General features: G+C 37.7%; 7 protein-coding genes across 10 annotated transcripts; 3 read left to right on the top strand and 4 right to left on the bottom strand.

The window, feature by feature from the left end:
• Positions 1-2,360: 2,360 nt before the first annotated feature.
• LOC133523980 (nucleolar protein 58-like) lies at positions 2,361-6,939 on the bottom strand. The gene is made up of 5 exons (XM_061859731.1): positions 6,449-6,939; positions 5,023-5,296; positions 4,043-4,292; positions 3,548-3,694; positions 2,361-2,528 (listed from the first exon to the last, which is right to left on the bottom strand). The coding sequence occupies exons 1-5, from the start codon at positions 6,712-6,714 to the stop codon at positions 2,467-2,469; spliced, it is 999 nt and encodes a 332-aa protein (XP_061715715.1). The 5' UTR covers positions 6,715-6,939; the 3' UTR covers positions 2,361-2,466.
• Positions 6,940-9,791: 2,852 nt separating this feature from the next.
• On the bottom strand, positions 9,792-24,415 carry LOC133523968 (proteasome activator complex subunit 3). 3 transcript variants are annotated; one of them, XM_061859703.1, is made up of 5 exons: positions 24,312-24,415; positions 23,634-23,771; positions 22,827-23,045; positions 18,568-18,783; positions 9,792-15,856 (listed from the first exon to the last, which is right to left on the bottom strand). In XM_061859703.1, exons 1-5 carry the CDS (start codon positions 24,354-24,356, stop codon positions 15,713-15,715), a joined length of 762 nt encoding a protein of 253 aa, XP_061715687.1. In that variant the 5' UTR covers positions 24,357-24,415; the 3' UTR covers positions 9,792-15,712. The 3 variants fall into 3 exon arrangements, with proteins under 3 accessions (XP_061715687.1, XP_061715690.1, XP_061715688.1); XM_061859706.1 differs by lacking the exon at positions 24,312-24,415 and adding an exon at positions 24,081-24,260 and having other exon boundaries at positions 23,634-23,765; XM_061859704.1 differs by lacking the exon at positions 24,312-24,415 and adding an exon at positions 24,081-24,259.
• A 127-nt stretch (positions 24,416-24,542) lies between these two features.
• Positions 24,543-26,564, top strand: LOC133523966 (histidine protein methyltransferase 1 homolog). The gene is made up of 3 exons (XM_061859701.1): positions 24,543-25,054; positions 25,374-25,537; positions 25,744-26,564. Exons 1-3 carry the CDS (start codon positions 24,757-24,759, stop codon positions 26,140-26,142), a joined length of 861 nt encoding a protein of 286 aa, XP_061715685.1. The 5' UTR covers positions 24,543-24,756; the 3' UTR covers positions 26,143-26,564.
• Positions 26,134-30,417, bottom strand: LOC133523967 (pyridoxine/pyridoxamine 5'-phosphate oxidase-like). The gene is made up of 5 exons (XM_061859702.1): positions 30,111-30,417; positions 29,562-29,718; positions 27,639-27,738; positions 27,199-27,458; positions 26,134-26,840 (listed from the first exon to the last, which is right to left on the bottom strand). The coding sequence occupies exons 1-5, from the start codon at positions 30,190-30,192 to the stop codon at positions 26,675-26,677; spliced, it is 765 nt and encodes a 254-aa protein (XP_061715686.1). The 5' UTR covers positions 30,193-30,417; the 3' UTR covers positions 26,134-26,674.
• A 10,645-nt stretch (positions 30,418-41,062) lies between these two features.
• LOC133523964 (protein hairy) lies at positions 41,063-96,578 on the top strand. 2 transcript variants are annotated; one of them, XM_061859698.1, is made up of 4 exons: positions 41,063-41,193; positions 88,470-88,565; positions 91,164-91,440; positions 91,854-96,578. In XM_061859698.1, exons 1-4 carry the CDS (start codon positions 41,137-41,139, stop codon positions 92,120-92,122), a joined length of 699 nt encoding a protein of 232 aa, XP_061715682.1. In that variant the 5' UTR covers positions 41,063-41,136; the 3' UTR covers positions 92,123-96,578. The 2 variants fall into 2 exon arrangements, with proteins under 2 accessions (XP_061715682.1, XP_061715681.1); XM_061859697.1 differs by having other exon boundaries at positions 91,851-96,578.
• LOC133523965 (uncharacterized) lies at positions 44,511-46,677 on the top strand. Its single transcript, XM_061859699.1, has 2 exons — positions 44,511-46,092; positions 46,192-46,677. Exons 1-2 carry the CDS (start codon positions 46,087-46,089, stop codon positions 46,657-46,659), a joined length of 474 nt encoding a protein of 157 aa, XP_061715683.1. The 5' UTR covers positions 44,511-46,086; the 3' UTR covers positions 46,660-46,677.
• A 19,026-nt stretch (positions 96,579-115,604) lies between the features above and the next one.
• LOC133523935 (uncharacterized protein K02A2.6-like) lies at positions 115,605-119,874 on the bottom strand. Its single transcript, XM_061859654.1, has 3 exons — positions 118,131-119,874; positions 117,280-117,494; positions 115,605-116,814 (listed from the first exon to the last, which is right to left on the bottom strand). The coding sequence occupies exons 1-3, from the start codon at positions 119,727-119,729 to the stop codon at positions 115,605-115,607; spliced, it is 3,024 nt and encodes a 1,007-aa protein (XP_061715638.1). The 5' UTR covers positions 119,730-119,874.
• Positions 119,875-131,307: the final 11,433 nt, after the last annotated feature.

Genomic DNA, 131,307 nt, shown 5'->3' with positions numbered 1-131,307 from the left:
AATGTTTCGATGAAACTAGTCGTGTGCCGAATTTCTTAGAAAGCGTAATTGAACGCACGAAACGGATTTTATATAAAAATTATAAAATATATAAAAATAAATAGGTATTTTTCTAATTCATGTCATTCGTAACTTGAGGGGACCCTGTAGATATTTTAAAATTGTTAGAACTATGAAATAATAAACGTTTTAAAATAAAGGCTTTATTATTTTAAATCCTGACGATAAATAAAATCAAGAGCAATGAAATGGGAACTGCAACAGCAGAAGCAGCTAATCGGTGAAGTGTTGAAAATGAACTGAACAATAATGTTAAGAGATTATGATTTAGAACACCTGACTCGCGTAGATACTTCTGCTTAATGTTCAAAATGATTCCTTGAACATAGTATAGAAATATAACAAAACTTTAAAACTCATTTTACTATTAAGCATATAAGCATCTCATCAGAAAGCCAATCAGGACCGGATTTAGGGGAGGGCAACCGGGGCTACAGCCCCGGGGCCTCCACAAAAGAGGGGCCCCCACAATAGACTTCGGAAAATATACCATTTTATTTGGAAACTAATTTGGGACCAGGGGGCCTCCACTCCTTTATTGCCGGAGGCCTCCACACCTCTAAATCCGGCATTGAGGTCGATTCAAACGTACACCTTGACATCAAAAACAGTAATAAAATTGCATTTAAAAATACGCAAGTAAGTATGACGGGTGGGCACTGATCGACTAGCACGTTATCTTTTCGCGGATGAGCAAAGTAATATTTTTTGCTTTGAATCGAAATTATATCATTCATTGATTCTTTTAAAATTATGGCTTCAGTCCAGTGGGACTATTTCGCCAGTATTAAGGTATTAAGAGCTTTAAATACGACTAAAAATGTACGGTTACTACAAGACAGTGTACGGTGATTTTATTAGCTCTTGTTAAGCAATTGCTGGACTTTACAAGTAGCACGTGGACTACCAGCCGTTGACTCCATATTGGTGGTTAAACGCGTTTCAAGATTAATTCTCTATTCACTGCACACTACCACATTAGTTTACTGTATAATAAGCTATCGATATTACACTTTAAACAATATTAATGAGCAAAAATCAAAGGAATTAATCACGAGGCTAATAACTATTAAGATAGCGCACGAACTGGAACTATATCTAAACGGTGTCATAAATGTGCCGGAAATGTATTGATTTCTACCTACCGTAAACAAGAGATTCCTCTCAATCATTTGCAACCGTGGGATTATTTCGCATGTGAGTTTTCATAGGAGTTTTTGGCATTGAGCCTTCGAGAACACTTTCTTCGATAATATCAGTATCTGAATCAATTTCTACTTCCACTTGCGACTGGTCTTCAAAAAATGAATTCTCCATTTTTGTGACCCAAATTAGATAATGTTCATTTCGCGCGTCCAATTCGCTCCGTACTACATCTATAGGGAATATTACGCGAAACTCTGCGTAGAAGGCGCCACTACCACAATCCATCACAATCTAACCTCTCTATCACTCTTGCATATTCGAGCGATAAAGACGCAGATATTAACTAAATTTCGACTTTCGCGTTTCCCGATAGGCCCTTTGTAAACAAACCGCCTTGATGCATGCAACGCAATGTCATATTTTATTACCTGTGAAAATTTGTCAAAAAACTGTTTAAGCCACAGTATGTATAAGTTGGAAGAGCTGGAAGTAACCGCTCAGGATCGCGCCAAATGGAAAATTCTTCTGCGAGCCCTGTGTGTGTGTATGAGGGATAACAGTAGTACATCATCATCTTCTTGTATAAGTTACTCTATGGTTTACGATAGGTGCTAGTGCTACACTCTGGCGGCACGGCAGAACATCGCAGTAATACTTCCTATTGGCGCGATTATACGCACGCGGGAACGAGAATAAAATGATATGGAGTGTGGAATTAAAAGGAGTGAAATCTTTTATGGTAGATCTGTTGTAAGTGTCCAGCTGTCATCTATAAATAATAGTTCCAAATCTCTCTAAAGTAGCGCTAGAGTAGCTAAGAACCTAGGCGTTATTGACGGAGTGAAGTGCGCTGTCTATGATTTGATCTTTTTGTTCAAGTATTCTAGGTATTGTAGCGCCACCTATTTAAGGTTTTTTAATGACACTTTTTGATACATGGAGATTTCATTCCTTACCTCCACCTTCCATAATAAAATGACATCGTTTTGGTGTCAAATGTATCGATGAATGAATGATCGAATGTGGTGATGTGTGTGTGTTGATGTCTAAGTTGGAGGCCTCCAGATCGACGTTAAACGCAGATATCAGCACCCAGTAAGTCACCCCGTATAAAACGTAACCAATTCATTGCTCCTGAACATAGCACAACAATGTTAATCTAAAAATCGAAAATTTAATCTAAAATAAAATACAGTTGGTAACAATAAAAGCTAGAGATGTGGTTAGAAAGATTTCTGTAGCACAAGGGCATGGGATCCGTCAAGTGGGTGACTGCCACGGGATGGGGTTGATATACATCTTCGAAACTGACCCTCGCATACCTGTGGTGGGTTGAAAATAGCTTGATCACTTCGCTTTAATCAAATAATTATTCATACCTAGTAGAGGTATAAATTTTAAGACAAAATCATGCCTCGAATTTGGCAGCTAAAGTAAATCTAGACAGATAGACAGATCTGGTGGCCATAAGATGACGCTAGATAATCCAGTGACCACAAGAAATAGCGCCGTACAACGCCATTTATTTAAACTGTCTAACTTTAGGAGACACGTTTTTTTTGGTTAGACTTCACCTACAGGTCTTTTACCTTCAACTTATTGCTTGTAACGATAGTAGGGTAAATACGCTACGCAATGATTGGCTTTGAAAGGTGATGACTTCGGAAGACATTTACACGGAGGCTATTCGAAGATGGGCTACTCCTCATTTCCCTTTCCCGATTGTATGCTAGGAAACCGAGGTGTGCTATTTAAAATTGGCGCAAGAATACAAGTCATGAAAGCTATCGTACCATATTCTGGTTAGTCTGCTTTCTTCACGATGTATTGCTTTGCTGAATTGTGACTAGTATCGATTAAACACATAAGCTCTTATCTTATCTAAGGATTATCTGAGCTACCGGTTCGGACAAATGTACCTATATATGTATGGTGATGTAATATGATGGTAATGACACACCAGTGTATTCACCATCATTTGTTGTCATCACCTATAGGGCTAAGATGGTCGGCTCCTTATCATTTGTCACCATGCCTGTCACGTTCTAACAAGTATGTAAGCGCGAAAGTGACAGGCATAGTGACAAGTGATAAAAATCGAACCATGCTGCCACCGCAAATGCATAGGACAAACATCGAAAATCGTAATTTCTTGATTGCCTCTGCCGCTCTTGCATGCTTTTTTTTTAATACCACGACGGTGGCTAACAAGCATACGGCCCGCCTGATGGTAGGCAGTCACCGTAGCCTATGGACGCCTGCAACACCAGAGGTTTGCAGATAGAGGCAAAAAGACGAAAGAAAGAAGTAGTTTGCGATATATGCCCTCTGTATTACTCACTGAGCTCTCCTTGGTTGAGGGGCACGGGTAAAGGCTTGTTCCTACTAGTGCGCAGCCAGTCGCGATACGCGCGCTCGCCTTCTGCTCGCTTGCGTTTCTCCTCGATGGCGAGACGTGCTGCTCGGCGCTCTTCGCGGGTCTTCATTACTGAGAAAGTAAAAATAGTACATAAACACCCAAATGTTCATGTGAAAAGTCGTGTTCTGCGTTCCCGTGAATTTTAAGGTACCTGGCCAAGATGACAATCGTTCAATCGAACCTACACCAATGAAAACTTAAATAATTTATTTTAAATACAGTCGAATAACCTATTGCCATATCTTACCAGTCAACCATAGGGTAAATCTGAAATGTGTCTAGGTGGGTGCGGTGACAAAAAAAAACATTACCTCCTTTTTAATTTCATTGTAGGAAATCCAAAATCAACAAGAATCTTTCTTTCACCGGTCTCCCTCATTGAAGTCAGCTCTTTTTTCTTAAAAATTATTTACTTACATTTCATGTCCTCCTCCTTCTTTCTGATCCATTCAGCGAGTTTCTCCTCCTTCGCTCTCTCCCGCATGTTCCTCTCCTCCGCTTGTCGCTCAGCATTTTTGAACTTGTGCACGATCTCCTCAGCTTTCCGACGCTCGTTCTGCGTACGTTTGCGTTCGAGCCAGCGGCGGTAGGATTCCTCTCGTTGTTCGGGCGTTGTCGTCGGTGGTTGCTGACGCTTGAGTTTCTCTAGGCGGGCTTTTTCGCGTTTCTGTACGATAAAGAAGAACCCATTTAAAAAGTTCACTACGAAATACCTGCGGGCGTTTTGTATCATCCCCAAGAACTAGCACAAAGAAATTTAAAGAGACATCAACTTCACGATACCATGGAATTTACATACAAGCAAAAACAAGTACATCAACAATTATAAAATACAATTCATTGAAAATATTAATGCAAACTAAAGTATTATTGTTTAAATAAAAAGGAAGTAAAATATTATTATTACTTAGAGATGTATAAAGTCTCTAATAGTAGAATAAAATAAAAAAAATACAAAACAAAAATTCTAAAATTATTTAGAGGTGTAAATATCTCTAAATGTCAGAAGTAAATGATATTTATCAAATTATCCAGAGATGTATAGTCTCTAAGAGTCTAAATTCCGTCATCAGCCTAAACTGAGTGGTGGTTGTGCCAACCTTAAATCCAATAGCAAAGAAATGTCTTTTATTTGTTCAAAAATATATCGTCTTAGGTATAGTAGATTTAAATGTGCAGATATAGATACCTACCTGAAGACGAAACGATAAAGTCGCGAAGTACTTACCTAGTTGAGCAGTAGTCTTAGTATTGAGGAAGTTAATCTGCATTTATTCATTTTGTCCATTATGTCACATCCAGGTATCAGGGGTGTCAATTTTCTATGGAACCATCGCTGATTCAATACCGTAAGTACTTAAACCGAGTGTAACTTCTCAGTTTCTGGGTATCCTTACCTCTTTTTCTTTCCGCGCCAACCACTGCTCAAACACCTGTCTCTTCTTCGCTTCATTCCTTTCTCTCTCCTCCTTAGCAGTAGTGGTGGTAGAAACCGACGCAACAGACAATCTGAACGTGTCCTGTCCCTCTCTGTACGTGCGGTCGTCGCGAGGAGTCTCGCCGTCATCTCGAGTTGTGTGATCGAGCTCTAGGCGGCAGGATTTGCGTTTGATGCTGGAGGAGGATGATGCTCGTCCGGAGAGGAAGGGTGTTGAATTGCTTCTGTAAGAGCTGTAACGCGAAAAATAACTGTTTGAAGAAGTCTGTGTGAGCTGGAAGGCTGCAATTATAACAGTCCGAGACATATTACATTCATATCATAAGTCCATAGAATATGCCAAAATTGAAGAATAGACTTTAAAGAACGATTAGATCTTGTGTTTCAAACCTCAGCTCGTAACCGTAACGAAACCGAATTCAAAATTTACCTTTGGTCCGGGTCTGCCTAAAACGTAGCCTGACTAATTCGCGTTATGCCTAGACCAACCGAGAAATAGTCGCACTGAGACTTAAGCCTAATGAGTTTTGTCCAAATGCGAATCTGCCACAAGAAGACTTAGGCCTCTTGCATTATTGTCGAAAAGCGAATCTACTGTTACTTCTCCTATAATAGATTTTTTCTAATAATTTCTTTTCCAAAAACATTTCCTCTTAAACGTAACTAGACGGAGCCCCGCAAATTCTGGGTAGTTTGCCCTCCAGGCCTCTGAAGCTACCTACAACGAACCTAACCTACCTAACTATTAACCTGACTAATTGTGACTTCCCTGAAAACATTACACTTTGGGGGGCGACTAGGAATTTCGCTACGCAGATTAAACACGTTTAGGGCGTAGATCGAGCTACTCACTGGTAATTAGACGTATCGCGATATGGACAAACAGCTACTTAGGCTTACTGCGTTTGGGACATATTGCGAAATAGGTAATATAAGTAATAGGTCAATAGCGATTTAGACGAATAGCGAATTTCAAATGAAGTTCTGTCATAACGCGAATTAGTCAGACTACGTTTTAGGCAGACCCGGACAAAAGGAAAATTTACCGGTTGCTCTTCGATCAAGAAATATAATTATACTTCGTATCCAAATCCAAGACAACAAATATAATTTACTAGCAGTAGTACACGTTATCGTGCAGTCAAGTTCGTTTGATTATTAAGTGTTGTGTACAAGAATATTCTCAAGGAAATTCGAAGGTGTTTGAGATGAAAGGTGTAGGTATGATGTCTTTATACCCAAATCGTCTTGTAAGAAGCCTGATAAAGCAGATTGGCGTATAAGTTGTATAGCAGGTATACGGCGTGTGATGACGAAATAGGTAAGTATTAAGTATTCCTAATAACGTTTAACACGGTAATATTCGTATAAACATATCAACTTACCTGTGGGGGTGTGGAGTAACATCCGCACAAGACGGCCCCGAAAGCAGCGACGTCACCGACTGAGACGCCTCCACCGGCTCAATGTATATCGCTGAGTTTATATATCTCGTCTTGCTCTTCCTCGAAGCAACGGAATCCGAATCGCTGTAGTAATGTATATTCTCGCCAGCCCCATCGAAAACGTGGTTAGATGCTTTCCGGGCGGTCACGCAATTGCTGTTCCCAGCGCTGTCCCCAAAATTACGTTTATCTATGTCGCTTGCCATCTTTAACCTTTGCTTTAAAAGATTTCGATTAAAAATAAATTATACAAATTAAACATAAAATAGTAGTGACAAATAGGTAAATTGTGATTGTCAAAAAGATTTGTCCAATGTTGACGTGATGTCAGCGGGGATTCTAAAATCGAATGTGGAATGGTTGCTGTGAAGTGGTGAAAAGTTTTCATACCGGACTCAATTTGATATGAAACCTGTTATCATAAAATAGTTATTTACGATACAAGTGCGAAAAGTAAAAACATTAAAGCGACACGAGAGTTGCGAATTTTCGATTCGCACGTGTACCTTTCGTTTTTAAAGTACATATCGTTGTTGAGAAAGCCAAATCCGGTATGTGCGCGATTTTAATCAAATTAATTAATACCTTTATATACTTTGTTGCTAGTTAGGTATTTGTTAATCAAAAATCGAGCACATAACGGATTTGGCATTCTCAACGACGATATGGCCTTTTCAACTCTCGACACAGGCACGGAAAGTGTTCATTGTGTTCACCATACGCACTGTAATAGCAAAGAGAATTTGAAATAGAGGTGTATTGTCAAAGAAAACTTTGTAGCCACATTTTACTGCCATCTTTCGAGATATGATTAAAACTTTTATAACGCCATTAGACTTCGATCCTTATTATTTCACTTAAATTTGTTAAATATCAAAAAGTGGCGCCATCTTACTGGGCACAACCTAAAGGTTATGGCGCCATCGCTCGAAACGATGCTCCATATTTTTGGCCTTTAATCTGATGGCGCCACTTTTTTATTAAACAAATGTAACACATATCAGTAAAAGAATAAGGACCAAAGTCAAATGCCGTTCTAAAAGTTTTAATCATGTATCGAAAGATGGCAGTAAATTTATGTAGCTACAAAATTTTCTTTGACAATACACCTCAATATATCAAATTCTCTTTGGTAATAGTTATGTACGATACATGTGCGGAAAGTAGGAAGTAGTTATGTAAAATTTTATTATCGATCCGCACCGACCAATTATGTATTTAATTGAGGGTTCCTATTAGTAATCAAAGTTGTAGTTTTCTTATTTAATGCATGTTAATTATAAGATGTAATGTTTTGAAAGGATGTGTTCCGCCGAGTTTCTTGCCGGTCCATATTGGGATACCCTCCTCCAATAGGGTTGTTTCCATCTACAAATTTTAGGGCAAAATTGTATCCCAATAAATTCTTTTGGATTATAAGAACATGTTAAACTACTTTTAGGGGACCTGTAATGACCATATTTTTGTAAATATTTAATTTAAAATACCTTTTGGCACACGTCACGTGATCAAACTCGAAACGTCATTAAAGATTCTGATGACGTCACAACTCTCGGATTGACACCGTTGACAGTTAGGCGATAAACAATAAATGACAAATGTCAGTTGACAGTTCGTATCTTCTACGTGCGTATGTAGTTATGTGTCAAACCGTAAACTGTGACGTCACACAATTTTCAAACAGCGTTTTGGGCGCGAAAGCATCTGTCAAATTATATCTTATACCTTTAAACGAGCAATTCTTGTATATATAATTATATATGTATATATATTTCTGTGATCTCGGAAACGGCTCTAACGATTTCGCTGAAATTTGGTATATGGGGGTTTTTGGGGGTATACAATCTATCTAGATTAGTCTTATGTTTGGGAAAACGCGTGTTTTCGAGTTTTCATGCGTTTTTCTTTCGACGCAGAATATGGTCGCTAATTTCGTGTTGCCGGCCACTGTCCGTCTGGTCCAGCGGGTTAAGACGCGGGCTGCTAAACGAGTGATACGGGTTCGAATCTCGCCCGGTGACTAACTTTTGTTTTTTTTTATGTTCAAGTTTATATATAATTTTTAAATTTTTATTGCTTTAGACAAGTTTAATTTAGTAAAAAAATGTAGTTAAGATTATCACCTATACACCACCATATTAAAATAAATAGTTATAACCGAGCAAAGCTCGGTCGCCCAGGTACTTTTGTTAATTTAACATATTTAAAGCCGTTTTTGGTATAAAAGTCGAATTTTAGGGCAACTTTTAGTTCATATAGAAAAAATTGGAAACAACCCTATTGAGGGGGGATTTGAATCTTCTCAGGTCAGAGGTGTAGGATTAGAGCCGGTGTAGCTTTATTTGACATTCATAAGCGCATTGTAATATGCCTACTTGAATAATAAAACTATCTTTATATTACTTTACGCTTTGGTTGGCAGTTTGGTCCTTTTTTTGAGTGCCTCTACCTTTCTTCTACTGACTCATTTTATTTTAAGAACCGGGCCCCTGAAAAATCTAACTGGTGACCTCTGGTCTACTGATCTAGTCTAAAAAGTGACCAAGTGCGAGTCGGACTCGCCCATGAAGGGTTCCGTACCATTTATGACGTATTAAAAAAAACTACTTGCTAGATCTCGTTCAAGTTCAAACCAATTTTCGGTGGAAGTTTGCATGGTAATGTACATCATATAGGTATTTTTTTTAGTTTTATCATTCTCTTATTTTAGAAGTTACAGGGGGACACACATTTTACCACTTTGGAAGTGTCTCACGCACAAACTATTCAGTTTAGAAAATGATACCTATTAGAAACCTCAATATCATTTTTGAAGACCTATCCATAGATAGACAGATATCCACACGTATGGGTTTGATGAAAAAAAAAAAAAAATTAGTTTCAGTTCTAAGTATGAGGAACCCCCAAAATTTATTGTTTTTTTTTTCTATTTTTGTGTGAAAATCTTAACGCGGTTCGTTCACAGAATACATCTACTTACCTACCAAGTTTCAACAGTATGGTTCTTATAGTTTCGGAAAAAAGTGGCTGTGACATACGGACGGACAGACAGACATGACGAATCCATAAGGGTTCCGTTTTTTGCCATTTGGCTACGGAACCCTAAAAATGACTATATTGCCACATAACACAAATCAAATCACAAGTTACTGAGATAAATTAGCCAACACTCTAGCAAAACTAGTGTTGCCAATTTAGGTGTAGCTTGTAGAATAAAAGGGAACTTAGTATATTTATAGAAAAATAATCAATAATGATGAGGTCCATAAATAAAAAACACAAGTACATATTTAGAAATGTATTATAATTATTGGTATTGGGTACATATTTAAATTAATGAGACTATTGGCTCGACATATCACGTCAGTGCTCGGATGTCTACAATCCCTTATAACACAGGCACTTCAAATGAAAATCGAAAATTTGACTTCAAAAATATGTATACAATTTTGAGCTTTAACTAGTTGAAATAAGGTGAAAAATGTATACATATATTTGATGTCGTCGGTACGTTTCAACTTATAGAATAGGTGATGGTTCGAATGTATGGTATGGAGGTTTGTGAAGATGCAATTTAGTGTCTTAAAAGTGTAGCAAAATTGGAAAATTAAAATAACTACGTACGAAGTTCGTAGCCAGTTTAACGTACAATGATTTAATTATGTCGGACGAAGTGAAACCGAGTCCGACAATGAGACGAATCCACGAATTGATATATCCGTCGAGGCATACGTGGGACCATAGCATTTTCTACATTTGCCACGTGGCTAAACCGCCAATGTATACTTATTAATGAAAGTCCTAAAGATGCCCTACAACTTGATGTTTATATTAAAAAACAAACCTCAGTGAAAAATGCCTAATGGAAAACAGAAAATCGGTATTTCAGTGTAGACGATGGCATTTAGTCTAATTCAAATCTAACGCACAGTTTTTACCTTTAGACATTTTTCTCAGCAGATCAAAATAAATAGCTAAGTATCTCTAGGAGTTCCAGCGTATTTTCCCAAAATAGATCTAAAAATAACATACGTAGTTATTTAGATTTTACAATAAATGCTACTTAACTTTAGGTACCGTAAAACCCCCCAACTATAGTCCAAAGCTCCCAACTATGGTCCACAAATAAACTCAATTTTTCTCATTCAGGTGTGTATTTTACTATATTTTTGTAGTTCTAAGGCAAAGTATGTTTATAAATGGAAGGTAAAACTAGGAGTAAACCACAAGGAACATTGGTATAGATACTTAATTTCCTTTCGAACTTGTGGACCATAGTTGCAGTATTGGACTATAGTTGTGTAGTTTTATGGTACTCAATTTTTAGAGAGGTACAAGTATTTAATAGGCCTATAGCAGTCATACCGATGGGTACGAGGCATGAAAAATACTAATCTTAATACAGAAGATTCGTCCCATTTTACTACTGTACCACAAGCATCTATTTTTTACTCACTCTGGTACAATTAAAATATATACATAGTAAATTACATTAATTGCAATACTTAGAATCCGTCTAAGCTAATCCTGCATCGATTTTATAACGGCAAAGTTTGGAATTACAACAATGAACATCTTTCATACAAATTTGACGTTTAATTCTAAGTAAAGCCAAATTTGAATCAATTGTATAAGAAAATATAATTGAATTTGTTTCGTTTTAAAAACTTTTGAACGTTTTACGCCTTAAACAAAAACGACAGTTACACGCCAAGGTCCCGGGCGTAAGCTAAATCCTTACTTGAAAGTGTGAAGGTTACTTTGACAGCGTCCGCCATAACACAAAGTTGTTCTTTGCGCTGTGGGCGCGATTATACTCTGTATCTTTAGGTCTTCTTCATCCTCGCGTTGTCCCGGCATTTTGCCACGGCTCATGGGAGCCTGGGGTCCGCTTGACAACTAATCCCAAGATTTGGCGTAGGCACTAGTTTTTACGAAAGCGACTGCCATCTGCCCTTCCAACCCAGAGGGTAAACTAGGCCTTGTTGGGATTAGTCCGGTTTTCTCACGATGTTTTCCTTCACCGAAAAGCGACTGGTAAATATCAAAATTATACTTTGTTCATAAGTTCCGAAAAACTCATTGGTACGAGCCGGGGTTTGAACCCGCGACCTCCGGATTGCAAGTCGCACGCTCTTACCACTAGGCCACCAGCGCTTGTATATTTAGGTATTTAAATAAAAGTAAACAAAATCTACCCTCAAATTGTTCCTTAAGCCAGTTGAGGGTAGATGAAAACATTACATGATCAAATAATGTAGGTTAAAGTCATGTCGTTCAGTGACAGATCCAGGCGGTTTTGTATTTGGTTGGTTAACCAATAAATGTTATAACTACCCGAAAATGTACAAATTGTTTACTTTTGTTTAAACCTGATACAGAGTGATGACTTTAGGTGTTCTTGGCATTCAAAAGGTATGATTCAAATTTCATCGGAGGTAATTTGTACTAGTATTAGGATGGTGGGACGCCAGAGGTTAAAGTGGCTCACACACTGTCGCTTGGCAAACAGGTGCAGAATTAGCTTAGATTGACCATTGGCGTACTTCAAGAATTAAGATAAGTCAGTAATTTCTTTAATCTATTTATATTCAATAAATGTGTTTTGTAAATACAATTTAAAATTATATTAAATGTAATAAAACGGATCGCCCACGTATTTTGAAGTCGAAGATTGCTCAACAAATTTCGCTCCTTAACGAGGAGCTTCTTCAACGGGTGCAAGCGTCTGCGTCAGAAATCGAGTCACATACGTCAGTGAACCGTTTTAATATATTTAATATATCTGTGTCTGATGGAGGGTTCGTTATTAAAGCAATTTATAATTGTTCTGTTGCAAAAAAAAAACAGCCAATTGATGGTTGCTCTCATACAACACAGAAAACCGTCGAAAAGTTCAAGTATAGAGCCCTCTTTTCTTATTTTAAAATTTAACTGTCTATAGTTCAAGAGATACACCCAGCAGAACTACAAAGAGATAGTAAAATTCTGCACACTTTGGGTGAGCAACCCATACAAAATTAATACAAAGGTAATCCTTTGCAATCATAATTGCAAAGGGAACTTTTTGCAATAATAATTGCAAAAGGAACTCTTTGCAATAATAATTGCAAAGGGAATTAGTTGAAATAATAATTGCAAAAGGAACTCTTTGCAATAATAATTGCAAAGGCAATTCGCTGCAATAATAATGGCAAAAGGAAGTCTTTCCAATCATAATTGCACGTTGCACCTGTGCACGTTGGCCGACCGGTGGGACTCACCGTGGCTGAAGCACTGGGTGCAGCTACATGCCCCTTTATGTAGGAATTTGTAGTAATATCTTGTCATACTAACCCTAGATTTAAGTATTTGTATGTTACTAACACAATATGGACATTGTTCGAAATAAATTCTTATTGATTGATTGATTGATTGATAATTGCAAAAGGAACTCTTTGCAAAAATAATTGCAAAGGGAATTCTTTGCAATAATTTTGTATGGACTTCTCACCAAAACTGTGCAGAATTTTACTATATGATTACAGTAAAGTTAAGTATTGTTTTGAGCAGTAAAAATAATGTCAATTTGTACTGAAAGGCAAATCAGTGAATAAAAAATAAGACTGCTTGATATTGGATTGACAATCTCGCATCGTTACATTAAGTGACTAAATGGTTTTATATAACCTTTTTTTAAAGCATGTAATGTTTTCTTCAGTACGATTTTTGCAAATCTCATTTCTGACGAACTTTTTATACTACGTCGGTGGCAAACAAGCATACAGCCCGCCTGATGGTAAGCAGTCTCTGTAGCCTATGTAAGCCTGCAACTCCAGAGGAGTTACATGCGCGTTGCCGACCCTAACTCTCCGCACCCTCGTTGAGCTCTTTGCATTTTTAGCCTTAATATTCATGTTGCGTCTCTCACTATAGGAAAGTGATTAAAAAAATAAGTGAAGTGTTTTAGTGTTATGTTTAAATTCGATTTGACAGTTATTTTTTGAATTCTTACATATCATATTCATAATATTGCAATAAAATACCGACTGACCGGTCTGGCCAAGTGGATAGTGACCCAGCCTGTGAAGCCGATGGTCCTGGGTTCGAATTCCGGTACGGGTATTTATTTGCTTGATGAGCACATTTGTTCCTGAGTCTTGAGTGTTTTCTATGTAGGTATTTATGTATTTATATTACCTATATATCGTTGTCTAAGTACCCACAACACAAGCCTTCTTGAGCTTACTGTGGAACTTAGTCACGGCCCGATTCGAAGAATGATTAAGACACGTTTAAGACTTGAAAAGGTCTTTAAAAGATCGATAACTAAACGACATGTCAAAATTGACGTTTATTTCGATTCCGCTGTGATCCCAAAAAGATCTATCTACGATATTTCTAACGTCAAAGTGGTTGCCCGAATCGAGCTGCTTCTGTCAATTTATAATGTCAATAAATGAGAACTTATCGTTATCGTAACTCATTCTTCGAGTCGGACCGTCAATATGTGAATTAATGTCCTATAATATTTATTGAGTTTTTTATCTGGTCTGGCATTTAGTCCGGCATAGACAAATTAAATAAGCAATAAATACTATAGGACATTATTACACAAATTGACAAGTCCCACAGTAAGCTCAATAAGGCTTGTGTTGAGGGTACTTAGACAACGATATATATAATATATAAATATTTATAAATACTTAAATACATAGAAAACACCCATGACTCAGGAACAAATATCCATGCTCATCACACGAATAAATGCCCTTACCAGGATTTGAACCCGGGACCATCAGCTTCGTAGGCAGGGTCACTACCCACTAGGCCAAACCGGTCGTCATAGTGGTTATAGTCATACCTATTGTGTACATCTATTATGTATGTATGTTATTGTAAATATTGGGTTCATGAAACATTTCCATTTTTTTTGTCTATAACACGTCTTATTTTGTAACTATATTTGGAGTTGTCAAAAATCGTAGTAAGGTCAAAATGGGTAAGTGGCATACGGCAAAGTGTGGATGGCCGTTAGTTTAGTGGCAAATTTAACTCGCAATCATCATTAATCAATGTGTATAGGTCTTTGAGAAGGCCTGTCTCCCCTGTACCAGGGGAGGAAACGATACTCTGTATCTTTAGGTATTTATATAAAAGTAAACAAAATCTACCCTCAAATGGCTCCTTATGCCAGTTGAGGGTAGATGAAAACATTACATGATCAAATAAATAAATGTTCTAAATAAATTAAAAATTAAAATTAAATTAAATCATGTAGGTTAAAGTCAGGTTCAGTGACAGATCCAGGCGGTTTTGTATTTGGTTGGTTAACTAATAAATGTTATAACTACCCGAAAATGTACAAATTCTCTGTTTACTTTTATTTCAATACCTAAAGATATACCCCCTTATTCATAAACGTCTACTAAAGTTAACAAGCCACTAATAATCGTTTGTCCCTTTCCATTATACCAATACGTCGGAAAGGGACAAACGATTATTAGCGGCTAGTAGACGGTTATGAATAAGGGGGATAGAGTATAGAGCGTTCGGACATTGTCGGCTCCGTTCGGCTCAGCATTGCTCCGAGCAATTATTAGGGTTGGCACAATTTGACGTTACTTTGCGAGCAAGACTACAGATAATTATATGAATTTTGACAATCCTAAAAAGTCGAAAGGAATAGTTCCATATATTAGAAAGATACAACATGATTCGGCCCTGAATCGCTGTCAAACTTCGGTTTTGTAGGAAGTTTCGTTTCTGTACGGTAGTTCTATTATTTATTCTGTGCCCGTACGCCAGATTTACCCACAATATCCCTATAGAAAACATTACAATGTTCAATAATCAAAAACTTCATATAAAACAAAGAGCCTACCGCGACCTTTCGTTAGTTCTATTATTTGCCTCTCTATCGTTTGGATGTCTCTGTTTCATTCGTCGATAACTAAATCGAACAGCAGTGGCAGCATTCCATTTTTAACGCACTATTCCCGTCACTTTCTCACTTACCTACTTGTTAGAACGTGACAGGCATAGTGACAAATGATAAGGAGCCGACATCTTACTACAGCATACGGTATAAAGACTATGAAACTCACAATAGCATGTTTTGGAAATCTTGTCCTTATCTACCAATGAAACTGAGCCTTCAGAGTGATAGAGACAGACAGATAAATTTGGAGTAGTTCGATATTCGCGGCAGGCCTTCAAGTGCACCTAGTACAGGCTCTCAGCGTTGGAGGAGCGAGGTTTCTTGATCTTCTCCAAGTTCTTGATGACGATGTCGTGCAGCGAGCAGTAGCGGTTGCGGATCTCGCACATCACTAGCCACAGTGAAAGGTATTCCTTCTCGTCGAGTTCCTGGAACAATAGCATTTTCTCCATGGCAATCAGATTTATATCAATATTCCGGATGTATTTATAACAATATTCCGGATGTATTTATAACAATATTCCGGATGTATTTATAACAATATTCCGGATGTATTTAAGAACCTTGACAGAACTAGATTTAAAAAGGCACTTAATGAATGGCTATTAAGCAAAATGTTTTATTCTCAACTTGACTTTATAAATAACAATGGCAAATTATAAAATATTAATGTAATAATAATAATGATTAACTTGACATATACAGATGTAGCGTAATGGCATAAAGTTGGGGACCTTATTGTATAAAATACTGCGTTATATGTTGTATGTAAATAATGTAAATAACTTGACTGCATGTTGTGCATGACATTCAATATTGTACACCATAAATGTGGTAGACTGCGGACAAGGACATATTACCAATAACATCTTTTATATTTTTTACCTGTGGTCTGACAATAAATAATTTCAATTTCAATTTCAGGGTATTTACAAAACTTTATGAATAAGACAATTGACTTGACAGTTTTTAGGGTTCCGTACCAAAACGGGGCCCTATTACTAAGACTTCGCTGTCCGTCCGTCCGTCTGTCACCAGGCTGTATCTCATGAACCGTGATAGCTAGACAGTTGAAATTTTCACAAATGGTGTATTTCTGTTGCCGCTATAACAACTTGTTCCTCGCGTTGTCCCGGCATTTTGCCACGGCTCATGGGAGCCTGGGGTCCGCTTGACAACTAATACCAAGATTTGGCGTAGGCACTAATTTTTACGAAAGCGACTGCCATCTGCCCTTCCAACCCAGAGGGTAAACTAGGCCTTGTTGGGATTAGTCCGGTTTCCTCACGATGTTTCCTTCACCGAAAAGCGGCTGGTAAATATCAAATGATATTTCGTACATAAGTTCCGAAAAACTCATTGGTACGAGCCGTGGTTTGAACCCGCGACCTCCGGATTGCAAGTCGCACGCTCTTACCGCTAGGCCACCAGCGCTCCACTATAACAACAAATACTAAAAAGTACGGAACCCTCCGTGTGCGAGTCCGACTCGCACTTGTCCGTTATTTTTTGTAAATAATGTCAATCGATCTTGATTTTCCTGAAGATCAATGTCTATATAGGATTCATAGCATTTAAGCAACACAAAGGTCAGAAATGAGTGTTAAAGTCTGACGCTCGCACTCGACGATTGAAATGCCTCTAACAAAATGATGTAATGTGACGTCACATTACAATAGTCTGTCCTAAATGTATGGAAGATCAAGGATTTCCATTTTGACCCTGACATATTGCGTTTATGTGTATAGTTGTCATACAATTTATTTTTCAATAAATTATCAGGAAATTAATGGTACGATTTTCTTTTCTGTTTTTAAAAGACAAAAAAAAAAATTTTTTTTGAGACTTTGGAGCCTTTTATTTTTTTATAATCTCAATATAATGTATAAATTCCACTTTTTTATAATGGATGGCTTATTTTCTATCCATTTAACTAAATTTTGTTATAATATTCAACATGTGTCACATACCCAATTATATGCATTGTTTATAGGTATGGGCATTATGAATGTCATCTCGCTTTGTGTGGTGGGGCACAGCACAGATATCATTCTAGATCTAGAGCAGAGCCTCGGGGGAAGTACCTTACAGAAAACCGCAGCCAAATAACACTAGACCCTACTCATAGCGTTGTTCCTGCCGGTGAGTAAGGTTGCCAGAGCTCAACGAGGGTGCGGAGTGTCGTCAAGGTGCATGTAACTTCTCTGGAGTTGCAGGCGTACATAAGCTACGGTGACTGCTTACCACCAGGCGGGCCGTATGCTTGTTTGTCACCGACGTAGTATAAAAAAAGCTCTAAACCTCAGTTTTATTACTAAGGTCAACGATTCTTGATAATATAAGGCCGCGGACTATAACTCTGTATCTTTTTTTTTTGACAAATCTCGCAAGTGTGTATAAAGCGATACGGAAACAGGCCCTGACTCTAGCTTGTCTCTGAATTTAAAAAAAAACTACGAATGTGTGACATGCGTGAAAAAAGTTTTCATTTACCGCCATTTGACGTACAGTTTATCTTTCAATTAGTTTTAAGTATAAAATGAGTTTGTTTTGTTGGTTTACTTTAATATTAATTTCTCTCTTTATAACGAAAACTGTCCATAGCGACAAAAACCGTCCGAAAAAACAGACCAGAGGGCCTACCGCGATATACAAATGATTTCGAACGACCTTCGTCGGGCCGGATAATACCCTTTCGCGGGCCGGAGCTGGCCCCGCTGGCCGTACTTTGCTGGTCTATAAGGTATTTCAACAAACTTTGTTGTTTGGAACCAATATTAAAAGATGATATGATATTATTTGAACCTAAACCCATCTAATAGCTACGAGTATGTTCCTATGCTCAGTGCGTGGATAAATTATTTTTAATGAAAATGGGTCCACTATCGATGTTTTTTTTTATAGAAAATGATACAATTTCATTCATTACACTCAACTGCTAAAAACAATCTACTCTAAAAGCTCTTCTAGAGTTATCAATATGTGGATACTTCGCCACTTTGGACACAATATTCGCCCTGGAGACGAAGTACTACGAGATCTGGTCGAAAAACGCCTCCGCCTCGGACTCGACCGACTGGATCACAGCTCGTGTACTCTTGTATGAAATACAATAACATGTACAAAACAATCTACTCACTCTAACAGCTCTTCTGTAGTCATCGATATGTGGATACTTCGCCACTTTGGACACTATCTTCGCCCTGGAGATGAAGTACCGCGATATCTGGTCGAAGAATGCCGCAGCCTCGGATTCTACCGACTGGATCTCCGCTAACGTGTCCTCTTGTATTGACACGCCAAAATTGTTGCCATCTTCGATCTTCGGGATCATGAAGGAGATCCACATTTTCAGCTGGAATAAGGAATATTAAAATCAATGATGATTAGGGACCTGCGTTGGAGGGTCTGCCATCTTGTGGCCTGAATCGGATGTGGACCCGGGTATGTCCTTAAACTACGTCCAAAAGAGAGGTATGGGCAATGTGAATGTCATCTCGCCTTGTGTGGTAGGGCACAGCACAGCAGATGTCATTCCAGATCTAGAGCAGAGCCCAACTGGGGAAGTACTTCCACCTTACAGAAAACCGCAGCCAAATAACACTTGACCCTACTCATAGTGTTGTGTTCCTGCCGATGAGTAAGGTTGCCAGAGCTCATCGAGGGGGGTGGGGTTAGGGTCGGCAACGCGCATGTAACTCCTCTGGAGTTGCAGGTGTACATAGGCTACGGAGACTGCTTACCATCAGGCAGGCCGTATGCTTGTTTGCCACCGACGTAGTATAAAAAAAAAAACATAAACATGTACATTGTCACTTCACGCCAAAACAAGTGCTGCCATCTACCGTTATCGTACGTTTTCTTGTGCTACAGAGGTTCTGCCATCTTGTGGGATACATTGGTAGCATAAACTTCACATATCGAATAACTCACGATCATGTACAGATCTTGTGTTTACGAACTCTAAAGATCATACTGTTGAAGTGACGAACCACGACATATCGGACCATAATAGCACCTGTATACGGTCCAGAATCAAACCTCACGAAAATAACAAAATCAAAACACAGGCTTCGCAACAAAACGAATAGTTAAAAAAAATGAAAAACATGACGTCCTTCAGGCAGGCATTAGCCAGTATTAATTAGAATAAGATACTTTCTGATAAAAACGACTCAAACATTATTTAAAGTGTGTGCAAGTGTTATTGATTGTTATGTTGATGTTTTTTTTTCTAAATATGTTAATAAATTATTGATTGTGTATTTTTAATTAATAAATGACATGAATACATTGTCATTTTCTGGCACTGAGGGTCAACTCATGGACTTCTTGAGGGTTTTATCATGTCACATTTCATCAACATTACCCTATTCCTTTGGCTCAATAGGCTAAGATGATTATGAGTCACCAATGATTCACATATAGACGTGTCATATCTACACGTGTTAGCACCATGTGTTCTACATGTTCATGTTGGGACATGTTAAAGTTTTTATTTATCTTATTAGGTATGTCACTATACTAGTGAAATTATTACTGTTATGTAGGTATATGAGTAGTTTCTGTAATGATTATTGCAAGTATTCAGAAATATGTATACATTTCTCCACCTTAATCCATTGCAGTAAGGTGTAAAAATGTGTACATATATAAGAAGTCAACTATAGAACATTTTACAAGCTTACAGCCAGAACATAATAGTTGAAATAGAATTATTTATTTCAGGTATTATACCCATACATGTATTTAAGATTAGTTACAAATTTTGTTTCTATCAACAGTATCATATTTACATTAAATTTAAAAAAATCCCTTCAATATGATATGATTGTAGTACTTATTTTAGATTCTGTTTTATATTTAATGTTTTTTTTTGTTGTTTATTGTTATTTTATATTATTTTTTGTGATATTTTGCATGCCAGTTGCTAGTAAAATGTATGATTCCTATGTTTAATGGATATAACTTATGTACCACATTTTATGCTGAATAAATGATTTGATTGGTTGTATATGGGAAAACAGGAAAGTAATTGTAATTTTCCTTATTCTGCAATTATTAATAATTAAATAACCTTTTATTCTTTCGTTATGAAATACCCAGAGTAAAATGTAAATATCAACTTGGTTATTAATATTTTCCTCAAGTCAAATGCAATCAGTGAATTGCATAGAAATGTGCATATCATCGGGGATAGTGCAATACTGTGTAACTAACAAATGTAGTAAACTCCAATTTCCTTGTTACACTGTTTGAATTTAGAACTCTCTCGACTTTGTCAGTTGCACTACAGAATAAGTAGGAATACTACCACACAGAAAGGAAACTTCCTACAAAACTGAAGTTTGACAGCAATTCAGAAACAAATCATGTTGTTCTATTTTATTTTATTTTTTGACAACCGGTCTGGCGTAGTGGGTAGTTAAATTAAATTAAATTAAAATTCGTTTATTTCGAGTAACATAATGACTCATACATATTTATTTGTAGTGACCCTGCCTATGAAGCTGATGGTCCCGGGTTCAAATCCTGGTAAGAGCATATATTTGTGTGATGAACACGGATATTTGTTTCTGAGTCATGGGTGTTTTCTATGTATTTAAGTATTTATAATTATATATTATATATATCGTTGTCTAGGTACCTACAACACAAGCCTTATTGAGCTTACTGTGGGACTTAGTCAATTTGTGTAATAATGTCCTATAATATTTATTTATTTATTTTCTAATGTATGTGTACTTTCCCAATCGGCTATTTAGGGTCGTCAAAATTCAGGTTATTTGCTTATCTGTGGCTGTGCACGCAAAGGGATGGCAACTTTTGCCAACCCTAATAATCGCTTGTAGTAATGCTGAGCCAAATGGAGCCGAGCACTCCAGAACGGTATCGCACTATCTTCGACAATATATTACAGACATACTATGGAAATAATGGAAACAGTTAATAAAGAAATGGAAAACAATCAAAAGAGTAATAGGAGAGAAAAAGTGCTCGACTAAATAGATAAACAATTAAAAGATAATCAATCAATTTTTCGTGTTATGGCTCCATCAAGGTGTTGATGATTCTGCCAATGTCGAGGTTGATAAGACATGGCTAGTATATGAATCTTATCATATTACGATCTTAGACAGTGTTTGGTGGAGTAAGGATAGAGAAGGGATTATGACTTTTGCAGTGTTTGTACAAACAGCTAAATTCTTAACTGTCCATTGGTGGACCTTATGCCTTTTGTAATAAGGTCCACCAATGAACAGTGTGGGTGATGGTATGAGTGGAGTTTGCATTTTGTTTCATCCTCAACTACAGAGCAGTTTTTGATGATTGAGTCATTTTTATACCCTGGGTGAGACAAGCTACATTTTAAACATACTTCCAAAAAGGAGGAGGCATTGATGGTGTAATGTTTCCAAGATTGTACTTGCTTCTACCTATGACTTCAAGCCTTATGAGGAACCTATAGGTACAGTAGTTTTTAACCCTTGGAATGCTTCATGTCATAAAAACACACACCACTGAATCGTCAAGCTTCCGGGCGCAAGGGAGCTAAGGTAAACCTTACTCAAAAGTGCAAAGATTACTTTGACAGCATCTGTCATAATACCTATAGTTGTCCTTGGCGCTGTGGGCTTCACTAATAACCAGTGATCGGTTATTTGGATTCTCCCTCGCGGGATATCAAGTAGAAAAGTTAATATAGATACGACAGTTTCCCGCGATACCGAACAAACCGTACAAAAATATAACAATTTAAATTATCTCTAAGGAATTTTTTACTCTTACATGGCAACCAGTTGAGACAAAAAATTCTATTCTTTTCCTAATCTCAACATTTTATTTAAAGCAAAATATATTAAAACCTCCACAAAGTATTAGCTTATATATCTGTCATAATGGAAAAAATACTTCAAAATCTTGACATTGACATTTCATTATTTTCTCTGGATTTCAGTTCTAATTATTTTTGGTGAGCAATAAAACCATTTGACATTGTGGACATTGTTTTTCTCAAACTACCTCTCAGTTGAAAGAAGTGTAATTCACCTTTTGATAATGAATTCATTTATTCAAACAATTAAGCCGTAGTAACCATATATTAGAACGGTACAAAATGTGCTGCTTTGGAGGCAGCAAATGAGCTGTCAGTGTAAACACTTGAGCTCATTTGTTCGATTTAGACAAAAGAAATCAGCTACTTAGATGTTTTAAAGTGTAATAAAATAAACACATTGTATTTTTTTACCTTTTCTAACAACATAAAGCCTGGATTCCTGGGGCATATCCATACTAACATAATGATTGAGGTCGTTCACCCCATGTCGAATCCAAAAAACCGATCACTGCTAATAACAATGCTTTTAAGTGTTCTTGGTGTTCAAAAGGTTAACTTACCAAATTGGAGTCCTCAACAAGCTCCCGAATGTGTGGTTTAACAAGGTGTATGAGGTCGCTGAGAGGCTTGTTACATGGTACGGAACCGTTGGGCAGCGCATACACTTTAGTCCCGTCAAAGCTTGAGTGACTTGAGGTCTCTGAGGAGTCCATTCTGGGTCTCTTGGCTTGTGGTTCATTTTGAGAGGCGGCTGGCGGGGGTACTGGAATGTTTAGGTCCTGGAAAGATGAGTTAGTGTTTTTATTGAACAATATGTTTTGAGTTCAAAGCTAAAATATCAATAATCTTCAATAATAAGTATAAATTATTATTGGCTTTGACTCCATGCACACCTCCCAAATCTCTGGAACACCAATTAAAAAAAAAATTAAAAGAATATTATGCGGTTTAAGACTACAATGTTTTAAAATGATGTACAGCAATCTTGTGGATGATAATCTTGGAAATGCTTGTTTAAGTGTTCAAACTTCTATGAAATTATGACGTTTAAATAACACTAGAGCAGAGTCCAACTGGGGAAGTACCTCCACCTTACAGAAAATCGCAGCCAAATAACACTAGATCCTACTCAGTGTTGTGTTCCTGCCGGTGAGTAAGGTTGCCAGAGCTCAATGAAGGGCGGGAGGGGGTTAGGGTCGGCAACGCGCAGAGTTGCAGGCGTACATAGGCTACGGATACTGCTTACCATCAGGCGGGCCGTATGCTTGTTTGCCACCGACGTAATAAAAAAAAAAAAACTTGCATTAGTCGCTGCCTACTTAGCTTAATCTAACTCTACTTCTAGAAATACAATTTTATGCACATACCTGATGAACATCAGCGAAATCTCGATTTTGGAAATTTGACGTTTCGAGAAGTTCATTCAACTTCACTATCTTTTCAGGGAAGCCTTTTATTATTAAATGCTCGGCCTTCTGCTTGAGAGAATCTTTGTACTCCTGCACCTGAAACATTGCAAGTAGAGGTAAAACGATTAAGTGCACAGTGTCGACCTACTCGGCACGCGCATCATCAAACAACTCTGATGGCCGACAAAAGAGGTTATGTTGACTTTCATACACACCATACTACTGTCCTAACATACAAGAAATAGCTTTACGAATACTCTAAACTTTGTAATTCAGCCACAGGTGTCACGAAATCACACTACGGTTATATTTAGACGTACTTTACTCGGAAAGAGTAAGGTCACGCACACTTCATTGTCCCTAACTCGTGTCAAACAAATAACGCTGCTAAGTGGAACAGTTTACCTTTTTCGCAACGTCCGTCATTATTCTATCGATATTTATAACTAGAATACAAATTATGCGATTCACTTATTGTATCTAAAGGCGTAGAAATCCACTAAATATAATAGCTAATTCAACAATTCGTCACTACAAACCATGAATTGAATTTGGTTTGGTTTTAGCTGCGTTCAATGATAAAACAGCTCCTAATCAATTAACTGTTGTAGATATAACATTATATATGCATCCTACCGAATCTAAAAGCTTTTCCAGTTCCACATCATTATGTAAAGACATTATAAGGTAATTAATGGATAGTGAAATGGGCAGACGCTAATACAAATTATTCTTATATTTTTTTTATTTTTTGTGCCATTCATGACTTTTGTGACATTTCCGTTAAAACTCTTCGTATAAATTAACAAAAATATACTTTTCTATGAACGCAACCAATGCAACTATACACTAGCTAATTTGAACGTTTTTGAAGTTAACTTGAACATCTAAGCAAGTGCTGCCATTATCAAAATTAACATGTCTCAAACGTCAAATCGATTAAAAATAAATTAGATCTGTCACTGTCAAATACACGTGGGGTGTGTATTGTCTGTCTGTCGCTCGTCCCAATAATTCCCTAATATATTCTAATTATAATAAAATGTTTCTAGTTAACATTTAACAAAATACAGCCACAGCAATGTCCACTTTTAAATTCAACTTTTTCAATGATGGAGATGCTACGAAAGAAAAAATAGAGGAATCAAAAGAAGACATTGTTTGGTTAGAATCCGAAGAAATCAGACCAAACAAACAAATAGAGGATATCGAGGAACTCGTAGCTCATGCCAGAATGTTTGCCTGCGGAGATGTGGAGATAGGGCATGTGGTGACTTCGGAGGCACTCAACAAAATGTACACTGCGAATAATGAGTTTAAAAATGCTGTTGAACTAGCAGAGAAAGAACACAAAGACCTGATTGCTGGTAAATATGAAGGTGGGCTTAACACATAAATTTAATATCTATTAAATCATTCATCTTGAGTATTAATTACTAAACGGATACGAGAATTTCAAAGTAGAATTTAATTGGAACTCAAGAAAAAACAGTAGGATTTGATCCCTTATTATATTAATGGGCTTTAAAGAGTCTTTAAGACCAAGTTCGGCCTTGCCAGCCACATTAGGGCCCATAATCGGCGTAATCCGTAATTGCTGAGGTCGCCCTCATCGAAATCGATGAGGAGGACTATATATATATATATAATAGTAATGGGTTATCGAGATTTCAAGACTTTGTTTACTTTTTTTTACAGGTGGTCTTAAAATATGGGAATGCACATATGATCTAATAGAATATCTTGACAATCAGACTGGAATCCAATTTGAAAATAAAAAAGTACTGGACCTTGGTTGTGGTGCTGGCATTTTAGGCATTTATGCTTTATTTCAAGATGCTTTTGTAACATTTCAGGATTACGTAAGTAATGTGTTAACTTTTTAATTCTCTTAATCAATTTTAACACATTGAGTGCCGGGAACCCACTTGGCGGGCGCTCTGTTCGTAGTCGCTTTCCTCTACAAAGCAGGAAAACGCTAGAATCGGCTACGCATGTAGCGCTACGAAAACGTTGGCAGTGAATGTGTTAAACAACACAACAATTAAAATAATGTTTTCTTTTTCAGAATAAGGAAATACTAGAATGTGTTACAATACCCAATATTATACTTAACATTGAAGAAAATGAAAAAGCACTGGACATAAGCAAATGCAAATTCTACTCCGGCGACTGGGCGTCATTTAATAGTAAACTGGCTGATACTGAAGTTTTTGACATCATATTGACATCTGAGACTATTTATAACACCAATAATTATGATAAGCTAATTGATCTCTTTGTAAAAAGATTAAGTAAAGATGGAGAAGTGTATGTGGCTGCTAAAACTTGTTATTTTGGAGTAGGTGGTGGCACAAGGCAGTTTGAAGCAAGTGTGGAGAAAAATGGGCTTTTGGAAAGCAAAGTCTGTTGGAAAAGCTCAGGAGGCATTCTTAGGGAAATATTAAAATTGACTAAAAAGACATGACATTCATTTATTTAAATTAAGTGTAACAAAGGTGTTGTAAAACATCAACATTGTAAATAAAATATATTATAACTACTGTTGGAAGACTTTCTTACCCATATTAAAATTAATGCTTGAAACAAAGATCATTAATATCTTTACAAAAGTTATTAAATCTGCTTGAAACTTAAACTTATTCAAGCAATTAAGCAGGGTTTTAATTATTTACGATTGTAATAATTGAACCATGATTTACTTTCTGTACATAGTGTTTGTTTGTCTATTGTGATTTATTATTTTTTTTACTCTTAATTGCTCAAAGGTTGACTGGAAGAGATGGCTAATGGGGATAGGTTCGCCTTTATATATTGTATATATTTTGCTTTATTATGTTTGTAATCTATCTTATATACAATAAAGTGTTTATATACATACTTACATTATTACAACTTTTCATCATTAAGCTGATAGAATTTGTTCACTGAATTACTATGTAAAAATAAAAAAAAACATCAGGTGATATAGCCATCAGGGCTGCATGGTCAGTAGAAACTTATGGTGAGAGTCTTTCATAAACCCATCCATCCTCTCCCTCGTGCAGCAGCTTTCCATCTGGCTGTTCGCCTACATTTGCCTTCCTGAACTTGATCCTGTCGTGGAGACGGTCCCGCTGGCCTTGCCAGAACTCTACAGCTCGCGGACGAATGATGTAGCCGCCCCTGTAACAAGTAATATTGGTACACTGCGAATCAAATACCGTAGCGGGTCCACACAGAGCGATCATACGCGCGAGGCAATTTCCTCACGCACAAACCGGCCAATGTAGACTTGCCTACGCGACGCGCGCGTTCCTCGCCTGAGCGCGCCGCCTCGGACGTCTACATTGACGTAACTGTGCAGGTCTTATAGTAAGTTGGGGTTTTTTATAACTCTGCCAGCAACTGTATTCTCAAGTAAGTGAATTTTGTAATTTTTTTGGGAAATAAGTTCTTAAACCATTCTGGGGTTGAGTTTGAAGTTTGGCTCTATAACTTATGTAGGCTGAGTTGTTTTTCCATAATGGAAAATAGAACTCACCAATAGTTTGGCTTAGGAACTTCCTTCTCAGGTATCAGATACTGAGCCTCTAGTACACTCTCTCGCTCGCACAACACATCCCTCGACTCTATTGGAGTGCTCTGATGACTAGCACAGGCTGCAATCTGGCTTGGGACCGGCCGGGAATGGAAGTATGTTGTCGATTCCTCTTCTGATAGCTTTTCTACTTGACCTTCGATCCTTATGGATCTGTTTAGGACTTCCCAGTAAAAGGTTGCCGCTACATTTGGATTGAGATCCTGAAAAATGTTAAATTATTTTCAACTCTCATATCACATCACTTCAATATTGTTCTTTTTATCTTATCTGTGTAAATTGACATAGCCTAAGAATATATGATGCAATGCTATTATGAAATAAATAAATCAAAATCTAAGACAGGGAAAACATTTGCATTAAAGGAAAAGGTAGCATCTTACCATTTCTCTAGCTTTTCTGCTTTCATAGTTGGTGAAGAACTTGAAGCCCTCCTTTCCATAGCCTTTCAGTAAAACAAATCTCGCTGAAGGAAAACCTTGCCTGTAACAAAATACAAATTATATTAAGATAAAAGCTCCTTTCGACTTCTGGCCTGGTTAGTGACCCCGCCTCAGCCGATCAATGGAATCATCCAAATAAGGGTGTATATTAATGTGATGAACACAGATATATGTATGTTTTTCCACTTTTAAATTTATTCTAAGCTTAATAGCATCGTTCGCAGACGTTTCTGCTTGTTAAAAATTAATTTACAGATATGTGTTCCTGAGTCATGGATGTTTTCTATAAAGTATGTGTATATTGTCGCCTATTTAGTACACCTATAGTACAAGCTAGGCTTTGTATGGGGCTAGGTCATCAGCGTATGATGTTCCCAAATATTCATTCCACTAAGTTATTTCAAGATCGTAAAGCTCAAACAATTAGTTGCTGCAGATTCAACTTCATGCTTGACTAACTAACTAAGAAAAAAAAAATAAATAAATAAAATATTTTTATTTCAGAACTATAAAAATTTCCATAAAACATTGTTAGTACCATCGTTATAGCTAGGGGTTAGTAAGTACATTAAAATCATCAAATTCAAATATAATAAGAATAATAAATAATTAATAATATTGACACAATAACAATGAAATCATGATTCATAGTAAAATAAAAATTAGTTAAAATAATGAAAACAAAAATAATTAATAAATTAGCATGTCAAATTCAAAATAAAATAGACTAGAATAATAATTACGACTACATATTCCCATAAATAATGATTTCATGTCAAAAGAGCAATAGGTACAAGTATAAAAATGTCATTATATTTTAATTAATAATTTTGACCCATGTACACAGGATGGAACTCTCTGGTCTGTCGGCAATTACCTTCAGTATCCTGTTGTCATTAAGTAAGAAAGGTTAATTAAAGGTTGCTAGAAACTGATCTGAAATGATTAGATGCCAACTAATAAGAACAGGTTCAAATAACTGCTAAATAACATCAAATGTTACCTACGCCAGACAAAGAATGAAGGAATTTGGAGCTGGCTATCTGGAACCAAAGGAATTCAATATGCTACCCATGAGCTCCTTGCGGCATATGGATATGGCTGATAAAGCTCTTGAATAGTAGATGGATTTTACCGAAGGGGGTAATTACAATTACACAAAAGATCCCTATAGGTCGAAGTATGGATATGGAAAAGGGCCCCCCAAAATCATAAGATAAGATAGGATCTTATCTTTATCTTAATCCTAAAGCATAGGTATGCTTTGGTACTTACCCATGTAATAGATGTAGCTTAGTTAAAAACTACTGTTGATTCCTCAGAAAAACTCACTCTACAATTCTACAGGACTATGTTCAAGGATTAAAATCATTCTAGAATTTTATAGTTCTATTAATAATTTTTGAAATGAATTTATTTTTAACTTTTTTTTAAATTTATTAATCGAGGGTTTATTAAACAAATGCCACCCTCATAGTGGCTCTCTAATAAAACTACAACACAACTTTCACTATTTCTTAGTTCTATGATGTCCTTGACCATATATCTACTGACATGACAAATTGTAATATCTGTGTAATGTTCTAGCAAAATAAATGATTTTGATTCTGATAATAAAGAAGCCCAGCCCCTTTAACTTCAATATCTATCAAAGTAGGTAGGTACAAAATTCTCTATTTTCAAAAACAGATTTAGCAGGTCTACACTCCTAGCCAAAAATATGTGACAGCGCTGTGTGACCAAATCTTTAATAATGAGCACAAGCCTCCATTATCCCCATTCAATGAATTTGCCACTTCCTTAGATGGTATAGTTATGCCACTGCTTACTAATAAATGGTAATAAAATCAAATCCACACTTACGGTGACACGGTGGCTAAGCACATAGCATTTGGCTCAAGGATTTCCTTTTTAGTGCAAGCCTCTTCAAACCAAGCCTTAAATTGACCAAAAGGTTCCTTAGACACTAGGTGCTTTTCCAGAAAGGTGTCATCCTTGTCCTTGTATTTGATTCTCATTCCTGTGAAAAGAAACTGGCTTTATTCAGTTATCGCTTTAAAAGTAATAAAATTATGGACATTGTTAAATTGACAATTGGACTGGGTTTATCTTATACTTCGGGGATACTATATTTCGTGGATCTTGGAAACGGCGATGAATTTTGCTATATAGGAGTTTTTGGGTGCGAAAAATCGATCTATCTAAGACTTATCTCTGGCAAAACGCGCATTTTTGAGTTTATGTTTATGTTTTAAGAGAAAAGCTCGGTCTCCCAGATAATATTACTAATTAAAATCTTCATACGAAATGAGACAGTTTCAATCTCACGTTCGTAAGTATGTTATCAAAAGCAGAAAATTATAAAAGTAAGTTCCAGCAATTTGAAGGTGTTATTTTAAATTTATTACTTACCTCCAATGTCGATGCTCATCTTGCGAAAGCTTGGTGTACCAGTCAAGAATAATACAAAAGGTCTAGCTAAAAATCTTCCCATCCGGTCATTAAATGCTACAGTTAATGTTTCTTTTACGGTTAACTCTTGAGTACCCTCGCGAGAATAAATATAATTAAAGTTCCTCTTTCTAGTAAAATAGAAGTTTAGATTGAAATGACGCTCATTAAGTAAAACAATGTAATTAAAACATTGATAATGCGATAAGATAACGAAAACAATTGACCGTAAATAAAATCTTCCCGACCTTGTCAAAATTAATTGAGCTTGTTTCAGTTTACTTTAAAAACGCCGAAGAAAGAGTTAACACAAGTCAACTTGACGGCAACACTGAATAAAAAAAGTTCATGGGGATCCGCGCGAAATTCAATTATTTGAAGTGTATTGTTTAGGAAGTTTATAAATCGTGTCATTCTCGACGACGCGTGCCTTGACTCATATTGACATATTATTAAAGATTAGATTTGACAAATCTGCGTTTTTACATATAGCGTTAAAGGGATTGCAAGTGCAACCGAATTAACTTTTTATTTTAATTTAGAGTCTGTTTGGAACGAGAAGAGTTGTGGAATGTATTGGGCCCACAGAAAACTTCCGCACAGACTCTATCCCTTCATATATTTAGGTAAATGTAAAATCGGTAACATTTTATTCTGGACACATATTAGACATAAAGGATAGATAATAATTGCTAAATCTATATGTACTTTCCACATAATATCTTCTTCTTATAGCCTCTGACGGGGTTCGGCTGTTGCTTTGCTTGATAGCCAGGTGAATGTGTAGTTGGAGACATATTATTTACACCGATGAAATTATTATCGCGAATGGCTCTTACAATTGGGTAAAACAACGCAAATTTATTGTTTGGGGTTGTTAGAAAATTGCCTCGATGAGTGTTAGTTGCCTGTGGAAAGAAAAGTAAGTACCTACAGTCAGCGATAAAAGCTTGTAGGTACCAAAAATGGAATATTTGCCAGTCTTATTTTTGATTTACTATTGGGAGCGTGCACGACTGTCACGCAACCTAGTGTCCGCAAGTCTAGGGGAAAACGTCAATTCACTACATCTTATAAAACGACTCCAAAACTAAAAACTACTGAACGGATTTTCATACGACTTTCATCTATCAATAGAGTATTTCTTGAGGAAGGCTTAAGTATATAACTTGTTAAGGTTTTGTGTAAATTGTTTGAAATATAACGATGTTGTCGGAAAAAATCACGCTGGCTAGGAGCTTTAATCGAAAACGCTGCCTAATCGGTTTGAGCTATAACAACACAATGTATGATGGGGTTGTTACTTACCCCCACCACGCACTTCGCACGGTCCCAATTAGGTTTATAATTAGGTAATTTAAATAAAATCAACAACGATACCAATTTAATATCAACGCCTGCCATCATTTTAAGCAATGGTTCGAAAATGAGACGTCGCGGCGAGTGAGGTTTTTGGTTTTCATATTTGATCTTCTTGATTTAAGGCTCCGTGGGCTCAGGTTCCTCTCTCACTCCGAATGAACGTCAGCGTGAGCGAGACGGCTGTGCGTGACCGGGATAGCGGATATAGTTATTTACGATAGGTACAAGTGCAGAAAATAGGAAATTCGGTCGCCCTTTGGTCGTGTTTTAATTTATCGCCACTCGTTGCGAATTACCTATTCGCACGTGTATCGTACAAAGTCTTACAGTACATAATATGTCTCTTTAAAGTTTCGACATAGTTACATAATGTGCTAATTTACGCACTAGTGCGGAAAAGTAGCACCATATTTATTTATTTTATTTATACCTTTAAACGTACTTACCCATACTCCGGAGTTAACGAAATTAAATAAAAACACGGTCTAACTACATACATATAACAGTAGGGATTGCTGGAAGATACTCCACCGACAAAAGAATAACTCTTAAGTCGTAAGATTGCGTGGAGCCGACTGTGAGTCTGGCGCGGTAAGAATCGATATTTTAAAATTTCCAAACACACTGCCACATCGATATTTTCCATCCCAGAGTTAGAATTAGAAATGAGGTAAGACAATACAAACGGGTGGTCCGCGGTTCAAACCTATGCATATGCAAAAGAGCCCGCAGCGCACAGAATACAGACGAAAAACGTAAAGCCTCTCATGCAATTTTTTGTGTACGGTAGGTAAGGTAAATAGCCGGGTTCAAGCCACGCGTAACGGGCTTGAGCCACTGTATCCGACTATTTTCCACCGAGCTACTGTTCTCTCCTTGACCCGACTTGAGGATGACTCACGCTAGACCGGGCCAGAGCGTCCGACACGTCATTTTCTATGACGGTTGATCAGTGATCACGTGGTGCTATCCATAGAAATCGAAGCGTTGGAAGCTCCGGCCCGGCCCCGGCCCGGTCTAGAAGGTTTGGCAGGAGTTACGTAAAACAAGTCATGTTATGAAGTTATACAAATCAACTATCCAATAAGTATGTCAAATAAGTATTTATATGTTTCTTCTGGTCAGCTGCAATCTGATTTGGATCGGTTAACGGAGTGGACTTCGCAGTGGATATTAAAATTAAATGTTAACAAATGCGCAGTTCTGCACCTTGGTAAAAAAAACCCTATGGTCCAATACACGATAGGAAGCTCGCCAATTGCAGCGGTGACGTCTCAAAAGGATCTCGGTGTGACAGTTACAAATAACCTGAAGTGGGGTGAGCACATAAATAATATAGTCAAAAAGGCAAATTCGTTCTTGTATGTTATAAAACGCTCCTTCCAATGCATATCTGTTGAAGTTTTTATCAAAATTTATAAAACATATGTCCGCCCTTTGCTCGAATATGCTTTCCAAGTATGGAATCCCTATTTTGTCAAAGACATTGACCTTTTAGAGAGTGCGCAGCGAAGAGCCACCAAGATTCCATTTAAGCTCAAACGCCTACCTTATGAAGAAAGGCTAAAGGTACTGAAGCTGCCCACACTCAAAGCCAGGAGAGCGAGAGGAGACCTTATCGAGTGTTTTAAGATTGTTACCCACTGTTACAACCTCCCCGACATTCACGATATAATCAACAAGAGAACTATCAGCCGCGAGACCCGAGGTCACAGCCTAAGAATAGTTCGCACTCCCACTACTACTAAAGCTGCATATCATTCTTTGTCCAACCGTGTCGTGGCGGCTTGGAACCGTTTACCGGATAGTGTTGTAACTGCTCCCTCGGTCAATGTTTTTAAAAACAGATTGGACAAGTGGCTTTTAAACAATAAGTTAGACTGATGTTACTTAGTGATGTGATACGACTTTACAAACTTTGAACTGTATAATACAGGACACTGTGTGACATAGGCTCATCAGCTAAATAGCTGCTCGCCTATAATTATATAATAATAATAATAATATAAAGCAATCATCAATGGCCACTGCATCCAAGGGCGTAGCCAGCCAGTGAATTAGGGGGGAAGATGTTATGGCAGGCACCGGAGAGTCATACATTGCCCCCCCTGCCTGTACCTGCCTACGCCCATGACTGCATCCCTGACGGATGATACTCCTCTACTCTCCCATCTGTTATCTAAAACTTCTATCTCTCTTTCTTCTTACTCTCTTCCTACTTGGCAGTGTCGAGGCCTACTGACCCCACTTACCTACACCACGAGCTGTTACTGGCGCGGCCAAACAGTACAGCCATGTTAAGAGGCTGTCAACACCCAATGTCCTTGAAATTGATGTTACTTAAACAGTTTATTAAGGAAGACTATTTGTATTAGTCAAGTAAGAAAAATATATGTTCATATTAATTATATTTCAAAGACCGTGGTTGTACTCGATACCTGATTGATGGAAATCGGCTCGATAGAAAATAATTGCAAAGATTGGTCTTAAAATCACAATTAAACGGTTCTATGTCTTTATTGTTTTGACTTATGGGTCTGCAATTAAAATCACAATTTCAAAACATTTATATCTAAACCGCTATTGAGTAAAATATTACACTAATAATCCACTTTTTTTATTTAAATATTTTTCTTATTATTCCCTTGCCCAGGCCCAGTAACATGCGACAGTGCTATCTCATTTACTCCGATACAAATAGACAGTGTGCGCGCTTTAGGTATTGACAGCCTCTTTAAAAAAAAGCAACGCTGTGCCCAGAGCGGTTGAGATGACCAGTGCATTATGCGCAAAATACGCGTAGACAAGGCACGGAACCGGTTTTAAAAATAGTGGCAAATACCGGTTTTACTCCGAACTTTCATAAAAACGCGAAGGTTATAAAAATCGACCCCGACATAGGAAGAAACCGGTTTCTATTGTTCTAAACCGGTTAATCTGACAAGAACGTTATGGAAATGTTCACCTAAAAACCGGTTTAAAAATAATGGTTTTACGAACGAAACCGAAATAAAAAGGTTTTTCCGGAAATTTAACCGGTTTCCCAGCCTTGTGCGTAGGTACTTATAAAAACTTTAAATTGTATAGGTAGTATTGTTATACTTATGACTTACAAAAATTTCATTCTTAAACCATAAATAATCTTCAATTTCCCGTCTTCCGTTTTTCATTTCCGGGATCCGTTCGGCAAAAAAAATGATGTACCTAGTAGTCTCATACTTCAAAATCATGGAGCTGTTAAAACCCCTTTTTTGCAAACAACACGCCAGGGTATCATTACCTAACCCAGCAATGTTAAACTACTGTCACACCGCTGTTGGAGGCGGTGGCTTTGAAGTGCCGGCGGCAGACGCGAACAAATTTATGCGCAGTGTCAACACATTAGACGACGAGAGATGCGACGGTTGTGTTACTATAGAGAGCACGAGAGTTGAGTTCCCCGGCCAACCAGTGCAAAGCCGTCATATTGGATGTGGCTGCGCACGTCGCTCGATGTTTGAACGTAGATAATTTATAATTTATCCGCGGTGTCTTACATTAGGAGATGGTGACGGCGTGTTACTAACTTACTATAGAGAGCGAGAGAATTCAGTTCTCCGGCCAACCAGTGCAAGGCCGTCATATTGGATGGTGATGCGCACGTCGCTTCGGTGTTTGAACGTAGAGAATTTATGCGCAGTGTTTAGGCGACGAGAGAGGCGACGGCGTGTTACTAACTTACTATAGAGAGCGAGAGAGTTCAGTTCTCCGGCCAACCAGTGCAAGGCCGTCATATTGGATGTGGATGCGCACATCGCTTCGGTGTTTGAACGTAGAGAATTTATGCGCAGTGTTTAGGCGACGAGAGAGGCGACGGCGTGTTACTAACTTACTATAGAGAGCGAGAGAGTTCAGTTCTCCGGCCAACCAGTGCAAGGCCGTCATATTGGATGTGGATGCGCACATCGCTTCGGTGTTTGAATGTAGAGAATTTATGCGCAGTGTTTAGGCGACGAGAGAGGCGACGGCGTGTTACTAACTTACTATAGAGAGCGCGAGAGTTGAGTTCTCCGGCCAACCAGTGCAAGGCCGTCACATTGGATGTGGATGCGCACGTCGCTTCGGTGTTTGAACGTAGAGAATTTATGCGCAGTGTTTAGGCGACGAGAGAGGCGACGGCGTGTTACTAACTTACTATAGAGAGCGCGAGAGTTGAGTTCTCCGGCCAACCAGTGCAAGGTCGTCACATTGGATGTGGATGCGCACGTTGCTTCGGTGTTTGAACGTAGATAATTTATAATTTATGCGCGGTGTCTTACATTAGGCGACGCTGACGGCGTGTTACTAACTTACTATAGAGAGCGAGAGAGTTGAGTTCTCCGGCCATCCAGCGGAAGGCCGTCACATTGGAATTTGGATGTGGAATGTTGATGCGCATCAGGTCGCTTCGGTGTTTGAACGTAGATAATTTATGCGCAATGTCTTACATTAGGCGACGGTGGCGGCGTGTTACTAATTTACTATAGAGAGCGAGAGAGTTGGCTTTTTTCTCCGGCCAACCAGCGTAAGGCCGTCACATTGGATGTGGAACCTCACACCGCTCCAGTGTGAGGGCTCAGATTTTACGCATAGTGTTCTAACGTACTATTTGGCGACTAGCGTTCTCTGCTATAAGTATCTAAAATTAAACTTAACTAAATGAATTTAACAAAGCCAATTATCGTGTACGAGAACTCGTGTATCATCTTGTATTCTGGACCATTCAAGGTCCATCCAACATACATATAGTACTTAGAATAAGTCATAATTATAAATATGTACTTAAATAAATAGTTCAAAAGATAAGATCGGGTACACAAAAACTGTAAGGGAGTGCAACATTCGCCGATAAACGTTATGTTTGGCGAAATTTAATGTAAATGTATATTGTACCAACCTTTTTTTATATTAAAAAAAAGTATTTGACTCACGCGCACGTCTCGTCTACCGATCGGAACGTCGCGAGCTCGCGGGTGATGTCAGCATTTAAATAGTAAGCGCGTGCGCTGAAGCTATTAAGATAAAGTCACGTTGCGAGTACCACACCTGTGGTTCTATAGGATTGGCTACACCATAGACTAAACAAATACTGCGGAGCTCCGTCACTGCAATTTATTTGTAAAGCGTTACGCCGTGAGTAGCACTAACTGAATAGGGTTGTTTCCAATTTTTTGAAACGCTTGTATTACGTTCTATATTAACTAAAAGTTGCCCTAAAATTCAACTTTTATACTAAAAACGGCTTTAAATATGTTAAATTAACAAAATATATTTTGACATATGCCTTCACGCCCAAAACGCTCTTTGAAAATTGTGTGACGTCACAGTTTACGGTTTGACACATAACTGCATACACACGTAGAAGATACGAACTGTCAACTGACATTTGTCATTTGTTGTTTATCGCCTAACTGTTAACAGTGTCAATCCGAGAGTTGTGACGTCATCAGAATCTTCAAAGACGTTTCGAGTTTGGTCACGTGACGTGTGCCAAAAGATATTTTAAATTATTTTAAATTCAATATTTACAAAAATATGGTCATTACAGGTCCCCTAAAAGTAGTTTAACATGTTCTTATGATTTATGATCCAAAATAATTTATTGGGAAACATTACAATTCTGCCCTAAGATTTGTAGATGGAAACAACCCTATTGCAACCATTATATGTATAAGACTGTGTGACCCTTAGACGTATTTTTGTAGGTATTCGTAATTCCTGATGAAAAGCTTAGTCTTCCCAATGTTCTTGTATGGCGCAGAAACAAACGATGCCTCAATGACCGAAGCAAAATTGACGTACTTGAAATGTGGTTCTAGTGGCGGCTGCTGCAATGCGAATTCCTTGTACTTAGTTTCAGACCAATATTTCGATCTTGGAAGAACTCAAAGTTAAGAAGAGATTATCGTCGCGTCGACTGTTCAAATATGAATCCTCAAATACTTCGGGCACGTTATACGAAGGAAATGTGGAAGGCAGCGGTCATGAAGTCGGTCACCTATGCGTTGGACGGACCTGGCCAAAGTTCCAATGTCGGGAACATTTGAATAAGGCTGAAGACCATAGCAAATTGCGAGGGCTGCATTATCCACAATAGATAAGTCGCATCATAAAACCACGACCACTCTGTTAGAGTTAACGACTGACGAGAATTCGTAATATCCATAAGTACCTACAGCCCATGAACGTGGGCCAACTAAAATAAAGGTCAAGTTCGCGTACCTACTAAATACGGGAGCCTATGTTATTGTGTGGTGACCGTGAATTGACGTACATGCGTGTAGTTGAGGTGATCTGTGGGCTACATGATCCAGCTTAGAGTGTTTTCACACTGTCCGATCCGATATCGGATGTAGGATCCTACATACACATGTCGGGGCATGAGATATACTTGTCATGGCGCGCCGTGCCTTGCCTCAGTGGTCACGTATACTACAGTACAGTCAGACCAAGATAAGTTGGCAGCGATTTTGATACGCCAGACAGCGCAAGTGTTATTTTAAACGTCAAACATCTATGAAATTATGACGTTTACTTAACACTTGCACAGACTGGGCTATCAAACCGCTGCCAACTTAGCTTGAAGGTTGTCTGGAAGAGATCGCGTCTTAGCGATAAGGCCGCCTGTTGTTACCTAACTTTTAAGTGTTTTTCATTTCCTGACTATTTTTTACTGTATGGTGCACAATAAAGAATATTTACTTACATACTTACTTGATTGGACTATAAACATTATGTCTATTACATACTTATACGCACACAAACAAAAATTATCGGTCCGACACCTAACTGCGGGTCCCATACGTCTGAAATTATCGGGAATGGACCCTTATGGGAAAGACAAATGTTAGAGAGTGTCCTGCGACTCCTGTGAGGCCTGTGGCATGAAGTCCGCCTTTTTTGGGTTAACGTTTTTTTTTGTCATGCAGTTTTCATAAATGATAAAATACCAAAAGAAACATATGCTGATATATTTCACTTCTTTCCGATATCGGATCGGACCATGTGAGAACGCTCTTACTTCCACAAGCAAGCACGAACATTAAGATGGCATAACGGATAAAGTACAAAAGTTTACGCATACATTATGTTATCATGTGGCCACTGTACATCTTTTGCCTCGCTAAAAATTATACGCATGTAAATGTCAGTCGGCCCGATTCGAAGAATGAGATACGATAACGATAAGTTCTCATTTAGATATCGTTTGTATGTCGTATAATTGACAGAAGCAGCTCGATTTGGGCCACCAATGTCACTTTGATGTTAAAAATATCGCAGATAGATCTTATTGGGATCTTTTAAAAAACATTCCATGACCTTAAACGTGCCGATTGTCAGTTCAGAAAATTAGACATGATTTTTATAAGCTTTTATTTAACTTGCCCTGTTAGTATATATGTATGTAGTTTGCGCGGAAAGAGTCGTCGAATGTATGTGACCCAATACCTTCCACGACTCTATCCGAACAGATTCTATATATGATCTTGGAAGCTATACTCTGTATCTTTCGGTATTTAAAATAAAAGTAAACAAAATCTACCCTGAAATGGCTTCTTAAGCCAGTTGAGGGTAGATAAAAACATTACATGATCAAATAATGTAGGTTAAAGTCAGATCGTTCAGAGACAGATCCGGGCTGTTTTGTATTTGGTTGGTTAACCAATAAATCTTATAATTAGATAATTACCCAAAAATGAACAAATTGTTTGTTTACTTTTATTTAAATACCTAAAGATACAGAGTATAAATTTGACCCACTTCTCGATTTCCGATTTAGCTGAAATTTGCATACATATATTAATCGGAGATGCAATATTATGATGACTTGGAGGAGGTGGCCGTGGAAACTCTGTGATAAAACAACGCAAACTAATTGTTTTTGGAGGTGTTGAAATTGTCTCTATAAGTATAAGGGCTCATTTACACGGTGCGTGAACTCGCATGCGAGTTTCATTACATTGCGGTATTTGATCGGTCGCCGAATTAGTTGTAACCTCAATAGTCCGCAATGTAACTAAAATCGCATGCGAGTTTTATTACATTGCGGTATTTGATCGGTCGCCGAATTAGTTGTAACCTCAATAGTCCGCAATGTAACTAAAATCGCATGCGAGTTCGCGTGCCGTCTAAATCGGACCTTAGGCAGATGCATGTGGAAAGAAAAGTACAGTCAGCGATATAAGCTTGTACCAAAAATGAAATTTTTGCCAAAAACTTATTTTCTATCGAGTCAACTTTAACCTTTTAAGGTTTTAGCTAGAGTCAGATATCTTCCCCTTGCAAATATATTAGTTTAATTTCCTTTGTTGTTTCATAGCTCTTGGGTAAAAAAAATTCAACATTAGTCGACTATAGGACTCCCGAAGTAATCTCCCATACATCAGGAGAAACGTAGACTAATGCCTTGAATTTACCAAATTTTGTACGGGTAGAAGTCGATTCCAATTAGGTTACAACCTAGGAGTTTGCTCGACATAATGAGAGCCTACTATCACCTCTGACAGTGGTAGCGAGCACTCGGATTATTTTTACTTATAGCAAAAAAATTGCAGTACATCGAATATCTAACTCGTCACACCTATGTAAATTAATTAGCCATTAGACGAAACGCCGTGCCGGTGGCGTGTCACCACACGTACGCAATCCCACAATTCAGATCATTATTAAAACGTAGCAAAAACATGAACATGCAGCTAAAAATGGACACATCTAAAATATGTAAATGAGCCATTAACTATTAGCGCATTAAGATAAAACCTAACTCGACATAATGACACCCTGCTATCACCTCCGACAGTGGTGACGAATAGTTGGATTCTAGTTATACCAAAAAAATTGCACTACATCGAACACCTAACTCGTCACATCTATGTAAATTAGCCATGAGACGAAACCCCGTGCCGGTCGCGTGTCACCACACGTACTCAATCCCATAATTCAGATCATTATTAAAACGTAGCAAAAACATAAACATGCAGCTAATAATCCTCACACCTAAAATATGTAAACTATTAGCGCATTAAGATAAAACCTAGGAGTTTGCTCGACATAATGACACCCTGCTATCACCTCCGACAGTGGTGGCGAACAATCGGATTCTTCTTATACCAAAAAAAATGCACTACATCGAATATCTAACTCGTCACACCTATGTAAATTAGCCATTAGACGAAACCCCGTGCCGGTCGCGTGTCACCACACGTACGCAATCCCATAATTCAGATCATTATTAACACGTAGCAAAAACATAAACATGCAGCTAAAAATCGTCACACCTAAAATATGTAAATGAGCCCTTAACTATTAGCGCATTAAGATAAAACCTAGGAGTTTGCTCGACATAATGACACCCTACACTATTACCTCTGATAGTGGTGGCGAGCACTAGGATTCTTGCAAAAAAATTGGACTACATCGAACACCTAACTCGTCACACCTATGTAAATTAGCCATTAGACGAAACCCTGTGCCGGTCGCGTGTCGCCACGCGCGTCGCGTGCCTCGCCGCCGACCGCCACCGCCTGACCGCCAGTCGCCACGCCAGTCGCGCGCCGACCGCGCAGCGCATCGCACGTCCGTGATGACACAGTGAGTGAAAGTGACAATGGTGACTGGTGTTGGGCAGCCGGCCGTGCCGGAGAAAAAGGCCGAGAATCGTAGGGTAAGTCAAGAATTTTTCGAGTTTTTATTTTGTGATTTTTTTTGTCGGAAAAATTGTGGTCGTGTTTTTCACGTGATCGGTTTTCAGTCGTGATTATATTTTTACAGCATTGTTTTTCAACCTTTTCCATGACGACCCCTTGGCATTAGAAAATGTTTCGTAAACTCGTTCTCGGCTGATAGTGAACTCATTTTATTTTTCAATTACGCTTTGCCTCCGCGCAACCCTTATAGGGTTTTACCCACAGTTTGAAAAACACTAATATACAGTATCCTTCCTCGTAACTATAATTAGTGTACTACTATTAATACTAATCAAAAATCCTTACGTTAGTGAACAATATGAAAGTTAACTAAGTACCCTCTTTTGCGTCGCGCTGTCGAGTAAAACCTACAGCCCCGATTTTCATTTATTTTTCAGTGTCGCTTGGTTAGTATCAAGCTGTTTTAATGTTTCACAATAAGTATTTATACTGTAACCTCTCCACTTTTATTGCGTTGAACTAGCGATAAGTAAGGAACGGGTTAGGATTGTTAAATGTATAAAAAAAAAAAAACTTTATGCAAAAACTAATTCTAATCTATGGAAAGACATCAACGCGTAAAAAACACTTAAGAGGAAAGTGGCGGACCCGCGCAAAATAACCTTTTCATACAGACGTTGTCCTCATTTTCCTCTCTGGACATTAACATTATAGTTAATATTTTGACACAAATTGTTGTAAGTATATCATTTGTTGTTTGTATACGTGTGGGTAGTTTGTTGTAAAGAGAGGTATGAGCAATGTGAATGTCATCTCGCCTTGTGTGGTAGGGCACAGCACAGCGGATGTCATTCCAGATCTAGAGCAGAGCCCAACTGGGGATGGGGAAGTACCTCCACCTTACAGAAAACCGCAGCCAAATAACACTTGACCCTACTCATAGTGTTGTGTTCCTGCCGGTGAGTAAGGTTGCCAGAGAGCTCAACGAGGAGGGTGGGGTTAGGGTCGGCAACGCGCATGTAACTCCTCTGGAGTTGCAGGCGTCATTAGGCTGCGGTGACTGCTTACCATCAGGCGGGCCGTATGCTTGTTTGCAACCGTCGTGGTATAAAAAAAAATTAGGGTAATCTTATGTTATCTTTTAAACATTTGACGCTACCTGTCATAGAAAAACAACTGAAGGTGCAACGTAGAAGTTAAACAAGCGCGTTAGACTGTAGATAAGATTGGAAACCACCTGCTTATCAGCAGTGAGCAGCGGTGGCAGCGTGATTGCATTTTTATCACTTATCACTATGCCTGTCACTGTAGATTTTGTTTACTTTTATTTAAATACCTAAAGAATGGCCCTAAGCTTTAAGGGCGTTCGGATTCAGACTACACAACTACTGCTGCAGTAATGCTTCGCGACATTACTGCCAACTGCATTGCTGTCGCAAATGTCAAAATCGATGTTTCTATCCGGATTTTTAGGGTTCCGTAGCCAAATGGCAAAAACGGAACCCTTATAAATTCGTCATGCATGTCCGTCTGCCTGTCCGTTTATGTCACAGCCACTTTTTTCCGAAACTATAAGAGCTATACTGTTCAAACTTGGTAAGTAGATGTATTCTATGAACCGCATTAAGATTTTCACACAAAAATAGAAAAAAAAAAACTATAAATTTTGGGGGTTTCCCATACTTAGAACTGAAACTCAAAAAATCTTTTTTCATCAAATGTGAGGGGCTGTACCCCATACGTGTGGGGTATCTATGGATATAGGTCTTAAAAATTGGTTTGAATGAGATCTAGTAAGTAGTTTTTTTTAATACGTCATAAATGGTACGGAACCCTTCATGGGCGGGTCCGACTCGCACTTGGCCGCTTTCATTGAACTTTAAATTACAATATGTATTTTTTATCACACTTGCTCGAAAAAGATCTTATTCCATGCAGGTGTACTGAAGGACAAAGGCCTATTTTGTTCCCGTGGGAGTTATGGATTGTGAAAAAAAAGTTATAGCTTTTTTCTTAAATTATGTCGCTTATTCATACAAACCAAGTAGCATAAATGAGTTTTACTTTTAAAATACTGACGTTTGTAACTTAATATTTTTGTTTATGTTTAAAATTATTTAATTTGATTAATTTAACAGCCGTTTAAAATATTTTTATTTAATTTTCAATCGTGGCTGAATGCCAAATAGGTCTGTGGTCTGTGCCTTCGATGCCTAACCTGTCGAGAAATTACAAAATGGCGGACTAAAGTTTGATATGTCACCGTATTTAAGAATTATTTCGCTTAAAATTTAGTTTTTTCTTCGCAAGTGTGATGAAAAACATTGTGTGAAACTCCGGGCGTAAGAATATTGCAAACTCGGGTCTTTAATTCCCTCGTATCCAAAATTTCACTTACCCCCCCTCGTTGCACAATGTACTATTATTTATCTCCTCTTCATCGCGTTGTCCCGGCATTTTGCCACGGCTGTCTGCCGACAGTAATATCGCGCTAACTATATTCTGTTGCACTTTGTTCTGTCAAAATACCTACCTAACCTACTGTAGGTACCGAAACACATTGATTATTTCTTCCCTCACTTAAATAGGTATTGTCCACGCTAATTTTCCGCGCACGCGCGCAAACCAGCGCGTCACGCTGATCGTGCAAGCGTGTAAAAACACGCTGGTCGTGCGTGTGGAAAAAGGTTTCTCGTTAGCATGGCGTTAGTGATGTGATTATTAACGATGCGTCATCTTTTGACATGACCTTCTAAAATGTTTTGTCAAACTTTTACGTTTTATTACTTAGGGCATTTGACCAACCGGAGCCGTCTTATCTATTATCTTCTGTACAAAACAGTCTACCGATTTTTGCGGAGGAGGCGCACGTCAAATGTATGTCTTTTTGTACGTAACGTACAAATAGCCATGTCAGATAAACGTCAATCCATACAATAAGTATAACAATTAGCCGAAGTTTTCGACAGAGTGGTAAGCTCTTAGAGGCGACTCCGGTTGGCTCAATTCTCTAAGTACGAGTACCTAATGTAGGTGCAATTTAGTCACCCGGTTATATGCAGTGGGCATTTTGTTTCCTCATTTAATGGTTGAACGATGTATGCATTGACTTGCACGTTTAATCATTGAATTCGATGACGGCGACGGCGCGACGATGTCAATTGGTTAAGTGAGAAATACCTACTTTACCAATTGACAACGCGTTAAAATAATACTACTTAGTAGTATAGAAGCGCCGGTTCTGCCCCATGGTTTCACGCCCCCCCTTTAGCTCCGCCCCTCGCCCACCAGGTGTCCCACCCCTGATCCCAGTCTTCCCGACCTAAAAAAAAAAAAAAAAAAAAAAAAAAAAAAAAAAAAAAAAAAAAAAAAAAAAAAAAAAAAAAAATAGGGCCCCATTTGGATCGATTGCGATAGGTCCCGACAGTGCCCGGAGTCGCCTTCTATCACTTCTGCACTCCGCTACATAAACAATACACGCTCGTCGACTCTACCATAAAACCCTCGCCGGCCCTTTCTATTGTCTCTATTGTTACCACGACTCGGCGACATGCTATTGTTACTGCCTGTGGTCTCACTCCGATCTTATTTATTCTGTACGTGTTTGCAACAATTAATTAATTTAATAATTATTACATATTTACTTACTCCATATCTACTTAGGAATAAGTATTTTACCTGACCTATTTATATTACATAGGTTTTTTTTTATATGAACACCTATTACGTTACGATTTTGCATGTCGCCTCCTTCAAACTGTACAGCTCTTTGAGAAAACAATATTGGTTGCAACGCCTATTTATATATAATTACATATTTACTTCCTCCTTATGTACTTAACATTAGGTATTTTTTTTATATGGGCCCTTAACGTGCCACGATTTGCATGCTGTCTCTTTCAAACCTGTATTGTTTGCAACGCCCATTTATTTATATACAATTACATACTTACTTACTCTGTATGTACTTACGACTAGGTATCATACCTATACTATTTTTATTCAATTGGGTTTTTTTATATAGCCACCTCTGTTACGTTGCGAGAACAATATTGGTTGCAACGCCTGTTTATATATAATTACATATTTACTTCCTTTTCTTATGTACTTAAGATTGGGTATTTCTTTTATATAGGCCCTTAACGTGCCACGATTTTCATGCTGTCTCTTTCAAACCTGTATTGTTTGCAACGCCCATTTATTTATATACAATTACATACTTACTTACTCTGTATGTACTTACGACTAGGTATCATACCTATACTATTTTTATTCAATAGGGTTTTTTATATAGCCACCTCTGTTACGTTAGGATTTGCACTCGCACGTTGCTGTCTCTTTCAAACCTTTTAAGAAATCAATAATGTGTATTTACGATAGGAATTATACCTAAACTATTGTATATATACATAATGGGTGATGATTTCATACCAAATATTTTACATATTTACCTATATGTTAGCAGTTTTTGTCTTAAATTTTATTGATTCCAGATTATTATTGATCGAGACATTTGTGTTGTCTTGATTTTTTATCCACTCGTAAATAAGTTTGGTATATGTGAGAAATTGACTGCTAATTATTGATAGACAGTTAACATGGCCGTCTTTAGGTCAGGTTTCAACTTGTAGGTATATGTAAACAAAGTTTCCGTTATTTAGTGCTATAATTTATTGCATTCCTGTTTATACCAGTTAGATAGATGGGGTAGTGACTTTCAAAATCCTGTTAAAACGTGTCTCTTCCTAGGTGGTCCTCTGTTCCCACTAGCGTGCCTGAGGTTTTTTTTAAACACAAATTCATATAAAAAGGCCGCTGCTGAGGGTGAATTATATAGTATCTTTAGACCACCAGTTCAGTTAAGAGCTCTTGGTTTCTACACATTGAAGTTTTGATTATCACTTGTGATCATGGATGTAAGTAATTAAATTGTGTTACTCTATAATTGTTTAATTATCATGTTTAACTCTTGTGTGTATGTTTGTGTGTAATTTTAATTGATATTATTATTTCAGTTTACCGAGAATACCTTCAAGAACTACTACTTCAATGAACACGAAGACGAAGCGAGCGATGAGGAAGGGACGCTTGCTTTCAAAGTCAAGCAGGCCATAGCAAAGAAGCGACCATCCAATAACATCGACGTGTTTTTCGAAAAGTCCAAGAAGAAGCCGAAAGTCTACAAGAAATCTTCCACGGTCGCCAAAATGACGGAAGACGGTGTCGCATACCTTACATCTGGACAAGACGATGGGGCATATGCCTCACATCTGATCAAAATAGAGGTATACGACATGGAAAAAATTAAAAATGTTTCGCCATTGGAGCATTGGAAACACTGCGATCTTCGTGTTAGATACTACACCGTCGGAGAAGGGGACACGCATGAACAAAGTGCTCGTGATGTCATTTACAACATCACAAAAGAGTTATCGGCAAAGCCTAAGTGTGTTAAATATTGTTTAGGAACTGAAAATAAATAGTGTTAAAGTGCTTTGTTTAATTTCATAATCTTAGGTCTAAAATAAGTTTTTCAAATATTGTATTGTTTAAAATAGTTTTAGTTAACGTTTAGCTTCAAACTTATTTTAAGTGTCTTAATTGTAATACTGTGTATATCGAACTTTTTGTGTAACATATATATTTTTTATAAATAAAACACATAATTTCATTGTACATATTCTTTTATTTCACAAAGATTTGTTTAAACATATTTCTTAATACTAGATCATTACTCAAAGTATTATCAGAAAACAAATTTAGAAATTGAGACATTTTTTTCCCTTGATACTTAAAATAAAGATAAACTAAACAATATTCCCCACAAACTGAGGTAAAACAATTTTGAAGTGATTTATGGTTATGAAACCACCTTTTAGCATTTCTTTTTAGAAATAACTTATGATAACCAGTAGGCTTTCGGCCAAAAGAGTCAAAGTATTCACCATATCCGTTCACATCAATGTAAATTGCGATCCAATGAGACCCAGGTTTAGAATCGGGGTCCAAATTGCTAATAATAAAAGCAGGTAAATTGATCCAAACAGGAATGCGATTTGCAGGAAAAACATTTGACTTAAACCTTTGGTTTATTTTATTCATACCCAGTTGTATTTCATTCGAATCCATATCAAACAAAATGTATATGTTGACTACTGATGATTTTACAACCAACGTTGAAGGGGTAATGATAAAAATTGTGTGAATACATTGTATTTATTTAATTACTAACTGTTATAATCTACAGTGACATCGCGATTTTTATTTATTTCAATTATGTTATCAAATTCAGCATACACAACACAGTTTATAGTGCTATTTAAAGCTGAATCAAAACGAACTTCGATTCTAACACTTCCATGTCTAACAAGATTCCAGTGTGAAGTTGAACTAGCAGATAAATCAGGAGTCAAATCAAAACATAATAAAGAATAACCACCCATATAGTTGGATCTGCTTATAGCATTACCTTCATTATGGAAATGAATACCAGTACCAGAAAACAAAGTATGATAAGCAGTGGCTATTAAACCTGAAGAGTTAAATGAGGGTTGTAATGTTTTAGAAGGAATTTCGTGACCATCTACATACAAACTAAATGAATTCATATGATAATGTTGGAAATTGAATGGATTTATAGCTAAATTACCGTTAAACCCAGAGTTTGAAACAAATCCAATAATACATCTTTTAGGAACTTGCCCGAGAAATATATTATCCAACGTTTTACCCTGTATACCTGCGGGTAATGTTATAACTTTAACTTCCGCTCTTGTTATCGGGTATTTGGCAGTTGTTGTTGCTAATACTTTTTGATGGGCTAACAAAACACTCGGATTTATTCTCGCTCTTCTGATAATGAGACTGGCATCTGTTATTTGTACTTTAAATTTACCATCCTTATGACAAATTAAATTAAATGCTTCTTTCGAACGGACTAATTTTATTCGCATTTCCATACCATTAATAAGAAATTTCTCTTGGTTAAATATGTCACCATGCAAGTGTCCGATCATTTCAACTTCATTGCTTTCTTTGACAAACTCCATTCTTTCGTGAAATCCTTTGTTATTCGAGTCAACACTGTCCATGTAGTTGGGGGTATCTTCATACCACAATCCACAAGTCAAATGAGATTTTTTGGCTCCTGAACCATAATTAAGCAGATTTTCCATATAGGCTCGGTAAGCATATGTATTGTTTGGAGGTGATATGAGCTTCTGATTTAAATAGATGTCTAGCTGGCTAAAAAGGGAATGTAACCAATTATTAACTGGGGCAACGTCTGCGTCAGCTTTTATTTTCGTTCCATCCTGATTCAATATTTTGGCCTTTATAAGCAACAAAGTATGTGATAGATCAATGTAATCATCGCCCGACCCGGGAACTTGAAACTCGATAGGGCCATCATCACTTAGTGATGAAATTGGTTTATAATGAATCCACTGACCACTTTCAATGCTGGTTTGAGTTGATGGTAGAGCAAATAAGTCTAACTCAGATTTGGCGCACTCACATGAATGACTATGTAAGAATGACATTTTTTAGTTTGAAAATATATCTTCAATATTATTTTTCTTTTGTTTTTTAGCTCCTCTTCGTCGCGATGCTTTTAAGTTAATGAACGGTTCACGTCTTTTTGTAGACATTTTATACCCAGACCCCGACATCAATGAATCAATTTTTTCATCTGCTTTTCTTTTTAAGTTGGCACTTGCTTCTTTAAACCTAGATCTAATCGAACTATCCATTGGTCGTGAGTTTACCATATCGGATAAAAGGCCGATCCCTGCATCTAAAGTTTCTTTTCCCACTGTTTTAAAACCACTAGATAATAATGGTAGCACAGACCTAAAAAGACCACCCAAAAAACTTCCAATTCCATGTCCTCGTTGAAATGGAACCCCTTTATATACAATTCCGATACCAGTGCCAGCTTGATGTGAATAGTAATGTTCATATGGACAGGAGATAGATGATCTTTTATAATTCATTTTATTCGTTGGAAGTGTAGTTTCACGCAAGAAGACCCAAACTGGAATGGTATTCTAGCTCCGGTAGTTGATCTTATATCTATTTCTATAGTATCAAATTCTCTTCGTAATACGGGTACATAGTGAGCAGGTGAGAAAATATGTGTTTTGTAAGCACCATAGATAAACTTAGTTGGATCTAATGGTATTATTCTTAGTAATGCTGTTATAACATCTCCCACCACTTGTGGATGAATGATATCAGTATAAACGAACATTTGTGAGGGTAAACCTAAGTATAAATTGGCTGGATGTTTTCCCATTGAGATGTCTTTTAAATTTGATCTCGGTGCAAAGCCTAACTGCAGACTTAATATGGGAGTTGTTGTAATTGACATAATTTCTTTATCCATTGCTACCGCTGACACCATTTTCGAGATTTGATCATATTTGAATCTAGCTTTATTCTTTAACAGTGGATTTTCATTGAATGCATTAAGAAAATGATCAATATTGTCATATGAAGTCGCTGGTATATGAGTTTTCATATCAACAATTTTATCTGTCTTGCCCGCATGTCCTTTTACTTTTTTTTTAATATAAATTATATTTTCAAGATCTTGAACATTATACATGGAACAAGGGTATTGAAATTCTACTAAGCCAACGACCCATTCTCCTTCTAATTTAATAGTTTTAGGTAATTTTGTTAAAAAATGGGCAGTGGTATTATCATTGTAATAATCAGATGAGCTATTACTCAACAAAGTTAAGTAAAAACTGTTTTCACTCATAATGTTTCTAAGCTAGATGACGGTATCCAGGAATTGAATTTATTGGGATAACCTCGCCACTTCACGAACACCTCCTTTCTGCCGCCAATACGCCGCGAGCGTATTATTTTATCGATTTTATACTTGATGGAGGGGTGATGAGTTACTTTTTGTAATTCTTTAGAATAAAATGTACCAATTATAGGTTCCCCTTCTAAATCTTTTAAAGTATAAACAACCCACGGATACCTATTAATAACGGATGCAATCACAAATATTTCATCACTCCAATTAGTTTCATAACCCTTTTGAAATATATGTTTATATTTTGTTATCCTTACATGATCACCTACATTTAGCCTTGCCTTTCCTAATAAAGGTCGTGTATAATTTTTTCGTTCGTATAAGTTACACCAAACAGTTCTTATATTACCAAAGTTAACATCAACTGGACGCATTTTTATGCTGGAATGATAGCTATGGTTATATGAATAAAGAAGATCTTGTAATATATTAGTGTAATTGTAAGTGTTATTATGAGTGAAATAACGCCACATTTTTGTTTTAAGAGTTCTTTGAAATCTTTCAACTATGCTAGCCTTAATATCTGGATTATTGGTAGTATAATAATTTATATTCTTGCTTTTAAAATAAGCTCTTACTGTCTTTGAAACAAATTCTGTACCCTTATCAGATTGAATGTGTCTAGGAGTTGCATTTGCTTCCGTAAATATGCTTTCAAAACATGTTTTAACCGTTTCAGAATCCTTCTTTTTCATTACTCTTGCAAAAGCATATTTACTAAATACATCAATAACACAAAGAATATATTTATACCCATCGTTGTATTCACTATAGGTACGCATATCACTTAGGTCAGCTTGCCATAGTTCATTGTAGTTAGACAGGATGTATTTGTTACGCGAAAAACGTTTATGAACAGGTTTATGTAGAGTGTACGCTTCTTGGGACTGCAACCATTTTTTCACTTCCTCTCTATTCATATAACCTTTCATTTCCTTTATCAGATTATTTAAACTACTATACCCAGCTGGATTTGATACATCGTAGTATATTCTATTTATGTCTAATAAGGAGTCCATTTTTCCCACTCTAATTTCTTATGAGATCTCGTTTTTGGCTTAGTAGATAGAGGAGTAGATGCGTTTTTTTTCTGTTATTGATAAGTTTTGAGCGCTAATAGAAGCCTGCGAAGTGCGAGGTTCTGCTGAATGGAGTTTATTAATAAATTCCAAATTTGTTGGGTTACCAATACATGACGTTGGCACTTTTATCTCATTTAACATACTAGCGAAATCTTCCCAACCGACTGGTTTTGGGCGTTTAAGCGGTCTAACCACATCACCTACCAAATCGAGAATATTACTGTTTCGTATAGTCTGACTGTTTATAACTACTTCACCGTTCTCCTTCCACCAAATTTTAGGTTTATTCAAAATAATATTTTGTAGTAGCGTCTGTGTTTTTGTCTTGTAAGATTTAGGTATAACATCTATAATATAAGATGGAGAATATTGTTTAGGTAAATTAAACTTTGATCCACCAGGAGGTGTAGCAAAAACATTCGTTTCAGGCTCAGGTAAATTCAAATTTCCGCTCAAGTTTTCAGTAAATGATTTCTCAATACGAACATTTTCATCCTTTTGGACGTCATTCTCCTTTTTATTGGATTCCGAAGCAAAGTTGTAGATCTTATCGCTAAGGTGGTTAACTTCATCCATCTCTATTGGTATTTTAAATGGTCTTCGGTCTGTTTCAGCAAAATGTAAATATCGTTGTAGTGCTTGAGAATATAAAGCCCACTTTTCTCGATCATTTATTTTCCTTCTAAGAATTTTATGCATTTCGCCATCTAGACGAGATGTTGAATTTTCCACCTGGTTGTCACTTCTTTTAAGTCTTTCAATTAATTCTGGTTCTACTAACAACATTTTCTTTGTATTCTCCATTGTGTTTAAGATAAGGAATTTACCAAAGCACTTAAAACTGCACCTAAAATAATTGGTAAAAATGCACCCCCTTTCTGAATAATAATAGTTTTTCTAAGCTTGTTCTTGCCTTTTGAAACTAATTTTCGTAATATATCCTTATATTTTTTGAGTTTGGATTTTACTTTGTTATCTAAAGGAATTTTCCCATTTAGAACATTATAGATACATTCACAAATGATATTGATCTCCTCTTCATCACACGATTTAAGTAAAGCTGTGCGATATTTCGGTTTAAGTAACTGAAGTGCTTTTAGTAAATGTTTATAGGTGCTTACCCTTGAATGCATCATTTAGAACTGACTAAAACTTGATGATCCTTGTTGTATTTAAAACCTTTCTTTGGGATATACACCGTGCAATGACCATCAAACGGGAATATTTTAGTTTTAAAACGGCACATGTCATCTGTATTTTGTTTTAGATCAATCATGAGATAGCCGTGGGCGTGTTTAGTAGCATCCTTGTAAGCTTCGTCCACGAACTTTGAATTTTCTGGGTAAACTTGACGAGCCAAATAACGTATTTGTGTTTTATCTCTAGGGTTTTTAAAGAACACTAAATAACTTGTATTCAAAGACATATCACGTTGACCTTTACCTTGATGAAATATATTTTGTGTGATATAAAACACGCTCAAGTTTCTGTGGTGACTGCCTTTCGTAAAAATATCGACAATTCGTCCATCTGATTCCCTCATTAAATCATCTATTATAAGCAGTTTAGGTTTTTGACCATCAAACATAGATATGTCGGGTATTCCTTGATTATAATTAACATTTTCTAAATTGTATACAGGTTGCATTTCATCATAGCACCAAATAATTTCGTCAAACTCAACATTACATATTTCGTTTGAATTTTCCAAAAAACTTGTGACAAATTTAGTTTTACCACATCCACTAGGACCAGCTACAATAGTGGTAAAAGGATGGTAAAAATGAATCATTTCTGACCAGTTTAAAGTGTGCATGTGCTGATGTCACGAGAAATAAAATTGAAGTGACATATTTCATTTAATTCAGGTATTTTAAACTAAACCACGAAGGTTACTTGCCGATGAGGGATCACAAGAAAATAATATAAATCAATTATTACTTATAAAAGTTTTTATTTTTGAGATTATATAATAATATTGTCATTATAATCTAATTTTACTATCACTTCGGAAAAATAAAGAACCAAGAAGAATACACATACACGTTTTTTTTTTTTCACTATAAACAAAAAAACTTTTTTTTTTTTTATTGCTTACAAGGAATATCAAACAAAATATTCTTACAAACAAATATCATAAGTGAGACGACAATAACGACTGTAAAATAATAAAAATAAAATCACAAAATAAAAAATTACGATACAACTTTCTCTTCGTCGTTGTAGGGCACTATTATAAAGGAGCTAGGAATTTCAATTATATCCTAAAAAAAAAAAGGAAAAAAAAAATACATTAAAGTTATAAATACAGTATTTTAAGTTACGATTACAAAATATACATTTATTAACGATTATAAAATAAAAATAAAAGCAACTATGTACAACAATAATGATAAAATTATTTATTGTTCTGTGTATCGTTAGAAAACTACTTGTGCTTAGTGATTAGGAATGCGATGATGACCCCATGCCAGGGTGTCTGTTGAGTTTTCAATTAAATACCTTTTCGTATCATTAGCAGACAGTGATATTTTATGAATTCTTTGTGTGTATATTATGTGTTTTATAGTTTTAAATCTCAACATTGTATTCAGTTGAGTGGATTTTGAATATAAACATTTCTTATACTCTTCAAGTTTCATTTTACTGGTAACGGATTTGTTGACTCCTTTGGCTTTAACTATAAGTTTGTTTTCATTCTGAATATCCATGGCATACATTTTTGATCGAAGACCTATAAATTCTTTGAAAATTTTCCCTTTTAGTTCATCTTTGAAATAACCCAATTTCATGTTGTTTACTAAAGGTAAGCCATACTGATTGTTAATGGGGTAATCAGATGTGTCAAAATATGTGTCAAGATCTGATCTAATATCTTCGTAAACATTTTCAGTAAATATTTGGTAAACTAAACTATCGGTATCGGTGTAAAGTAGTTTTAATTTTTCCCCCTGATATTTCTGTTTCATATATTCATAATGAAAACTATACATCAGGGTTTTAGATAAATCTAAAACACAAAAACCAAGATATATTGGTTTGTTATAAAATACTTCCGTTTGTTTTAACTGAACAGCTGCAAGATTTTCAGAAAATATTGATATACTATGAAATTCAGGTTTGGCTATTAAAGACTGAACTCCTAGAGAATTTCCATTATTTTCCCAGTGATTTGTTAATCTGACATCAACACGTTTCAAAACGTTCTCCATTGTTTTTCCATACACCGCATTGTTCATTAATTTATAAAAATCTTTCTCAAATACAGAAGTTGCATGCATTCGCATGTGAGTATTTAGGTCTATATAGCACTTCATCCAAGCAGATTGTTCAAATCGCAATATTTTGTGAATTTTTACTAGCTTTAATCCATTTTTTAAACATTGCTTTAAGTTTCTATAATGAATTACATAGTTACATTTTTTGTTTAAATGAGCTATTAGCTTTTTTTCTTTTGAGTCACCTAATATCACATTTTCTGGACAGAAAGGTAAATCAGAATGAGCGTCATGAAACTCAAATGGATATTCTAAGTCAACCTCCAGGATAAAACCATGATCAGCATCATCTGGAATATCAAAATGGGTATCCACATCCACCCATTCAAATTTACCCGTAAGAAGATGTTGTGACATAGCCCAGCCATAAAGGTTATTGGCATCGAAAAACATTAGAAAGGAACTCGGTATATTTTGATCATATTCGGTTTCCGTCATAAACTTGTTATTCGCTTTTGCATATCTGTTGCTGCATTGCGAAATACCGCCGCGAATATTTTTTGAAATAAATGTGATTTTATCAACCTCTGTCAAAAGTTCTAATTCTATTTTTGTTACACGTAACATTGCATCCCAACTTAAACCGGGAGCAGTATAATAGTGAGCCGGATCTAACCCATATGTTTTCATACAAACGTTCCTAAAATTTTCGAAAACATCAGTTAAAAGTAAAACATCTGTTTTCAAGTATAAGTCAGAATATTCACCCATATTTTTGCAGTTAAAATGGTTCCATACATCCAATGCATGTTCGTAATCACATTGTTCGATGTCACTTCCGGTCAAAGAATTATAAAACTCTTTAAATTGAGGAAGAGATGTTAATTTCAGACAATCGAACGATTTCATATATTCGTATGGATATATACCCTTACGTATCAGCCGTTTAAAATCTGCCCCACTAGGAAAATTCAATTTCAGATCGTAAAACTGTTCGGGTTTTAAATCTTTAGTCAACTTATCAAGACTACTAGCCATGAATTTCAAAGAATCAACAAACCTTAATTTCATTATACGATTATTAACTTTTATGGATTTTGTAAATGATATGTATTTTTCTTTGTTTTGGGGGATAATTTCTATTTTACCTTCCTCAAAACCTAACCCGTGGATAATAAAATGGCTATCATAATTACTCAAATTATGAACAAATATGGGTACAAAGTCAGGAGACCTATATTTTTCGTTACAATGTGAATGAACGACTCCTTCATAAAGTCCCGTTTGCCAGTGGTAATAAATTACCTGTTCCCCGTTTAATTTTTTTTCACAAATATAACAATGACTACTTTGTGCAATATTTACTTTGTTATCTTCAGTCAAGGGTTGAGGGGTTTTTACAAACGTGTTTTTGCAACAAATTCGTTGTAAATCCTTTTTTAACGAATCCATGAAGGTACGAGCACAGTTTTCACCCTTATAGGTCCTATACACAGATAATTTATCGTTGTAGGAGCACTTAACATAATATCCATAACTATAGACTTCATGTTTTTGAATATTAGTGGTTGAAGATGTAGTTTTATCGAAATTATTAGAATGTGGAATCGGATTTAAAAATGCTTCGAAATCAGCATATACAACGTAGGGGATTCGTAACTTACGTTCATAATTCTTGAAGGTAAGCATGTTAGAGGGAACTAGTTCATTAAACCAATTTCTTTGTTTGTGTTGTTGTGATGGCAATTTAGTACACACATGAAAATAACCATTTTTTTGGTGGCTTTCTAAATTTTCGTTTGATGTAAAGTTTAGTAAACACCCATCGCAAATAAAAACACTATGATCTCTACTTTTTAATTGATTAGACACTAATCGAGATAAGTTACGAATCCAACAATAATGTCCTCTGCTACCTTCGGTTATGTACAATAAGTTCAAATGATTTGTTTGTTTACACTTTGAAAGGTGCAAAGGACCCACAACATCATGTTTTTTGCTTTGTGGTTTGTATTCCAATCCAAAAACATTAATACTCAAGCTATTCAGAGTCTCAAACTTAGGAATATCAGTAAGTTTCATTGGGAAAGAAAGTTGTCCAAAGTTCAATTTATCCTTATGTTTCATGTATGTGCCCACAATATTTGCATGGTTATTCCTTTGAGGTGGATATAAACCTGACAGTACAGCCCATCGAAAACATTCGTAATCATTATTTTGAACATTAATTATAGCCTTTTTATTGTGTATATCACGCGGTAATTTTATGTATGATGAACCATGCAACGGATTATATTTGTTTATATTCACATCTAGATAATTAATTTTTTGTAAACTCCAGCCACTATCCTTTTTTTCAAAATTTGATAATCTCATTAACATTTCATTCAAGAGAGATAAAAAGATTTCATCGCTATCACTGCTTCTGGTAATGATATTGTTAGTTAATTGAAAATCAAAAGTATTTGTAAGTTGTTTTGTTTCTTGAAAGAAATCTGCATAAAGAATGAAGTTAACTTTTAAGCTACAATGACTTGTAAGTGAACGGTTCCACAATGTCTGTATTTTTTCTCTATTATCCTGTAAAAATATTTCAGGGGTTTCAAGATTACCAAGAGTACTATTATTAGAGACGACCCTATACGTTGCAACCCTATTTTTAAAAGCACTTTCAATCAACTGAACATTAATTAGTTCATAATCTGAATGTAAGACATTGTTTTTGTGTCCGTTGCTATTTACATGGTTTGCATAAAATTTTTTTGAAACATATATACGACACACAGAACATTCGATTTTATCACTATTAATTGCACTTACATCGGTATCAGGTGCTTCAGGTGATGCAGAGGTGAAAAGGTCACGACTGGTTGACGGGCAGTTTTTCTTGTAAGATCTATCTTTAACCGGATCCGCTGCAGTTCTTTTTTTCGTACCGGTTTTATCGCTGTTAATTGCATTTAAATCCGTATCAGATGCTTCAGGTGGTGCATAGGAGGATGGATCACGACTAGTTGATTGACGGTTTTTCTTGTATGGGATATCGATACCTGGATCCACCGTAAGTCTTCTTTTTATACCGGTTCCGACTTGTGAAGTTCTGTGAAAGGAAAAAAGAAAACTAATTATTATACTTACTCATTTAACACATCATTAAATTAGTATTCACACAATTACCATTATAAAATATACTAACTAGATTCTTTTTTACAATGCAAACAATATGCTTGCATTGGTAGAACCCCATCTATTTCATCAGGGTTAGATGTAAATGAGACATCCTGATAAGATTCCATATGACCATTACAAGGTGTATAATAAGGTATTATATCCCAGTCTTCAATAAATGAATTAGGTAAAACCCCTTCAATATACCATAATCTTATAAATCTGTGGAATTTTTGAAGTATAACAACTTTATTAAAACACGCTATCTCATCTGAAGTAAATCCCGACCGAGGATAAAATTGGAATGCCATTATAAGAACTGTATCACACACCAATATAACCTTGACAGTTGACACTTAAATGGATAATGGTGTAGAATGGCTGGGAATGGGTGGTCGGGCTGCTTATATATTAAGCTCCTACTCCCACTCAGCAACACAATAAATTCATGTTTTAACAAGTTTAGCGAAACGCGACAGAAACAAAATAAAAAAATATGACAAGTTCTTGCAAGTACGATGGACGATACCAAGTAGTTGTAAATAAAATAAAAAATAATACTCACGTTTTACGTTGCAACTGGCTGAATAGTTCACCGGCATCGTATAAAGCTTGATCTTCCTCGACATCTTCACACACTTTATTTAGTTGCGAATCGTATATATCACTGTTTAAGTTATCCATAGTAACTGCTTGAACAGAATGAAACTGAACTGGTGGTCTAAAGATACTATATAATTCACCCTCAGCAGCGGCCTTTTTATATGAATTTGTGTTTAAAAAAAACCTCAGGCACGCTAGTGGGAACAGAGGACCACCTAGGAAGAGACACGTTTTAACAGGATTTTGAAAGTCACTACCCCATCTATCTAACTGGTATAAACAGGAATGCAATAAATTATAGCACTAAATAACGGAAACTTTGTTTACATATACCTACAAGTTGAAACCTGACCTAAAGACGGCCATGTTAACTGTCTATCAATAATTAGCAGTCAATTTCTCACATATACCAAACTTATTTACGAGTGGATAAAAAATCAAGACAACACAAATGTCTCGATCAATAATAATCTGGAATCAATAAAATTTAAGACAAAAACTGCTAACATATAGGTAAATATGTAAAATATTTGGTATGAAATCATCACCCATTATGTATATATACAATAGTTTAGGTATAATTCCTATCGTAAATACACATTATTGATTTCTTAAAAGGTTTGAAAGAGACAGCAACGTGCGAGTGCAAATCCTAACGTAACAGAGGTGGCTATATAAAAAACCCTATTGAATAAAAATAGTATAGGTATGATACCTAGTCGTAAGTACATACAGAGTAAGTAAGTATGTAATTGTATATAAATAAATGGGCGTTGCAAACAATACAGGTTTGAAAGAGACAGCATGAAAATCGTGGCACGTTAAGGGCCTATATAAAAGAAATACCCAATCTTAAGTACATAAGAAAAGGAAGTAAATATGTAATTATATATAAACAGGCGTTGCAACCAATATTGTTCTCGCAACGTAACAGAGGTGGCTATATAAAAAAACCCAATTGAATAAAAATAGTATAGGTATGATACCTAGTCGTAAGTACATACAGAGTAAGTAAGTATGTAATTGTATATAAATAAATGGGCGTTGCAAACAATACAGGTTTGAAAGAGACAGCATGAAAATCGTGGCACGTTAAGGGCCTATATAAAAGAAATACCCAATCTTAAGTACATAAGAAAAGGAAGTAAATATGTAATTATATATAAACAGGCGTTGCAACCAATATTGTTCTCGCAACGTAACAGAGGTGGCTATATAAAAAAACCCAATTGAATAAAAATAGTATAGGTATGATACCTAGTCGTAAGTACATACAGAGTAAGTAAGTATGTAATTGTATATAAATAAATGGGCGTTGCAAACAATACAGGTTTGAAAGAGACAGCATGCAAATCGTGGCACGTTAAGGGCCCATATAAAAAAAATACCTAATGTTAAGTACATAAGGAGGAAGTAAATATGTAATTATATATAAATAGGCGTTGCAACCAATATTGTTTTCTCAAAGAGCTGTACAGTTTGAAGGAGGCGACATGCAAAATCGTAACGTAATAGGTGTTCATATAAAAAAAAACCTATGTAATATAAATAGGTCAGGTGAAATACTTATTCCTAAGTAGATATGGAGTAAGTAAATATGTAATAATTATTAAATTAATTAATTGTTGCAAACACGTACAGAATAAATAAGATCGGAGTGAGACCACAGGCAGTAACAATAGCATGTCGCCGAGTCGTGGTAACAATAGAGACAATAGAAAGGGCCGGCGAGGGTTTTATGGTAGAGTCGACGAGCGTGTATTGTTTATGTAGCGGAGTGCAGAAGTGATAGAAGGAGACTCCGGGCACTGTCGGGACCTATCGCAATCGATCCAAATGGGGCCCTATTTGTTTTTTTTTTTTTTTTTTTTTTTTTTTTTGTTTTTTTTTTTTTTTTTTTTTTTTTTTAGGTCGGGAAGACTGGGATCAGGGGTGGGACACCTGGTGGGCGAGGGGCGGAGCTAAAGGGGGGGCGTGAAACCATGGGGCAGAACCGGCGCTTCTATACTACTCTACTTATGTAGTATTATTTTTTTTTGAATACCTAGTTCAATGGCTTAACTTTGGACGTTGCATTTTTCTTGGAATAGTCTTGCGAACTGTTTTATCTATGGGTAATCTATGCACGTAGGTAATCATGGTTGTTTAGCAACACGATTACCTACAAAGCTATGCGAACATTTATAAATACCTATATTTGAAAAAATAATGTAACATAGCCTATTTCATACATGCGGATGGTAAAGTAGTTGCATGTTGGTTATCATTTGTAGTTATGAGCCTAAAGCCAGTTTGTTTCAATTTCTACAAAAAGCGGCGCCAACGATTAAACCAGTCACTAGTGTGTAAAACACACCTAAATTAAATATCAGAGAGTGCAAAACGCCTTTTATAGTATAATCGCCTCCTGCGTATGGCAACACCGTTCAACCCTATCTTCCTATCTGCTCTCGCAGCGTCCACAACTACAAAAATTTAATAATTTATGTTTTCTCTAATAAACGTGATAAAAGTGCAGTGTACAGTTTAATTCAAATCTCTTCAACCCTCATTTATTACAACTAGTAACCCATAATTTCTTACCGACCTCAGTGGTAGACCTAGTTCTAAGATCTAAGGTCGGCGCGCGGTAGCCGAGTATGGTGAATCATCCGTGGGCGCAGGTTAATTGTCGTGAGAACGGCGCACACGCCCAGACGCCTACATCAGACGAATAATGGGTACATTGTATATTGGTACAAGGATTACAGAATGAAGAAGCAATGTGTTGACCGGTCTGGCCTAGTGGGTAGTGACCCTGCCTATGAAGCTGATGGTCCCGGGTTCAAATCCTGGTAAAAGCATATATTTGTGTGATGAACACGGATATTTGTTTCTGAGTCATGGGTGTTTTCTATGTATTTAAGTATTTATAATTATATATATCGTTGTCTAGGTACCTACAACACAAGCCTTATTGAGCTTACTGTGGGACTTAGTCAATTTGTGTAATAATGTCCTATAATAAAATGAAAAAATGTGGCCACTAGTAGACTTTGATTAAGAGATCGTCCTTACAAAAGCAGAAAAAGTTTTTCTACTTCTAAATATTTTCCGTTATCCATTATTTTTTAGTATGTTGGCACAATGAAAAATTAGGTTTATAGGTTTTCCTTTTTTTATTTGCAAAACAAAAACCTTTTTTTTAAATAAAGCGAAACATAGACTATATCATGCTGAAGCGATCGACATCAAAATCAAAGTTATTTGTTAAGATTTAGTAGAAGTACTAGTGCTCGACGCTGCACTAGTATTCGACATGGGTACTTTATGTCAAAGTGACAAGGATTAAGTTCGAATACAGAAAAATCTTCGTTGTTCAAATTTAACCTATATTTCCATGAAGTAAAGTGCCCATGTCGGTGACTAGTGCAGCGTCGAGCACCAGTACTTCTACCTTAGTTAGTGGAAACTGTTTTCTTTTCATATTTCATAGAAAAATTACCGTTATTTCCATAGATTCATAAAGCTATTTTTCCCTCTTAAGGAGACGAGTAGCATCTTAATATGTAGGTAATATTTGCATGCTGCTGTGCTAGTGCATGCTGTGATTGCCTTTAAGTGGGGGGGATCAATTATAAATATGCTCTTCTTGTAAATTATTGTATGTGAATTGTATCTTCTGTCAGTGATCCTAATAAACAAATAGATCTGACTACAATAGGGTTGTTTCCAATTTTTTGAAACGCTTGTATTACGTTCTATAGTAACTAAAAGTTGCCCTGAAATTCAACTTTTATAATAAAAACGGCTTTAAATATGTTAAATTAACAAAATATATTTTGACAGATGCTTTCGCGCCCAAAACGCTCTTTGAAAATTGTGTCACAGCTTACGGTTTGACACATAAACATAACTACATACACACGTAGAAGATACGAACTGTCAATTGACATTTGCCATTTGTTGTTTATCGCCTAACTGTCAACAGTGTCAATTCGAGAGTTGTGACGTCATCAGAATCTTCAATAACGTTTCGAGTTTGGTCACGTGATGTGTGCCAAAAGATATTTTAAATTCAATATTTACAAAAAAATGGTCATTACAGGTCCCCTAAAAGTAGTTTAACGTGTTCTTATAATCCAAAAGAATTTATTGGGATACAATTCTGCCCTAAAATTTGTAGATGGAAAAAACCCTATTAGCGCTGTATTCGCTAACTTTATCAAGAAAATTGACAGATATAAAGCCCGCAATAATATCGCAAAAGTACAAAAATGTTGTTGCTATCCGAGCGTGCCCTTAATTCCTTATTACTGAAGCGTTGCCCGTCGTTATCAATCATCCAGTGATCCATCTTCTCCATCATAACGATAGACAATGTGTGCACCCTTAGATAATTAGGCGTTTTTGGTGTTTAAAGGGTTATAATCACTGCCCCGTCCTTATTACTGGATCGTTGATATGTAACAATTAAATGACGTTTTTAACATCTTTAGAATTTGGTATTTTTTTTTCTTTTTATTTGGGACAAAAAACAGTAACACATGTTTAGAATAGAATAGAATAGAATAATTTTTATTCGTAAACACAAACAAGACACATTAAATTACATGATATAACAAAAACAAAGAAAGTATAAAGTGCCACGAAATGGCGTCATCTCAGCATGTTGCTGGTGGTTTCCAGCGCTGATCTTCCGATGAGAACATCAAGTGAGAAAAATCACGAAAGGTAACAGACAAGAAGGAAAAAGAGATAAATAATATAGAGTGAACAAATTGAAAAAAATAGATAAAAGATAACGACTAAATTAAGTAACGATTATTTATATATCAAGCATCGTAAACATAACACTGTATCGGTCGATCCAACCATATCTTGGCTGAACATTACAGCTGCATACGCAACAAGCGCCATCGGTAGCTACACGAACTAAAAGGCAATGACAGACCAGACCAATATGGAGCGTCCATTATATCAATTTACAAGATTTTTATATTATGAAAACAGCATCAGAGGAAGACGAATACTAACATAATAATACTCAAACAAGTATGGCATAACAGGAATGGTGAACTATTGCTATGCAGAAGGAACAAAAACTTGTTGTAAGCGTAAGTAAAAGCGTACAAACTACAGACAGCTAGTATCAAGTCTGCAGGCTTCCTGGTTTAGTTGGTGATTAAGTAAATACTGTTTCAGCTTTGACTTAAAACTATGAATACTTTGCGGGTTTCTCAAGGGGGGAGGGATGTTATTCCAGACCTTCGACGCGGCGTAGCGAAAACTTCTCCGAAAAGCAGCTGAGGCATGGCGCGGCGTTAACAGTTGAATCCCACTGTTACGGCGTTCGCGGAGCTTACACAGACACAGAAATAGATACAAATAATAATAAAGTATGAGATCAACAACATCGTCCACAGATTACTAGATTACCTACTGATAAATCTACAATATATAGCGCTAGGTAACAATATAAAGGATATAAAGCTAAAATTAGCACAGCTACGGTTACAACATAGGTTTATACAAAATACAGTAACAAATTAAATAAATCAATTTAAACCAACGTACAGCATTCAAACTGTTGAACACCTTCATTGACCGCGTTAACTATTTATTTAAATCATAGCGTCCATATTGTCACATAACGTCTCATCTAAAGTGCTGCCTACTGCCTTCTAACTGAGTCCTTTTAGGTAATTACTAAGGCGTTACCCGCGTGGGATCGTAAGCTATGAAATCCAATTGAATTAATCCAATATAGCGATAATTAACATGAATCACAATATACCGTCCGCACAGCCGGACAACACTTTGAAAAGTTTTCGTTTAAGTTTCGTTCAGCGCTCGGCATTCAATAATGTCATGAAATCTCATCTAAAGCTAAGTTACTAAGTCCTTATAATTACCAGGGCGTTACCCGCGTGGGATCGGTGGGAAGCTATTAAAGGCATCCATCATCCCGATAACATCACTAGAGCGTGCGTGCGCCCACGCGCCGCCTACGGCCACGGAACGAAGGCGCTAAAACCGTGTGTATTGATTTGATTAGAACGATCTAGGTGGTGTAATCTAATCGCGATGTATGAAGGATGCCGATAATTGAATAAGGTGAAGCGCTTGTTAAAACTTTCAAAGACGCTGATTTCTTTCGGGCCGCACAATGACTTTTATCGTGAAATGCCCATCGAAAAATATAAATGTCGGCGTCACCCAGCGTAATATAGTCAGCAAGTAGTGGATGAAATAATGCTTCAAAAGTATGGTATGAATTTTATGAAATGATTTTTTCGGCTCGAGCCCTAATCTGTTAAGCAAAAGCCTTTTAACCTAAGCCTAATTGCTCTACACATAGGGATTTATAATATATTTTTAGTAAGTTAAGTAAGTAAGTAAATATTCTTTATTGCACCAACAATTATACATTTTACATACATGTAAAACTACAAATGAATGAAATGAATGATGAAGTGAAATGAGTTATTAGATGATGAAATATTTTTGACGCGCATTGCTAGTTTTGCCTGCCCTGCTCGTGCGCATCGCAAGTGTACATTTTTATCGCCTTGCTTGTCACTTTCTAACAAGTATCTGTGCGAAAGTGACAGGCATAGTGACAGGCGGAAAAAATGCAACCATGCTGCCACCGCATCCGGTCTTCAGCCATTTTATCTTCTTAATGGCAAGAATTGGTCATGAACTTTACACGGCGTGACTAGAGTTCTAACATCAGCAGCTTCACTAATTATAAATGCTATAAGCATTCCTACTACAGACAAGGACGTCGAGCCACGTGTCGTATATACGCGCGTGCCGGAAGCCCGTCCGCTCCCACGCATCACTATCAAATACCAAAAGGCCTTATCATTTTATAAACTATATGGAGATAAGACCTTTTGAATATTAAGACAGACTTGGCACGCGACTCGCCAGCTAGCGCCAACACCTGCGAAACAAAAGAACATCAAATCGCTTTCAAGCTCACGGCAATTTTAACTTAATTCGATCGTGATAGGATTCAAATTTAATTGAATTTAGTTGTCGACTAAATGCGTTCTAATTTTAAGCGGGCCGTAACGCAATAGCGTGCTTGTGTAAATTCAGTTCTAATTCGTTATGTATAAAGTGTTATTTTAGTTTAGCAAGATTTGTGTACGTTAGCGCCAGGTCACGCAAAGGTTGAGATAAACTGAGCATATCATAATAATACATTGGTGATGTTTGGGTTTTCCTCATTGCCACATATCTAAGGACGGGCCTTAAGGGCACTAAAAATGGTGCTAGTTCAGCGGTGTCACTCACGAATTCGAGCCAATCGTGCAGTCTAACGCAACTAGTTGCGACCAATCGCGCGCGTTATGCGAACTCATCGACTAATCGCGTTTTGGCGTTAGACGGCACGATTGGCTCGAATTCGTGTGCGTGACACCGCTGTACTGGCCCCATTCTTATTGCCCGTAAGGCCCGTCCTTAGATATATAATATGTAAATATTTCCTCACACTCTGGAACATAAATAGGTAGTTAAAATAATGGCTCACTTCAGTTCCAAAGATTGCCTCCCGCTATCTGGCTACTGAAATCACCTGCCTTTTGAGCTTCAGGTTTTCTCGACGAGGCTGTCCAAAAATGGAGTATACAGGGTTTTTGGACTAATTGGACTTGAAGTTGCAAGCGTCCATATTTTCAATAAGCAACGTTAGCTATATTTTTATCAAGCCGTACGCTTAATATCGTAAACCTTCTGATATACGACGCTAGACGGTAAAACTTGTGCCAACAGTGTGTGCCAACGTTATCGCTCAGACTGAAGCGTCACTAGATTTTATTTAGAGAATTCTGAGAACCCTTGATATCAGATAGCTCTGCGTGATAGTATTTGTAAAGTGGTGAAAATAGATTTTAAAGGTTGTTGTCTGCTTCTAAATTTAACCTCAAACGCACAAAGTTATATGTTAAACATGTATTAGGGTATATATGTGGTATCGCCGAAAGCGTAGGTCCCTAAAATCAACCTATTTGAGTTCGGATTTTTCGGTCGCAATGAAATCAAAAGATGAATGAATGAGATGTGTATGTGTATTGCATTGTATAGTTAATTATTTAAATGCTGCGGAATGGAGTATCGAGACAAACCATTGTGGTATAACGATACTTTTGAAAAATAAGTCAGGGCAAATACGTAACAATTATAAATCATATACGATCATTAATGGCTCCTCTACACGATGGTACACCACTAAGATGGGCCAGCGTGTAGAGAGGTTAGTTGTGTCGGATGGCTTATGGCGCGTCGGAATGGCGATGGGATGGCCACTGTGTCGGTTTTTCGTCCGCAAATTAGAGGTAGTGGGCCAGCAATGGTGCGTACGCATCTACAAGTGGCCCATTCCATAATGCGTGCGCTCAACGCTGGGCCATCGTGTAGAGGAGCCAAGCAAAGGAAAAAGACTTTAAATAAAAAGACATGTCAATATTGTTTACCTTTTTTCTAATGCTTAAAAACGAACTAACTAGCTGCGCCGAGTGAGGATGGGTCAATAAAGTGATTCTATTGGTTCACAACAAACGCATCCCACGCTACGCAATACGCATCTTCGCCCATCCCTGGTGGAAACGCCTTAGCTGGGTGCGTGTATTGCGAATACCTATTACCTACCTATACACATCAGATCTCTCTTTGCTAAAACTACTATTGTTTACCGAAAACATTACATAATTAGTTTGCCGTTTTCATATCTTGACTCACTCCCACATCAACACCTACCGAGATAAACAAACGATGAACGATAATTAGATGTTACTATAACTTGACGTTTACGTAACGCGATGGGGAATAGATTAAATATGACACATCTTCTATACCCTAAGGCAGGGGTCGGCAAACTTTTGACCACTATAACTAACTGCAGTAGAAATCACTAATTTAAGTAAGCGTAAAGAGGTGTTTTCAGTGGTGTTAGAACTCTCAAGGGTTCATTTTATGGGTGACTTAAGAGCCGCGGCTTTTACTCAAAAGAGCCGCATGGGGCTCGCGCGCCGCGATTTGACGAAGCCCTTAGGGCCATAATTATCTCGTCGCAACTAGGTGGACACGCGCGAGATACCCTCCATAGAGTTGGATACATTTCATTGGTGGCTGGCGTGTTTCCCGGTGAGATATGGCCCTAATGCTCTTCATCACCTTATCGTTTTAAAGACCTAAAGGGGTCAGAGGATCTAAAAGAGCCCGTATCTGTTGGCAACCTGATCCTAAAAAATGGTGTAGGCAGTAGTTTCATGAAAGCGACACCCTGACCCAAAAGGGAAACAAGACCTTATTTGTAAGTCAGGTTTGCATCCAAAAGAGATTGGTAAATATCAAATGAAACTCAACGGTGTTCAAAATCACAACTATTTGAAAGTCACATGCCTTCCCGCTAGACTACCAAGGCTCGACAAACGTCTGTCGAAAAGTAAAAATATTATTGCGTTAACCATTGAACTATTATTACTACGTATGGAACCGGCACAGTGAACCAGTATTTTGCGCCATGAGTTGTTATTTTGACAACAAACCATAGAAACTGAGCGTGAATCTCGCGACCTAAACGCGTAAACGCCATTAATTTTTTCGGCACTTACGACGTTTCGGTCGCGTGGTACATACAGGTTGCGATTGCGACACAATTTAATTGTTTGGTATAGCTTCTCTATAGTACGAGTAATATTTTTTTTTTTTTTATACTACCTCGGTGGCAAACAAGCATACGGCCCGCCTGATGGTAAGCAGTCTCCGTAGCCTATGTACGCCTGCAACTCCAGAGGAGTTACATACGCGTTGCCGACCCTAAACCCGCCCCCCCTAGTTGAGCTCTGGCAACCTTACTCACCGGCAGGAACACAACACTATGAGTAGGGTCTAGTGTTATTTGGCTGCTGTTTTCTGTAAGGTGGAGGTACTTCCCCAGTTGGCCTCTGCTCTAGAACTGGAATGACATACACTGACTAGCTGTGCCGTACCACACAAAGCGAGATGACACTCACAACGCCCACACCTCTCTTTTGGACGTAGTTTAAGGACGTACCCGGGTCCCGGGTAATAATAATTTGTTGGCATTAACTTTTTAAGTTTTGATTGGCATTATCTCCACACGGCGATAATCACTCTGCTAGGCTCCCAGCTTATTTCACAAACTATTATTATTTAGAGCATCAACACACTCATATCTTGACTTGAGTCACTCCCACATATAACTAGATGCAGTAGGTGTACACCGCGATAAATAAACAGCCGATCAACGTGACGTTTACGTAACGCGGGAATAGATTACCGGCGCACGTGCCGAGCCCACATGTGACACATTTTCTATGCACTACCACTGGTTCGCACTAACTGGATAATTGGTGAAAAATGTTCGGGATAACCAGTGCCTTATCTGAGGATATTACAAAAGTTGACGATACCAATATGGACCCAGAGATGACCCAGAAAAGACCACTCAGGAGATTAAAGGATTAGGAGAGCCGACCTCAAAGGTTTTATACGAGTAGGTGACTGTAAATAATAATAATAAATAAATATTATAGGACATTATTACACAAATTGACTAAGTCCCACAGTAAGCTCAATAAGGCTTGTGTTGAGGGTACGTAGACAACGATATATATAATATATAAATATTTATAAATACTTAAATACATAGAAAACACCCATGACTCAGGAACAAATATCCATGCTCACCACACGAATAAATGCCCTTACCAGGATTTGAATCCGGGACCATCGGCTTCATAGGTAGGGTCACTACCCACTAGGCCAGACCGGTCGTCGAGTATTACTTTACTGTAGTATTACGGTATTACTTTTCTTTCCACAAGCAACTTATTGAACTATCTCTCGCCGAGACAATTATAACTCAATACTCAATATATTTAATTGGTCATAAGGAAAAATTCATGCAGTAGTGCATACACAGTATAAATTCAAGCTATGCATTTAAACAAAAAAAAAAATATTACAAATATTATAACAACCTTACTTTGCGTTGTTTTATCACAGATTTCCCATGGCCACCCCTTGTCTCCATCATCAGATCAGCTCGATGGTACCATAATATTGCATCGTCACCTTTATTACATATGTATGCAAAATTTTAGCTCAATCGGAAATCGGGAAATGGGTTAAATTTCGCTTCCAAACCCACACTAACAAACTAATGTAAGGGTCAGAGAGATGTGAAATTTAAAATTAAATAATATAAATATTCTTTAAATTTAAATTTCGAAGGGCATGTAAGGGCAAAGTCGATTATTAGGTCGAACCATAGTAGTCTCATTCGATATTTAATAACACCGTTAGAGTAACAAGAATATAGATATGTATAAACAATAAGGTAAGAGTGAGACAGCGCTTTACAAATAAAAGACACTTCCAATTGATATGTCGTTGTTTCAATAACCAAGTCCTTACACTAACATACATACTAACAAGGCAAGTTAAATAAAAGCTTGTAAAAAAGAGCTAAGCGGAAATTATAGTTGCACGAGTCTCTAAGTTGTGTTGCAAGACGAGACATTTAAAATTCAGTTCAGACTTTCAGCGGCGACCGCAAGTCGGGAAACTCATTCGCGCCCGTAGTTACGTAGCGCCAGACGCCGTCTATTTTACTCTGCCTACATTCACGCACCATTGCCAACTCGATTATCGGGCAGAGTCCAGTATAAATTGACTTTAAGACGAAAGGGGTGAAGTCTCGTGAGCAGTCACGTTCTTAAACATAGTCCCAATTTTCCTCTCTAGATGCGGACATTATGGAAAATATTTTTACATAATTTGATGTACTAACCAAAGACCATTCGAATTCCAAACAATACAAATGCGATAAATAAATAGGAAACTCTTTTTTTTTTTTTCTTTTTTTTTTCTTTTTTTTTTTTGGTTTTTTTACTTTATTAAGTACCTACACTAAACAGATATCGTACAATATCCTGAAAAACATACAGCATTTTATGGCTTAGAATCTAGCACGCGATCCAATACAAGTGTACACAGCAGCGTTAGCGTATGCGCAAATGTAACAAATTAATTTAACACCATAAGTATCATATCTACTACAACAGTGAAAACTATCAGAGAACAAAATTATTATGTAAATATTACAATATGGTTGTTTCCAATTTTTTGAAACGCTTGTATTACGTTCTATATTAACTAAAAGTTGCCCTAAAATTCAACTTTTGTACTAAAAACGGTTTTAAATATATATATTTTTTAAATAAATTAACAAAATATATTTTGACAGATGCTTTCGCGCCCAAAACGCTCTTTGAAAACTGTGTGACGTCACAGTTTACGGTTTGACACATAACTACATACACACGTAGAAGATACGAACTGTCAACTGACATTTGTCATTTGTTGTTTATCACCTAACTGATATAAAATAATTAAAGAATCTAACGAATGGGCATAGCATTAAAATAATTCTACGGACTACACTCGTGTACTTTTAGTCACTCGCGCGACATGTTTCGGAGAGCTTAGGTCTCCTTTCTCGAGCAGCGTTCTCCCCCAACCGGTTCTCCCAGCACGCGCGCAGCGTGCGGCGCGGCGCGGAGCAGTACGCGATTCACGGCCGTCGTGAACGCTGCTCGCACTGTTACTGCTCCAGAAAGGAGACCTAAGCTCTCCGAAACATGTCGCGCGAGTGACTAAAAATACATGAGTGTAATCCGTAGAATTATTTTAATGCTATGTCCATTCGTTAGATTCTTTAATTATTTTATAAGAGTTTCCTATTTATTTTTCGCATTTGTATTGTATGGAATTTGTTTTTCGCTCCTATTAATTAAAGAATTCAATAAAACCGACTTCAAATATTACCAAAAGCGCCATACACGTACCTATAACATTTGAAGAGTTCCCTCGATTTCTCCAAGATCCCATCATCAGACTCCGACTTGGTGCCAACGGGACCGTCTCGGGGTTATACCCGTTAGATAAAAAAATAATTGAAAATCGGTTCACGATTCTCGGAGATATCGAGTAACATACATACAAAAAAAACAGTCGAATTGAGAACCTCCTCCTTTTTTGAAGTCGGTTAAAAAAGGCCATAGCTATGGTTATTAATACAATAAATTGTATAAAAATATTTTCCATAATGTCAATATCTACAGAGAATAAACGGACAGACAGACGGACATGACGAATCTATAAGGGTTCCGTTTTTTGCCATTTGGCTACGGAACCCTAAAAAGGGGCCTATGATTGTATGGAGGCGGTTATTAACTATTCTCTTAAGCCTCAGAACACATCGTAGTCGAAGACGACTTGTCTGGCCTAGTGGGTAGTAGCTCTGCTTATGAAGCCGATGGTCCCTGTTTCGAATCCTGGTAAAGGCATTTATTTATGTGATGTACTCGGATATTTGTTCCTGAGTCATGGGTGTTTTCTATGTATTTAAGTATTTTTAAATATTTATATATTATATATATCGTTGTCTTAGTACCCACAACACAAGCCTTATTGAGCTTACTGTGGAATTTAGTCAATTTGTGTAATAATGTCCTATAATATTTATTTATTATTTATTTATATATATATCGTTGTCTTAGTACCCACAACACAAGCTTTATTAAGCTTACTGTGGGACTTAGTTAATTTGTGTAATAATGTCCTATAATATTTATTTATTATTTATTTATATATATATCGTTGTCTTAGTACCCACAACACAAGCTTTATTAAGCTTACTGTGGGACTTAGTTAATTTGTGTAATAATGTCCTATAATATTTATTTATTATTTATTTATATATATATCGTTGTCTTAGTACCCACAACACAAGCTTTATTAAGCTTACTGTGGGACTTAGTTAATTTGTGTAATAATGTCCTATAATATTTATTTCTTATTTATTTATATATATCGTTGTCTTAGTACCCACATCACAAGCATTATTGAGACCATTATTAGTCAATTTGACAAAAAAGGTCAGCATGCTGTTTTTTTTTATACTACGTCGGTGGCAATCAAGCATACGGCCCACCTGATGGTAAGCAGTGTCCGTAGCCTATGTACGCCTGCAACTCCAGAGGAGTTACATGCGCGTTGCCGACCCTAAACCCCCCCTCGTTGAGCTCTGGCAGCCTTACTCACCGGCAGGAACACAACACTATGAGTAGGGTCTAGTGCTATTTGGCTGCGGTTTTCTGCAAGGTGGAGGTACTTCCCCAGTTGGGCTCTGCTCAGGATTTGGAATGACATCCGCTGTGCTGTGCCCTACCACACAAGGCGAGATGACATTCACAGTGCCCATACCTCTCTTTTGGACGTAGTTTAAGGACATACCCGGGTCCTTTAAGGACATACCCGTGTCCAGTTAGTTTTAGTTACGTTACGAACTTATCAAGTGATGTGAATATTTGCACTGGCACGCGCCCCGTCTCTTTGCATACATAATGTTTCTCATTAGCCAAGAACACGGGTAAAACGGGATATTGAATTTTCAATCTTATTGCAAAAGTTTTAGGTTCTATATTCTATTTTAATGAGGATGAGACACAGATGCAGGCGTTAAAATTACGTTGAGTCGTCATATTTGATTTTTAGTACCAATTCATTATGCGTGATCGTAAAAATCTATACGAATTGTTTATTAATATACCTTGGAACTTATTTACTAATTTAGCGAATTTTCAAGGGACCCTTTCTAAATTAAATCAATCAGTTTTTATGTTTTTGTTACGTTTGTAGAAGTAACAATCTATGGATCTGAGGAATCTCCCAATTAATAATCTCTCCTAATTAATTTGACCCGGGTACGTCCTTAAACTACGTCCAAAAGAGAGGTATGGGCATTGTGAATGTCATCTCGCTTTGTGTGGTAGGGCACGGCCAGTGGATGTCATTCCAGATCTAGAGCAGATCCCAACTGGAGAAGTACCTCCTTACCTTACAGAAAACAGCAGCCAAATTTGACGACCGGTTTGGCCTTGTGGGTAGTGACCCTGCCTACGAAGCTGATGGTCCCGGGTTCAAATCCTGGTAAGGGCATTTATTCGTGTGATGAGCATGGATATTTGTTCCTGAGTCATGGGTGTTTTCTATGTATTTAAGTATTTATAAATATTTATATATTATATATATCGTTGTCTAAGTACCCTCAACACAAGCCTTTATTTTTATTTTATTTTATTTTATTTTATTTATTCAATTTAATTAACACAGTATAACAGTTAAAACTAAAGCACTGTGAAATTACATATTGAACCTAGACAATCTAGACATGTATAATTGGAAAGAGTTGACATGAAACATAAAAATACTAATTAGAATACAGGTGACACTTATAACACAGAGGAGGGACGAATATCCATCATCTCGCTGAACCTCAGACATTCATCACGCACTGACATCCATCTACTTGCAAACACATCACATTCAGGCGCTGATGCGAGGAGTGAATTCAAGCTGCGTAAAGCTCGAACAAAAGGAGCGTTCCTGCGCGACACAGTTCGGGAACCCGGCACAGATAAAAGACAGCGATTACGAGGCCGAAACTCAAATCTAGAAGGTGTTGGGACAAACAGACGCACTACTTGTGTTGTTAACTCGACACAGTCAGAGTCACCGCGTAAGATATTACAGATTGTAGTGAGAAGTGCTGAGCTGCGTCTTACCTCTAGGGAGTTAAATCCCATCATTCCCAACAAAAACTTGGTGGGATAAAGGAATGGGTAATACCCGTACATTTTTTTGTATAGGAAGCGCAAGAACACTTTCTGTACTTTTTCTAGTTGTAAGACATATGTTGTCTCGTAGGGACACCAAACGACAGAGGCCGTCTCAAGCTTACTCCTCACTAAGGCATTGTAGAGCAGTTTTATTGTTCTTGAGTCAGTAAAATCCCTGGCATTTCGAATGACAAATCCCAACCTCTTGTAACAATTACGGGTCAATGCATTCAGGTGCTCATGGAAATTGAGACGAGAGTCTAGAATAACACCGAGATCGCGGATGGAGCTAACACGAACTATTGCGTCTGAACCCAAAATATATGTGTAGTTAAGTGGATTTCGTGCCTTGCTAAAACTTATAACCGCACATTTAGAGACATTAAAGGATAGTCTATTTTTTACGCTCCACTCGCGCAGTTGGTCAAGATCCTTTTGAAGAGATTCACAATCAGAGATTCCTTGTACTCCATAGATCAACTTCAAGTCATCGGCATAAAGAAGGCATCTAGCGAAACTCGGAACGGATGCCAGGTCATTAATCATTATACCGAAGAGCAAAGGACCCAGTACCGATCCCTGACTGACCCCAGACCTAGTCTGATAAGTGTTCGATATAAAGCAGCCATGTTGCACATATTGACTCCTATCGCGGAGATAACTAGCGAAGAAACGGAGTAGTTGCGGGGAAAAACCGATATCGCACAACTTGCTCAATAGCACATCGTTATCCACGCGATCGAATGCTTTTTGGAAGTCGAAGTATAACACGTCTACTTGTATACCCTTGTCCATATGATCGGAAATCGAGTCCACCAAAGTTAGAAGATTCGACTCCACTGAACGCCGAGGCCTAAAACCGTGCTGGGAATCGCTAAGAAAGGGCTTAATTTGAGGAGCTACGAGCCTATTTACAATGCTCTCAAATACCTTGGCAATCGACGAAAGAATGGCTATAGGTCGATAGTCTTCCACGCGAGTTGAGTTACAAGTTTTAGGAATAGGTCTCACTCGTGTGACTTTCCACTGATGCGGGTAAACTCCAGTACACAATGATATGTTCAAAATATGGCATAAAGGTTGTATAAGCCACTCTTTACACCCTTTTAAAATATAGGCCGGGACATTATCAGGTCCAGGGGAGCTACGTGGTTTTAATCGTTTTATTGAGGCTTCTATGTCTTGCGGAGATATTTGGTTAACGTGAACGTAATTAGAATTACAAGACAAATCCTCGCGAACAATTTGTTCAAAGTCAAGATTTGGAACATTTGACAAAAAGACAGATGAAAAGAAATCTGCGAAGGCCTGGGCTGCCTCTGTCCCCTCAAACTCTGCCCCCTGGAAGGTAACTTGAGACTCGAACCCTCCTTTAGCTTTTAAGTTTCCAATATGCTGCCAAAACGCTTGAGGGTTGGACGCAAGCTTGACTTGCAAGTTATTAATGTAGTCATCGTATGCACTTGATATACGAAGTTTGAGACTAGTTCTAAGCCTAGAAAAGGAGGTATATATAGACTCGTCTCCTGAACGTTTCCAATCCCTATGCAATTTAGCCTTCTTCTTAAGGCCCATAATAATATCAGACGTAAACCAAACTGGATAACGCTTACTTGGCTTATTAGGTCTTGCTTTCCTAGGTATACATGCATCGAAAATATCGTATAATATGCCATAAAAGAGATCTACAGCCACATTGGCATCACGAGTCTCAAGAAGATCATGCCAGGACACCTTTGATAATAACAGGTAGAGGAGTTCATAATTGCCCTTCGAAAAATTCCAATCACGGCTTAAATCGACATTGCTGGGTGTCATGAAAACAGATTTGTGCCCTGATCCTGTAAACGGCACGGCCTTATTGAGCTTACTGTGGGACTTAGTCAATTTGTGTAATAAAATAATGTCATATAATATTTATTTATTTATTTAAATAACACTAGACCCTACTCATAGTGTTGTGTTCCTGCCGGTGAGTAATTTTGCCAGAGCTCAACGAGGGGAGGTTTAGGGTAGGCAACGAGTCCTCTGGAGTTGCAGGCGTACATAGGCTACGAAAACTGCTTACCATCAGGCGGGCCGTAATCTTGTTTGCCACCGACGTAGTATAAAAAAAATCTGAAAAATATATTTTTTTGCCTTTTGAGTATTTCCTTACAATCAAGTTTCTCTATATAATATTTCGCTTAGAAGCAAACACTTCAGTTCTCGTGTAAAACTGAAACTGTCCTTCAACATAGGAAGGTATTTCTATACTTACAAATAAAAAATACTATCTACTTGACACTTGCACCTTCTGGGCTATCAAAATCGCTGCAATCTTGGTCTAGTCTACTGGTTCTTAACAAACACATCCCTCGCTACGCTTCCTCGCACATCTATTGGAAACGCAGCCTTATGTGTAGGTATATGACATTTCATCTTTTATCCTTTACCTTTTACTCTTCCTTTTCTACGTGCGTTTTTCCAGAAGCTTTCTGCCTAGCCAGCTAAACTGTGAAATGAACTGTCGCCTCCGGTATTTACGGACCGATACTACCTTCAAACCTTCAATAAAAAAGCGTAATATTCAAAACCTGTACCTACGGTAGTCGCTTACCATCAGGCAATTCGTCTGCTTGTTTATCGTAAAAAAAACCCAAACCCGATGGTTGAGACGATTCTCAAAGACGTCATAGAAATCTTTGAACTCGCCCGAATGGGTTGCGTGGAACATTGAAATGTTCATGTATTATTCAGCTACTGCTATATTCTCGGTGAATCACACAACACGTGCGGCATATATCGATTATGGCTACACTACCTACATATGCATGCCGATAAGCGTGTAAGGAAAATTTAACGACATACGTGTGTGGATGCACAGGATGTTAAGAGACGGTTTGTACAGGTACAGTCACGTCTGAAAATATCAATACGGACAAAGTGCCAAAAATATGTATACACGAATGCCCATATATTAAGGTAGTGTATACATATTTTTGGCACTTTGTCCGTGTCGATATTTTCAGACGTGACTGTACTGTCAAGGTTGGAAACCTTCACAGTCGTGGTAGATATTAACTGGCAACGATTATTTGAATTCGGAACTATCGCCCTGCTAATGGAATAAAAATCTGCAGGCGATTCATTCCGAAAGTGGCAGTCATTAATGGTAGTCGATATTTGTGATCTTCCAAAAAGAAGAAAAAATATTATTATATCAGAAATCTATGTTTACATTTATAATTACTACCAAGTCCCTTTACAGTAAATACTCATATTATGTACAGATGCCATCAGATATATCGGAGCAACTGAGGTGCTCAAATTAAGGATTTGAGGATTGATAATAGAGAGGGAAGTATAATATACCAGTGGCTCCTACCTAACCTTTTCAGTTCATTCACCCCTAAGACTAACTAGGGATCCTGATTTTACCCCTCCTCCCAATAATCATCAATAGTTTTTATTATAGGTCTAATCTTTAATTAAGCATATTACCCCCGTGAAATACCAGTTTTACCCCCACAGGATTAATTACCCCCAGGTTAGGAGCCGCTGTAGTATACCATGTGATCGTCCATACAAAAAGAGAAAATATTATTCCACTTCTAAATAATGTCCATTCTCCATGAATTTTTAATATGTTATTGACACAATGAAAAACTAGGTTTGGGACTTCATATTGTTCAAAATTTGCAAACAAAAAATATATATATAAAAGTGAAACCTATAAACATAGAATATATTATGCTGAAGCGATCGACATTAAAATCAAAGTGATTTATTAAGATTTAGTTAGTGGGAACCGTTTCCTCCCGAAATGGAATTTCATTGAAAAATTGCTGTTATTTCGTTAGATTCAAAAAGCTATTCTTGTAAGCAGCTTGGCCGCTCCGATTATGTCATTGGGATATATCTAGGACGGGCCTTACGGGCACTAAGAATGGTTCTAGTTCAGTGGTGTCTCTCATGAATTCGAGCCAATCGTGCAGTCTAACGCAACTAGTTGCAACCAATCGCGCGCGTGATGCGACCTCATCAACTGTACTGGCCCCATTGTTATTAATATTATTTTCCATATATTATTATCTATAAGGCCCGTCCTTAGTTATATGTCAATTAGGTATAAGCAACTGTATAGTAGTACTCTTCGTTTATTAAAGTATACAAACTGCTATGCCTACATATGCCTAGATTTCATTACATACATACATACATACATACACACATACATATAATCATGCCTATTTCCCGGAGGGGTAGGCAGAGACCACGGATTTCCACTTGCTACGATCCTGACATACCTCTTTCGCTTCCTTCACTTTCATAACATTCTTCATACACACTCGCCGATTTAGGGTGCTCTTGACCTGGCCTTTCTTCAGGATTTCCCCGATTTGATCAGAGAAAGTCCACCGAGGTCTACTCCTTCCAGCGCCCTTCTACTTCGCCCTTATACACTCTGTTTGGTAACCTTCTTTCACTCATTCTTTCCACGTGTCCAAACCATCTCAACATATCTTTCTCAATTTTTGTCACTACATCTTCGTTCAGTCCACACTTTTCCCTTACCAGATTTCATTAGTTTATTTAATTGTTTTTTTTTTAATTCAATCGGAAATATTTCTTATACTCTTTCAAAAAAATTGAAGTTTATATCTGGAGGCCAAGCCAATATGACAATCGTACATCGACAAACCCAAAACGAGATGACAGATGCTCTGCAAAGTCACCTGACGATTTCCATACATATTAAAGTTTTGATTCGTATTTTCTAAAATGGCGGCCGCTTCCTGTTATAAAATGGCGGCCGGTTTTACTTAAATTTAAATATGCTTACAAGTGGATGGGGTTTATAAATTTCGTGTCGTTCACGGAGACGCGCAGAATCGTCAAATATAACCTTTAATAACATGATTGATACGATCTATACGTACTTTACTGACTTACGCGACGAAGTACCTATAACATCCGACCATCCATAAACGGATGGACTCCTGCTGTGTAGTTTTCCACATAAAAACACCCGCTTTACGTTAAGGGTCATTTCAGCTTGGCTGTCGCCTAGGAAAACTAGCGCAATATTTGAAAATCTAATGCTGTGCGTCAGAGGGAAATGGGCTTAGTGACACGCTGTGGCTCGCCGCGTGCCGCCTAGAGAAGTGTACACTGCGCACTATACTTGGTATAACGTCTACTACTTAGTATACTCAAAATAAATAAAGACTGATAACTTGTAACTGGTATATCATTTTTTCAGTTGCTACAACAGAAAGTGCTTCTGGTGTGTTAGATATTCGTTATTTTTTTATTTCAAGTTAACCTGATAATGTACCTACGTAATATACTTCGTCGTTCGACGTTCGTCATAAATTAAATTAATACTGAAAATACCAATGACATTATTTACAAAAACAAAGTAATTATTCTCTATTTACCTGAATGTGGCCCATAATATTATATGTATATAAGTTATCGTGATGATTTAAATTAACTGGTTTTTTGTTTGCCATATTTATTGTATGTAAGTCTTTAGCCTACCTTTATTTTATTTACAATGGTTTTCCTTTTATTATAGTTGCCTCAGCTATATTTAGCATTTTATTGTTTTTCCTGTTTCTTGTTATACCTACGGAGCAACAAGTATATATAAATAGTATAACTGGTGACCGAAGAGCAGGCGACTTCCTCGCACAACGTATCAGCATTGCGATGCAACGAGGAAATGCCGCCAGCATCCTAGGTACAATGCCTCAAGGGCCCATTTTAGATTTAAGCTAGTTATTAATAGTAATACATCTGTATATATAGATTATTTAACAGTTAATTAAGATACATTCCTTGGCCATAGATATTTTCACAAAAAACACGCTTAATTTTCACGCATATGGCGTCCACATACATTGTTACTGCCTAATCCAGGGGTTCCCAATCTTTTTCAACATGCGGCGCAGTTACAAGTTTAGTATTTTGCAACGGCGCCCTTGTAATTTGCCGGCGCACCAGGGCGCCGCGGCGCACACTTTGGGAACCCCTGGCCTAATCGGTACAGACGTATCGATCTCAATTTTATAGAAAAACCGGCCAAGAGCATGTTGGGCCACGCTCAGTGTAGGGTTCCGTAGTTACTCTTCCGTCACAATAAGCTAAACTGGAGCTTAAAGTATAGTAAATTTAAACCGAGTTAAACAAATAGGCAAATTTGCATAATCAGGTACCTAATTAAAGTAAGTCTATTTACTATGAAGGGAAAACTTTTTGCGATAACTCAAAAACAGCTAAACTGATCATGTCCGCTATAGTTTTCATTTAATGTCTTTCTTAAGCTCTATTTCCACGATTTTTTTCATATTTTTTGGACCTATGGTTCAAAAGTTAGAGGGGGGCGGGACACATTTTTTTTCTTTCGGAGCGATTATCTCCGAATATATTCACTTTATCAAAAAATGTTTCTGGAAAACCCCTATTAGTTTTGAAAGACCTTTCCAACGATATCCCACACTCTAGGGTTGAAGCGAAAAAAAAATTTCACTCCCACTTTACGTGTAGGGGAGGCACTATAAAAAAAATTAAATTTTTAGATTTTATTGTACGACTTTGTCGGCTTTATTGATTTATATATCCATGCCAAATTTCAGCTTTCTAGCACTAACGGCCACGGAGCAAAGCCTCGGACAGACAGACAGACAGACGGACATGGCGAAACTATAAGGGTTCCTAGTTGACTACGGAACCCTAAAAAGGAAAACAAAAAAGGTATACTTACTTTTCAAGGTGGTGGCGAAGTCAAATTTTAAGACATTTGTAAAAGGTGCTCAGTATGACCTATATATTGACCCATGGCTAAGAGTTCATAAGACATCCCCGTATAAGACAAGCCGGATGCAGACCGTGCAGGGAAGAAGAGGAAACAACTAAACTCATTCTCTTAGACAGATACAGGAACAAATACCTAGGGACTCCGTGCACACTAAGAGAGGCAGTTAGCAACCTGAAAGCCTTGCTAGGCTTCGTGGAGGAGCTGGGGTGGTTAGAGTAGCGCTACCTCGATTTCACGCAAAATAGGCACAATGGTTGTCGATTCGAGTCGACAAGCCTGAACATGTTGAGTATATAAACGGGACAAGTTTATGGCGTAGGCGGTGCGCACTGCCCTTAAGTGGCCGGACTTGGCGCGGGTATGACGCCAAGCGCCATAATTAAGCGCTTTCATGATGCCGCCGAGTGCTTTCCTAATGGTGCGATTCCATTTTTTTCCGCGACGGTTGCCAACAAGCGTACGACCCATTTGATAATAAGCGACTATTACAGGATACAATTCCAGCGGTGTTGCTGTGCACTGTGTTGACAGGTTTAACTTTGCGGCCAACAACAGTTATTTGTACAACAAGAGAGGAAAGTTGTTTTTTTTTGCGAGTGTTGATTAATTGAATCACGAGCGAAGCGAGTGATTCTAAGTTAGAATCTTGAGCGTAGCGAGGGACTCAAAAACACGAGATGTAAAATAACCTTGCTCTCGTGTGACACGTACAACTTAAAGGTTAAAAATATTCAACATCAAGTAATGTTAACCACATTTATTTAACATACTGACATATCCGATCCATATCGTACCATTATCATTGGCGTATCTTAAGAAGAATTGTCTTTTTTTTCGAGCGAATTATCTTTTTTTTTTTATAGATTCAAAAATTTACACAGCATTACAGCGAACGAATACACTGTGAAATTTATAATATACAGTATTTCATTCGTGTCCTACCTATACCAAATGTGAAATTTATAATAGACAGTATATCATTTGTGTCTTACCACTGTTTTGGTCTTTGATATAGTTTATATACATTTGTCGAGGATTACTAATAATCGATTACTTTTGCTTGCCCAAACTCGAAAAGTTCTACAAACCTGTACCCCTGTTTTGAGTTTCCAAAACGTTCCGCTTGGCGCGCTGATTCTAAATCCCATACAAAATGAGACTTAATGACTTAACGCAAACGCGTACGTCACGTCTCGCAATCGAATAAATTTTCACTAGGGGCTCTGAACTAATTTTTATGAATTATTAGGTCTACGTGCGATTCTACAAATGTTTATATTATAGAAAAATATGTGAAAATTCCCCGCTTCCGGCAAGACTCGGACATGCAACGTGTCGGAAATACCGGTCCAATTGCTACTAGGCACGAGTACCAACTGAGCTACGTCTACGTTCGAGTCTTGCGGGGAGAATTTTTAAATAAATAAATATTATAGGACATTATTACACAAATTGACTAAGTCCCACAGTAAGCTCAATAAGGCTTGTATTGAGGGTACTTTAGACAACGATATAAGTAAGTAAATAAATACTTAAATACATAGAAAACACCCATGACTCAGGAACAAATATCCATGCTCATCACACGAATAAATGCCCTTACCATCAGGATTTGAACCCGGGACCATCAGCTTCGTAGGCAGGGTCACTACCCACTAGGCCAAACCGGTCGTCAAAATCTTTCCTTAGATTAAAAATTAGACTTTCAGAGTATAAGTTTATTTGGTGGTATGTATTATTGGTCGAAACTCCACGCGTCGCAGACAAATTAAAGCATCGTTCCGGGTTGGCGCGGCGCAACAGCTTTCCTCTGCCAAATCGTAAAAGACCGTTTCATCCTCGGGAAAATACCGAAATATCACGTAGTGGCTGCTATATGACACGCGTTTAAGTCGTATGGCGGTTCATATTTTCCTAGTTTCACCTAAAGATTACATTCCATCTGCGACAGTATTGCGTACAGTACTTGTATTGTTTTAACTAAAACCTTTACTCAAACCCGTTATTGTTTAGGTCATACTCAGTAACTTTTACTATGGGACCAACCCCAAAATCACGAAATAAAATTTGACCATTTCGTACAGTCTGGCGTTGAAATTTTCTATGGACAACACAACGGTAGACGATATTTGTGACAAAATTATTGACTGACTTTCTAATTCGCAATAGCAATGCGCCAATGTGGTAACGATAGCAACGCAATTGACAGTGACATCTAACGTGACAGTGACATATGACGCTGCACAAGCATTACTGCAGCAGTAAAAGTAATATTCGGAGGTCGAGAGATGAGTGACAAATTCATTCACTCATTTTATCAAGGGGAATAACAATCACATATATGACGTTACGCCAGCAATAGTACATCAAAAACCCACACATATTAAAAAAAAACAAGGATGGGAAGTGACTGATTTGAAGTTCTAATTCACGATAGCAATTCGGTAATAGCAACTCAATTTATCAAGGAAATTGAGTGACATCTAACGTGACAGTGGCCTATGACGCTGCACAAGTACTATTGCAGCAGTAAAAGTAATATTCGGAGGTCGAGAGATGAGTGACAAATTCATTCACTCATTTTATCAAGGGGAATAACAATCACATATATGACGTTACGCCAGCAATAGTACATCAAAAACCCACACATATTAAAAAAAAACAAGGATGGGAAGTGACTGATTTGAAGTTCTAATTCACGATAGCAATTCGGTAATAGCAACTCAATTTATCAAGGAAATTGAGTGACATCTAACGTGACAGTGGCCTATGACGCTGCACAAGTACTATTGCAGCAGTAAAAGTAATATTCGGAGGTCGAGAGATGAGTGACAAATTCATTCACTCATTTTATCAAGGGGAATAACAGTCGCATATATGACATTACGCCAGCAATAGTACATCAAAAACCCACACATATTAAACAAAAACAAGGATGGGAAGTGACCGATTTGAAGTTCTAATTCACGATAGCAATTCGGTAATAGCAACGCAATTTATCAAGGAAATTGACAGTGACATCTAACGTGACAGTGGCATATGACGCAGTAAAGCAGTAAAGGCAATATTTGGATGTCAAGATATGTGTGACACATTGATTCACTCATTTTATCAAGAAAAACAACATATGACGCTATGCCATCAACCCAGTCGGAGTACCTAACGCTGCTTCAGTTAGAATTTGAATGTAACCAAAAAAATACAGCCTTATCACACTTATTTCCGGGAGAGTTGTGCGAGTGTACAACGAATTTTAATAGAATTGGCTTTTTCTATCAAAATTCTCATTATCTCAGTACGCAGCGAATTCGTTGCGCGCTCGCGGCGAGATCGTTACGCGCTCGCGGCGAGATCGTTACGCGCTCGCGGCGACATCGTTGCGCGCTCGCGGCTAGATCGTTACGCGATCGCAGCGAAACGGTTACGAGCCCTTGGCGAACGATTTGGCTCTAAGGGAACCCGAGCCGTGTTATCCGGTGTGTATCAGCCTTTACTGTTTCTAGTTCTGGCATGTAGTGTGGCACGATCGTTAATTAGAATTAACACTGCGGCGCCAGCCTGCCGCTGTATTTAAATATATCCTACACAGTTAACTGACTCTTCGCAACCTTTATTGTGAATACAATAAGGTCTACTAAAGATCAGAGGAGTGTTGGTGTTAGTTTAATGCTCTTATTGTTTTTGACGGAGACTATTAAACGTCTGTCAGTCATACACTTACAATAAATACTTCGTCACGACTAATGTAAGATGACATAAAATATGCATAATTTTGAGGTAATCGTCCGTAATGTTTTTCATATTTATTATACCAATAATTCACAAAATATTATAAATGAAGGGGCCAGTTACCGATAGGTGCGTATTCCTAATTCAATAGAAAACTCGAAAATACTTTCAGTTTTTTTACTACGAGTATTTTAGGTGTCATTTGGATGCAATCTGTACTGATTCAGCCTTGATGTCACTTTCAATCTTCTTGAAAATATTAATGATGGATTGAACGCTCTAATTGCGACAGCAACGCAATTTATCACGGAAATTAAGAACAGTAACGCTACTACAGACGCCTTTCCAATGTAACCTTTAAAATCAAAACAAATAGGTATAATTTATTTTAAGGTAACCCGTAGGTACAGACTTAAGATTCATAAATTATTTTGGCGCACAACAGTTTTCTTCTGCGTCATCTGTTCCGAATGTTCCGATATCCGGCTAGTTTTCACGGAACTGGCGAAACACCACACCTTTCGTACAAATGGCACGGTGAACGAGGAAACGTGCACGTAACACATAGGTCATTAATAAGACATTATAGAAACGGATTTGCTATGTTCGTTGGTAAACCCGGCGGCGCGTGGCGTCCCGTCCCTAATCGTGCGTCACGTGGTGCCGCGCGCGTGACGCTCGCCGCGTCACCGTCTCCAATCACGGCCTTGATGGCCTTCACCTTGGGACGCACGCGCCACGCTGTGTTATCATAGAACACGGTATCTCTAGTAGTACAGTCAGCAACAGTAGCGGATCTGATTACGCGTTAAAACAATTCTCCAACAGCTTAACAAAAAGAGATATGACTAAATACGTACAACAACTGGTCACTGATACTTTTGAACGCGAATTGTACTAATAATAAGAGTTTTTTTTTATTTGGAATAGTACATACTACCGGGTGGCAGATACTTTTGGCGCGTCGTTTCATCCACTACTATTAATGCTAACCGTACCAATATAAAAAAAAAATGGGTCCCTGACTAAAAACGGACTAGTTTTTTCTCACTCAAAACGGAAGTCATCCTTTGGTAGTCAAGGGATGTTTTTAAAAGATTAGGGTCGAACCCAAAAAGAAACACGTACAATTACAAGTATAAATTGTATAAGATATATTTGCGTTCTTCGATTGACCATAATCGTTACCAATTTTCACATTTTCTAGCAGGCGTGTTGATATAAGTCTTGGTGCATTTTGTTTCGCTTCTCTGTATAATAATTATACATACGGCCCGATTCGAAGAATGATTAAGACACGTTTAAGATCTTGGAAAGATGTTTAAAAGATAGATAATTAAACGACATGTCAAAATTGACGTTTATTTCGATTCCGCTGTGATTCCAATAAGATCTATCCACGATATTTCTAACGTCAAAGTGACATTGGTTGCCCGAATCGAGCTGCTTCTGTCAATTATACGACATACAAACGATATCTAAATGAGAACTTATCTAAACCAGAACTAATCGTTATCGTATTGCATTCTTTGAATCGGGCCGTTAGTGTATACGAAGTAGGTACATGATTCCGTACTATGTAACATGAGATTAATGTCTGTTTTTGCCGCACGCCGTACTTGGTCCGACAATAATGTCGGCGTGGGACGTATAATGCGCCTCGCCGGTTATTTAGAACTCAATCAACTGGTCAATTGACAATGTTTATAGCTATGCTATCGTTATTTTTATTGAAAATACCTAATTGATTTGATATTATTTTATACCGGGTGTTTCCTGTAACTGCAGTAATAAATTAAACTGTAGGCTGTACTCTTCACACTGACCAACATTTGTTCAACAACTATGAATTGCGAATTTTGTTATGTTTAAAGCATGACAACGTCAAACACACTGATGTCAGCTTACATTGAAAATAAATAAATAATAATATAAATAAATATTATAGGACATTATTACACAAATGGACTAAGTCCCACAGTAAGCTCAATACGGCTTGTGTTGAGGGTACTTAGACAACGATATATATAATATATAAATATTTATAAATACTTAAATACATAGAAAACACCCATGACTCAGGAACAAATATCCATGCTCATCACACGAATACATGCCCTTACCAGGATTTGAACCCGGGACCATCAGCTTCGTAGGCAGGGTCACTACCCACTAGGCCAAACCGGTTGTCAAACCGAAAATAATATCAAATTTGCATAAAAAAGTTAAAATCTAAAGAGGTCATAATTTTTAAAAGTTGTTAATTATAAGTTATATGGTTTTAGGAGTACAATATATGGTTTAATTATTTGCTCGTGTTACAGGAAACCCCGGTATAGTTTCGGTGCATTTCTATTCATTTACGCCCTACGAAAATGCGAGTCCTTACCTGCGCTGCGTATACATTTATGTACCTACTCCGTAACATGAAATTAATGTATGTTTTTGCCACACGCCGTACTTGGTCTGATGCTGGCGTGGGACGTATAACGATGGTTATTTAGAGGAACCACGTTCGACGTGTTGCCTCTCTGTCGCATTTGTAAATTCATACGTAAGTGTGACAGGGAGGCAACACGTCGAACGTGGTTCGCGGTAGACCCTCAGAAGTTTATCACATCGTTTAATGTTCATAACTGTCGTTATTGTGATAGAAAGCTCAATTACGTTCAGGGTTTATGGATTTTTGTAATATTTAGCTTAGAAAGACTTTAATTTTATTTAGTTTCTCTATAAATTATTAGTTTTTAAATTTCCTCCAGGGGGCTGCGTCACTATTAGACAGATTTCAGGTTAACAGTAACACTTTTTTATGACCATGACCACTCGTATGTCTTAAAAAATTCTATATTTTCGAATAAGTGGGGCCCACTGGTGCGTTGCGTTGCGTCAGCGGCGCAAGCGTCGTTGCAGCGTCAACGCTGTGTTATTTTCACGTCATTTTATATAAAAATAGATGATTAACCATTAGGTACTTACACTACCATTGTCTTATAGGTACATTAAAAGAACTGCTTTTTATTTCTACGCCTATTTCATTTAAATTATTTAATGATAAATCCAGGTCAAAATAAATATGTAGATTAATGAAAATATGGAAAATAATGAATAAGTACCGAAAAGTAAAAAAAAAAAACAATACAAACAGTGCATCATAACAAACGCAGGTCCAGGAAATAGTTTATTATTGTATAAACGTTACCGAGCATGATTTAAATCATTTACAACATAAGGTCAAGCAGAAGTACATTACTCGTAAAACTTCAAATTTCTATCGGCACCAGCCTTAATAAAATTGATCATAAAATGAACTTTAAATACTTGTAATAAGGTTTATATTTGCCATCATATAGAGTGGACGATGGTATTCAACCTTCACCTGTCAGTCTTTAATGCAAATTTAGTTACCCTGAAGACAAAATGTGCAGCGGACCGTCTCATCCTTACAGAGGAGCAAAGATGACTTACACGCTAGATAGAGCATTTTTTAACCCATTCGTGTGAGGCTGGTGCGTTGCGTTGCGTCGCAGGAGTCCTCGCCGCGTCGACGCTGCATCGTTTTATGTAAATGTTTTTATGACATGCCACATTAAATGCGTTGTGACGAGGCAACGCAACGCACCAGTGTGGCCTGGCCCTTCAGAATTAATCACGACACGTTGTCGGTTTGCCTCCACGAAGCATTTCTTTTACATACCGGGAAACGTTTCCCAGTATGTAGCGAAAATGCTGCGTAGCGGCAAAATGACAACGTTTAGCGCTGAATGAGTTAAGAAAGTCTCGACTCTATTTTTGATCTTGATTTTGAAAAATAAAAATTGCATTTATTTTGTTTTGAAGTTTAGTAAAATGTATGAAAAGTCAACACATGCTAACAAAAGTCAAGTAACTATTTCCATGAATTAATATATCGATATCCTAGTTTACACTCGTACTGATTACAGCGAAAATTTTGTTTTAATTACCACCATAGTGTCAGGACATAAAATCGCAATTAAAACCAAATTTTCCACGTAAGAAATTAGAACGATTGTGTACTAGGCCATCGATATACGCATTTTACCAGTACATTTCAGGTTATGCAGAATCTAGAGGATGCAGCCTTCACATAATATTTTTTGCAGTAATATTGATAATGTTTTTCTTTGTTGCAGAGCAATAAGCCGATAATGGAGAAGAGGAGACGGGCGCGTATCAATAATTGTCTCAACGAACTGAAGGCGCTCATATTGGATGCAATGAAAAAAGATGTAAGTAAATCGTTAATGACTTCGACTTAAGTTGCTTGTTAATTGCGAAAATTACTATTGGATGACATATCTACCAACCACTTGGTGTATTTTTTTTGTTAGGTCTGGACTTCCAAATGGTTATTGATAATTCTTATCAACAGTATGTTTATTAACTAAAACCATTTACTCAAACCCGTAAATGTTTAGGTCATCTGATTAATCTTTACGAGTACTATGGGACCAAGTGGACCAATGTAGCGTTGAAAAAACCTGGAAAAATACGGGAAAATTCCAAACGGCTAGCTTTTTTCCAAGTTTCATTCGAAAAAAAAACAATGCAAATTTCAATTACAATACTTCCGAAAAAAACGAATAAAGGCGAAAAAACAAGTTTCTTAATGTCTGTTTTTTCAAAATGTACTTAATTCGAATATAATTCTAGTTTCTGGCATTTTATTAACTTTGACATCATTCATCGGTGGCATTGTGTATGAAATATTTATTTTTTCTGAATAAAACATGAAAAACACGAAATTTTGTAATATTCCCAAAAAAAAAGAAGTTTTTTTCCGGAATATTCATCCCTAGACCGACACCAAAATCACAAAAAAAAATTAACTCTCCCATAGAAAATTTCAACGCCACACCAGACAAAATATACGAAACCGCCAAATTTTATTTCGTGAATTCGGGGTTGGTCATATAGGATTTGAGTAAATGGTTTTAATTAATAAACATATGTTATCTACTTATCCCCTACTTATACCCTATATGTTATCTACTTGTGCCATACGACTAAATAAATAAATTAATAAACATACTGTATATCCAGTTACTAATGAATGTCACATTGTTTTTAACCTTTTTGATGCCAGTGACGGATATTGCGCACCGTAGGTAGGTCTAACGCCGAAGATGGATTAATCCGTCACAGATTACAGAGTAACATAGACCTACGTGCATATGCATAAAGTTCTATTTCAGTTTTGACACTCCGGTGACGTGGCGTCCGAGTGACAGCTTTGATAGCGTTTGACACGGCTTCGAAAAGGTTAAAGGGGAGTAGAGGTAAGGAGAACAATCTATGTGTATGAAAAGTGTCCATCAAAAAATCTTAAATTTTCGGCACCACAATACCTACATCGCGAACAAATTCCTGACTTTGATAAAAAATTCAAATCTCCGACAGCGCACTTCACTCCCTCAATAACGTTTATATCATGTCCTTGTGCTACCCTAGCGCCACCGGAGAGATTTCGAACTATTATTTACAGCTGCCAGCTGGAAACTTCAACAACATTTCTCCCATAAGAGATTGTTCTTCTTGCCTAGAGGTAGACCTTCCATAGGGTAAAATCTAAAATGAGTTGATCGTACATTTATCCCAATTTACGTCTTAAAGAAATAACATTGCTTATTTTTATTTATTCATTCAAACGATTATTATTGTCTTAACGAACTGGAAACCCTCAATTGGATGTCATGAAAAAAATACAAGCAAACTTGGCAGATAATGACATTGTCATTTAAGTAACGATGTTGCGTATAAGGCATAAGTAGGCATCATATTGACAGATGAAAAAACACTAAGTGACGTATAGCTGAGTCCTTTAGTATTTTCAACGTGGACATATCTCCCGTTAGCCATATAATTGGGACGCATAAATATAATGATATAAAAAAATCTTGATTGACGTATTGATCACTTAATTCGTTTCCCGTAGCGATACAATAATAGGTACCTATATTACTTTTAACGTAACTCCGTCGGGACGCTTGCCGTCGTCTCTCGCCATGCCCACGGGTTCTAAAACCGCAGGCACAACACGGTGGCAAGCGCACGACGGACCAAATCGTTTATAGTACCGTGGCGATATATAGGAATAAAGTATATTTGAACTTGAACTTGAACAATTTTTAGACATTGTATGTAGTGTAGCGGTAAGAGCGTGCGACTTGCAATCCGGTGGTCGCGGGTTCAAATCCCGGCTCTTATGTACCAATGAGTTTTTCGGAACTTATATACGAAATATCTTTTGATATTTGTTACCAGTCGCTTTTCGGTGAAGGAAAACATCGTGTGGAAACCGGACTAATCTCAATAAGGCCTAGTTTACCTTCTGAGTTGGAAGGTCAGATTGTTGTCGCTTTCGTAAAAACTAGTGCCTCTTTTAATTCTTGGGATTAGTTGCCAATACTTACCAAGTGGACCCCAGGCTCCCATGAGCCGTAGCAAAATGCCGGGACAACGCGAGGAAGATGTTGATGTAGCGTTCGAGACAAATACGTGTAGAATTCCAGTGAGGCTATTTTTAGCACCTCATTTTTTATTTACTACGAAATCCTCACGACAGTTTCCTTCGCGGATAAAGTTTAACATAGCAGTCTTTCTATTGCTTCAATACTAACTAACGTTAAATACATACTTTATGGCGTCTAAAGAATCTCTTTCATATTTCCTACCTAAGACCTGACACGATACGGCATTAGGAATCACTAATAGTTCCGCCACTACTACCAATGTTATGTACAGCGCTAATCGTATGACAAATTTCATCCTTTCATCTCTAGAGTTGTCTCTCACGGCAGGCATCACAACTCTCATTCTTGTTACAGCCAGCCAGACACTCGAAGCTCGAAAAGGCCGACATCCTCGAGATGACCGTGAAACACCTGGAAGGTCTTCGCACCGAGGCATCCCCGGACCGGTTCCGCGCCGGTTACCGGCACTGTCTGTCCGAAGTCGCCAGGTTTCCAGGCCTGGAGGCTGGACTTAGGAAGCGGCTGGTGAAGCATTTGGAGGGGAACGTGGTGGGGAGGCCGCCTGGTGCGCCGACGCCGCCGTCTGATGCGGAGGACGCTGCTGTTCCGCATTCTACTATTTTAATATCGGGTTAGTTTAAATATTTTTATAGGAATTTACTAACTTCTTAATGTACCTTCTTTTCATTTGTTCAATAGGCACGTAATCTTCAAGAAATAGTATTCGTATTAACACACAATAGTCTCAACGGTGAAATTTTCACGAGAAAATAAGCGGCAAGTCGTGTATTATCTAAAATGTGATGAATAGTTCCGACTCTGTAGAAGCTCAATTTTATGATTGCATGATAAAACTAAAAAGTAGTATTCGATTATAACTCTTTATGGTTACCTACTCGTATTTTTTGGTTAGTAAATCGAAAATAGAAAATAGTCACGAGATTTTTCGTAGCATCGCTCATCCCAATACATTTTTTCTTTTAATTTGGCTAGGATTCAGGTTTTTAGCTACTTGCAATTCTAATAAGATTCCCTTTTCAGCAGGCCCCGGCTCCGGAGTGCGTCTCGTCCCAACGCGTCTCTCCAACGGCGACATAGCCCTGGTCCTACCAGCGGGCGTCAGCGCCAACGCTCTAGGAGCAGTTCCAACCCTAGTGCCCCTCTCACCTCGAGCTTCATCCGCTTCTTCAGAACCCAGGTGCTTCTCACCAGCTAGCTCTGGCTGGGGCTCGCCTCCACCTGCAGATGATCCAGCGCCTTTAGCTTTAGTTACTAGGAAAGCTGCGGAGGATAAACCGTGGAGACCGTGGTGACGGTTTTTAGTAACAATCCTTTTTTGAGAATTCCGAAGGAATGTGGGTTCCAAGTATTTCTGGTCGCTGATTGTTATGTGATATCTGAGTATAATAACAATATATGTATAAAATATAATATTTTAAGTTTTCATATTAAGTGAAGTAAACGGTTAGATCCATTTATTTCAATATTTTTACCTTATTCGACGTTTCAGCTGGCTTGCATCATCTGTGGTCACGGAGGGTGCATCGGATAAGGTAAAAATAGTGAAATAATATCGCGTTACATCCATTTAAATCACTACATATCTGAAAAATATTGGAGACCTCCTATTATTGAAAACCTTTTTTCTCCGCCTTTGCAAGAACACGCTGGAGGTAAGACAGACAAGTCCACGTTGATAGTGGAGTGCTCTGAGGTTTTGGTTTTGAGGTTTTTGAGGTGTTTCAGTCCACTGTATTTATGTGGGCAGACGGACAGTATTCACAATATTTGGTGGCATTTCCATCCTGAATTCTCAAAAAGAACATACGCATAATACTTATACTGGAAACTGTGATATACTTTTAAGTCTGTGAATGGCGAGAATGAAGTTCCTAGATTAATTAAAGCGTGTGTGTGTTATTTAGATACATATGTTTGTAAATATTGAACATGTAAATTTTCCTCAAGTTACTTGCATGGCCAGTACAAGAATGTGTGCGATATTTTAAGGTGTATTTCAACTTCATTTGGAGACCGATTCTGATTTACCAACTTGTTATGGCTTTAATAATCATAACAATGCTCGTATACGACTTTAGTTTTTGTGTCTTTTCCATATAAACACTAAACGATTTTTTTAAAACCGCACTCGTTATAGAAAGTATGCCAAAAAATCACAAATAATTCATGGTATAACCACCTGCGAGGATATTTCGGTATTATTTGCTGTTCTTGAATTCTATATTGACTTTTTTTCTTGCCCAAACATTGTTTTTGAAAAAAAAAACATAATCCAAAAAAGCCAAAGGTGGCGGCATCATTTTGAGCGATGGGACACAACCTTTAGCCGATACCCGGTAAAATGGCGCCACTTTTTGATATTTAACAAAAACACATACCAGTGAAAAAATAAGTATCAAAGTCAAATGGCGTTCTAAAAGTTTTAATCATGTGTTGAAAGATGGATCTAAATTTACTGTGGCTACCAAATTTTCTTTGACAATCTAACTATATTTCAAATTCTCTTTCGCGAAATGAAGTGAAAGTCGTGCCAACCACCAAGACGATCGTCAGGGTCGTATTAAAACATTTCATCACAACAAATTGTTGACTTAGAATCGGCCTCTCGGCCTTTATTTTAATTTTAACGCTGTATTGATTTAGTCTTCCTTAAGTTAAATATAGATACTTAGTTATGGTTTGTAAATTTGTGAAAGACATCTGAGGCAGTATTTTGTATGATTATGTGAAAGAACGGTATGTTCGATATATGTTAACACAGTGAATAATCCTAAATAAACATTATATTATGTTATTATTTATGTAGATCGCGCCATTATTTAGACATTTCTGGACGAGGATTTTGATATTTGTAGGCCTTGACTAAATAATTTTTTCTATCGATATCGAAACGTTATTGTCTCTCTACCACTCTTCCATATTAGTGCGATAGAGACAGCGTTTCGTTTCGTGTCTCTGCGAACGATTGTTATCTTTGCTAGGCCTCGGTATTCTTATGAAATTAAAATTACGTATCTTTTTTCTCACAATATGCAAATAAATTATTTAATTACTCAAATCGGACCACGTGTGTCGGAGTAATCGGTGAACGTACATAAAAAAATTAGCCACAACTGAATACAGAACCTCCTCCTATGAAATTGAAATCTGTTAAAAAGATAAATTAGCCGGGAGGTCTATAAATATCTCAATTATGCGCCTAAAATGCATTGTCTGTCTTCATTATGAGTCATAACTAACTAAGCCGCCGCCATACAATTCAAGGTACGCTCTCATTGACTGTTGTTACTCTTAAACCTCTCGTCGGCTCGGCTTTGCTAACACCAATAATCTTATCGCTAGCGACAAACACTTAAATAAGATATTTAACGACTTAATTAATTAGGTAACTGTCCATTTAAATAATTCTGTGTGCCTTACAGCAAAATCGAATAGTCTTCCAGTATTTAGATCTAAGTGAGATTATTATAATAATTTATGTTTATCTAAAGTGCTTGAGAAAAGACGTGTCGTTGGCGCTTCAGTTAAATAAAAATAGCAAAAAAATATAGAAATGGCTAATTTGTTTCGTATTTCACAAATAACCTAATGTCTTTGGTTTATTACTTACTTCACTGGCTCAGTGACCCAAACAGGATCTTGGCCTCTGACACAAGAGAGCGCCACTCTGCCCTATCCTGCGCCACTTCGCGCCAGTTGGGTATTCCGAGGGCGAACAGGTATTTTAGGACTTCGTCATTCCAGCGGTATCTGCGACGCCCAGACGGACGTTTTATTAAAATATAAATAAATACTAGACATTTTAACTAAAGTACCATACATTTATTTCTTTAAATGCTTTGCAAATTCTATTAATCTCTATTTCAGTAAAAACTATGCCAGATGACTTTTCTTTTCGAGCACTTTTTATCACTTAAATCACTTAGTTCTTTTTAAGTTAATTTAAACAACCCACTAATTTAATAAATGCTCAATTATTTAGTTGTTACCGAAACACAGTCGAATAGTGTCTTCCTTTATAAGTTACCTAAAGCAGAAGCCAGCAAACAGAAAAATGTTTTAAGTGAAAATTTATATCTAAAATAAATATAGAGTTGTAAACCGTGTCTTTCAGGATATTCCCAGCGGTAAGTACCACAAAGTATTCAATAACCCACAATTCTATAGACCCGTTTTGAAATCCAATAACGGCCGTCAATTAAATACTGGAATTCCAGAATTAATAACAGTAATGAAATTGACCATATAAAAGTATTTTTTTCTTTGTGTATTATATTTTTTGTTTATTGTAATTTGCTTTACACAGAATACACAAAATCTATTTTTAATAATTAGTTTCATATAAATACATAAGTTTAAGTTTTTTTATACGTAAATAAAAATTGAATACCGGTATTCCGATATTTAGATGTTGATCGTTTTCAATTCCGGCAATGCAATATTGTATAAATCACGCCGATTCCGGTATTCGGGGTTCCGGAATTCCGGTATTCAAACCCCAACACCAAATTGTTGGGCCTGGTAACAGCTGCGATTATGCTCATCTTCTACCCTCTGCTTTATTTTATAAATTTTAATTCTGGTAACAGATAAAAGTAATCTCAAATGTTACCAGTGATAATAAATGATATGATGGTAATACCGCGGGAATAAACTTCTCTTTTGCACTGATGATCACTTTACACTGACTTCAGCGTATTCACGTCAAGATTTTTGTGTTATATACATAGATATATTATATAGTAAAGATGGTTTATCATTCATATTTTATTTACTTACTATATTTTACATACTTACATGCGTTTTTCAGCTGAAAACCTTAGTATATCAGTTGTAGATTTAAGTTAAGAAAATATTTTAATTTCTTCATGATGATAAAACAGAAGGGATTGCTGAAGTAACTTTTATTTTAAAATATATATCTACCAATCTATGTGCGTACTGTGTCGTTGGAATGTTTCCAATTGCAAAATTTCCTCATGGTAAAAATTCGGAAACTTCTGAAATTTTTGTATGGGAATCTTCTCCATTACAAAATGAAGGTTTCCTTTGTTTTCTGTGAAATTCCCGAGAACTTTTCCAACTTTTTGGTAACTTTCCGCAACTAACACATTTCGATATGTTTGTTATTGTGTGCAAACATTTTTTAACCTTTTTCAGACATAGGAAGATCTATCAACCATGTGCGCTAATCAAATTTCAACTCTAGTATTCCGGTTTAAGATTAAAATTAGCAATAGAATCTGGTTTGATTGACTACAATATATTTGGTTTTTTTTTTTAAATTGGTGCGGCCGGAAAAGGGTTGAAATGTGACCTTATTTAACCTTTTGAACGCCAGACGACGAAGGAACATGCCGTGCCCCGGACGCAGGCGATCACGATTATTTAAGCGAAATTGAACTTTACGGGGTCCCGCGTTAGTCCCTATTGCATTGGCGAAACTGTCGGCTGTAGCCGTCGTTGGCGTCCTTGGCAAGTCTTTCAGATGTCGGCCACAGCCGACGGTGGCGGTCAAAAGGTTAAAATATTAAGAAATTTTAGTGTGTCTACAACAACAGATTACCTTTTTTTTTGTTTTCGAATAAAGTATATTAGAGTATATATCGTGATATTAAATACTAAGATGCCTCTAATGTTGTATAAGGTACCTAAAAGTGTACAGTTTCTAAAACTAAGAGCTAAATGTACCTAAAAGAATATGCCATTTAAGTAAAATAGAAATACATTTATGATAACAATATTAAAGTATTTTATTTGATCCCAAGAAAATCCCTTTTTATCGATATACATGTAAATAGATACCCAACATCACAACACTAAAACCAAACAAATATATAATAAAAAGAAACACCATAATATATCGCAATGAACGTAGACTATGGACGCCTACAACTCCAGGGGTGGTACATGCGCGTTGCCGACCCTTTCAAAACCTGCTCAGTCTTTTTTGAATAATATAGAGTATAAGATTGTTCGTCGAAAAAACCTAATAGTAAAAATAAAATGAAAAAAGTACAATACTTGTCATAAAAGTTTGTACTTAACTCAAGTTTCCTTTCAAATTTCAAAAACATTTATTTTGTAATGAGTCATAATATCTACTGTTGCTGATTGCTTTTCAGAAATAAGAATAAAATCGCAATTAATTTCTAATTTATGAATAATACTTGGCCGTCGGCGACCGTTACATATATGAGTACGTCACAATTAAGTACTCAAGATCACTGCCTGGTCGACCTGGCACTCAAAGGCCTACAAACTACAATAATAAGTAGTAGTCGAAAAAAATGTAGGTACCTACTTATTTTTTAATTCTTTATATAATATTTTTTTATGATTGTACAAAATGTAGGTAATGTACAGGCCAACTTGAAGCGAACGGGTAAAGTCAGACCAAGATAAGTTGGCAGCGATTTTGACCGCCTAGACAGTGCAAGTGTTATTTTAAACGTCAAACTTCTATGAAATTATGACATTTACTTAACACTTGCACAGGCTGGACTATCAAAATCGCTTGCAACTTAGCTTGATGTGACTCTAAAATAATATTTTAAATCCTCAAACAAATACTTTACGAAGCATAAAGTTAAAGTAGATACTTACGCAGAAAGAAATATAAAATCCTATAATTATGTATAAAATTATCGGATTTTATTTGTACCAAGATGCTCTTTTTAAGACATTTTTTAATCATTTGTATAAAATTTACGCTTTTGAGTCGTTTTTTACTTTTATTACTCATATGAAGATAAGGCTCTGCGGTTGTAATAATGTATGTAATTAATATAAAATGCAATGAAACTCGCAATTACCAAGAAAACAACTTGCCCAAGTTAAACAACTGGTTTATTTTATTGAAATTAAGTATTAAAACGCTCTTATATAAACATAGATCAGTATTTATACATAATATTAAAATAAGTCAAAGTCTAAAATATAATTTTAACTTTCGTATATATTTGGGTATCTTTTCACATATTACTTGTTTTATAAAAATATCTTTCTAACATTTTTATCTCGGACAGTACTTAAAATTGTATACATTACCTATTGCTGCCATTAAATCGGATACAATAATAATATACATGTTGCATAAATATTAATTTAGTTATGAAATTTTACCTTTAATATGCGTGGTGGTCAAAATCATGCGTTCAAAAATTCGATTGTGCTGCGTAGAGAAGAATAAATTGTTCACGAAAAGAATGTAAAAGATGACTAAGGATTTAGTTAGAATCCTTATTAATTATTATACATAAACAAGATGTTAAAAGCCTTTCAGGCAAATATCAATTTAAAAAAGAATAAAATAAACCCACATAAATAAAAAAATATGTATATTTATACATATTTCTTAATATGAAACTGTAACTATGTAGGTATAAGTACTTTAATCATGCCTCAAGCGATTTACAAGATAGCATTAACGAGTATACACTCATATCAATCGCCTTCCTGGTAGGGTATTTACATAAAATTATAGTAAACAAAACACTTATGAACTTTATATGGCCTCTTGTGAATAACAAGGTGTCTCGCTACATATAGTTAGACCAAGACAATCAATATCGCTACAGACTTAATGCCCTCCTAACGTAAAGTGCAATAACTCATATTAAAATAATATTTAATTGTGTACTTGCTCATACGATGTGTGTGTGAAGCGCTGGTGGCCTAGCGGTAAGAGCGTGCGACTTGCAATCCGGAGGTCACGGGTTCAAACCCCGACCAATTAGCGATGGGCAATTTCTGTAACATTTCACATATTTCCTTAACGGTGACATATTTCAACTGTTGAAAATTATATATTTTTCAGTAAATGTTTCTGATAGAAATGTTACCGAATAAATTTCATGTAACTTACCTGCTACTTCAGACGTCAGTAGAACGGATTGTCATCGAAAAATTCGAGATTAGATGACAGTAGCCGCGTGGCTTAGGGGTAATCGCACCCGGTTGTTATACGGTGGATGGAAATTCAAGACCACGTTACGCTGCGTCCTATTTACTTTCTTTTTTTTCGCATCTGCTATGGTTTTACTTCGTATGAATATATTAAACATATTATGTACTTACATGAAATTTCATTTTACTCTCTCATATTCTTCGCTTGGCGTTTCATTCTATTTGACATGCTGTAATTCTGTTATAGAAAATTGCGAACAATTTTGAGACAGGAAAGCAGGCAGAGGCAGAGCTTTAATTATATATCTAAATATATTATAATATCAAAATCGCCTCGCAGCGTCTATGTCTGTTCGCAAAAACTCGAAAACCAAGAAAAATTAAAAGAAATATAAGCGAAATTTGAAACTTACAAAAAGTTACATGAAATTTAAATGTAAGTTTCACTTTGGAAACTTACAAGCTGCCCATCAGTAGTACCAATGAGTTTTTCGGAACTTACGTACGAAATATCATTTGATATTTACTAGCCGCTTTTCGGTGAAGGAAAACATCGTGAGGAAACCGGACTAATCCCAACAAGGGCTAGTTTACCCCTCTGGGTGGGAAGGTCAGATAGCAGTCGCTTCCGTAAAAACTAGTGCTTACGCCAAATCTTGGGATTAGTTGTCTACCGGACCCCAGGCTCTCATGAGCCGTGGCAAAATGCCGGGACAACGCGAGGAAGAAGGTACGATGTGTCACAGAATTAAATTAGATTTCAAAATAAGTTATTGCACTTAACATTAGGAGGGCAGTATCTTGGTCTAACTCTAACAGATTTGAAGTATTTACCAACAATGGTTCAAATTTAAGGTGCAGTAGATTTAGAGATCGGAGTTTTTGAAAAATCGTATGTATAATTACGCAAATTGACTAAGTCCCACAGTAAGCTCAATAAGGCTTGTGTTGAGGGTACTTAGACAACGATATATATAATATATAAATATTTATAAATACTTAAATACATAGAAAACACCCATGACTCAGGAACAAATATCCATGCTCATCACACGAATAAATGCCCTTACCAGGATTTGAACCCGGGACCATCGGCTTCGTAGGCGGGGTCACTACCCACTAGGCCAAACTGGTCGTATTTGTAGGCATAATGATTGCTTAGTGTGCCGCTGATCGCTGAAGCAGGGACGGTGTGCCCCAGTACGCCCCGTGGCCGTGGCCCAATATTGCGGATGTAGGAATGCGAAAACGCTCTCAGGGTTCAGCAAGAAAGTTTGGGTTGTCCATAGGAAAAACGCAAGGCATCATACCAACTAAAAAAATACCCGTCGATGTGGATCAACGATTCACACAGCTAAACTGGAATGAACTGTCGCCCGCAGTATTTCCGGACCGGTCCGAGCTTCAAGAAAAAGGCGTACTCCCACGTTAAACGCCGACGACTCACTTACAACCTCTGGTGTTGTAGGTGTACATGGGCCAAACAAAAATTATACCAATTTATGACCAAAATAATTTCCGATATTCCTAAACTACATGGACTTTTAGTAATTGCTCCATTTCTACCTTTCCTGCCATTTTCCTGGCTTGACGACTAAATACATACCGTCGGTGGTCCTAATTCATCATCTGATAACGTATGTTTGCATTGTTCTGACACTAATCACACACTATTGTACAAATTATGGCACCGACCGGCAATTTGCCAACTTCGATCCAGCGTGACTTAATTATTTAATTTCGTGTACTCACGAAGCCTGGTGCCACGCTGGGTGGCGAAGCAATTACTTTATCACAAAACGCTACTTCGTTTATTATTTTAATTAAGATAACGATAAACGCAGCAATAAAAAGCTCAAATGCATGGAACTACACGTTTCATTTATTGATATTAATAAAAACTGAATATGAATACTTGTTTACCCTGTTTCGCATTAAAATTCACAAGGTTTAAGTGTGTAATACACGATATCGTGTTCGAAGGACCGACCGTAATTGATATGGTTGAGATTTTTTTATGAATTTAAAACATCTGGCAAGCCACCCAGGTCGCTACTCGGGCGCACATTTTCTAACCACAGTTTACGTCAATCTTAATGACTATACCCTTGTAATTTCGGCTAAATAATAGTCAATTTTGATGGGATTACTAAGGCTTAGAGTCCTGAATTACTGTTAACGAGATTGAGAAATAACTTGGGTTATTCTGCTTTTCTTTGGGCGCCCGCGTATTAAATGATTATATTACGTTTTTTTTTAATTTATTGAGAAACACACAGTCTTATAAAACATGTAGGTTAATTAGCTACCAGCTAGAATATCTTGTGATATAGAGCTATCAGAGAAGCACCAGCCAGGGAGAATTGGCGTAGAATCTCAGGTCGCTTAGTTCTGGACAGTCGTACTGTCCAGAACTAAGCGACCTGTACCCCTAGTCTACATTTATTCGATAGCGACACGTGACGTACGCGTTTGCGTTAAGTCTCATTTTGTATGGGTTTTTGAGTTTCCAAAACGTCCCGCTTGGCACGCTATTTCTAAATCCCATACAAAACGAGACTTAACGCAAACGCGTACGTCACGTCACGCTATCTATCGAATAAATTTACACTCACTCGAAATCCAAACACGCGCACAGAAGGACACTATCTTAATCTAGTAACAACAAAGCATAGAACAAATATCGGCAGAAACTTTATTGCTAACCGAATAGTAAATGCTTGGAACAAATTACCTTCTGAAGTTGTGAACTTTTGTAGTGTGAATCAATTTAAAAACATTCTTGACAAACTATCTAAGTAGTGAAATTGTGATAATCGAATTCTGATTTAGACGCAGCATCAGCTGCCTTTTTAAAACTATTTAAAACTTTAGGTCAACGAAAGGTACCTATTCTACCTTCTAATTAGGTCCATTTTGAATCTAATTGCCAAACAGAGTAAGTTACATATCAATCAGGCGGTGCGTGTCATCGCGTCCAAAATGGTCTATAACTCGGTCGATAAACGTTTTGAGAGCGTCCGATTCCATGACTTTATTACCTATCATTCGGTCGGACGAATGAACCGAGCTGCATATTTATGTACTGTAACAAAAATAACTATTCGAACACCTTATTGAAAAGATATAAGGTTCATCTTCAGTCAATCAATTGTGTTGGATGTTGGTACGTAAATTGAACATGTCAAGATCGAGGCTCAGTCGGGCCGCTGAGTGACGGCTCCTCGTTACGGAAAGGTCGATGCTTGCTTCTTGTCATTCCTTTTTTTAGGGTTCCGTAGACGAGAGATGCTGGCTGGACGTTGCGAGAGATGATATGCGTTGGCCTTACTAGGACGCCGAAGACAGTGTGAAGTGAATGAGAAAAAGTAGGAAAGCGGACCCTGGGCTCCGAAGCAATGGTGGAGGATGCAACCTGAATCGCTAAGATGAGAGATAGACACGGTCTAATAGGAAGGCTGGAAGTCGCTAAGCGGAAGCAAACTACGATCTCAATTTATCTACCGTATCGAATTAGAGACATGAGGAGGTTTGGAAGAGGATATCCTGAGAAGAGGCTTGAGGGCCTAGTCAAGATGAAAATCGTTGATAGAAAACGTCAATCGAAACTTAAATGATGGTCATATCGATACATTTGCGTTTGGCGTTTGTCAACGTCAACGCGACGACATGTCGGTTGCTGCTGCTGTCTGTGGTCGGTTTCCAACTTGTATTTTAACAATGAAGTGGTTATAAATCTTATGAATCTATATGAAACGTCGCAAGCTTCCAATGGCGTAGCGTAGGAGGTGAGGAGGGGAAGGGGGGGGGGGGTTTGATATCGCCGGTGGCCTAGGGGGGGCAGATGCCACAGAGGGGTAGTGGTGTACCTGCCATGCGAGCTTCTAAACGTCATCTGACTCTACGGAACCCTCAACACCATATTTTTCCGTATTTTTATCTCCACTGGTATCAAAGATGCACAATTAATCAGTGTTATGACGCGTGACAAGAGCTAATGAGAACGCAACATGGCGCTTGTATGCAGAATGACTACGGGTTTATGTAAACACTTATTGACCTTAGCTATACCTTATGTTGTTAGAAATAAGGTTTAGGAATGGTTAACTAATTTTGTCGTTGGTTACCTGCTCGGTACATTTTGCTTGGCATTTTCACGTCATGATTATGTTTGAGAGTTAATGGAAAAGACAACACGCTTCGTTTGAAGCAAGGACCCAGCTTTTATTCAAACGATGTTTCATCTAGACCAATCGGTTGATGCGCGGTAAAAACAGCAACACTTTTAACTGTACATTTGGTGGACCTTTTGCCTTTTGTAATAAGGTCCATCGATGGACAGTGTGAGCGATGGTAATAAGGCTTTGAATGACGTGATCACCCGTTTAGCATCTCTATTTGTGCAAAATTCACTTGAAAGTAGATCAACAGCTACGTTCAAGGGCTGATAATATCTACTGCTGTCGTAGACTCAGCCTAGCGCGTAGGGGGAAAGGTCAAGACCCCCATGTAGCCCCCCCCCCTCTTAATCCGCCCTTGTCTGCGTTCAAGAGAAGGCGATATTACAGCTGCTTTTAAATGAATCAGCTCCTGGTGTCTGTCAAATCTTACAAGCAATTCGCAATTTGTTGTTGTTAGAAAGAGATAAAATTTAATAGACGTTTGGTAAGATTGATGAATAAGGAGGATAATCTGAATGAGTCAGAAAAAGGTTGTACATTTTGAGGTTCCATAATTATGTCTTCTACAGGCTTAAAACATTTGTGTAGCAAATTCTAAAGAAACTGCTTCGGGTCCATTTTTACTGTCCGCAATCAGATCTAATTTTGAAAATAGGACAACTTTTGTTTTTCTGCGAGTATATGACTCAGAAGTTCATCGGAAGGTCTTGCCTTGTTTGCGGTATGTGTTTGAAAAACACGGTTGCCTTGGTGGGCTCAGTGCGGTGGTCTGGATTTCGTACTCGTTTTTGTGCAAGACCGCCGTGAGTCTAACCACGAACTATTTAGGTGGTCGCTGCGGCCGGTAAGCTTCATTCTAACCATTAGTATAGGAATTGAAGGTTATTTGAGCGATTTCAAAAACAGTTTACGCATTGGTTCTTTGTCGATTTGTGTTATTTATGTATACTTAAAATGAATGAAATATATTTATTTATGATAGTAGGTACAATTAAACTTAAGTATTCTGTATATACAGATTTATTCACTAACTTATTCATAATTTATGTAAGGAACTTATCTTAACGTGCGATGCAAAGTCGGTCGGTATCGGTGGTTCCCGCTCTAAGCAAGCCTGTATCGCGGAGGCCAGAACGCCTACCGCGAACCACGTTCGACCTGTTGCCTCCCTGTCACACTTACGTACGAATTTACAAGTCGATCTTTCGAGGCAACACGTCGAACGTGGTTCGCGGTAGGCCGTCAGTACTCGGTGTGGTACAGATAAGGTAAGGTCGGTTGACACAACAGTCAAGTGGAAAAAAACTTTAAATGCAAAAAAAAATAATTAAATGTGAGCTGCGAAATACTAAATACGTTGCTATTAACTTATTCACTTTTAAATTAAATTTCGAGGGATTTAGATTTAAATCGGAGTGAAATGGTCCTAAACTTAACATATATATTGATATTATAGTCTTTCTCCATTCCAATACGTTATCTCTAAACATTTCATAAGAAAATTTGTTAAAAAAAGAAAAAAATAGAAAAAAATTAAACTAAAAATCTCATTCTGATTTCTTAATTTAATCGTAATATATGTATATGTGTTGAGGAGTAGGTATATTAGGACATGTGTTGAGGAGCAGGTACATTAGGACATGTGTTGAGGAGTAGGTACATTAGGATATGTGTTAAAGAGTAGGTACAGTCAAGTGTAAAAATATGGGTGTACACATCTTACTCAAAAATATGTCCCATAGCATCTTATGCCAGTGTAATAAGAGCGTAGTACCATATTTATGAGACGATTCTTTCGATACATATTTTTGCACTTGACTGTACATTAGGACATGTGTTGAGGAGTAAGTACATTAGGACATGAAAATGACTGTAATATTATGACTTTATTTTAATATATGATAATTGTTATTTTATCCTTCTATTGTAATGCCTTGTACTTTAATTTGACGATCAGTACGAGGTATCAGTAGCCATATTGACATCTTTTCCGTAATTATTTTATTTGACATTGTGATGAATTTATTTTGCTATTGATATTTAATGTTTTTTTTTCTGTCTTGACATTGTATATAATAAATAGTTGACTATCATAATATAAATTCATATAGATTAGCTTGAAATAATTTATATTGTAATTTAATATTATGAAAGAAATAAATCTAAATCTAAATCATGTGTTGAGGAGTAAGTACATTAGGACATGTGCTAAGGAGTAGGTACATAAGGACATGTGATGAGGAGTAGGTACATTAGGACATGTGTTGAATAGTAGGTACATTAGGAAATGTGTTGCATAGACGTAATTGTATGCAAGGGGGGGTCATCTGTCTCTGCATCTGACTGTACATTAGAACACGTGTTGAGGGGTAGGTACATCAGGACATGTGTTGCGGAGTAGGTACATTAGGAGATGTGTTGCATATACTTATTGTATGCAGGGGGGGGGGGGTCACCTCTCTCTGCATCTTACTGTACATTAGGACGTGTGTTGAGGAGTAGGTACATAAGAATTCGTCGATTCAGATATATCAATTTGTTATGGTTTTGAATTGGTTTTGACACGACCTTCACGATCGATTTGGTGATTGGCGTACATCTCACACACTACTTTCACTTTATTTCACATGCACCAATCATCATCCAAATAAGATCAAACCCGTAATAAGTTGTTAAATCTGAACCGGGATCTAGGTCTGTTATTTGTGTTATTACCATGTTTCTTTCCCTGATAGCATAAGGTCCTACCGCGAACGACGTTCTACGTGTTGCCTCTCTGTCGCACTTGTAAATTCGTACGCAAGTGTGACAGGGAGGCAACACGACGTGGTTCGCGGTAGGCCCTCTAAATATAGCACAGTCGTTTCTTACACAGAAAGAAACTTACAATTATCTCAAACACAGCTTCAAGCGACCCATAAATAATATCTCTATAGTCATTTAATAAACATTTTAGTATTTAATAATGGCCTCCGAAGCATTTTAGAGAATAATTGTAACATCAGGGTGGCCGTAACTTCGATGGTCGTAATAATAGCAATTTGAAGCGGCCAAATTGGTCACCTCCTGTTTACTTTTAAATCGTAATTTTTCAAAAACAGTGTTTTGTTATGGTCTTCCTTTGGAGGATAACTAAACAATATAAATATTTTTATTAGTTATTTTTTGTCGACTGGACAAAACGGTTTTGGACAGATAATGGCGGTCTTTAGTGTCGGAGGCCAAGATCCACTTCGGGTCGCTGCGCCACAGCAGTAAGTACCTAAGTAAGTATTTTTAGTATATTGGTGTGTGTATGATTGCATTGCGCTAAGCCTTCCTGCACGCCCTAGAGGAAGTGGCAGGCCAAAATCCACGTGGTGGTCCAATATTAGAAACGACCAGAAGAACCTGAACATCGAAGAACAGACAACCCAGAACCGACCACTCTGGCGCAAATTGACAAAGAGACCCAACCCTACATATGTGAGATAAGGGAAGGAAGAAGAATATTGGAGTGTGTATGATTATGTTGAAATATAAATCAATTGTGAAAGACATTTTATTTACAATCACAATATACATAATGGATGAGTACAGAGGATTACTATAACTAGCTTAAATCTAAAATAGGCTCTTGAAGCATTGTAACAAGAATGCTGGCGGCATTTTCTCGTTGTATCGCAGTACTAATACGTCGAGGAAGCCGCAAGCTCTTCGGTCACCAGTTACGTCAACCAGACGCTTTGCGATTTATGCAAAAAACTTGTGCGCGCTAGGACGCCGTGGATCTAGAGTTTCAACGCCAAACGACTAAAATAAAACCGGTAGGTAAATAAAGGTTTAAAGGACCTTCTATCATGACCCACATTTTAATTTCTTTACTGGGAAAAGTCTGGGTAATATCGTTCGACAGAAAGTGATGCAGAAGGGAGGTCGCAACCCTCAATACTGAGGAATAGGATGCAAGGAGGAGGACTGGGAAAAGTGTGGTCACATTAAAAGGACCTCAAATCAAATCATAGCATAGGATATGCGTGCACTTGCTCCGAATAATTTTATATTGCCTATGGATTCATTTTTCCCCTGATTTCGCCTTTGTACATTGTACATATTTCTATTGATATGTAGGTATAATTTGAATTTATTCAGTAACCAACTAACCATTTATAAATTTCTGTTCTTAATTTCATGTTTCTTTTTAAACTAAGCCATAAATTATAAAACTAATAATATGTTGTACAATTTGATTAAAGTCTTTTGGATGTCATTCAAGGAGCTCAAATCCAGGCGTATTCATGGAAAAAAATGATATCATCTTACAAAAGGCATAAGATCCACCGATGGAACGTTAAGAGTGTTGTTGTTTGTACCCTTTTTTTTTAATTATTTAGTTATGTCGGTGGCAACAAGCATACGGCCCGCCTGATGGTAAGCAGTATCCGTAGCCTATGTACGCCTGCAACTCCAGAGGAGTTACATGCGCGTTGCCGACCCTAACCCCCTCCCGCCCCTCGTTGAGCTCTGGCAACCTTACTAACCGGCAGGAACACAACACTATGAGTAGGGTCTAGTGTTATTTGGCTGCGATTTTCTGTAAGGTGGAGGTACTACTCCTGTTGGGCTCTGATCTAGATCTGGAATAACATCCGTTGTGCTTTGCCCTACCACACAGAGCGAGATGACATTCACAATGCCCATACCTCTCTTGTGGACGCAGTTTAAGGACGTACCCGGGTCCAAAAGGTTGGGATGCTGAATTACTCCCTATTGAATAATTTACTTCTCTCTGCTACTTGTAGGTCAGATATATACACCGCCAGACCTCAAACTTGAAAAAACATAGACACCACCCACGGCGCCGCACGTGCGGTATCGCCGGGATGTTTAGCAAACCCGTTTCATCTTTGGCGGTCTGCCTCAATCAGTGTTTGCGAAAGTGTAAATGTGTGTAAACACAAGTTTTTTTGAACATCATGTTGAATAAATAGAGATTAGGGTTGTGAGTGAAAAAATGTGGGTTGTTTTGAGACAGTTGTGTTTGAGATTAGGGATTAGGAACCCTAACAGTAGGTGCGATATGATTCTTTATCGCTTACCAATTTTTATAAGATATAAAAATATATTACTAACGTAGTTATATGTTAACATGAAAAAATCTAACTAGTATAGTAACTTACATATACTTATAATAAAATCGTTAAAAAAGTTTTGTTATCGAATTGCCATAAGTTCTCAAGATGCACCCATAACAGCGGTAACGGCTGCATCAATTGAGAATCTAGTTTGAATTTGGAATTTATTGCGTAATTTTTTTTGGCAAATTTTGATAAAATTTGATAAGTTTGAAGAGCTCCTCGTTCTGGGCGACATAAATATGTAATCCAAATTTGAGGAAAAATGTTCCGTTAAGTTACGAAAATACGTTATGGTAACTCAGAGGAAGATTTTATAGAACATACTGTAAAATGGCGCTTATACTGTACAGAATAGGGAACTCTATATCCATCAAATTTTCTAGAATTCTGACGAAAAAAAACTACATCAAAATTAAAATGGTAAAAACATTATAGGAGTTTGACAATTGCTGTTACGGCTGTTATGCATGGTATGTATGGTATGGTTAACTTCTGTGCGATTCATTTATTATTTTTAATCTGCCGGAACAGGGCGTGCCTTTCTCATAATATTAACGGCCTCGACTACGCTCATCTTTATTTAACACGACAGGCATCCGTAATTTAAGGAGCCGTAGGTTCAGAAGGCGGAGTTTTTAATATATCGAACGTCTTTTTTAGATAACAATATGGTTGCCAAAAATTTAATTAAATATCTGGAGGATTTTCTAAAGGGACTTCAGTGATTCGAATGCTTATTTTTTAACTTATGCTCGATATAAAAAAAAGACATGAACAAATATAGGTCTAAACTAAACGCACTTATGCTAACGGCACCAATCATGGAGACATTTAAGAGAAAATTTTCGAGTGCTTTTTATATTTCCCCGACAGCTGTGAAATTTCTACCGCTTTATGCTTAAAAAGTTGAATGTCCAATTCGTCCTGTATGTTTTTTATGTGTTTAATGAAAGCTATTGCAATTAGTTTCAATATTATTAACCAATTAAAACTCCTTATAGTTTTTTGCTCCAGTCATGGGATGTACGGCGCAATAATTTTTCAAACTAACAAATATCAATGAAAAATTTAAGCTTTGGCTCTTTTTAGGGTTCCGTAGTCAACTAGGAACCCTTATAGTTCCGCCATGTCCGTCTGTCTGTCTGTCTGTCTGTCTGTCTGTCCGAGGGTTTGCTCCCTGGTCGTTAGTGCTAGAAAGCTGAAATTCGGCATGGATATATAAATCAATAAAGCCGACAAAGTCGTACAATAAAATCTATTTTTTTTTTTAGGGTACCTCCCCTACACGTAGTGGGGGTGATTTTTTTTTTGCTTCAACCCTATAATGTGGGGTATCGTTGGAAAGATCTTTCAAAACTAATAGGGGTCTTCAACAAACATTTTTTAATAAAGTGTATAAATTCGGATATAATCGCTCCGAAAGAAAAAAAAATGTGTCCCCCCCCCCATCTAACTTTTGAACCATAGGTCCAAAAAATATGAAATAAATCGTGGAAGTAGAGCTTAAGAAAGACTTTCAATGAAAACTATAGCGGACATGTTCAGTTTAGCTGTTTTTGAGTTATCGCAAAAAGTTTCCCCTTCATAGTAAAAATACTTACTTTAATTAGGTACTGATTATGCAAATTTGCCTATTTGTTTAACTCGGGTGAAAGGTACCATTTACTACACTTTAAGCTCCAGTTTAGCTTATTGTGACGGAAGAGTAACTACGGAACCCTACACTGAGCGTGGCCCAACATGCTCTTGGCCGGTTTTTTTTTAAATAAATTATGACAGCGATTAAAAACTGATGATAAATTATTGTTTTACAGGATTTATCTATACCATCACAATACTGGTGCCTGTTCCATTATAGGGGTGTTTACTATACAATATTAGTAACAATTTGACGACCGGTCTGGCAAAGTGCCCCTGCCTATGAAGCCGATGGTCCTGGGTTCAAATCCTGGTAAGGGAATTTATTCGTGTGATGAACATGGATAATTGTTCCTGAGTCATGGGTGTTTTCTATGTATTTAAGTATTTATAAATATTTATATATTATATACCTATATCGTTGTCTAAGTACTCTCAACACATGTATGGCATGGAGGCCTTACTAATGCAGCGGCAGCTCAGATGGTGCGGGCACGTCCTTCGAATGGATGACCACCGCTTGCCTAAAGCTGTGCTCTACTCTGAGTTGGCGGTGGGTAAGCGGAAGCACGGTGGTCAGCACCTGCGCTACAAGGACGTGCTCAAACGGCATCTGAGCGCTTGCGCCATCGACCCTGAGCGTTGGGAGGAGCTTGCTGGAAGGAGGTCTTCTTAGCGTTCTACCATCCATAACGGTGTCAAAACATTCGAAGATAACCGCCTCACTAGCCTAGACATGAAACGCCAGTTACGGAAAGAGAGACCTAAGCCCTCCTACGTGTATACGTTCAACGCAGCTGGCCAACTTTATTGTCACGCGTGCAATAGAGTATTTAAGAGCAAGTTCGGCCTGGCCAGCCACATTAGGGCTCATGCTAGACAACGTCCATAATGTGTTTATTTGGGGTCGCCGTCATCGAAAACGATGAGGAGGACTATATATATACTCTCAACACAAGTCTTATTGAGCTTACTGTGGGACTTTTCAATTTGTGTAATAATATCCTATAGTTTTTATTTTTTTATTTATTTTAATTTATGAACCAAAGCTAAAAATATGAAAATTGCTTCTAAAAATGTGCAATTTTATTTATGAGGGAGCTCAGCGACAACTTTTTTTTAACTTACAACAAATTCAAATATATTTTATCTGTGGTCATTTCAGTCGCTTACGCTTAGTGAGAGTGAAAGAAGAACACGAACCTACAGGGTCTTAACAGAATAAAAATAAAAAATAAGATTTTAATAACATCGACTACAAACAGTACGTATTCAAACAAACACACTATAATCGATTTCACGTAACGAATGGACTGAAATTGCATTCTATATTGACTCTTTCCCTATTAGCTATTTGAACAGACTTGTGTAGTGATGTTATCTGCGAACATAACCATTTTCTTCGATTAAAAGGCCAATTTGAGTTTTAGTTATTCGATCTGTACCCCTAGTGTAAATAAATTCGATTTCGAAACGTGACGTACGCGTTTGCGTTTAGTCTCATTTTGTATTGGATTTAGAAAGAGCGCGCCAAGCGGGACGTTTTGGAAACTCAAAAATCTCATACAAAATGACACTTAACGCAAACGCGTACGTCACGTTTCGCTGTCGAAAATATTTACACTAGGGGTACAGTTTCCAATATTATAATCGACGGATAAAATTTATCAAAAGTTAAGTGAAATTTCTTCAACCAAAAACGTCACTTTTGACACTAACCTTAACCAAATAACACTAGACCCTCGTGGTGTTGTGTTCCTGTCGGTGAATAAGGTTGCCAGAGCTCAACGAGGATGCGGAGCGTTCGAGTCGTCAACGCGTCTGTAAAGGATTTGCCACACTGGATGCGTTCTGCGGTCTGCGGTCAGGTCAGGTCAAATTTAAATGTATCTAATGACCTGACCGCAGACCGCAGAACGCATCCAGTGTGGCAAATCCCTAACTCCTCTTAAGTCGCAGTCGGACATAGACTACGGAGACTGCTTACCATCAGGCGTAGTATAAAAAAGTAACAATTTTAGCAACGAAATTTAGTACCTAGTCATAGACTTTATGACTTTATGAAATTTAGTACCTAATAACGCTGATATCTCTAATGAAAAGTAAACTATACATGGCTCAACATTTAAAGTCCGTGACTGTTACGCCTGAAAACATTGACACGATCGAAGTGCCAAACATATGTGTACCTTATGGCCCATATATTAGGGTAGTGTATACATATTTTTGGCACTTTGTCCGTATCGATATTTTCAGACGTGACAGTACCAGATACCAGACAGATATACTTAAGTTTCATTGTACTCATACTCATACTCATTTAGTCATAAAGTCAATTTACATGTCAATATAAAATTACTACTAGATTAAAGTTAAAATATTTATAACTTAAAATTAAAATTACAATAAAAATTAAAACGAAGCCAGGCATGTAAATGTTTAAAATTAAAAATAAAATTACAGTTATAATAAATTAAAATTGAGATCAGAAATTAAAATATAGATCAAAATATAAATAAAAATAAAAATAAAATTAACAATTGAGATCAAAATTAAAATAAATTAAAATCAATAAGTATCAGAATTAACATCACAAGTAAAATATAAATAAAGAAGTGTATGATAAGTATGTCGTTTTAAAATGTGAGCGTAAGTATAATTGTATGGGAGCGGCTTTTCAAAAGGGAAAAACCACAACCAATACAAAAAGAGAAAATGTTATTACTCTTCTAAATATTTTCTATTCTCTATGATTTCTAGCAAGTTATTTACACAATGAAAAACTAAGTATATAGTTTTCCTATTTTTTTTTTAAATTGCAATACAATAAATCCGAAACCTATAAACCTAGAAAATATTAAGTATGTTGAAGCGATCGAAATTCAAAACCAAAGTGATTTGTTTAGATTTAATTTGTGGAAACCGTTTTCTCCCGAAATGGAAATTTCATGGAAAAAGTACCGTTAATTCGTCAGGATCGCAAAGCTATTCTACTCTTAGCGGCGAGTTCGTGTGACTATTAATTCCAAACATGCCTTCAATATGTCCAATCTGATCCAGAGAAAGAATCGAGTTTTTACTCTTAACATTAATCATTCCAATTACGCTCAGATCCACTAGGAGTACCTATTTACTTTCAAAACGGCTTAAGTCTTTTATTATCCAAGCATGTTAATACCTTTATACAACTTCGTCGAATTAATTGAATTGATGCGAGGAAAAAATCGAATTGGCCAATTGAATTTAGCGCAATTGAGTTTTTGTTCAAGTGTTTATCGCGTAAGGAATACCGACACCTAATGTAATAGTTTAATTGGTGTAGTTGGAATGTTTAAAGCTTCGACGATTTGTTTCAACTTTATTGAGTTTAGAGACAAAGTAATGGAGATCGGAGACAGGGCCTACCGCGAACATCGAAGTTCGCAAATTTTAATCAAATTAAGGCGTAATTAGATCCCCAAAATTTGCTAACTTCGGTGTTTGCGGTAGGTTCGCCGGTCTTCCAACAAGGAGTGCAGTCAGCATCAAACGTAGCGGATCAAACAACGCTTCAAAAGTATCTTACATTCTGTAACAGCTTAACGAAAAGTGATAGTTCTATATCTAGAACAATTTAGACTGTAAAATAACTTTTGGATGCGAATTTTACAGATTTATCTACATTTAGTAAAAGATTCTGGAATATCAGAACTTTTGGCGCGTTGTTTCATCCGCTAATTTTGATGCTGACTGTACAAGGTGGCGTTGTTGATCATTATTTTCAATATTTTTTTCCGATATCAAAATGTGTTTAAAAAAACTAAAACCAAGTGAAGACAGAGAAAATACTAACTCTAATACATCAAACTAAATCAAACCAAATGAACGTTATTAAATTATTATTATATCTCCTTGGATTTCACGGGCCTATAAATCCCGGTCTTTTGATAGGCTTGCATGGGGATATAGATCCAACACGTAGAGGCCTCTTGGAGAGCTTTAATGTCATGTAGAACGCCTGCTGGAACCCGTTCACGGGCGCAACAATAGACACCAATGAACCGGTCGCAACAGGCATTGGGACTATTGTAGTAAAGTGAACAGTATAACGGTCTATGGATTGAAGTTTGGGAGGACAATGAGACTGGGTTATTGCAAAGACGTCCGGACACCTGCCATAACAATGTTTTCACTAGTTATCGAGGCAGGCGGTGACTCGCCGCCCACTAGATGGGCCCCTGAAAATGCCGTCCTGAAGACGATCAGGAGCAACACCGGTGTGAGCGGCTCAGGGGTGTCGAGAGGTGTACGCCGCTTTCTACCCAGTGGCTGATAACAGCCACTGTGCCAACTCGCGTCTTATGCAAGTTTTCACTTCCACCCCTGAAGCATTTAGCTCTAACGACTCCTCTCTGGACGGCCAATGAAGGCAAGCCAAAGCTGAGAGTCCTGCGGGTCCCCTTGGGGTCCACTCCGACCGACGAAGACACGCCGGAGACGGAGACCCTGACCGACTCTCGGGAGTACTCGGGTCCGTGGGGTTATTATTATTATTTATTTATTATAGACAACATAATGGTCCACATAATTGTTAGTTTTGAACTTAATCTACATGTTAGTTTACTAACGCTAATAATAAATTAATAAAAGTGATTTAGTCCTCTGGCTCATTTTGCACATAAGAGGACAATCAAACTTATTGGCTATCATGCTTAAAATGCTGTTGCCACTCCCGCGCACCCTGTCAAGCAGTGAGGCAGTTTTCTTGCGCCAGACGGCATCGAAGCCATCTGTGCGCGCCTCCGCAAACATGGAAGACGCGCTGCAGAGCCGCGGGAGTCTCAACAGCATCCTAAACGCATTATTGTATTGGATGCGCAGGGCATTGTAAGCACGTTGAGTATATCTAACCCACAGACTTGACGTGTACAGCGATGTACAGTAAGCCTTGAAAAGTGTAGTTTTAACTTCAACTGTACATCGAGCAAATCTGCGGGCTAGCATGTTCGCTCGTACTGACAATGCCCTGCGCTCCCTCTCCATATCTACATCGTCCTTCAGGTCGTCAGTCAACAAATGCCCCAAGTACCTAAACTGTGTCACTCTTTCTAAGGGAACACCATTAAGTGTTCAAATACGTATCATTTAAAAATTAGTTCTACCAGCCAACATAAGGAAATAACTCAAAATTTGCATCATAGGTATTACTTTACCACACATGTGGATAAAATGTAACTTTCTTATCAGTTTTTGAACAATCAAGAGACTTTTACAAGCTGGCGTGGTGAAAAATAATAAGTTCATGGGTCTGACTTCGGTTGGCGCGTGGTGGCGCCATCATCAACCATAAGTGCGTTGATTGCATGTTTATTTTCTTTATACCCCCATTGTTTTTCTCCTACCATACCTTGAAGGAGATGCGACGATAATAGTTTAATTAGACTGTGAAGGCTTGTTCGTAAATACACTACGACAATTTATTTGACCTTTGTCTTATTTATTGTATTTATCTCACCAACGTTGTTGAGTAAACACTATACGATTCGAGATAATTATAAAACCAGTTGAAAATAAATGCACATTGCCAGACGGTGTAAAAAATCTGGGAAAGCTGTAATTCAAGGTTAACAAAGTTTTATTGACGTTGTTACAATTTAATGATAATAAAGTGCTCGTAAATTACTATATATATTTTGCTAAGGCAAGATTTTAAGTATTTAAGATGCACTGACTATCCAGGAACTTCTAGAACGGAGAGAAAGCATAAGACGCGTCCGCTTGGTAACAACCATTTATTGAAAGAGAGCGATGATAAGTAGGTACTTATACATTATGTCAGTGAGAATTGTTTCTACCCTCTTACATCATTATACCCATATATTACACCTCCACCCTTATTTCTAACATGTATGAAAATTAATTAACTAGGTACATTTTCATGATAAAGTTTTTTAGTCAATCTCAGACCCATATCTTTTTACAGAACGTAACTTATCCCTAGGTCTCAGTGTGGGCCGGGGAAGGTTGACCGGGGGGTCGGTGGATTCTGACGTATTAGATCGGGGTGGCGAGGGAGCTGTCACCGCTGCTCCACCAGACTCCGCAGGACATTGATCTTCAACCGTTACACTAGATGTGTCGTTGCGCTCACTCCTCAACCCGTCCGACTCTTGGGTTGGTGATGACGGAGACGGATCCTCATATGTGCTCATCCAGCGACTTTTAATTTGATCCACATGTCTATGAATGGGTGAACCGTTTTCCGCCGCAACTATATAATTACGTGAACTTGTTTTTTCCTGAATTCTACCATCTAACCATCTACTACCCCCACTATAGTTCCTATACCACACATTTTCCCCCACGTTAAATTCCCTAGATGTACCGCCAGCGTAAGTTATTTGCTTTGTTTGTCGTTCTTTGACTTTGTCTTCTACCGATCCATCCTTTAACAAGTCTAGCCTGGAACGAAGCTTCCTACGCTGCAATAGCTCTGCCGGTGATAACCCTGTGGTACTATGTTCTACATTCCGATACGCTAGAAGGTAAGCCTGCAACGCTGCATCTATATCGCCACCATCCCGCATAGCCTTTTTAATAGCCCGCTTGCACAACTTGACTGCCTCCTCGGCAGCCCCGTTGGAAGCCGGATGGTACGCGGCCGCAAAAGTGACCTTGACCCGATTATGTGTCATGAAACTTTTATACTCTTGACTTGTAAAGGGTGGTCCGTTATCCGAAACTACTTCTCGTGGTAAACCGAAACGCGAGAAAGTCTCTCTTAATACCTTTATTACAGCTTTCGCCGTGGTCGACTGCATTTGGAAAACCTCTAACCACTTAGAAGTAGAATCGATAAGAATCAAAAATGTCCTACCCTGTATGGGTCCCAAAAAATCAATATGTAATCTGGTCCAGACGTCCGTCAAGTACCGCCAGGGCTGCGGCGGCGCGCGCGGCGGCGCCGAGCTCTCCGCCACGCACGTGCCGCAGCTCTTGCAGGTGCGCTCCACGTCCGCGTCGATGCCCGGCCACCACATGACACTGCGCGCCATACTCTTCATTTTTACAATACCCATGTGTCCCACATGTAGCTCCCGTAATAACTTTTCCCGCAATACTTCTGGGATTACTAACCGGTAGCCCCAAACCATGCAGCCCCTGTCCATATACAATTCGTTTCGTCGTAAAAAGTAAGGTTGGACCTCTCTGTCATTTACTGATGATGGCCACCCGGTCTGTAAATAACTTACTATTCGCCTTAATACAGAATCTTTTTCTGTGCTAACTTGAACCATTTTTTTATCTATAGGTAAAAAATCTTGAACAAAATTCAAATACGTAACTTCTTTCGTTAAACTGACCGATTTGTTTACCGGCAAACGGGACAGGGCGTCTGCCGCGTTACTCTCACTGCGCACATATTCAATATTAAAATTATATCCGGCTAGCAATACCGCCCATCGTTGAAGTCTACTAGCTGCCATTACTGGTATTCCTTTCTTTTCGCCAAAAATAGATACCAGAGGCTTATGGTCGGTCCGTAAAGTGAATTCCCTACCATATAAATATTGGTGGAATTTTCTCACCCCAAATATTATACTCAATGCTTCACGTTCAATTTGCGAATAGCCCTTTTCTGCCGCATTGAGTGTTCGCGACGCGTACGCCACCGGCCGCTCGCCGTCCGGCGTAATGTGAGACACCACAGCGCCCACCCCCAAGCTACTAGCGTCACAAGTCAAAACCACCGGCAGATCGAGAGAATAATGAGCCAGGACTTCACTAGACGTTAATATTTCTTTTATTTTCCTAAACGCCTCACTACACTCCTGGTTCCACTGAAACGTAACCCCCTTCTTTAGTAACTTGTAAAACGGTGTGAGTACCGTACTAATATTTCGGACAAATTTCGCATAATACATTACTAAGCCTATAAAAGACCGTAACTCCGTAATACTATTTGGTTCGGGAACCTTTTTTATTGCTTCTATTTTCTCAGGACACGTGTGTACACCATGTTTACTGATAACGAAACCTAAGTACGTCACCGATTCGGAAAAGAAAGTACATTTATCTTTCCTAACCTTTAGACCGTAAGTTTTGAGCCTTCTGAACACCTCATGTAACGTTTTTAAATGCGTTTCATCATCTTCCCCGGTTATTATCAGATCGTCTAAAAAAATATCTACGCGCGGTAAATCTCCAAATAGCTGTTCTAATTTCCTCTGAAAAATACCGGGGCTCGAAGCTAAGCCGTATATAAGTCGATTGTACATGAATAAGCCTTTATGGGTATTTATCACTGTAAGCCGTTTGGATTCGTCTAATTCAAATTGTGCGTACGCTTGCGATAAATCTAATTTGGTAAATCGAGTCCCTCCATATAATTTAGCAAGTAAGTCATCAACCCGTGGCAGCGGAAAACGGTCTACCTCCAAACATCTGTTGAGAGTTAGTTTAAAGTCAGCACATACCCGAATGGTTCCATCTTTTTTCATCACCGGAACAATAGGCGTAGCCCAGTCGGACGAGTTTACCGGAGTGATTACACCGTCCGCCACCAGCTGATCGAGCGCGCGCTCAACTGGCTCGCGCAGCGCGTACGCCAGAGGTCGTGCGCGCAGGAACACGGGCGCCGCGCCCTCTCGCAGCCGGAACCCCACCGTTCCGCCAGTAAACCTTCCCAAGCCGCCTTCAAATACTTCACAATATCTGGAACTGAAATCGTTTATGTCAAAAATATGCTTTGTACTAACATTATTACAATTGACGGATTTTACTAAGTCAGGTAGTATTCCTAACTCTTTTATCCACTGTCTGCCGAGTAAACTCGTTTTCCCGTTAACCATTACATACAAATCTAACTCTTTACATTTTTTGTTATATTGCACCGAAGGTAATATTTTACCTACGGGTTTGACACTTATGTCCGTATAATAACATAAATTCAAATTGCTAGCTTTTAACGGACACTCAGGAAATAATTGACTATAACAATCATAGCTAATACAAGATATCGCACTGCCCGTATCTACTTCCATAACTAAATTTACATTATTCACTTTTAATTGCACCATGTAAGGCCCATACTTCTTCAACTTTTTAGCATCTATAGAAAAGTTATTTACCTCTTCACTGCCGTTACTGTCACTGTCTGAATACTGGTACCCTGCCTGCTCTTCTAACATCGCATGAAAAGAGACGTTTTTTCTTAAATTCGGACACATTTTCTTAAGATGCCCTTCTTTGTTACATACTCTGCAAACATAGGCCCTAAATTTACACGAGCTCTGTCCATGCTGCCCTCCGCACGCCGAACATTGCTGGGTTTGTCCTCCCTTCCAGTCCGCACTGTTCGTAACGACTCGTCGCTTGCCCGCGCCCATAGCGCCCTTTGTCCCGTCGCCCTGCGTGACCTTTGGACCGCGCGGCCCATAGCGCTCGGTGCTAGCCGCCTCCGCCGACTGTCGCTTGTCCCGCTTCACCGTGGCCAGCTGATGCACTGCCGTTGCTATCATGGATGATGATACTCCCTCCTCTATTGTAGAACGGTCCTGTACCAACGCCGCATGACTTTCCGCTGCTTCCATCGCCACCGCCATTTTAAATGCTCTTTCAAATGTTAGGTTATCTTCCGTAAATAACTTTTGCCGAATGCTATCATTACGGATACCACACACGAATTGGTCTCGTAAATTCTCATTTAAACTGGCTTCTTGAAAATCACAATCTTTTGTTAACTTTTTTAACTCCGCAGTATATTCCGCGATGGTTTCGTCACTTCCTTGTGACCTCTGACGAAATTTAAATCGTTCGGCCATGGTACTCCGCGTCGGCTGTAGGTGCTTCTTCATAACTGCCACAAGGTCATCAAATTCTTTTGTTGACGGTTTGTCCGGTGAACATAAGTTTGCCAATAGCTCGTACGCCTCACTACCCATAACGGTGATTAAAGTCGCTACCTGCACAGCCGGTTTAACGTCGTTAACCACAAAATACTGGCCCAAGCGCTCCACATATAAATCCCAATTATCCTTATGCACATCGAAAGCACCAATTTTACCGATAGACATTGTAACTGCGATATTCACTCACGTCCACTAAAAAAAAAGTTTCACACGCGTTCACAGTTCGATTTCGTCGCCACTAAAGTATTTAAGATGCACTGACTATCCAGGAACTTCTAGAACGGAGAGAAAGCATAAGACGCGTCCGCTTGGTAACAACCATTTATTGAAGGAGAGCGATGATAAGTAGGTACTTATACATTATGTCAGTGAGAATTGTTTCTACCCTCTTACATCATTATACCCATATATTACAGTATGAACATAAATATATATCACTATTTTGACGACCGGTCTGGCCTAGTGGGTAGTGACCCTGCCTAAGAAGCCGATGGTCCCGGGTTCAAATCCTGGTAAGGGCATTTATTCGTGTGATGAGCATGGATACTTGTTCCTGAGTCATGAGTTCTTTCTATGTATTTAAGTATTTATATATTATATGATATATATAATATAAAAATCTCTCTCTGGATATTAACATTATTGAAAATATTTTAACATAATCGAAAAAAGTCAAACTATAGAAAACTGGGACAAGTATAAAACAGGTATTGCTAATTTGGCTATTGGAAAAGCTACGCATAAAACGCCGGTTGGCAACAATATGCCAGGACCTGACTCTCATATACTTCGGACATCTCTCACACCGTCGCGTTGAACGTGTACACGTAGGAGGGCTTAGGTCTCTCTTTCCGTAATTGGCGGGAAAAAAAAATAAGATACAGAAAATCGGTCACTACGAAACTTCTGTGACAATATTCAATTCACCAATACACAGGCAAACAGAAAAAGGAAAATCCTCGCATCGCAAATGGCGCACGACAATCAAAGCAACTATTAGGCACCCTGAGGAGAGTTGGGCTTCTGCGATATACAGATTTTCATTTACCTGGGGTAAATTGTTTTTTTATTACATTCAATAATGTTTCACAAGAATAAAGCAACTTTGTTCGACTCTCATTTCGCCTGGCATTTTCGCGGTTCATCTGATACAAAAAGTCACAGCCGTGGCTATCTTAGGCCTTCGCCTGGTGACAGCGACATTTCGATGCTTAATTACTTTCAGTCCAAATTATATACCTATGAGGATTCATGGATTTATACCTATGTACTATTAAAGTACTACGCTTAAATCGAATCAGATTGGTCAAATCTTCGAGCAACACCGGGAAGGGACCGACTCCCCATTCGCACTATTTCCCCTCTGCCGAAGCACATGCCCAACTGGGCATAGCGCGGTGCGTGTTGTGACTCGTCCGTACACAAAAAGAGATCGAGGTGTGCAAGATTTTTCTTTGTCGTGTGTCATTTTCTATGTATTTGTGTCGTCATTACAGATTAGATTTTGTATGTTGTGAGTGAGAAGTGCAGAGGCAGAGCGAAATATCGCTTGGGCTCCTTCCTTTCGACGTGTCGGAAAACTCGGAAGCCGATGTTGCTTGAATGGTTAAATTGATTGAAGTAAGTTGTCATCAAGTTAAAATGTATGCTCTATTTTCTTCTTAAAGTACCTAAGTTCACAAAAAACCTGTACCAATTTCTCCGGAGGAATCACTGAATCCTGAGTCACAGGCTTTGTCCTAGTTCAGGAAACAGAGGCTCAATCCTAATGGAACTGTTACAAACCTAAAATAAGTTTTATTTTGTAATTGAATGTAAGGCTCACATTCTGTATTAGGTTTCAAGTAAATAAAGATTTATTATTATTATTTATTATTTTATAATGTTGCGAATTATACTTAAAATAAATATTCTTCTAGTAATGAACTATGATGAGACACAAACACAAGATTCAAAAGACACATTTTTATAAAAATTACGGCAACTTTTTGCCAGTTCATCTCGTCTGGCATTTCGCGGTTCAAACAAAAAACAACAACCATGGCTATTACTTAGGCCGACGCCTGGTTACAGCGACATTTCGATGCTTAATTACCTGCGCGTTAATGCGTGCCGCAAAATAAATGGCCAGACGGAATTTTATCGGCCCGGCGTCGGCGGCTCGGTTGCACATTTTAAAGTTATATGCCCATTTTCAGAGGCCATATTCAAAGATTCGTGACATGGCGTATCATCTCGTTACTTTTATGGGATTATCGATGTCGTGGCCAGATCTTAGAATTGATCATTTTATGAAATGATCGGTTGGCTACATAATGAAAAAGTCAAACCTAACTTGACAATTTCATGAAGCGATCAATTCTAAAATGACATTTCATGAAATGATCAAATTGTTGATTTGGTTACGGCATAGGTACAATGACGTTGATTTCATTTTTAGGGTTCCGTAGCCAAATGGCATAAAACGGAACCCTTATAGTTTCGCCATGTCCGTCTGTCTGTCTGTCTGTCTGTCTGTCTGTCTGTCTGTCTGTCTGTCTGTCTGTCCGAGGCTTTGCTCCGTGGTCGTTAGTGCTAGAAAGCTGAAATTTGGCATGGATATATAAATCAATAAAGCCGAGAAAGTCGTACAATAAAATCTAAAAATTTAATTTTTTTTAGGGTACCTCCCCTACACGTAAAGTGAAGGTGAATTTTTTTTTTCGCTTCAACCCTAGAGTGTGGGGTATCGTTGGAAAGGTCTTTCAAAACTAATAGGGGGTTTCAAGAAACATTTTGTGATAAAGTGAATATATTCGGAGATAATCGCTCCGAAAGAAAAAAAAAATGTGTCCCCCCCCCCCCTCTAACTTTTGAACCATAGGTCCAAAAAATATGAAAAAAATCGTGGAAGTAGAGCTTAAGAAAGACATTAAATGAAAACTATAGCGGACATGATCAGTTTAGCTGTTTTTGAGTTATCGCAAAAAGTTTTCCCTTCATAGTAAAAAGACTTATTTTAATTAGGTACTGATTATGCAAATTTGCCTATTTGTTTAACTCAGGTGAAAGGTACCGTTTCATCCCTTGGTTAACAATTTACTATACTTTAAGCTCGAGTTTAGCTTATTGTGACGGAAGAGTAACTACGGAACCCTACACTGAGCGTGGCCCGACATGCTCTTGGCCGGTTTATTATTGTTTCGAGTGTCACAAAATATTAATGAGACAACATAATTATTTTGTATTGCAAGGTCTTTTTCTATATAAATGTTTTGGGGACAATCATACACATATCGACCTAGCCCCAAACCAAGCAAAGATGGGTACTAGGCAACGCTATATATACTTATATAGATAAATATATACTTGTATACATAGAAAATACCCATGACTCAGGACTAACCTAACCTAACCTAGCCCCAAACCAAGCAAAGATGGATACTAGGCAACGCTATATATACTTATATAGATAAATATATACTTGTACACAGAAAATACCCATGACTCAGGAACAAATATCTGTGTTCATTACACAAATAAATGCCCTTACAGGGATTCGAACCCAGGATCATGGGCTTTATAGACAGGGTCTCTACCCACTGAGCCAGACCGGTCGTTAAAATGTACCAATTTGCAATTAAAATTATTATTCGTTCGAAGAAAAAAAATGTTATTACTCGGTAATTTTGACACATCGAGACAACTGAGTACCTAATGTAAGTATATATTGAGAAGTTACAAAAATACCTCGAATACCGCTCTAGGGATGTGAATTTTATAAAACGATACAGCCTTTTGTCTTGAGGCTTGGCGGCGTTGAAACTGTGAACCTACGCACTGCCTTATCGGGAGCGTCACGGTCGACGGCTGGCGTTGTTACGGATCATAATGGATTTCCACCTACCTCATACGTATATATCTAAGGACGGACCTTCCGGGCACTAAGAATGGTGCTAGTTCAGTGGTGTCACTCACGAATTCCAGCCAATCGTGGAGTCTAACGGAACTAGTTGCGACTAATCGCGCGCGTGGTGTGAACTCATCAACCAATCGCGTTGCGGCGTTAGACTGCACGACTGGCTCGATCTCGTGTGCGTGACACCGCTGTACTGGCCCCATTCTTATTGACCGTAAGGCCCGTCCTTAGATATATATGTCTATGACCTACCTCTTTTAGGAAAGTTTACACAACGGACGTTTACAATGTTGAAAGAAAAAGTACTTATTACTAAAGCCCTATGAACACATACTATGTAACTATAATAGTAATTCTAAATTATGATTATTTTTGAGACTTTAAAAATACTTAAACTGCAAGAACCGCTCCGCAGGTGAAGGCGTCCTCCAAAGATGCCCAGTTTGCTCTGTCCTGGGCTTTTGCATCCAGTTAGGACCAGCTATTTTATTTATCTCGTCCGCCCATCTTGTTCGCGGTCTTCCGTTACCGCGATTCCCTCTTGGGCCTTGCCACGATGTCACTCTTAGGGTCCATTGGCCGTCAGTCAGATTGTGAGAAGTTGAACTAAAATTGAAAATTATCGAATTGGCTGATGTTGTTCTCACAGCTCGCAATTCTCAACCGATTCTCGTGAAATTTTGAGAGCAGCTTTGATTTTATTGTCGATTCGATTTTCGAAAACTTTTTAACATATTTATTCAGTTTTAAGTTATGCTCGCTAGGTCTACAGTTTTACTGGTCAATTTCCTCAAATCGACAGACTACTTATTCAAGAATCAAGGAAACGTAGGAGTAAATAATGTGCAAATTTTCGTGACTTTATTCATCATCATCATCATTATTTTAGCCTTCAAACGCCCACTGCTGAGCATAGGCCTCTCTTCATGTACGCCACTTATCCCGGTCCTGGGCTAGTCTCATCCAGAAGTGTCTCGCGATTTTTCGGCTGTCATCCACCCAACGAGCTAACCGACGTCTGGCGCTTCTTTCATCCGAAAGCGGCCACCAATCCGTGAACATTCTGGTCCACCTGCCATCACTCTGCTTAACAACGTGTCCCGCCCAAATCGCCCAATTCCATTTAAGCTTGGTAATAACTACGAGGATTTTTTTTTCTTACCATCAGGCGGGCCGTATGCTGGTTTGCCACCGACAGTATAAAAAAAAATCAATTAATTTTTAGTTCGTGTGACAAAAGCGTTATATTTTCAACAAATTCTCCAAAAGCGGACTCTATAAAAATATGCGGTTAGAGTTTTGCTTTTTACTACCTATTTTAAGGCCTTGTTTTAAAGAATTCGCCGGACGAAAATAGTTTTATGCACTAACTAGGTTGTGCTAAATGTCAAACACATTATAGAGGTCATAATCCGGATTTATTTATGCTTATATCGGTTTATATACGATTTTATGACGCCATAAAGGTTTTAATGGACCTTTTTTGGTTAACAAGTGCGTTAACCATGTAATTATTATTTGCACTCTTAATAATACAAGAAAACTAGCTAAAATTACGGCATAATAAATGGAAGACTTTAAGTAAGTAAGTAAGTAAGTAAGTAAATATTCTTTATTGCACCAACAATTATACATTTTACATACATGTAAAACTACAAATGAATTTTAAAGGAAAATAGAACCAGGTAACAACAGGCGGTCTTATCGCTAAAAAGCGATCTCTTCCAGACAACCTTTAGGTAGCAGGAAATTTCGAACTCATACAAAAGTCAACAGGTAGTGCAAGGAGCTAAATATGGAGACTATTAAATACAAACACACATACTACTTATATAAGTATTAAAACAATACCTAATATACTAATAAATATACAATATAATATAATACAATATATATATATATATATTTATACTTACACATATACAATATATAAATGGCAACTTAAGGTAGAGATAGAAAGTATATGGTAGTGCCTTTAAACCTATATTTGTGCGGAAATGAATATGCGCGGAAAAATATGTATGGGAGCCCTCAAGACACCACGAGGGATTTTATTAAGTGGACTGTATATTAAATAGAAAAAAAAGTACTTGCTTGACGCCTAGATTTAAGGGATTTAGGAAATGCCTGCGCACATACCTGATGATCTTGCTGTACGGTACTTGAGCTGGCCAGCACTTCGTAAAACTTTCCACGATCCTCAGCGACAGTACACACGTATATCACTTTCACTCTGGTTCAACAATTTTTCTAATTTTTATTACATTTTTATTTCTTTCGGCTAAGAGATGCGTTTGGATCTGCATCAATTCAGGAACTGATTCGCCAAGATGGCGTCTCATAGAACATGCCGTAAGCGAGACAGCAATACGGCTTTGTGCGCGTCGGCAAGGGATAGGTAACTTGGAAGGGTTAAGAGCGTTTTACAAGTACCTACATTTGAAAATATTAGGAAAAACCACCTTAAAATAAAAATATCAAATTTGAAACTCAACATCCCCCCGGCCTTGAAGGAACCCTTCAAAGAAAAGAAAGGAAAGAGCCAAAGTGCTCAAACTATGAAAAATATCATCGCAGCATGTGGTCATTGTGCCAAGTTACTTGCTAAGTTCGTAATAGGAATACAAAACAAAAATTAACCTAACACCTCAACCCAAAAAAAAGAAAGGTTTAAAAAATAATGATAATGCACAACAATTGTGCCAATAATCTAAGTAAGATAAGTAAAGCGTAAGTATAAGCTAAGCTAGCTTAAGTATTATAATTAATTGGTCTATATCAGACGCGAACTAAACCTAAATCCTTAACTAAAATTAGACTCCTATTGAGTCGGTAACGGACATAACCGTATGGTTGGCCGTTTATACGTTCCAGTCTTCGTTTTTACTTCCGCCACGCGTATGACTCCGTCTTGAGTATTAGGATAGACGTTGGTTATAATTCCTAATGGCCATTGTAAAGGCGGGGCGTTATCAACGCTTAATATTACTACGGTACCAATTTTAATTGGATTTGAAGGAGTATTCCACTTTTCACGTTGCTGCAAATTATGTAAATACTCCATTTTGAATCGTTTCCAATAAGACTGCACTAGCGAGTCCATTAATGAAAACCGAGACAGTAAATTAGGGCGTTCATCAGACAAATCAGCCGCTGGTAAAAATTCCAGCGGGGACGTGGTTAAAAAATGAGACGGAGTAAGCGCGAGCGGTTCGGAAGGATCCGAGCTTAAAGCGTACAAAGGTCGACTGTTAAGCAAAGCTTCCACCTGAGTAAGGACGGTTTCCATCTCCTGGAAAGTTAGAATTTGCTTTCCTATCACTCTGAATAGTAAAGTCTTAGTGCTTTTTATGTTAGCTTCCCATATACCTCCGAAATGGCTAGCGGTAGGAGGATTCATTTTCCAGGTAATACGGTGTTTCGCGAGCTCGTCGCTGAAAGTTTTATAGTAATCGTCCGATCGTAAGAGATCGTGAAGCTCCTTAAAATAAGCTTTTGCGGATACAAAATTTGTCCCGTTATCCGAATAAACAAAGCTACAGGGACCTCGTCGTGATAGGAAACGCTTGAAAGCGTCTATGAAACACGCAGAGGTTAAGTTTGAGGCCAATTCTATATGAACGGCTTTCGTCACGAGGCAAATAAAAAGGCATATATAGGCCTTAACGCTGCGTACACCACGTTTTCTATAAGGAGTAACATACAGTGGTCCAGCAAAATCTATACCAGTATGCATAAAAGCCTTGCATTGCTCTAAGCGACATTTAGGCAAGTCTGACATAAGGGGAAAAGTAGGCCTAGGATTTAACCTAAAACAGCGGTTACATTTTTGAGTGCGTTGCCGAACAATGCGACGCGAAGAAATAATCCAAAATTTAGTTTTTAATATTGCAACTAAATGTTGAGGCCCTGCGTGCAAATTATTACGGTGATAAAAATCAATTATTAATTCTATTATATGACCTTTTTTAGGTAAAATTATAGGATGCTTAGATGCATAATCGAGCGATGAGTTCGATAAGCGACCTCCAACGCGTAAAATCCCATCAGAAAGGAAAGGAAACAGTTTCTGTAACTTTAACGAGCATTTACGACCTTTCGAAATGGATTTAATGTCAGCTGAGAAGTGTGCATCTTGCACCGCTCTTATAATTTTAAATTCAGCAGTATTCAGGTCATTAGCGGTAATTACATCATTTCGCGGTAGCTTCTTCAGAAAACGAAGCACATAAACAGTAGTTCGAAGAAGTTTGTTCCAAGTAGAACAGCGGTGGGCGAGCGTCAAAAGAGGGTGATCAATTTTAGTAACCTCCGTAGTCACGTGGGATACAGTTTTCTCCTCGGGTAGTTGTGACCGATTTGGAACGAACCTTTGTATAGGCCAACACTGTATAGGTTGTGATAACCAAGCGGGTCCTTTAAACCAAAGCTCATGCTGGAGCAATTGAGAAGGAGTAAGACCACGTGACACACAGTCACCAGGGTTTTGCGAACCTGCAACGTGGTATAAGTTGTCAGGTGAAATATTAGTTTGGATTTGCGAAATGCGATTAGCGACGTAAGTGTCAAATCTATGTGGAGAGGCGACCGACCAGCATAAGGCGACCTCCGAGTCTGAAAATGCATAAATATTATTTATTTTATGCCTAGTAGACATAGTGTCGTGAACTTCCTTAAGAAGTTTGGAAAGAAGTAATATCCCGCAAAGTTCCAAACGAGCAAGAGTGACTTTGGGCTTAGCGGAAGCGACTCTTGATTTTGAACAAAGCAACGTGACCACAGGCGGCTCGTTGCCATTCACGACGTGGGAATATATTACACACCCATATGCGGACTCGCTCGCATCGGAAAACCCAATTAACGAAATTTCAGACCGCATCTCAATGCTTGTATGTCGAGGAAAACTAAGGCGAGATATTTGCGGTAGCTCGTCTAAATATTGTTGCCACTGCTTAACAATATGCGAGGGAGGCTCTTCATCCCAATCGATAGAAAGAAGCCAAAGCTGCTTGATAATTAATTTAGCATACAAAATAACTGGGCCGACGAGTCCTAGGACATCGTACAGGCGTGCGGTAGCCGAAAGAATGGCGCGCTTGGTACAAACGGACGGAGGACTCGAAATGTCAAAAACAAAGCTGTCTCGTGCAGGTAACCATTTCAAACCTAAAACCTTAAAAGTACTTCCGTCGTCGAAGGAAATAGATTTAGATTGTCGGTGCGATTCAGGAATGTGTTCGAGCAATTCGCGTGAATTGGAAGACCATTTGAGTAAATCAAATCCACCTGCTTTGAAAAGGGCGATCAACTCGTCAGCTATCTTAACAGCTTCCTCGGGTGAAGAAGCAGAAGAAGCGAGGTCGTCCATATAGACATCTCTTTCGAGCACAGAGGCTGCCTTCGGCCATTTGTGCCGCTCATCGGCCGCTAACTGACGTAACGTCCGAATTGCCAAAAAGGCTGAAGGTCGAAGTCCGAACGTCACACGCGTGAACGTTAGCACTTCGAGCGGGTCGGTATCAGAAAACCGATATAAAATACGTTGGTATTTGCGGTGCGAAGGGTTTACATAAATGCATAAGTACATTTGTTTTACATCAGCGAAAAATGCGGTTTTATAAATGCGCACATTCAACAAAATGTGAAAAATGTTAGCCTGTAGGTTACATCCTGAATATAAAATGTCATTTAAAGATAAACCTGTATCCGTCTTTGAACTTCCGTCCAGGACCGGTCTCACTTTCGTACTTATTTTGTCATTACGTAATACAGGGTGGTGCGGTAGATAAAATCCAGGAGTAGATTCGTCATCGGTTGACGCGCGGGTGAGAATACCTTTATCAAGATAATCGCGAATAACTTCGTCGTATCCAGATTTAAGTTCAGGATTTTTAGCGAATTTCTTTTCCAACAGTAAAAAACGCCTTTTTGCGGTATTAAACGAATCGCCCAATGTCTGAGGATCGTCTTTAAACGGAAGGTCCACGGTATAACTGCCGTCAGTATTACGGACAGTGGTTGAAGTGTAAATATTTTCACATTTTTGATCTTCTGGGCTCAAAAAGGTACGAGAAGGTATTTCTTCTACTGCCCAAAAGTTCTCAACGAGCCTATGAAGCGGATCGCTAGTAAACGCGCAAAGCGTGCGGTAAGCGGTAGGCGGGTTAACTATAGCGGCGTCACCCATTATTATATACCCTAAGGTCGTTTCTAAAGCGGTTGGTATAGTAGGATCCGAACTCTCAATTTTCTTAGACAGCAATATTTTGCAATAAATATTAACCCCCAAGAGTATATCTATAGGTCCAGGTTCCGAAAAACTATCATCTGCGAGCGTTAAGTCGCGAACGAAATCCACAACCTCTTTATTTACGCGCGAGTCGGGTAACTGTGAGGTTATACGATCTACTATCAACGGACGAATCGAATATTGATAAGAATCATCTATTAAAGATGAAAAAGTGAGCGCGGTATTGCCCTTTGTCTTGAGAACTATTTCTCCCAAACCAGAGGCTTCCGTAATATGTTGCGGTTTATTCATAGCAAGCGAAAGGCGCTTGCAACAGGCGACAGTAATGTAATCCGACATGGTTCCCGGATCAATTAATGCGCGAAGGATATGCGTGCGGTTTAAGGAATCAGTAACCTTAATTTTAGCGGTTGCTAGTAAAGCGGTAGTCAGGCATGGACCAGTATCGTTCTTACATGCCATAGTGCGGATAGATGCGGAATTTACCTCATGAGGAGGCGGCAAGCTATTTTTGACCTTAACTGCAGCAATTGCAGGGTCTATATTAGCTTGAGCGGGATTATCGGCCCGTACACCTGAGGAGGCTGGGGTCGAGTCATAAGCGGTAGCGGGTGCGGGAGTAACAACATTATTTGTTGTTGCGGGAAAACAATTATTAGATGCGGGCGCGGATACAACTGCACTAACGTTGCAGTGAGATTTCTCTTTCGTATCGAAATGTAACATAGTATGATGTCTCAACGAACAATGAGAACAATGGCGCTTGGAAGTGCAAGCATTTGTCTTATGTTTCACACTTAAACAGTTGTTACAATAAGAATTTGATTTTATAAAATTGAACCTGTCGTGCGGTGTCATTTTATTAAAAGATTGACATGAATATAAATGCTCATGTTTTTTATTTTTACACAGTGAACATTTATCGCTAGCGCTTGTGCCGTTGGCCGCATCTGTGTTTACAAACGATTTAGTTTTTTGCAGCAGGCGTTGCTTAGCAGAATTCTCAACAGATTTATTGATTATCGCATTTGGTGAACGAGATAAAACTTTGTTTTGTTCTTTGACAAACTCAATTAAATTTTGATAAGAGGGAATTTTCTCTTTGCGGTATGTAATTTCGAACAATTTAATTGTATCGGAATCTAACTTTTGCAGCGCTAGATGTAATAACATGAAGTCGGTTAAGTCATCCAGGTTCAACTGCTTAAGGGCTTCGACAGACGAGTTAAATTTATTTATGAATGAATCCAAGCCAGCGGCGTTGGTTGCGGTTAATTGTTTAAACGTTAGCAGCTGATTAAAATACGCTGACGCTAACGAGCGTGGATCATCGTATTTTTGTATTAATGCGTTCCAAATAATTGGATAATTCTCCGCGGTTGTGGGCAAGCCGGAGCAAACATTTGCTGCATTGCCGGTTAATTTGCCAACCAAATAGTACACCTTTTCGCTGTCAGTCAGCGATGCGTTTTCGTGAATGATACTTTTAAACTGTTGGTAAAACAAAGGCCAGTTTTTGACATCTCCGTCAAAAGAAACTAACTCCAATTTAGGCAGGCGGCATTTTGGTTTCAGAGAATTTACCGGTTCAGAGG

Source organism: Cydia pomonella, chromosome 13 (assembly GCF_033807575.1).
Source record: "Cydia pomonella isolate Wapato2018A chromosome 13, ilCydPomo1, whole genome shotgun sequence".
Lineage (NCBI taxonomy): Eukaryota > Metazoa > Arthropoda > Insecta > Lepidoptera > Tortricidae > Cydia > Cydia pomonella.
Note: the sequence above shows the minus strand (reverse complement) of the source record. Positions and strands in the feature narration are given on the sequence as shown.

Coding starts and splice junctions, on each gene's coding strand:
- LOC133523966 (XM_061859701.1), top strand. CDS start 24,757: ATGTCCACTTTTAAATTCAACTTTTTCAATGATGGAGATGCTACGAAA. Junction 25,055..25,373: donor GATTGCTGGTAAATATGAAG/GTGGGCTTAACA, acceptor TTTTTTTTACAG/GTGGTCTTAAAATATGGGAA. Junction 25,538..25,743: donor TTGTAACATTTCAGGATTAC/GTAAGTAATGTG, acceptor TTTCTTTTTCAG/AATAAGGAAATACTAGAATG.
- LOC133523968 (XM_061859703.1), bottom strand. CDS start 24,356: ATGTCTTTACATAATGATGTGGAACTGGAAAAGCTTTTAGATTCG. Junction 23,772..24,311: donor TGGAAAAGCTTTTAGATTCG/GTAGGATGCATA, acceptor GCAATGTTTCAG/GTGCAGGAGTACAAAGATTC. Junction 23,046..23,633: donor ATTTCGCTGATGTTCATCAG/GTATGTGCATAA, acceptor TCATCTTTCCAG/GACCTAAACATTCCAGTACC.
- LOC133523964 (XM_061859697.1), top strand. CDS start 41,137: ATGGTGACTGGTGTTGGGCAGCCGGCCGTGCCGGAGAAAAAGGCCGAG. Junction 41,194..88,469: donor AAAAGGCCGAGAATCGTAGG/GTAAGTCAAGAA, acceptor TCTTTGTTGCAG/AGCAATAAGCCGATAATGGA. Junction 91,441..91,850: donor TTCTACTATTTTAATATCGG/GTTAGTTTAAAT, acceptor TTCCCTTTTCAG/CAGGCCCCGGCTCCGGAGTG.
- LOC133523967 (XM_061859702.1), bottom strand. CDS start 30,192: ATGGGAAGATTTTTAGCTAGACCTTTTGTATTATTCTTGACTGGTACA. Junction 29,719..30,110: donor GATGAGCATCGACATTGGAG/GTAAGTAATAAA, acceptor TTCTTTTCACAG/GAATGAGAATCAAATACAAG. Junction 27,739..29,561: donor TGCTTAGCCACCGTGTCACC/GTAAGTGTGGAT, acceptor ATTTTGTTACAG/GCAAGGTTTTCCTTCAGCGA.
- LOC133523935 (XM_061859654.1), bottom strand. CDS start 119,729: ATGTCTATCGGTAAAATTGGTGCTTTCGATGTGCATAAGGATAATTGG. Junction 117,495..118,130: donor AAAAAGATGGAACCATTCGG/GTATGTGCTGAC, acceptor GTTACGTTTCAG/TGGAACCAGGAGTGTAGTGA. Junction 116,815..117,279: donor GCGGCAGAAAAGGGCTATTC/GCAAATTGAACG, acceptor GTATATGGACAG/GGGCTGCATGGTTTGGGGCT.
- LOC133523980 (XM_061859731.1), bottom strand. CDS start 6,714: ATGGCAAGCGACATAGATAAACGTAATTTTGGGGACAGCGCTGGGAAC. Junction 5,297..6,448: donor GTTACTCCACACCCCCACAG/GTAAGTTGATAT, acceptor TTCGCGTTACAG/CTCTTACAGAAGCAATTCAA. Junction 3,695..4,042: donor GAAGGAGGAGGACATGAAAT/GTAAGTAAATAA, acceptor TTACTTTCTCAG/TAATGAAGACCCGCGAAGAG.